The sequence below is a fragment of the Haliotis rufescens genome, unplaced genomic scaffold (assembly GCF_023055435.1).
Source record: "Haliotis rufescens isolate VD_foot unplaced genomic scaffold, xgHalRufe1.0.p SCAF_11, whole genome shotgun sequence".
Lineage (NCBI taxonomy): Eukaryota > Metazoa > Mollusca > Gastropoda > Lepetellida > Haliotidae > Haliotis > Haliotis rufescens.
This window is the reverse complement of record NW_025963791.1, coordinates 1,603,114-1,715,408: the sequence shown is the minus strand read 5'-3', so window position 1 is coordinate 1,715,408 and position 112,295 is coordinate 1,603,114. Positions and strand designations below refer to the sequence as shown.

General features: G+C 41.5%; 1 protein-coding gene across 3 annotated transcripts; it reads right to left on the bottom strand.

The window, feature by feature from the left end:
- Nucleotides 1-5,007: 5,007 nt before the first annotated feature.
- On the bottom strand, nucleotides 5,008-110,360 carry LOC124144572 (polycystin-1-like). Of its 3 annotated transcripts, none has more exons than XM_046514051.2 (44): nucleotides 110,085-110,360; nucleotides 93,685-94,044; nucleotides 88,870-88,938; nucleotides 87,569-87,646; nucleotides 86,725-86,793; nucleotides 85,687-85,755; nucleotides 85,080-85,151; nucleotides 84,756-84,827; nucleotides 84,301-84,372; nucleotides 83,346-83,509; nucleotides 77,869-77,961; nucleotides 74,808-75,428; nucleotides 73,227-73,407; nucleotides 72,363-72,556; nucleotides 71,471-71,596; nucleotides 69,634-69,762; nucleotides 63,935-69,048; nucleotides 58,929-59,063; nucleotides 58,014-58,624; nucleotides 56,740-57,022; nucleotides 54,484-55,580; nucleotides 52,212-52,467; nucleotides 51,383-51,578; nucleotides 49,856-50,505; nucleotides 49,529-49,645; nucleotides 48,071-48,181; nucleotides 40,854-41,033; nucleotides 40,094-40,215; nucleotides 33,313-33,510; nucleotides 32,317-32,472; nucleotides 31,752-31,903; nucleotides 27,848-28,074; nucleotides 27,379-27,492; nucleotides 24,508-24,746; nucleotides 22,064-22,194; nucleotides 21,311-21,485; nucleotides 19,928-20,053; nucleotides 18,458-18,549; nucleotides 17,226-17,311; nucleotides 15,714-16,001; nucleotides 14,096-14,230; nucleotides 12,203-12,520; nucleotides 11,114-11,311; nucleotides 5,008-10,691 (listed from the first exon to the last, which is right to left on the bottom strand). In XM_046514051.2, exons 2-44 carry the CDS (start codon nucleotides 93,924-93,926, stop codon nucleotides 10,329-10,331), a joined length of 14,121 nt encoding a protein of 4,706 aa, XP_046370007.2. In that variant the 5' UTR covers nucleotides 93,927-94,044; nucleotides 110,085-110,360; the 3' UTR covers nucleotides 5,008-10,328. The 3 variants fall into 3 exon arrangements, with proteins under 3 accessions (XP_046370007.2, XP_046370008.2, XP_046370009.2); XM_046514052.2 differs by having other exon boundaries at nucleotides 33,313-33,507; XM_046514053.2 differs by lacking the exon at nucleotides 77,869-77,961.
- Nucleotides 110,361-112,295: the final 1,935 nt, after the last annotated feature.

Sequence of the window (112,295 nt, the reverse complement as noted above, 5' to 3'; positions counted from 1 at the left end):
ACATTGAAAGTCAATGCCTAACATCATTACATTGTACTACCATTAATAAAGTTTTGTATGACTATGCAAAAGTTGTGTATCATTTATTGACAACAGAAGGCAACAGTTATTTCATTCAATGTGATTTAATAGAAAACAGAGTTTGAAGTTAAGCATGGTCCTTGTCGTAACACTAATATCAGAAAGGGGAAATGAGGGGGCCTTGGATTTAAATGCAATGGCAGCCAACCTCAAGGGCACCAGGGCTGTGTTCAGTGTTTGAAAACATTTTAAAACCCCACAAGACAGTTGGGCAGGTGACCCATAAGTGTTGCCTGCCCATCTTCAAAGTTACCTGCCCGCATTCACACATTATAAATATTGAAAATTCGTGAAAAATTGTGTCTTGACTTGAAATAATGCTTACAATTACTTGAGAAATCTACAAGATGTTATAATAACTAGCTCTCTGACTGTTAAAGTATGTGCTATGTACTTTTGAAAATATTGAATAACTACCAGTCCACCTATCCTTGGTTTGAACTTTTTACAGTAAAGTACGTTTATAACAAACAAGCTTTTAACGAACTGACGGGTATAACAAACTTAGTTTTTGGTCCCGGCTATTTGCTATATGCTGTGTATATGCTTATGACGAACTACGGTTATGAGGAACTAGAAATAGTGGTCCCTTTGAGTTTGTTATAACCGTAGTTTACTGTAATTGTTATTATATTCTATCTGCAATTTCACACAAAAAATTCGCACAGAAAAGGCAAACCTACATTTTTGTTAGACCAATAAATAAAAACAGACTTTAGAAGTATGCAGCTGCATCATGTTTAGAATTGGAAATTTCAGTGTAAGTTGTATATTTATGTACTGATTTATGTATTTACTTATCCTTTCTCACACTATGCATCTCTTTCTTTTTTTCTCCTCGATCCTAGGTAGGAAAGGTGCTTGAACAGATTTTCCAGTTTCCAGCATGATCATGTATATCATGCCGCACATGTTTTCACGTATGTCATTGTCATCGTTACATGAATGACTGTGTATCTGTAAAGAATGAGTGATACAGCGTATGACTTATAAACTATCCGGAAGGGGTCTCCAGTCAATTAATTCTACCTACAAGACTGTCTCCAATGGACACTGCTCAGCATCTCTTAACACTTTGTCAAAGCTATCAGTCATGCCCGATGGATTGAATCTTGCTAAGATGAGAAGAGGAACGATTGGCAATATCCAGAAGGGCATCTCCGAGCCAGGCAGAGGTAAGCGGGATAAAGGGTTGGGACCTGTCGAAACAGCTAGGAACCTGAACAATAAAAAAACAATAGACACAGGAGCTAAAGTTTCAAGATTTATTCTGTATGTACACAAGGGTGGTAGGAGAGAGCAGGAGCGGGTACATGAATCAGTTCTCTGCACTGGTGTTCAGTTGGCAACTGCTGAGCCAGGACCAAGGGACTGAATTGATGAAGGCCCTGTACATCTGTAACGGAGATAGTGGGAAGCGAAGATCGTGCCTGACTTCCAAAAGCACCCTTCCATGATGGCCTGCAATCCAGCAGAAGTGAAGGCCTGTTGTATAGTCAACCAGAGCCAAAACAAGATCATGGTAAGGGTGACTTTAACTAAGGCCGCTGTGAGTGAAGAGTTTAATGAAGAGTCTCTTCCGCTTTCAAGTAGATTTGGAGTGCATGAACTGGACATACGGAGAGATCTTCAAGGTCATAAGGGCCCAGGATGGATGCCAGTGATGGGATCGTAAACAGCCGATCTGGTCCTGGAAGCTGGTTCTTCACAATAAAATCCCAGCAAAGGCCCAGAAAAACCTTCCCACTCCCTTACTGTTTAAGCTGTTAACATCCTGAGCATGGATCTCATCTAACGTGTGCAGCAGTTGCAAGGGCCAGCAGAGAAACTGTTTGTCAGCAAGTGGTTCATAATCATCCGAAGTCAGATGACCGGGAATGATGGTTAGGATGACTGGTCCGCCAACTTGTAGGACTGGATGTGGGTTGAAGTTCAGCAACTGTAGAGACCTTCCAACCCATGAAAGTAGCAATGACGGAGTTGATCCCTTAAACTTCCACGTAGACATCAAGTGATGGATGTATTCAGCGATCTGTCATGGTAAAGCAGTAATGGGAGTGGAAATGTCATGAGCAAAAATAGGCCTCAAACACCTTTCAGTTGTGGTCGTAGAGGATCTTAGTAGAGGAACAGTGAACTTCCTTAAATGTCTTAGCTACCCGTTGGAATATCCTTTGGAAACAAGGGACCTCTGCAGGTGCGCCAAACTCAAAGATGGCGTTTCGAACGATGGGTGGAGCAGCTGGGTTTGTGGCGGAAAGGTCTTGTAGTGGAAGATGGTGTAATGTTCTGTCGGTGAGCAGTATCAATATGGTGAACAAAAATCAGAGTTGGTCAAAAGGGTGCGACCAAAATCAGTGTGAGGAGACTAGTGGCAGCCACTTTCTGAATGACGCGAAGTAGAACGCCGGTCCAGGGAAAGGCCTTCCTGGAAGATCTCTATCACATTGGAGAACCCAGGAATGTGCCTCACTCATGCCTGAATGTTGAGGGAGTGATCACCCGGAAGAAGTCAATTGAGAGCTACGGCAGTGACATTGACTTTTTATGTCAGCTTGTTTATGTTCCAGACGACACAGAGATTTTCCAACTGGATCATGATGCATGACAAACGAAAGAGCTCTGACCAGTGGGTCGGTCACTGGCTGGATGACTGATTTGAACTTGATGTTGTTCCTGTCACTGCTACCTGTAGATCATGGAGGTGCGCCATTGAGCCCACAGTCGTTGCGTTGATGAAGAGGTGTACCTTTGGGACAAACGGCTGCAAGAGACTCTTGCAAACATTCAATGTTACCAGATGTAGGCAATCATGAGTGCCGCAGTCAATCATGAAATCTTCTTAATGTCCCAAAAGCCTTATCAAGGTTAGTGACAAATCGGTGAGGGAGCGAAATGTTCGATGAACTAGTGGACAGTCCAGTGAAGCTGGACAGATGATCCTCAGCCGATTTAGTGTGCTGTAGCTGAAGTTGATCAGCGATCCAATGTAGAACCATAACAGGATTGGTGGTATGAAAACTCCCAGACAAGGAGGGGGAGGTGTGTTGATCCACTTTGATATCTATTGGTGTAGGATCCTCAACCGGAGGAAAAGGAGCAGCTGATTTAAGAGGAGCAGTCCCTGTGGGAGCTGGTGTGGAGGTGAAACCATCCAGGGTTGTAGCCCAGAACGATTCCGGAGAGTTAGAAGTCACCGCCTGGAGAAAAGATTCTAAAATGGGTGTTGAATCATTACCTGGTCTCTATGGTCACAAGAGGTAGGTAGTGGCTGTGTGGAGGGAAGGAGCTGTACTATCTGATTCTATCCAGACGAAGGGGGAGGTACCCAAATAGGGAGTGGAGATGATGATCGGAAATGGTTTGGAGAATGTTGTTCCATACGAAAGGCCATCAGAGAGGGACATCTACGAGTAGGTAGTGTTAGGTAATCACCTCTTGTTACAGTTTCATATAATGAGCCAAATTATTTCTTAGTCATCATTTTACCGTTAGACATATGCTTTGAGAATGATCTGAAGTTCAAAGGCTAGATTAGATTGTAATGTGTTATTTTGATATGTTATTTGTTTATATACCTTGGAATCGTATGCATCAAATAAAGCCGGAAAAGCAGTTTCCTCGCATGGCTGACTGTGCCTTAGAATGATGCTCACTGAAGTGTAGGGGCCATTTAGAAAGTCAGCAAATAAACAGACTCCTGACAGTTGTGACCATGTGGCCATATGCAAGGTTTACAAATGTATGCAGACTGTTCCAGTTCTTACATCTGGTAGATCGGCTGGGCCTACGCTTTCTGGTCCAGCACATTCCCGGATGTTTGGAACATTCAGGCAGATGCTCTATCCAGACCAGACTGGGTAGCTCTCACGAAATGGAAGTTTCATCCCGAGGTGTTTCATCTCATATGTCAGTGCCTAAGTCATCCCAACATCAACCTCTTCGCCACTTGCCAGAACTACCAGATCTCAACGTAGTCTCCTCGATCCAAAATCTGCATTCAGAATCCCTTGGAAAGGACTAAGAACGTACGCTTTTCCCCCACCAGTACTTCTTCCCAAGGTGATGCAGAAGATCAGGGCAACCAAGAGCCTTGTTCTGATATTGATCGGCAAGAGGGTGGTTTGTAGACCTCAGACATCTTGCAGGAAGTGATCCACTAGCTCTACCGGGGTGGCCCAACCTACTTATCCATATAAAATACAGTGTCTTCCAACATACTCTGGCATCATACATGCAAGGATATCACATCAAGGGATAACAATGCATCAATCCTTTTTTTTTTTAAGTTTTCCTACCATCAAATTTTGATATATCGTAAGTACTGACAATGCATTATTTCTTGTTTTCTAACACACTCTAGCATCAAATGTAGATATGCATTCACAAGACAATGTTCATTCCTTGTTTTGCATTATTCTCTGTCATCCAATGTGACCCACCAGGAGAAAAGTGACTTTCTGGGTGCTAGGATTATTGTGCTTTGACGTCATAAAAAAATGTTTAACATGAACTTACTCACATAAAAATCGCCATGTGAGGACTTACTAAACTATCTTAATTTTACTTGTTAGTTCGTAATGTAAAAAAGAAGTTTCAGCATACATATCTACTTTCAATAAATCAGACACTATATCTAAGAACTTCTATCATTACATAAACAGTTGTAAGTATGAAATGGGACTTCGCAAAAAATGATTCCAAATGTTTGATGCCATGTATCTCCGTCATAAATATGAATTGAAGCTTATAAATTGCAATTTTCTGGCTTGTGAATTGTATTTTTGTGGTCCTAAGATCCTGTAGTTTTGAAATATGGTCCGTTATTTCATGGTTGGTCACAATATGCATATGTTAGTAAGGTATGATAATGGTCATTCCATTGACTGTTCACCTCTTCCATCGACATAATAACAAATCCATCAGTATTTTTTATATTTTTATTATATCCCTTTGTCAAAAAAATTGACAGTCGTCACATATAAAATATATTTAAAGGAATTGAGATTTGTATAAGAAAACAAACATAAATAGCATTCAAAAATATATCTGTACATGACCTTGCTGCTGCAGGAAGGTCGCTGTGCGTGGGGGAGGAAACATACCACAGCTGGGATCTCCTCGTAGATGGTCCTCCAAGCTGAAATGTGCACGTTTTATTGGGGATAGGGCAGGGTGGTGTGAAGTGGGGAGGATAACATTTTTGAAGTATTTGCCTCTTTCGTGACACAGCCTTTGTAAGCCATTGTATCGATGCTAAATCACCATGGTGTCCCACCTCAACTGTTCAGCAGTGTGTAGAATTGGTCATGAGACAAAAGGTCTATTTACTTGAGACAAGCATAATTTCATCATTTGAAGCATCCTACGCCTTGAAGCTTTAAATGAGATTGACCAATCACCGGCATTGTGTAAAGTGTAATGAAATGGACGGCATCTCTGTGTATCACAGATCATGCAGCACTAAACACTCAGGGTTAAATGTGGACAACAGTTCTACATGCCTAGACATGCATCGTCAGTACATACAAATCATTCTCGTCAACACACAATCTTGGTTTGTCAGGCATTTCAGCAGTTATTGGTTACCATTCTTTATAGTCATATTGGACACAAATAAATAAACACATAGAAACTGACAGAATAGTTTGCCACAACATTCTGAAGATCCATTTTCTTGTCAGTGTGAAACATGAAACACACTGTCTTATTTTGTCAATACGAACATTACAGTAACCTTGTAAATCAGGACCCCCCCAGTTTCTGGGCGATAACTATAGAAATCTTACATATCGGTATATATATACAGTGACATTACTCTGTAACCGTGACTTGTTAACCTGGAAATCTGAAAGTTTTTATTTGCTTCAAGTTACCCGAGTGTATTAACTTACATTTTTGCAATTAATCTCTGATTGTGACATGGCACAAGCAGTTAACTGTTGGTGAGATTTTCATAACGAGCACAACGGATGGAGTCACTCTGCCAAATGAGAAACAGGACAAGCTTTCTACTGGGAATGCCTGAGAAACTGAAACTGTGCCTTCTTTTACTAAACATCAAAATCACATTAGTAATACATGTACAAACTTGATCACCAGTATCACATTCAAAGAGGTAAATAATGTTCACAGCATTGACGAGTATCAATAATATATTTTATGACTCAGTTATATACTTCACTATTAAATGTATCATTGTTCTTATAAACATTGGTCAACTTTGGATGTTTCGTCTCCTGTACTCCCATTCCATGCTACACCAAACTGATTCTGTACAATCTGGATGATTATTTGAGTAGGAGGACCAAGCCTGGACATTGTATTTAGACACTTAACTGATTCCTGGTTTCCAGGATTTGGCCAGCCAATTACCTTGGGTTGGTCACAATAAATACAATAGAAGATGTGTAGAGATGTGTATTTGTGTTTGTCGGTTTAGTGGGGAAATGCTTATTGTGTGTTCAGAGTGTTCTAGCATTACAGTGAGGGGTATATGAATACATGCCTGAGAAGGCTTTGTTGTCTATAAGAAGACTGCACTGGTCAGAGACTGCAATGCATTTGATGAAATATTACCTGGAAGTAAACAGTTACCAATTTACCGGGTATGTAGTTGTAGCATTTTGCTTCTAATCCATTAAAGAGTGGTTGGGAAAATAAAAATAAATCTAGACTATTTTTATTTTATGTTGTGAAAGTGGCTTTTGGCTTGGTCGAATCTGTAAACTAAATAATATGTAAAGTGCAATAAATTTATATGCCATGTGAAACTTTTCTCAGACAGCCACCAGGCAAGGGTGAAGTCCCCCTACAATTATGTGTAATTATGTGTAATTATTTGTGGTGATTTATAGTTCATGCTCACATATTATTACAATTCTGTCACAGTTTTGATTTAATATTAATGATACATATTTTCTTCATAGGATTGCCTGTACCAAGTTTCTACAACAACAAAGCACTATAAACATAAAATAATATTTACACAACAAATGAATAGAATAAGCAGGTAATATACTCAAGACTAGAAATAATGCTACCTCTACATCAAGCACTCTTAAATATTCATATTTCTCAGAGGTAAATTCTTTTCAGTCATGTTAAGTGAATCACCATTGTACTGATATTCTAGTTTCTAGCTGTTCAGTTGCTACATACAAACAGTATTACACACACAACAAATATGGTTTATATGTAAAAAAAACAGCATGCCAACTGTCTACCCAATTCAACTGACTCAATTGTAGAAAACATTATTTTTGGATCCACCTGACTGATTACCTTTACATACACCCTGCTACATGCAACAAGACAATAATTTGTTGTTACATCTTGATAAATACAATGAGGTAGGGATGAAGCGTAATGTCACATATTGTGTTACATTAGACTGTACAGGAACAAAGCGGATCCTCTGTAGGACCCTATATACATACATGTCAGTGTACCGCTATTTTCAGAAAACTGACAGACATAGGGTAAACACATCCTCAAATCCCAACATTTAATCGTTGATCACTTTAAAAACAGAACTTTTTGGCTCTTTTTGTCAACTTATCAAAACGTAACTTAGCTGCTGAACCCATGAAGAAGGGAAGTAACTCCTACATGCACCAATGAATATGTTTAGACTTAACTGGAAGGTGAAGGAAATAATGTTGGTTCAGATCTGATGCTTTACCATTAGGGAATTAAAAGCCATCATTCCCTAATTTCAAATATCAGACAAAAGGAAAGTTTATATTCGTTTCAAGAGTGAGTAGACATCAAAATAGCATGACATTTCTATCTTACATTCATGACACTTAATGAAAAGAAAGTTCTGACTTGTGATAATGCTTCCTATTTGTTTGAAGAAGATATCCTAGCAGAGATAAAAGATACTCCTAATCTTGTCCAGTGAGTTGGCCAGGAGCTAAAGTCGGGATACACCCTGGTAAATAAGTGGGTAAAATACAAATACACAGTGTGCTTCAAATACCGGAATCCTCAACTCAAGAAAGTGAAAAAGTCCTTCTTTTTGTCTTGAAGCAGGTATTATATAGAAATGTCCACATAACTGCCAGAACCGACAGTCTAGTTAATATTAAACAATATCTAACCATACTTTCTCAGGGCTAGTTTACAAGGACTGTTTTCTGAGGTTTTAAAATACAATATTCAAGGGGAACACAGGACACTTAAATGCATGGATAAATGTGTTCAGATCATTATGCGTTAATATTATCAAATACAGTTCACCTTGAAAGTAGTTTCATGTGATTAAAAGTTCTAAACTGCAAAATGTCAGCACATCAAATTTAAAATTTGTTCACTTGGAAGTTTCATTAAACTAACCACTGGATATATCAATGCACTCAGCTGTTCACAGAATAAATAAATTAAGTTAATGTTTCAGATTAATTTTCTTTGGTAATTAGATATAATACAAATACTACTGATTCTGGCACACTCTCAATCCCTATAATGAATCATTTGGCCAGGCCAATTCAATTTTATTATAGCAAATAGGTTCTCCAGGCAGAGGCAATAAGTAGAAAATACATGTCAGGATTGATTCGAAATAAATGGTATGTTAAATAGATATGACCAATAAAAACACATTTACATAAAACATTTAAAGTAAACAAACTTTTTCTATTTTTATTTGTTTACTTTTCCATAATTTAGGATACCTTCCTCAATAAAACGGTAAAATATATTGGTCTGTCCTTAACAAAAATGTATAACTGGATTAAGATTATTTATGTCATCTCTTACAAAATAACTTAATAATAACTTAAGGAAATACAAACATGACACTATCACAGAATGGTACATGTAAAACTACTCCGCTGTTAATACAGCTCAACAATATACAAGGAACATTTCATATCAGCTTAAATGGGACGGTAGGAATTTGGCAACCATTGGTATAAAAATGTAAAGGCACATGTACAAAAAAATGAAAATTGTTGTTGGTCCATAAATCAATATTAATATTCAAAACAAAATCTGTACAAGGACACACTAAAGATGTTCAGATGACCATTTACTGTTGTTGTTATAACTGATTTGGCACATGGTGTTTGCTAATATCTACACATATACAACATACAGCCAATTGAAATCCAGGACTGTTCATTCAATAGCACTAGTAACCCTGGGATTTCTTGTGTCTTTATCACAGATTCTGATTGGCAGATCCTTCAACAACTGACCTCGCACATGGACGGACAACATTATGACGGGTTGACACACCAGCCCTCCCTATATATATGTAAGGCATAATCTGTCGGTGGGAAGCTGTTTGGCAGTTGTCAACCTGGCTAGCTACACCTCTAGTCAGAGCAACATAAAGGCAACAGCATGGCATCCCTATTGGTTCAGTCTTCAAGAACAGATGTCTGGACACCATTATCAGCAGTTTGTAGATGAGCATCGCAGAAGACTTGTGGATCTGTAGGCATTCCTAGGAACGTCACAGAAGACTTGAGGATCTGTAGGCATTCCTAGGAACGTCACAGAAGACTTGTGGATCTGTAGGCATTCCTAGGAACGTCACAGAAGACTTGTGGATCTGTAGGCATTCCTTGGAACGTCACAGAAGACTTGAGGATCTGTAGGCATTCCTAGGAACGTCACAGAAGACTTGTGGATCTGTAGGCATTCCTATGAACGTCACAGATGACTTGTGGATCTGTAGGCATTCCTAGGAACGTCACAGAAGACTTGTGGATCTGTAGGCATTCCTTGGAACGTCACAGAAGACGAGGATCTGTAGGCATTCCTTGGAAATCACAGAAGACTTGTGGATCTGTAGGCATTCCTTGGAGCTTCACAGAAGACTTGAGGATCTGTAGGCATTCCTATGAACGTCACAGATGACTTGTGGATCTGTAGGCATTCCTATGAACGTCACAGATGACTTGTGGACCTATACACATGTTCCAGTGAACAACACTGAAGACTTGTGGGCATGTAGGTGTTGTTAGGATCATCACAGAAACTGTTGGACCTGGCCTGTTGGAGGTGGTGGAGGGTTTTGGCATTTGGTTTTGTCAATCGTTCAGTCATGGCACATTATGTACAGTTATCATTTTAGGAACACTATGTACAAACAGTAAGAGACCTTTGGTGTGATTGAGATACTCTGTAGAGTCAAATCTTTGACAGTTCTGTGTCTGATGCACAGCAGATAATACTCATTTAGACACAGCTGTGTCTTCTTCATATAGTCTTTAGGTTATCATCAGCACTTGCTTTCACCATGCAGGTTTTGAAAATCTCACATTTTTGGTTGTGTCACGTTTTTTCTCTTGCATATTTTTCACCAAAGCAGCTTCTGAACGTTCCCCTTCATAGCTATGAGGACGTACTTCCTGTGTCTCGGTTACTGGTTTCCTTGGTGATATTGTTGGAGGTGTAACAGAAGTTCGACCAACGAGTTGTTTGTTTTTCCCTCCAAACTGACTCCTGCCCTTGAAGTTGTGTTGGAATTTCTCAAAGGTGCTCTTTGGTTTGACAGGCAACTTTCGCTGAGGGCTATTTTGCTTTGTTTCCCAACCTTTGATTTCTTTTTCGATCTTCTTCATTTGATGATCTTCTTCTACCTCAAGCTTTTCAATCTACAATGTGACCAACATCAAGTATTATTTCTATATATTGACCATATCGTGTATTCACTTAGTGGTCCTGACAACACAGTATGTGGGAATAAATAAGTTTCCAAAATTACGTCAGTAGAGGTTTGTGTAAGTACAGTGTAGTAAAAACGGAACGTAGGAAGAATGGAGAAAATAGGAAGGGCACAGTTGGGCAGAAATGAAAATTGATAGAGGAGGCACAAGTAGTCTATCCACTTACAGGCCCCCCAAACTGAAATTTGGTTTCATGTAAAACATTTATAGGATTTCTGCAACATTCATGGTGCAGTATGCATCCTGAGGTTTTATCATGATGATGGATAGTCTAGGTTGTGAGTAACTTCATATCTTTGACTGTAATGAGATTATGTCAGCGGACATCATGTGAATCTGAGGCTACTGACCCTGTCGAAGCGGTTGAGCAGATGCTCCCAGCGTGGCACCGCGTTGTCCAGCTGGTGCTCCAAGTACAGGGCTTGTTCCTCCGACAGTAACGGATCACTGCCGCTGCTGAGAGAGGATGAGATGCTGGAACGACGGGATGTGCTACTGGCTCGACTCGGCAGCGATGGATGACCCTTGAACCGGACTGATCGGAATGCCTGGAACCACACACGGTATCATGTGACAGGAGTTATCTCCCATTCATGGTGACTGATGAATAATATTTCTCTTCTTCGAAAAAGCTATAAATTTGTGGATCAACATTTATTAAAGTGACTCTTACAGAAAACAATTCAGGGAAGTTCTATGAAAAATGATCAAACTTACTGTAATTACCTTTACTTGCTTTGATTCATGTATATCCTCTGCTCTGTTGTTTTAAACCAGTTATACAGGTAGTATTCATCAACCATTTCTGGGATGGTGTGACATATTAATCTGTTCGTCTCATAGTAAAAAAACAAGAGACTCTGGCCATTTTTGTGAAACCAAAGAGTCATACAGACCCAGCACCACAATTAGGTTGAATCTGAACCCACAACCTTTGGATCCTGGCAATGCTAAGGGAAGCAACTCTACACAGTAAATTTTTGCATGTTAGATCACCCATACCCAAGAGACTAACAGGATAATTTATCATAAACAGTAACTCATAAAACAAAACAATCTGCAATAATGTAATTGTAAGAATTAAATCAAAATGGTGTTGACAAGTTATGAATGAACAGGTAATATACATGGACACAATTTTGAGCTATATTCAAGGATAATTTCAATTTGTTATTTTTCCCTTTGGAATTTTAGTGAAATGTGACAGGAAAGTTAAAAATTGCATGTACCTTTCACATGTGAACAAAGCTGCACACTACTTTGAATACCAGCTAAACTATGAAACTAGTATTGGAGCAAACAATTACAGGTCGTGTACCACTTGTCCCCATACAAGCAGCTTTCAACTGGACTTTACTTTCTCCCCTACATTTCTGGTCTTTGGGGTCTGGTGATCTGTACAGCAGGTAAATGAAACACCAAGTGTGTGTTGCACTCACAGGTTTCTGTTTGGTGATGCCTGCCCACAGCTTGAACCTCCTCATCATGAACTCAATCATCTCATGGTCCTGTGTGTCCAGGGAAGACTTGAAGAACATGGACTGGTGGGTGATCTTGTACGTGTCCAGCACCACAGCAATCACCAGCCCAATGAACAGCCCGTAGGCGAAGGCGTAGAAGGAGTAGAAGTAGAAGTGGGTCATCACAGGCCAGTGGTGCAGGAAGTGCCAGAAGTCAAATGACCCTCGTATCACTCCCATCAGGGAAAGTAGAGCCGACTGGAAGCTTGCAAAGCCACGGGTTGTCATTCCAAAATACTGAAAATGATATTATTTGTCTAACATTATGATAACAAATTAATGTTGTTTTACTGTGAAATCTATCAGCGCTTTGAGCATACCTCTGTGTGGTGTGGAAATATGCCCAATTCTATTATTATTATTTTTATTATTATTATATATCAATGCAGCCTGTAAAAACTCCACCCAGGGCTGTGCTACTTACCACGTATCACAGGTCAGACCCCGCTGTGCTACTTACCACATATCCCAGGTCAGACCCCACTGTGCTACTTACCACATATCCCAGGTCAGACCCCGCTGTGCTACGTACCACATATCCCAGGTCAGACCCCGCTGTGCTACTTACCACATATCCCAGGTCAGACCACGCTGTGCTACTTACCATGTATCCCAGGTCAGACCACGTATCCCAGGTCAGACCACGCTGTGCTACTTACCACGTATCCCAAGTCAGACCCTGCTGTGCTACTTACCACATTTCCCAGGTCAGACCCCGCTTTGCTACTTACCACGTATCCCAGGTCAACCCCGCTGTGCTACGTACCACGTATCCCAGGTCAGACCCTGCTGTGCTACGTACCACGTTTCCCAGGTCAGACCCCGCTGTGCTACTTACCACGTATCCCAGGTCAGACCCTGCTGTGCTACGTACCACGTATCCCAGGTCAGACCCCGCTGTGCTACTTACCACGTTTCCCAGGTCAGACCCTGCTGTGCTACTTACCACATATCCCAGGTCAGACCCTGCTGTGCTACTTACCACGTTTCCCTGGTCAGACCCCGCTGTGCTACTTACCACGTATCCCAGGTCAGACCCTGCTGTGCTACTTACCACGTATCCAAGGTCAGACCACGCTGTGCTACTTACCACATATCCTAGGTCAGACCCTGCTGTGCTACTTACCACGTATCCCAGGTCAGACCCTGCTGTGCTACTTACCACGTATCCCAGGTCAGACCACGCTGTGCTACTTACCACGTATCCCAGGTCAGACCCTGCTGTGCTACTTACCACGTATCCCAGGTCAGACCCTGCTGTGCTACTTACCACGTATCCCAGGTCAGACCACGCTGTGCTACTTACCACATATCCCAGGTCAGACCACGCTGTGCTACTTACCACGTATCCCAGGTCAGACCACGCTGTGCTACTTACCACGTATCCCAGGTCAGACCATGCTGTGCTACTTACCACGTATCCCAGGTCAGACCACGCTGTGCTACTTACCACGTATCCCAGGTCAGACCATGCTGTGCTACTTACCACGTATCCCAGGTCAGACCACGCTGTGCTACTTACCACGTATCCCAGGTCAGACCATGCTGTGCTACTTACCACGTATCCCAGGTCAGACCACGTATCCCAGGTCAGACCACGCTGTGCTACTTACCACATATCCCAGGTCAGACCATGCTGTGCTACTTACCACGTATCCCAGGTCAGACCACGCTGTGCTACTTACCACGTATCCCAGGTCAGACCATGCTGTGCTACTTACCACGTATCCCCGGTCAGACCACGTATCCCAGGTCAGACCACGCTGTGCTACTTACCACATATCCCAGGTCAGACCAGGCTGTGCTACGTACCAGGTATCCAAGCTGAGCATAGGACATCAGAAGCAACAGGAATATCAGCGTACAGCCGGCCAGTTTCCCCAGTGCATTCGAGATCGTCTTCCCATATGCATGGAACATGGGGAAGAAGCGTAACTGTCGCACAATCTGTAAAATATGCACCTCTTGAACTTTCTAATCTTTTCAAATCTGTGAAAGATTGTGGCAATTATTCTGAGCAAACAGGAAGTTGTCTCATTATTTAAGTCAATAGCGCTTTATGATTGAAGATTCAAAGATGAGATGAATGCAGCCTGCTTGGTAACACCTAACACCTCTCTATGCTGCTTTAAGTATGATTTTGTTTTTATGAGGACCAAATGGGTAGTCACAGTATTGTTATACATATATGTAAGTCAGTACACCTGATCACTTATAAACATCCAATATATTGCTGTTCAGTATGCTATAAAACTGGTGGTGGTGATGGTGTTCACGGGGACAAGCATGGGTTGCTGAAGACCTATTCTACCCTGGATCTTCACGGGTCTACACTATGTCAGTACAATGTGTAAGTTGCTAGTAGACTTGTGATATGATACAGCATACACTTGCCTCAAGCCATGATAAGGAGTCATAATGCATTATCATGGATATGAAAAACAACACAAACCAAAACATATTTGGTAAACTTGAGTCAACATACCAACAATGATTTGGGAACACATACCACCATGAAGTGGTATTTCAGAATGTATTATTCACATCATGTACTCCTAACATAGCCATGTCAACAAGACCTCATACCCGTATCGTGGTACAGTGCATTGGGATTAATATCCCACCTCCGTTCCCAGTGACCAATACAGTTCTTCTTATTCACTTTTCTTATGAGGCCTTATTAAGATTATAAAACTCACATGCTTTCTTAAACTTCCAGACGTGACTCAAAATCGAAGTAAAGGTGCAAATGTTCCCACTATGTGGCAAGCCACTGACATTCCTGCTTGGCCACAGGGGTTGAGTGAAGGGAACAATTTTTGGAAACAACTCACATTTTGAGTTAATATTGTATGTCCATTTCAGTTAACGGTCAACTGTGATACGTACACATCACATTAAATGGAAGAGGTAAATAATAGGGCTGGGACGAGTCCAAATTTATGACCCAGGTTCTCGACCCCCTATTACCCGGGTATCCAGTGTAGGCCTCAAGAGTTGGGTACATAATGTCCGATTGGGAATTGTCTTACTGGAGCCTTGGCAAATGCTATTTACATACAAGTGTAAATGACTTTTATTGTTATTGTATTTAAACCTTATATCACATGACTAACCATGGGTCCGGGTAGTCCTGTTGGTACGGAGGTCCTACTCAGGACCATCCTGACCCGAGTACCCAAGTTACCTGTCCCAGCCCTAGTAAATAAACATTAACTCACCCCAAGTGGTGTGTACGACTATTATACATTCCTTGTATCAACCAAGACACCAACAGTTTCCTTGTGTAAAGTGTCATCCCATAATGAAACTGTGGTTGTATTGGTCTATACACTTGTGTACTAAATCTTTGGTGAACTGTTAAGCCGTACATGAGTGCCTACGTTTAAAGCTTGAGCCCCAGTGTGATCAACAGGTGACTAAATGTTACCTTCAGGAATATTAGGAACAACAGCCATGCATGCAGCATACGCATAACATCATGCAAGTGTGCGGGCATCTCAAAGTTGGTGAAATCATTCTTGTGAGCAGTGTAGTAACCAAACGTGTCTGTTGCCATGACAACACAAGCGATGTAGAGGCCAATACACACAACTGCCAACATCGCAATGACTAGATCTAACCAGTTCCAGAACTGCTTCACAAACTGGGCTCGTTCTTCTCGTATCGTGAGCCCAAGATGGACAACCAGGTAGATGACGCACAGCAGGAACAGAACCTGGAAGAAAGTGGCAGATCCGACTCAGTACAAGTTAGGGAGCAGTTATTGGTTTCTAGGGAGGGTGAACAAAGCTATGTACTTTGAAAATGGACATTTGTGGGCAGTTCCAAAAGGGGATTAATAAAGACACACCCCGTTGTTTCTTAGTACCAGGTCATCTACAACCAAAAATCAGATCTTAGTTATCACTACTACTAACCAAAGATGTGAGGACATCCCATTACGAGTTACATCAGAACGACCTTTCGCAACCTTTGACTGACCAATGTAATGACTTACAAGAAATTGAGGGATATCCTCAGATCTTTGTTTAGTAGTAGTGAGGACTAAGATCTGATTTTAATGAGGTTGTCTACAACCCAAACTATCAAGGCAACTGTGTGTTCTGTGTGAGTTTACTTTTGTTAACATTGACATCCAAAATCATGGTGGTAAAGAAATGAAGTCAAATTGATTAATCTGATTTACAGTCAATGTTTGACCTCGTCTGGAGTGTTGAACTGTCAGATCCTCATGGTGGGGGTTCACATGAGAGTGAGTGAGTGAGTTGGGTTTAACACCGCTTTTAACAGTATTCCAGTTATATCACGGCGTGTCAGCTTAATGTGGGAGGAAAGCCCGAAGTGATGCAGGTCTCAGACATTTACCACTTCGGTGAAACCCACAAGCACGGGTATGGTGCTGACAAACCTAGAAACATAATCGGGGCGAACAGGGATTCAAACCCACAATCATAGGTTTCTGGCGTGCCCAAGAGACGCAACTCTGCACAGCGAATTGCAGCGCCTTGGATGACTGGGCCACCCGTGCCTCCGGTTCACATGAGAGGAGAAGATTTAATGAGACTATTACCCATTACAATATTACACAAAGCGTGAGCGGATTATGAACCTGTAATTAGTCCTTTTAAAATATCAAGAGAGAAACCCCTAGAGACAATGTTTGAGTTATTTAAGGAGGGATGAAGAGCAACACAGCACCTCAGGGGGATTGTCAGTCTCCTCACACAATTCTAAGCAATTCACAGATAACCAACTTTATCACACTCATGTTTTTCAAAATTTTCTCTTGATATTATCCTTAAGTTAATCTGTATCAGTATTTTGAAAGAATCTTTGCTTTCATAATAATGTTACCACATAACTAATTTCATTTTCATTTTTGTTGCAACAATTTGGTAATTATGAGAAGGTTGCTGAAGAATGAGAATGCAGGTCTCACCTCACAGACCATGAGGGGATCCACTCTGCCGGGGAGGAATCGCAGGAGTTTGAGAGTGGACACATACTGACTAGACAGAGCGCCTCCTGCGGGATAACCACATGTCATCATAATATGGCATTGGACACCAAACCAGGTACACAAAGAAACACAAGACCTTGAAACATATACTTCATACTAACTTACTCATCCTGACATCTTTATTTCTTATGTTCAGGGTGTAAACAGCCCTGCATTGTCACAAATATCCTTAAGGGCTGGTAGCTCACCTGACACAAGTATTCAAACATTGTAATACAAATCCCAAAGGCCAAAATTAGTTCAATTTGTACCCAAGTAAATTGAAAAGGATTTTTCTGCAACATTTTCTATAATGGTCACTATTGTTTGATGCCCAGATGCCCCTAGCAAACCTTAAACTAATTACAGTCATCAACATTTAGAACTTATATCATTGTAGTGGTCTCTGAGATCATTGAGAAACTTTTAGGAAAAGATATTTTTGAATAAAGTTAGATTAGAAGTGAATTCTGAAAAAACTTGAAAACACTTGAGCTTCTTTTAAGGAGGCCATAAAGCAATGCCCAAAGGCTGGAAGACCAGAGTTTATAATTTACAGTACAACAGCTTGAACATATCTCGATAAAAAAACATTAATATTTGAATAAACATCGGAGTAGACTGTAAGCAGATCACAAAGTCAGTTAGAGAATGGTCAACTGACACAGACAGGCTTCACGTCTGTGTTTGTAAATACATAGTGAAAGGTCTCCTGTGTTGGAAACCCCTGTGATGCTGAAACAAAATAATAATGTAAGCCTCATTTTAGAATGAGCACACAATCTAACCCTGGGGAGAACGCCTTCAAAAACTTTCAGTTCTATCAAAGGAGAAGCTTTTGATGAGAAATTGCAAATCCGAAAAGATAACAGATGACGACAGTGAATGAGTCACCATTGGCATGTGCCCACATGGCCTCCGAGCCAGATGAGCATCAACAGATAACAATACACACTAGACAGTCCCATGTCTCCCATGCTGTGGTGGTCTGTACCTCACAAGGGGCGGTGGGGTAGCCTAGTGGTTTAAGCGTTCGCTCGTCATGCCGAAGGCCCGGGTTCAATTCCCTACAATGTGTGAAGCCCATTCTGGTGTTGGTGTTGATATTGCTATAATATTGCTAAAAGTGGCCTCAAACCACACTCACTCACTCACTCACTCACTCACTGTACCTGACAAGGGGAACTCAAGGAGGACGGTGACTGTGGTTGTGAGGTCGGCGGCAGCACTGTACAGAGTGAACTCAGCAAACACAGCCCTTGTCCTGGAAGAGAGGTCATATGTCATTCCTGTTGATCGTTCCCTGTCAGCTACTCCTATGTCCTTGGTATGCACCACCAAGCAATGCTAGCACAACACACTATCTTAAGTGTTTAAGATGCAAAAGGATATTTGACATGTTTGCGATGGAAATATTTTTTTTTGTCTAGCATATGTATGTCACATGTCATGACAGAATGTTTCATCATCACCTTGACATTCATTTAAATTTAGATGTAATAGCAAAACTGTTCAACTTATGGACTCATCATTTATTGCAGAGGGAGGTGTTAGTGTATGATATTGGTCTTAGGGCTGTGTCATATTTTGCTGTCAGCCCCAATTTGTTTCATTTCTTCATCGCCCCCCAAATACATGTAAAAAAAATTCTAATTTATTTATTTGAAAAATGGAACTGTCACTTTTTCAAGGCCCTTCACTATAGGTATGATAAATTTTCGTATCCCCTTCCCTCTTTTCGCTGAGTCAAACAAGTCTATTTATAGCTGACACCTGTGTTGGGAATGCTCTTCTACCCAAACCCCAACAAAGTGCAGGGTGATAACAAATTCATTAAACTGCATATTTTCATATTTCTTTACCCATATGAAGAAGAACGAAACCCTCAGAATATGACCCAATCAAGAAACTCGGACTTTACACATATGGAGTGGTTACCAAATGGCACCGACATACACGAGGGTCCTGAGAAACAATACAAATTCCTCTTATCATTATCTGCTTTACTTCATTTTGTTGGTCAATATCGTGTTTGTAGGAGATTGGGGTAATTATTCCTTCCTGATTTCAGAGTAGATTCTCCAGTATCTCATACCGCAGATTGATCCAGTCACTGTCAAACAGGTTGCTGAGGATGCTGAGTGTCTCGTTGTAGGGGCTCTCGGTTGTTAACCTTGTTTTTGGCGTCATAAGCCCCCAAAGAACATTACGCTATTTCGGCACCGTCCGGTCAGCATGACCAGGACCAGCTTATCTCTAGGGATCGTCCGGGTCATCAGACCCCAAGATTGGCATATCCCTCCCACAGCTACACAGTCCGGGTCCCTAAGACCCCAGGACATTCAGTCATCTTACCCGGGTCACCACGACCCCAGGGTGGCAACCCGGGTCACCTCGACCCCAGGGTCTCACATAGGCAAACGAGGAAGCCCCCACGTTATGCCAAATGTTTTATGTAAATATTTGTATGTAATAAAACTTCCTGCCATGTTCTACATTTGATGTTGTTTGTGGCACAAACAATACAAATTCCTCTTATCATTATCTGCTTTACTTCATTCTGTTGGTCAATATCGCATTTGAAGGAGATTGGGGTAATTATTCCTTCCTGATTTCAGTGTAGATTCTCCAGTATCTCATACCGCAGATTGATCCAGTCACTGTCAAACAGGTTGCTGAGGATGCTGAGTGTCTCGTTGTAGGTGTTACCGAGGGTCATCACGTAGCCCCCACCAGAGTAGTGGAGGTCATGGCCGTACTTGGCCCGCCTAGGAGTCAAACAACATTCAAGTTTGTTGTGATAATGTTTTCAGAACTTTGGACTTACTGCTGTCTACTGAAGTAAACTTAGAACTCATTTTTCTATTATTACAAAAACACATTCAATTAAAGCTGATTGATGAACAAACAAAAATTCTATACACAATACATACGAAAATGTTATTGTTACATTTTCATATTTTTACTATTTTTTCACTACTACAATGAATTAATCCTAGAAACTACTGATACATGAATTACAGATGGCAATATACAATGCAATCACATTCACGACTGATGTTTGTACGAACTCATTTATGGCAAAAAGTGAAAGCAGTCAGTGGCTTTCTTATTCTGAAGGTACTTGGAGAGGTGATGTGACTGTGGATGTTTGACAGAGATAGAGAAGTGGACTTAAAGGAATCTCAGTCTCAAGTATTTGCCTACGTGTGTGTTCCCCTAATCCTTTGGGGCGGTGGGTTAGTTTAGTGGTTAAAGCATTCACTTGTCACGCCAAAGACCCAGGTTTGATTCCCCACATGGGTACAATGTGTGAAACCCATCTCTGGTGTTCCCTGCCATGATATTCCTGGGATACTGCTTAAAGTGGCATAAAACCATACTCACTCCCCTCTTCCTTCACTTGATGAAATACTGACCCTTGTATACACTGTATACATTGTCCTACCAAACATCCATGTATACGACAACAAAACTTAATGTACACACGAACCTTAAACAATTTGTTTAAAAAATAAAAAATAAAAATGGCTCATATTTTTGATAAATTTGAATTGAGGTGAGGTGAAATTGGGTTTAACGTCGCGTCCAAGATTATTGCACTTATATAGCGACGTGCATGCACGTGTATGTGTGTGTGTGGCTGCTTGTACTAGTCCGGACTGATGCCGATTTATAGTGCTAGCTCACTGAGATACCATGCCGCAGTTTAACATGAATACCCCACTCAGACACAGTATACTGACTCCGAGCCGACCAGTCCTTGTTTTAGCCCCTTAATGCCGAGCGCCAGACAGGGTAACAACAAGTACAATCTTTTAACGTCTTTTTGTATGACGCGGCCCGGGATCGAACCCTGGACCTTCCGCTCTCCGGGCGGACGCTCTACCACAAGACCACGGAGGCGGTCCAAATTTGAATTGAAATCTAATGCCTAGTTTATGACTATGCAACAATGTTGAACATGCAGTAAGAGACACTGAAATGAAACATGAGTGGATAATCGTTCAGAGACAGTGACATACATGTGAAGGTCAGTCGCTGTGAAGTATCTCCAGGTCACGTTGCTGCCGATGCTGTTGCTCCAGGCTTCGCCGTAGGTGTTGGTGTCCTCAGTGTAGCCGAGGTTTCCCTCACATGGTAATGCTGTCAGTGTGGGCAAGTGGAACTTGGCAAGGGGGGAACTGATCGGACAATCACCTGAAAGCACCAAGATATCTCCCCGTACACACGTTGTCATGAGTAAATACAAACTTGCTGGAAACAAGGAACAGTTTCATTTTGACAGACATAAACCAGATTTACCAAGGGGGCAATGGAGGCCCAGTCGTCTAAGGTGTCAGAATTTGCTCTGCAGAGTTGCGTCCCTTAGGAGTGCCAGGAAACAATGATCTTTGGATGATTGCGTGTCATCTTATCCTATTTGTGTGGATAGATAATCATGATGTCAATAAAGGGATTGTCCAGTCCTTACTTTATTAGAGCTGCAATATTACTGAGCTTGGCATGGCTGGCATTAAAAACAAAAAAACAACAAAAGAAAACGAATCCCAGTTCAGATTTATGCTTCAAGGTTTGTCAACACCATATCCAAAGTGTAACTTCCTCCAGGTTTACAAGTAATATTCTGACTTTGTCATGGATGTGTAATAATGATATTACAAGATGGTATTTCATTGTGACACTTTTTTTTTTTTATAAAATGTGATACTTAGATTATATCTGGAAACCCTTCACTTACACTTGATGATGACCTTTAATCTTGTAATGTAACATACCGAGTGTGCCTCTGATCTGACGGAGTCTTGCAGGCCCCAGTAGCACCCCAAACTGCTCCTGGGGGTTCAACTCCTGCCAGTGGAGCGTATTGGCCAACACCGTCTCAGTCCACGTCCTGAAGTCTGGGATGCTGCAACAGAAGCATGGGGTCAGTCACTTGGATGGAGTCTGAGACCAAGGATAATGATGGCTGCAACCTATAAAGTCTTCTGCCATGCTGCTGAGGCTAATTTTCAACTGACGAAAGGTTGAAAATAATTTAAGTCATATGTTATAATTATGTAAGAGTAAGTTTTATGATGTCTGACAATGCTGATTTAACTATGACATAATTCTGTTTCAAATGGATTAGAGCAGCAGTCATCAGCCCCAGAGCCATACATCAGACTTCTAATCAATAAAGACCTTCTTGACCTATATCAAGCATCAGATACAGCTTTTGTCAAAGGGGGTTAACTTACACTGAAATAAGATGAACGCAAACAATTTATTCTGGGAACAAACTTGGAACATTTGTTAGCCAATAATTTGTCACCTTTATTGAAAACATTTCACAATTGGTTAGTGTATATGTTTTTTTAACGTAAACATAAGTATGCTAAAAACTGGAGCGGGTGTGCATCTCCGTAATGTACGTCTCCATTCCCTCACCTTATCGACGTAATGTACGTCTCCATTCCCTCACCTTATCGACGTAATGTACGTCTCCATTCCCTCACCTTATCAACGTAATGTATGTCTCCATTCCCTCACCTTATCAACATAATGTACGTCTCCATTCCCTCACCTTATCGACATAATGTACGTCTCCATTCCCTCACCTTATCAACGTAATGTACGTCTCCATTCCCTCACCTTATAGACGTAATGTACGTCTCCATTCCCTCACCTTATCGACGTAATGTATGTCTCCATTCCCTCACCTTATCGACGTAATGTACGTCTCCATTCCCTCACCTTATCAACGTAATGTACGTCTCCATTCCCTCACCTTATCGACATAATGTACGTCTCCATTCCCTCACCTTATAGACGTAATGTACGTCTCCATTCCCTCACCTTATCAACGTAATGTACGTCTCCATTCCGTCACCTTATCGACGTAATGTATGTCTCCATTCCCTCACCTTATAGACGTAATGTACGTCTCCATTCCCTCACCTTATCAACGTAATGTACGTCTCCATTCCCTCACCTTATCGACGTAATGTACGTCTCCATTCCCTCACCTTATCGACGTAATGTATGTCTCCATTCCCTCACCTTATCAACGTAATGTACGTCTCCATTCCCTCACCTTATCGACATAATGTACGTCTCCATTCCCTCACCTTATCAACGTAATATACGTCTCCATTCCCTCACCTTATAGACGTAATGTACGTCTCCATTCCCTCACCTTATCAACGTAATGTATGTCTCCATTCCCTCACCTTATCAACGTAATGTACGTCTCCATTCCCTCACCTTATCAACGTAATGTACGTCTCCATTCCCTCACCTTATAGACGTAATGTACGTCTCCATTCCCTCACCTTATCAACGTAATGTATGTCTCCATTCCCTCACCTTATCGACGTAATGTACGTCTCCATTCCCTCACCTTATCAACGTAATGTACGTCTCCATTCCCTCACCTTATCAACGTAATGTACGTCTCCATTCCCTCACCTTATCGACATAATGTACGTCTCCATTCCCTCACCTTATCAACGTAATATACGTCTCCATTCCCTCACCTTATAGACGTAATGTACGTCTCCATTCCCTCACCTTATCAACGTAATGTATGTCTCCATTCCCTCACCTTATCGACGTAATGTACGTCTCCATTCCCTCACCTTATCAACGTAATGTACGTCTCCATTCCCTCACCTTATAGACGTAATGTACGTCTCCATTCCCTCACCTTATAGACGTAATGTACGTCTCCATTCCCTCACCTTATAGACGTAATGTACGTCTCCATTCCCTCACCTTATAGACGTAATGTACGTCTCCATTCCCTCACCTTATCGACATAATGTATGTCTCCATTCCCTCACCTTATCAACGTAATGTACGTCTCCATTCCCTCACCTTATCAACGTAATGTACGTCTCCATTCCCTCACCTTATCCACGTAATGTACGTCTCCATTCCCTCACCTTATCGATGTACCTTATCTTAGTTGTGATTTTCTACAAACATTAGAGCCAGCGTGGACAATTAAACCTTATTCATATCCTTAAAAGGATGAGATATACTGAATGTCAAAAGTAAGTGTCTTGAAGTGTACCTATGTTTAATTGGGCTAAAGATGGATAGTCCACTGATCAAGTTATTTGGAACCTGTATAATTATATCCTCATAATTTATCAGTTTTCATTGAACAATATATTCCAGAGATCACAGGTATGATTGCCTACATCATCTACAGTGTATCAGACATCAGCATTCTAACCTCCTGACATGACTGAGGTTGAGTCCTACAGCTCCATCCTGATGTAGGAGATGTTGCACATGCTGCGAGAACATGCAGTTGGTGGTGCCGTTGTAGATGAAGCTGATCGCCAGCAGCAGGGACAGCAGGAACATGTGGGAGACGAACTGTCGCAACATCACGTGCATGCGCTGGATCTTCACGCCCTCCTCCTTGGCGTGCATCAGGGCAAACCCGCCCAGGGGACGGAACTTCACATCCTGGGGGGGGAGGGGGGGGAAACAAGGAGTTAAGTGAGGAAAACATTTTGTGTGTGCGTGCGTGCGTGTGTGTGTGTTTGTGTGTGTGTGTGTGTGTGCGTGTGTTTGTTTTGGAGATTTCAAAAGAGAATTATCTTTTTCACCCAACTACCACATAACCTACCACCTCTAAAACCACTTATAAACCTCCAATGATGCTGTCCTATTGTTCTCCAGTCGGGTTAAATCTCATAAACTGTGATGTTATAGTGTCCCTGGGATTTTATAGGATATTCCACACATATTTGCTATATAATGTGTTATAATATCCCAGGGATGTTATATAATATCTCACATAATTATTAATACAACTTCCGTTCAGATTGTAACATGTAATGAAATCGCAGTGCTTCTTAGAAAGTCTTTTTCAAGAACCATATGCCAGGAACAGATATTTATGCCCATTTCCTAAGGTCCAATGACAAGTATGTTTGAAACATAAATATGTTGATAAATGTTGTTTTAAGTTTCTTTTTTCAGTTTATGAGTTAGATAAAACACTTCCCCTCGGGTTTTCATGATGTTTAAAACCCTTATCCCGAGGATGCTGGTTTTAAATATCATAAAACTCCACGGACATGCTTTATCCTACATATAACCTACCACCTCTAATACCACATAACCTACCACCTCTAATACCACATAACCTACCACCTCTAATACCACATAACCTACCACCTCTAATACCACATAACCTACCACCTCTAATACCACATAACTTACCACCTCTAATACCACATAACCTACCACCTCTAATACCACATAACCTACCACCTCTAATACCACATAACCTACCACCTCTAATACCATCTAATACCACATAACCTACCACCTCTAATACCACATAACCTACCACCTCTAATACCACATAACTTACCACCTCTAATACCACATAACCTACCACCTCTAATACCACATAACCTACCACCTCTAATACCACATAACTTACCACCTCTAATACCACATAACCTACCACCTCTAATACCATCTAATACCACATAACCTACCACCTCTAATACCACATAACCTGCCACCTCTAATACCACATAACCTACCACCTCTAATACCACATAACCTACCACCTCTAATACCACATAACCTACCACCTCTAATACCACATAACTTACCACCTCTAATACCATCTAATACCACATAACCTACCACCTCTAATACCACATAACCTACCACCTCTAATACCATCTAATACCACATAACCTACCACCTCTAATACCACATAACCTACCACCTCTAATACCACATAACCTACCACCTCTAATACCACATAACCTACCACCTCTAATACCATCTAATACCACATAACCTACCACCTCTAATACCACATAACTTACCACCTCTAATACCACATAACCTACCACCTCTAATACCATCTAATACCACATAACCTACCACCTCTAATACCACATAACCTACCACCTCTAATACCACATAACTTACCACCTCTAATACCACATAACCTACCACCTCTAATACCACATAACCTACCACCTCTAATACCACATAACTTACCACCTCTAATACCACATAACCTACCACCTCTAATACCATCTAATACCACATAACCTACCACCTCTAATACCACATAACCTGCCACCTCTAATACCACATAACCTACCACCTCTAATACCACACAACCTACCACCTCTAATACCACATAACCTACCACCTCTAATACCACATAACCTACCACCTCTAATACCACATAACCTACCACCTCTAATACCACATAACTTACCACCTCTAATACCATCTAATACCACATAACCTACCACCTCTAATACCACATAACCTACCACCTCTAATACCATCTAATACCACATAACCTACCACCTCTAATACCACATAACCTACCACCTCTAATACCACATAACCTACCACCTCTAATACCACATAACCTACCACCTCTAATACCACATAACCTACCACCTCTAATACCACATAACTTACCACCTCTAATACCACATAACCTACCACCTCTAATACCACATAACTTACCACCTCTAATACCACATAACCTACCACCTCTAATACCACATAACCTACCACCTCTAATACCACATAACCTGCCACCTCTAATACCACATAACCTACCACCTCTAATACCACATAACTTACCACCTCTAATACCACATAACCTACCACCTCTAATACCACATAACCTACCACCTCTAATACCACATAACCTGCCACCTCTAATACCACATAACCTACTACCTCTAATACCACATAACCTACCACCTCTAATACCACATAACCTACCACCTCTAATACCACATAACCTACCACCTCTAATACCACATAACCTACCACCTCTAATACCACATAACCTACCACCTCTAAAACAACATTCAATCACATTGTTAAGAAACAGAAATAAATCAATCATCATGTCAGATTGGCCCCTCTCCGACCCTTTATCTTCAGTGATAATCAGTAGGTTCAGTAACTGATTAGTCTTCTAACTGTAGTGTACTGTATTCAATGTAATAAGTGACCACGGTGATATTTGCTAATATATTGGCAAGTAATACAGAAAGCACACTGGGGCTAAAAACAAACATGGAATGTTGACTACCTTGAATGTTTCGAAGACATTGTCGACTACTGGCGGTATGCTGATGGACTCCTTGTCGATCTCCTCCTGGACGTCGCGGCTGCGTGCGGCCAGATACAGCGCCACCAGCAACACCTGCAACACACCAACACACGGCTTCATCCACCGAACCACAACTCAAGAATTAAGATATCTGGAATAGTCAACTTATTATATACTGAACAAGACTGACACTTAGGAACGACTCACAACACAGTTGTTAGGGCAGGGAGATTACATTGTTGCCCTCCTGATTAATATTTTTAAATTCCTTGACAGATGTGAAGCCTGGCAGGAATAAGACAATTAAAAGTAGAAACGATCTGGTTCCCAAATGAGTGTTGTTTGTACCAATTGGCTCAATGCATAGAATATTCTCGGACAAATTATATGCTAAAGATGCTAGGGTAAGTATTAATTGTTCCTATCATATGATGAATACTCCACAGACCTTGGTAGGTTCGATGACGAGGGCTGAGCAAATGAATGCTAGGAAGAGAGACAACAGCCACTTGAGTGACACCTCCGACCCAAACTGGTAGCCATACAGCAAGATGATGATGATGGAGACTACGCTGATGAGCAGGCTCAGGCCGTATGCCACGTACACACACCATGATGGCAGCATACACGTGGCCTCATACTCCGTGGTGTGGTTGGTGGAAGAGTAGTAGTTTCCTTCACAGACACAAGTCTCAGTTACATACACAGACACAAGTCTCAGTTACATACACAGACACAAGTCTCAGTTACATTTACAGACACAAGTCTCAGTTACATTCACAGACACAAGTCTCAGTTACATACACAGACACAAGTCTCAGTTACATACACAGACACAAGACTCAGTTACATTCACAGACACAAGTCTCAGTTACATTCACAGACACAAGTCTCAGTTACATTCACAGGCACAAGTCTCCGTTACATACACAGACACAAGACTCAGTTACATTCACAGACACAAGTCTCAGTTACATACACAGACACAAGACTCAGTTACATTCACAGACACAGGTCTTAGTTACATACACAGACACAAGTCTTAGTTACATACACAGACACAAGTCTCAGTTACATACACGGACACAAGTCTCAGTTACATTCACAGACACAAGTCTCAGTTACATTCACAGACACAAGTCTCAGTTTCATACACGGACACAAGTCTCAGTTACATTCACAGACACAAGTCTCAGTTACATTCACAGACACAAGTCTCAGTTACATACAGGGACACAAGTCTCAGTTACATTCACAGACACAAGACTCAGTTACATTCACAGACACAAGTCTCAGTTACATACACAGACACAAGACTCAGTTACATTCACAGACACAGGTCTTAGTTACATACACAGACACAAGTCTTAGTTACATACACAGACACAAGTCTCAGTTACATACACGGACACAAGTCTCAGTTACATTCACAGACACAAGTCTCAGTTACATTCACAGACACAAGTCTCAGTTACATTCACAGACACAAGTCTCAGTTACATACAGGGACACAAGTCTCAGTTACATTCACAGACACAAGTCTCAGTTACATACAGGGACACAAGTCTCAGTTACATTCACAGACACAAGACTCAGTTACATTCACAGACACAAGACTCAGTTACATTCACGGACACAAGTCTTAGTTACATACACAGACACAAGTCTCAGTTACATTCACAGATACAAGTCTTAGTTACATTCACAGACACAAGTCTCAGTTTCATACACGGACACAAGTCTTAGTTACATACAGGGACACAAGTCTCAGTTACATTCACAGACACAAGTCTCAGTTACATTCACAGACACAAGTCTCAGTTACATTCACAGATACAAGTCTCAGTTACATACACAGACACAAGACTCAGTTACATACACAGACACAAGTCTTAGTTACATACACAGACACAAGTCTCAGTTACATTCACAGACACAAGTCTCAGTTACATACACGGACACAAGTCTCAGTTACATTCACAGACACAAGTCTCAGTTACATTCACAGACACAAGTCTCAGTTACATTTACAGACACAAGTCTCAGTTACATTCACAGACACAAGTCTCAGTTACATTCACAGACACAAGTCTCAGTTACATTCACAGACACAAGTCTCAGTTACATTCACAGACACAAGTCTCAGTTACATTTACACACATAAGTCTCAGTTACATACACAGACACAGGTCTTAGTTACATACACAGACACAAGACTCAGTTACATACACAGACACAAGTCTCAGTTACATTCACAGACACAAGTCTCAGTTACATTCACAGACACAAGTCTCAGTTACATTCACAGACACAAGTCTCAGTTACATTCACAGACACAAGTCTCAGTTACATTCACAGATACAAGTCTTAGTTACATTCACAGACACAAGTCTCAGTTTCATACACGGACACAAGTCTTAGTTACATACACAGACAGAAGTCTCAGTTACATTCACAGATACAAGTCTTAGTTACATTCACAGACACAAGTCTCAGTTTCATACACGGACACAAGTCTTAGTTACATACAGGGACACAAGTCTCAGTTACATTCACAGACACAAGTCTCAGTTACATTCACAGACACAAGTCTCAGTTACATTCACAGACACAAGTCTCAGTTTCATACACGGACACAAGTATTAGTTACATTCACAGACACAAGTCTCAGTTACATTCACAGACACAAGTCTCAGTTACATTCACAGACACAAGTCTTAGTTACATTCACAGACACAAGTCTCAGTTACATTCACAGACACAAGTCTCAGTTTCATACACAGACACAAGTCTCTGTTACATTCACAGACACAAGACTCAGTTACATTCACAGACACAAGTCTCAGTTACATTCACAGACACAAGTCTCAGTTACATTCACAGACACAAGTCTCAGTTTCATACACGGACACAAGTCTTAGTTACATTCACAGACACAAGTCTCAGTTACATTCACAGACACAAGTCTCAGTTACATACACAGACACAAGTCTTAGTTACATACACAGACAGAAGTCTTAGTTACATTCACAGACACAAGTCTCAGTTACATTCACAGACACAAGTCTCAGTTACATTCACAGACACAAGTCTCAGTTTCATACACGGACACAAGTCTTAGTTACATACAGGGACACAAGTCTTAGTTACATACACAGACACAAGTCTCAGTTACATTCACAGACACAAGTCTTAGTTACATACACAGACACAAGTCTCAGTTACATACACGGACACAAGTCTTAGTTACATTCACAGACACAAGTCTCAGTTTCATACACGGACACAAGTCTTAGTTACATACACAGACAGAAGTCTCAGTTACATTCACAGACACAAGTCTTAGTTACATACACAGACAGAAGTCTCAGTTACATTCACAGACACAAGTCTTAGTTACATACACAGACACAAGTCTCAGTTACATACACAGACACAAGACTCAGTTACATTCACAGTCACAAGTCTTAGTTACATACACAGACACAAGTCTCAGTAACATACACAGACACAAGTCTCAGTTACATTCACAGACACAAGTCTCAGTTACATTCACAGACACAAGTCTCAGTTACATTCACAGACACAAGTCTCAGTTACATACACAGACACAGGTCTCAGTTACATACACAGACACAAGTCTCAGTTACATACACAGACACAAGTCTCAGTTACATACACAGACACAGGTCTCAGTTACATACACGGACACAAGTCTTAGTTACATACACAGACAGAAGTCTCAGTTACATTCACAGACACAAGTCTTAGTTACATACAAAGACACAAGTCTCAGTTACATTCACAGGCACAAGTCTCAGTTACATAAAAACAAAAGTCTGAGATACTGGCATTGTCTTAGTCAGAAATACTGCCACAGACATAAGGCATAGTTACAGACACATGTCCGAGATACAGACATAAGGCATAGTTACAGACACATGTCCGAGATACAGACACAAGGCATAGTTACAGACACATGTCCGAGATACAGACATAAGGCATAGTTACAGACACATGTCCGAGATACAGACATAAGGCATAGTTACAGACACATGTCCGTGATACAGACACAAGGCATAGTTACAGACACAAAAGCGTCCAAGATACAGCCACAGACATCAGTAAGAGATACTAGCATACTTTAAGTCCGAGATACAGGTGCGAAACCTTTTGTGATAGTTTTTCAAGTTGAAATGTTGGTTAAGAAAATTGATACCAGCTGGTAGAAAAGACTGGCCAAACCTGTCATTTTGTGTTTTCAGCATATACAGCCAGCACTCAGAATCATTCATATCATTCACCAATATTGTCAAAACATTTGATCAAGCAAGTTTACAGAGCACACTTACTCTTCCAGATGGCAGACATGTTGCTCTTGGACTTCTCTGACATGATGCTTGGCTGTTTCATAAACGAGATCTCCTTCATGCTGCTTCCGGCGCTGTAGGCTCGTCCGTACGAGTCTCGCTTCTTGAGAATACTGGAGGTGGTGCTGGTCTTCCTGGAGGAGAGAAACAAGAAGCATCTGAAGAACACAGAACACAGATGTTTCTAGTTACCACTCCCACCGTAGAAGAATCCTTAATTAATCTGGCTTCATGACAATGAGAGGCTAACATTACTTGTGTTATTTGATGATCAGTGGTAACCATATTGTTTTGTGACTAGAGCCAATGAGCCATAGACTTCTGACTTTTCTCAATATTGATGTTAACATGTCTCGCATGGCTAGGCTACCAACATTTAATACAGAAGTTAAACTAGAAACTAAATTCTTGGTTGTCAAGGTCTCATGCATAAGTGAAACATCCTACATGTGTCATAGTGCTTTCAGAAAAGATGCTAATCCACAACCAAGATACGGCACTTTTTCAATTTAGCAAAAGGGCAAATGTTTTCATTTTTCATCCTGACCTTTCAGGTAATTCCTTCTTGGCATCTTCTTTGGAGTTGGTCTGTTTCCCAGGTGGCAGCGGCTGACCCTTGACCTGTACGTTCTGCTTGCTTGCCTTCCCTTCCTTCCCTCCTTCATCATCCGTGGATGCGTCGTCCAGATGGAAGGATGTTTTCCTGCAGACAAAACCTGGCATCAATTGTCAGTAAAATCTGATCTACTACTTGGTGGTGAGGTACCGATCTGCACCACTGAACGTGTGTACCACCATGATACATAGCCTAAACATCAATGATACAGAGATAGTTTGTGATACAGTCAAAACTTATCGATCAATTCTCCCTTACCTCCATCAGATGACTTCATGATCTCAACAGAATCCAAATTGGTGCTTGGTTTGATATGGATACTCATCTAACCTCGAAATATGGATACCTTGATCTATTTCAATGTTCGTGATGAACAAATTCAAAAACCATTGAACACAAACTAAAGTAAGAAATGACAGTTACCAGTACTCCCAAAGTTAAAAGGAAATTTCATCCCCCATGCATATACAGTTAAATTCCCCAGTAGGGCTGGGACGAGTCAAATTTACTACCCGGGTACCCCCCCCCCTATTACCCGACCCTACCAGGGTAACCACTGTAGGTCTCAAGAGATAGGTACAAAATGTCCGATTGGGAATTTTATTACCATAGCCCTGGCAAACGTATTTAAATACATGTATTAAACAATCTGGTCATGCATACACTGAAGTTGACTTAAGTCGTATCTTTATTCAACCATATGAAAAGTCAGAATGAATGGGTGCATAGTCAGAAGGAATGTGAACATAAGTGACTTGTAGTACAACCATAGAGTTCTAGATAATTTTTGTCATTAAAAGATATATCACGTGACTAACCACGGGTCCGGGTAGTCAATTGGGTACCCGGATCCTACTCAGTACCCAGCCGACCTGGGTACCCGAGTCACCCGTCCGTGCCCTATTCCCCAGTTACATTGACCTTCACCTTGCTCTCCTGAGTTTGGGATCTTCTCTGGGGTTGAATCTGGGTTGTGCTGTGGCACCGGCAGCACGGGCTGGGGTCTTAGTGAAGGTCTTCTTGCCGGCTGACTTCCCTCCCTTGCCATCCTCCAGACCCTCTGTGGCCCACTCTTCATCGGAGCAGAACAGGTCATCTGCCACCTTGTTTGTCGTCTTGCCACTGCTGTCAATGTTCATCATGTTTTTAACCTCAGCCTGCTATTTCTTCTTATTAGTGTTTACATTTGTAATCTGTACATGCCTCTTTATTTGAGGTGTGGTACCAAAGGGCTGAATTTATGAAATTAGGTAATGAAAAATGAAACTTATTCATAATTTCTTTTGGAAACTTATTATCTAGGAGGCTCTCTCAATGGTGGTAACATATTCATAGCATAATGATGTATTCAAATCAGCAGTGGTTTGTCCCCATGTCCAAAAGATGAAGTAAGGGCCATAACTCTTGATGCTGGTTATCATCCCTTAATGATGTATGCAAAATGTTATTCTTGTATCCATTGTTGTTTCCAAGAAAATGTGGTCCTGTTTGGGCTCTGTGTAACTCCGTGGTTGGTGTAAAACTTGATATACATGTGTATCTTGTAATGTTGTCATCATTGTATCTACAGTGGTTTTCCAAGAAAACTTGCCCTCATTGAATGTTGTTTGCACCACGTCCAAAAGATAAAAAAACTAGCCATAACTCTGCCAAAAATAATTTTCCACGCTGGTGTTCAAACTGGACTAACATATATATCACAAAATTATCTTTGTAAAATTCATCCATAGCAGTTTCTGAAAAGACGTATCCCCATTGTAATGAAATGAACGGAAGAACAGACGGACAGAGCCCAAGCCTATATCCTCTTCCCAATGGGGGAAAGTATGTCAGTGTGGGTACATCTTCCCGAGGCAAGAGAGTTAACTGACTTTACAAGTCCAGTTTCCACCCTTGCCAAACTTGGCTGGAATTCCTGGGCTCGATTGTAGCGCCACCAGTGGCTATTACCAGTTATGACCCTTCTATGCCTCTCCTATGGACCAATCAGATTCCACCTCTCGTATCACTTGCATTTGCTTTAAATAAAATCGCGGCGCCCGGTCAAGATCGATAATCAAGATCTATATTGAGATCAAATTGGTCTTACATCGCTAAGTGAATCAAATCATGTGAGCACCTTGAGTAAAAACATGAACAGATTCTGAAAATATCCTTTGACAACGAGTTGGCGGTGCACATGCTTTGTAAATCGTGCAATCGATCGAAATCTGCATGACAGTTGCGCGATTGTGATTGGACTATGCATTGACTCGTTAGTCCAGGCAAAATCTAACTCCATAATACAAGCCTAGTTCGGCAAGGGTTTGAAACTGGACTTTTACAGTCAGTTAACTCACTTGCCTAGGGAAGATGGTGTGGGTAGAGAACAGCACAAACCTATATCCTCTTCCTAATGGGGGAAAGTATGTCAGTGTGGGTAGAGAACAGCCCAAGCCTATATCCTCTTCCTAATGGGGGAAAGTATGTCAGTGTGGGTAGAGAACAACCCAAGCCTATATCCTCTTCCTAATGGGGGAAAGTATGTCAGTGTGGGTAGAGAACAGCCCAAGCCTATATCCTCTTCCTAATGGGGGAAAGTATGTCAGTGTGGGTAGAGAACAGCCCAAATCTATATCCTCTTCCTAATCGGGGAAAGTATGTCAGTGTGGGTAGAGAACAGCCCAAGCCTATATCCTCTTCCTAATGGGGGAAAGTATGTCAGTGTGGGTAGAGAACAGCCCAAATCTATATCCTCTTCCTAATCGGGGAAAGTATGTCAGTGTGGGTAGAGAACAGCACAAGCCTATATCCTCTTCCTAATGGGGGAAAGTATGTCAGTGTGGGTAGAGAACAGCCCAAATCTATATCCTCTTCCTAATGGGGGAAAGTATGTCAGTGTGGGTAGAGAACAGTCCAAATCTATATCCTCTTCCTAATGGGGGAAAGTATGTCAGTGTGGGTAGAGAACAGCCCAAGCCTATATCCTCTTCCTAATGGGGGAAAGTATGTCAGTGTGGGTAGAGAACAGTCCACATCTATATCCTCTTCCTAATGGGGGAAAGTATGTCAGTGTGGGTAGAGAACAGCCAAAATCTATATCCTCTTCCTAATGGGGGAAAGTATGTCAGTGTGGGTAGAGAACAGTCCACATCTATATCCTCTTCCTAATGGGGGAAAGTATGTCAGTGTGGGTAGAGAACAGCCCAAGCCTATATCCTCTTCCTAATGGGGGAAAGTATGTCAGTGTGGGTAGAGAACAGCCCAAGTCTATATCCTCTTCCTAATGGGGGAAAGTATGTCAGTGTGGGTAGAGAACAACCCAAGCCTATATCCTCTTCCTAATGGGGGAAAGTATGTCAGTGTGGGTAGAGAACAGTCCACATCTATATCCTCTTCCTAATGGGGGAAAGTATGTTAGTGTGGGTAGAGAACAACCCAAGCCTATATCCTCTTCCTAATGGGGGAAAGTATGTCAGTGTGGGTAGAGAACAGCCCAAATCTATATCCTCTTCCTAATGGGGGAAAGTATGTCAGTTTGGGTAGAGAACAGCCCAAGCCTATATCCTCTTCCTAATGGGGGAAAGTATGTCAGTGTGGGTAGAGAACAGCCCAAATCTATATCCTCTTCCTAATGGGGGAAAGTATGTCAGTGTGGGTAGAGAATAGCCCAAGCCTATATCCTCTTCCTAATGGGGGAAAGTATGTCAGTGTGGGTAGAGAACAACCCAAATCTATATCCTCTTCCTAATGGGGGAAAGTATGTCAGTGTGGGTAGAGAACAGCCCAAATCTATATCCTCTTCCTAATGGGGGAAAGTATGTCAGTGTGGGTAGAGAACAGCCCAAGCCTTTATCCTCTTCCTAATCGGGGAAAGTATGTCAGTGTGGGTAGAGAACAGCCCAAGACTATATCCTCTTCCTAATGGGGGAAAGTATGTCAGTGTGGGTAGAGAACAGCCCAAATCTATATCCTCTTCCTAATGGGGGAAAGTATGTCAGTGTGGGTAGAGAACAGCACAAGCCTATATCCTCTTCCTAATGGGGGAAAGTATGTCAGTGTGGGTAGAGAACAGCCCAAATCTATATCCTCTTCCTAATGGGGGAAAGTATGTCAGTGTGGGTAGAGAACAGTCCAAATCTATATCCTCTTCCTAATGGGGGAAAGTATGTCAGTGTGGGTAGAGAACAGCCCAAGACTATATCCTCTTCCTAATGGGGGAAAGTATGTCAGTGTGGGTAGAGAACAGCCCAAGCCTATATCCTCTTCCTAATGGGGGAAAGTATGTCAGTGTGGGTAGAGAACAGTCCACATCTATATCCTCTTCCTAATGGGGGAAAGTATGTCAGTGTGGGTAGAGAACAGCCCAAATCTATATCCTCTTCCTAATCGGGGAAAGTATGTCAGTGTGGGTAGAGAACAGCCCAAGCCTATATCCTCTTCCTAATGGGGGAAAGTATGTCAGTGTGGGTAGAGAACAGCCCAAATCTATATCCTCTTCCTAATGGGGGAAAGTATGTCAGTGTGGGTAGAGAACAGCCCAAGCCTATATCCTCTTCCTAATGGGGGAAAGTATGTCAGTGTGGGTAGAGAACAGCCCAAGCCTATATCCTCTTCCTAATGGGGGAAAGTATGTCAGTGTGGGTAGAGAACAGTCCACATCTATATCCTCTCCCTAATGGGGGAAAGTATGTCAGTGTGGGTAGAGAACAGCCCAAATCTATATCCTCTTCCTAATGGGGGAAAGTATGTCAGTGTGGGTAGAGAACAGCCCAAGCCTATATCCTCCTCCTTATGGGGGAAAGTATGTCAGTGTGGGTAGAGAACAACCCAAGCCTATATCCTCTTCCTAATGGGGGAAAGTATGTCAGTGTGGGTAGAGAACAGTCCACATCTATATCCTCTTCCTAATGGGGGAAAGTATGTCAGTGTGGGTAGAGAACAACCCAAGCCTATATCCTCTTCCTAATGGGGGAAAGTATGTCAGTGTGGGTAGAGAACAGCCCAAATCTATATCCTCTTCCTAATGGGGGAAAGTATGTCAGTGTGGGTAGAGAACAGCCCAAGCCTATATCCTCTTCCTAATGGGGGAAAGTATGTCAGTGTGGGCAGAGAACAGCCCAAATCTATATCCTCTTCCTAATCGGGGAAAGTATGTCAGTGTTGGTAGAGAACAGCCCAAGCCTATATCCTCTTCCTAATGGGGGAAAGTATGTCAGTGTGGGTAGAGAACAGCCCAAATCTATATCCTCTTCCTAATGGGGGAAAGTATGTCAGTGTGGGTAGAGAACAGCCCAAATCTATATCCTCTTCCTAATGGGGGAAAGTATGTCAGTGTGGGTAGAGAACAGTCCACATCTATATCCTCTTCCTAATGGGGGAAAGTATGTCAGTGTGGGTAGAGAACAGCCCAAGCCTATATCCTCTTCCTAATTGGGGAAAGTATGTCAGTGTGGGTAGAGAACAGCCCAAATCTATATCCTCTTCCTAATGGGGGAAAGTATGTCAGTGTGGGTAGAGAACAGCCCAAATCTATATCCTCTTCCTAATGGGGGAAAGTATGTCAGTGTGGGTAGAGAACAGCCCAAATCTATATCCTCTTCCTAATGGAGGAAAGTATGTCAGTGTGGGTAGAGAACAGCCCAAATCTATATCCTCTTCCTAATGGGGGAAAGTATGTCAGTGTGGGTAGAGAACAGCCCAAATCTATATCCTCTTCCTAATGGGGGAAAGTATGTCAGTGTGGGTAGAGAACAACCCAAGCCTATATCCTCTTCCTAATGGGGGAAAGTATGTCAGTGTGGGTAGAGAACAGCCCAAGCCTATATCCTCTTCCTAATTGGGGAAAGTATGTCAGTGTGGGTAGAGAACAGCCCAAATCTATATCCTCTTCCTAATGGGGGAAAGTATGTCAGTGTGGGTAGAGAACAGCCCAAGCCTATATCCTCTTCCTAATGGGGGAAAGTATGTCAGTGTGGGTAGAGAACAGCCCAAGCCTATATCCTCTTCCTAATGGGGGAAAGTATGTCAGTGTGGGTAGAGAACAGCCCAAATCTATATCCCCTTTCTAATGGGGGAAAGTATGTCAGTGTGGGTAGAGAACAGCCCAAGCCTATATCCTCTTCCTAATGGGGGAAAGTATGTCAGTGTGGGTAGAGAACAGCCCAAGCCTATATCCTCTTCCTAATGGGGGAAAGTATGTCAGTGTGGGTAGAGAACAACCCAAGCCTATATCCTCTTCCTAATGGGGGAAAGTATGTCAGTGTGGGTAGAGAACAGTCCACATCTATATCCTCTTCCTAATGGGGGAAAGTATGTCAGTGTGGGTAGAGAACAGCCCAAATCTATATCCTCTTCCTAATGGGGGAAAGTATGTCAATGTGGGTAGAGAACAACCCAAGCCTATATCCTCTTCCTAAAGGGGGAAAGTATGTCAGTGTGGGTAGAGAACAGCCCAAATCTATATCCTCTTCCTAATGGGGGAAAGTATGTCAGTGTGGGTAGAGAACAGCCCAAGCCTATATCCTCTTCCTAATGGGGGAAAGTATGTCAGTGTGGGTAGAGAACAACCCAAGCCTATATCCTCTTCCTAATGGGGGAAAGTATGTCAGTGTGGGTAGAGAACAGTCCAAATCTATATCCTCTTCCTAATGGGGGAAAGTATGTCAGTGTGGGTAGAGAACAGCCCAAGCCTATATCCTCTTCCTAATGGGGGAAAGTATGTCAGTGTGGGTAGAGAACAGTCCACATCTATATCCTCTTCCTAATGGGGTAAAGTATGTCAGTGTGGGTAGAGAACAGCCCAAATCTATATCCTCTTGCTAATGGGGGAAAGTATGTCAGTGTGGGTAGAGAACAACCCAAGCCTTAATCCTCTTCCTAATGGAGGAAAGTATGTCAGTGTGGGTAGAGAACAGTCCACATCTATATCCTCTTCCTAATGGGGGAAAGTATGTCAGTGTGGGTAGAGAACAACCCAAGCCTATATCCTCTTCCTAATGGGGGAAAGTATGTCAGTGTGGGTAGAGAACAGTCCACATCTATATCCTCTTCCTAATGGGGGAAAGTATGTCAGTGTGGGTAGAGAACAGCCCAAATCTATATCCTCTTCCTAATGGGGGAAAGTATGTCAGTGTGGGTAGAGAACAGTCCACATCTATATCCTCTTCCTAATGGGGGAAAGTATGTCAGTGTGGGTAGAGAACAACCCAAGCCTATATCCTCTTCCTAATGGGGGAAAGTATGTCAGTGTGGGTAGAGAACAGTCCACATCTATATCCTCTTCCTAATTGGGGAAAGTATGTCAGTGTGGGTAGAGAACAACCCAAGCCTATATCCTCTTCCTAATGGGGGAAAGTATGTCAGTGTGGGTAGAGAACAGTCCACATCTATATCCTCTTCCTAATGGGGGAAAGTATGTCAGTGTGGGTAGAGAACAGCCCAAGCCTATATCCTCTTCCTAATGGGGGAAAGTATGTCAGTGTGGGTAGAGAACAGTCCACATCTATATCCTCTTCCTAATGGGGGAAAGTATGTCAGTGTGGGTAGAGAACAGCCCAAGCCTATATCCTCTTCCTAATGGGGGAAAGTATGTCAGTGTGGGTAGAGAAGTTTCCCTTTAACCTTTTTTTTGAAGATCTTGTTCTGTTTAAAACATATTTGTCAAAGTTTCCTTCAACTAGTGACAAGAAGTATGACTGGGTAGTGATGATGACATCAGTTTTCTTACCCTTTCTTTGTCGTGGCCATCTTGGCCCTCTTCTTCTTCTTGTGGGCCTCCTCCTGAGTGAGATCCTCGTGCAGTTGGTCCAGCTCCTTGATGAACTCCTCGTCACTGTCCTGGGGCGCCGACTGCAAGATGGAGGAGCACAGAGGGGGGTGTAGGAGTGTAGGGCTTAGGACATTATACAGCATAAGGCGGAGGCCATATCGCCAACAGGCATGGCAGAGATGTCTGCTGGTATGGTTCTGTGTTCTCTGAACAACTCGAACAAATTTTAAGTTAGTCTACAGCACATATGAAGCAATAACGTCGAAAGTCCAATATATAGCGTGATACCATACAAAACCTGTGAGTTATTGCTCTTTATGTCTCCACAGTAACGTGTGAATTTGGTGTGGTAGTTTACATCTGCACACAATCTGCAATAACATGCACACTAACCAACTTCTTTCGTTATTTGGACAGTTAGATTAAATTACAAAGATCTTAGAAATCCTTTTCTTAGTTAAGTACACTGAAAACTGCCAGGGGACTTCCTTAAAGAGCTGACGTTGTTTGGTGACATGGCTTTACATGTTAGACCTTTGGATTTCATGGCCCTTCAGAACGTGCGCTTCAGCAAGACACCCCACATACAATGTGTGAAGTTCACATTCCATGTAGCTTTTTTTAAAAACAAAAACGATTTCTAAAACCACTGTAACACTGATTTATGTTACCCAAGAAACTTGTGTCATTAATGAAGACAGATGTGATGCAGACCAACCTTGGCTGACTTTGGTTTTCCCCTACTTGAAGTGGATGCAGTAGCTGATGTTGTCTTTTTGACTTCTCCCCGTGTTGTCCCTGCTGTTGATGCCCGGTCCTCCTTCCAGGATGGCGTCTTGTCTGCTGCCCAGTTGAGGATGTTGAGGGGGTCCCACATCCGGGAAATGGACATGTTGGACTGGAGGGAAACAGGACACATGTACACAGTATGGTAAGGAATACATGCACGTAGGAACGTGGACATGTTGGACTGGAGAGTGACATGACACATGTACACAGTATGGTAAGGAATACATGCACGTAGGAACATGGACATGTGGGACTGGAGGGGAACAGGACACATGTACACAGTATGGTAAGGAATACATGCACGTAGGAACATGGACATGTTGGACTGGAGGGGAACAGGACACATGTACACCGTATGGTAAGGAATACATGCACGTAGGAACATGGACATGTGGGACTGGAGGGGAACAGGACACATGTACACAGTGTGGTAAGGAATACATGCACGTAGGAACATGGACATGTGGGACTGGAGAGTAACAGGACACATGTACTCAGTATGGTAAGGAATACATGCACGTAGGAACATGGACATGTTGGACTGGAGGGGAACAGGACACATGTACTCAGTATGGTAAGGAATACATGCACGTAGGAACATGGACATGTTGGACTGGAGGGAAACAGGACACATGTACCCCGTATGGTAAGGAATACATGCACGTAGGAACATGGACATGTTGGACTGGAAGGGAACAGGACACATGTACACAGTATGGTAAGGAATACATGCACGTAGGAACATGGACATGTTGGACTGGAGGGGAACAGGACACATGTACACAGTATGGTAAGGAATACATGCACGTAGGAACATGGACATGTTGGACTGGAGGGGAACAGGACACATGTACACAGTATGGTAAGGAATACATGCACGTAGGAACATGGACATGTTGGACTGGACGGGAACAGGACACATGTACACAGTATGGTAAGGAATACATGCACGTAGGAACATGGACATGTTGGACTGGAGGGGAACAGGACACATGTACACAGTATGGTAAGGAATACATGCACGTAGGAACATGGACATGTTGGACTGGAGGGGAACAGGACACATGTACACAGTATGGTAAGGAATACATGCACGTAGGAACATGGACATGTTGGACTGGAGGGGAACAGGACACATGTACACAGTGTGGTAAGGAATACATGCACGTAGGAACGTGGACATGTTGGACTGGAGGGGAACAGGACACATGTACACAGTATGGTAAGGAATACATGCACGTAGGAACATGGACATGTTGGACTGGAGGGAAACAGGACACATGTACACAGTATGGTAAGGAATACATGCACGTAGGAACATGGACATGTTGGACTGGAGGGAACAGGACACATGTACACAGTATGGTAAGGAATACATGCACGTAGGAACATGGACATGTTGGACTGGAGGGGAACAGGACACATGTACACAGTATGGTAAGGAATACATGCACGTAGGAACATGGACATGTTGGACTGGAGGGGAACAGGACACATGTACACAGTATGGTAAGGAATACATGCACGTAGGAACATGGACATGTTGGACTGGAGGGGAACAGGACACATGTACACAGTATGGTAAGGAATACATGCACGTAGGAACATGGACATGTTGGACTGGAGGGGAACAGGACACATGTACACAGTATGGTAAGGAATACATGCACGTAGGAACATGGACATGTTGGACTGGAGGGGAACAGGACACATGTACACAGTGTGGTAAGGAATACATGCATGAAGGAACATGGACATGTTGGACTGGAGGGAACAGGACACATGTACACAGTATGGTAAGGAATACATGCACGTAGGAACATGGACATGTTGGACTGGAGGGGAACAGGACACATGTACACAGTGTGGTAAGGAATACATGCATGAAGGAACATGGACATGTTGGACTGGAGGGAACAGGACACATGTACACAGTATGGTAAGGAATACATGCACGTAGGAACATGGACATGTTGGACTGGAGGGAACAGGACACATGTACACAGTATGGTAAGGAATACATGCACGTAGGAACATGGACATGTTAGACTGGAGGGGAACAGGACACATGTACACAGTGTGGTAAGGAATACATGCACGTAGGAACATGGACATGTTGGACTGGAGGGGAACAGGACACATGTACACAGTGTGGTAAGGAATACATGCACGTAGGAACATGGACATGTTGGACTGGAGGGGAACAGGACACATGTACACAGTGTGGTAAGGAATACATGCACGTAGGAACATGGACATGTTGGACTGGAGGGGAACAGGACACATGTACACAGTATGGTAAGCAATACATGCACGTAAGAACATGGACATGTTGGACTGGAGGGAACAGGACACATGTACACAGTATGGTAAGGAATACATGCACGTAGGAACATGGACATGTTGGACTGGAGGGGAACAGGACACATGTACACAGTATGGTAAGGAATACATGCACGTAGGAACATGGACATGTTGGACTGGAGGGGAACAGGACACATGTACACAGTATGGTAAGGAATACATGCACGTAGGAACATGGACATGTTGGACTGGAGGGGAACAGGACACATGTACACAGTGTGGTAAGGAATACATGCACGTAGGAACGTGGACATGTTGGACTGGAGGGGAACAGGACACATGTACACAGTATGGTAAGGAATACATGCACGTAGGAACATGGACATGTTGGACTGGAGGGAAACAGGACACATGTACACAGTGTGGTAAGGAATACATGCACGTAGGAACATGGACATGTTGGACTGGAGGGGAACAGGACACATGTACACAGTATGGTAAGGAATACATGCACGTAGGAACATGGACATGTTGGACTGGACGGGAACAGGACACATGTACACAGTATGGTAAGGAATACATGCACGTAGGAACATGGACATGTTGGACTGGAGGGGAACAGGACACATGTACACAGTATGGTAAGGAATACATGCACGTAGGAACATGGACATGTTGGACTGGAGGGGAACAGGACACATGTACACAGTATGGTAAGGAATACATGCACGTAGGAACATGGACATGTTGGACTGGAGGGGAACAGGACACATGTACACAGTGTGGTAAGGAATACATGCACGTAGGAACGTGGACATGTTGGACTGGAGGGGAACAGGACACATGTACACAGTATGGTAAGGAATACATGCACGTAGGAACATGGACATGTTGGACTGGAGGGAAACAGGACACATGTACACAGTATGGTAAGGAATACATGCACGTAGGAACATGGACATGTTGGACTGGAGGGAACAGGACACATGTACACAGTATGGTAAGGAATACATGCACGTAGGAACATGGACATGTTGGACTGGAGGGGAACAGGACACATGTACACAGTATGGTAAGGAATACATGCACGTAGGAACATGGACATGTTGGACTGGAGGGGAACAGGACACATGTACACAGTATGGTAAGGAATACATGCACGTAGGAACATGGACATGTTGGACTGGAGGGGAACAGGACACATGTACACAGTATGGTAAGGAATACATGCACGTAGGAACATGGACATGTTGGACTGGAGGGGAACAGGACACATGTACACAGTATGGTAAGGAATACATGCACGTAGGAACATGGACATGTTGGACTGGAGGGGAACAGGACACATGTACACAGTGTGGTAAGGAATACATGCATGAAGGAACATGGACATGTTGGACTGGAGGGAACAGGACACATGTACACAGTATGGTAAGGAATACATGCACGTAGGAACATGGACATGTTGGACTGGAGGGGAACAGGACACATGTACACAGTGTGGTAAGGAATACATGCATGAAGGAACATGGACATGTTGGACTGGAGGGAACAGGACACATGTACACAGTATGGTAAGGAATACATGCACGTAGGAACATGGACATGTTGGACTGGAGGGAACAGGACACATGTACACAGTATGGTAAGGAATACATGCACGTAGGAACATGGACATGTTAGACTGGAGGGGAACAGGACACATGTACACAGTGTGGTAAGGAATACATGCACGTAGGAACATGGACATGTTGGACTGGAGGGGAACAGGACACATGTACACAGTGTGGTAAGGAATACATGCACGTAGGAACATGGACATGTTGGACTGGAGGGGAACAGGACACATGTACACAGTGTGGTAAGGAATACATGCACGTAGGAACATGGACATGTTGGACTGGAGGGGAACAGGACACATGTACACAGTATGGTAAGGAATACATGCACGTAAGAACATGGACATGTTGGACTGGAGGGAACAGGACACATGTACACAGTATGGTAAGGAATACATGCACGTAGGAACATGGACATGTTGGACTGGAGGGGAACAGGACACATGTACACAGTATGGTAAGGAATACATGCACGTAGGAACATGGACATGTTGGACTGGAGGGGAACAGGACACATGTACACAGTATGGTAAGGAATACATGCACGTAGGAACATGGACATGTTGGACTGGAGGGGAACAGGACACATGTACACAGTGTGGTAAGGAATACATGCACGTAGGAACGTGGACATGTTGGACTGGAGGGGAACAGGACACATGTACACAGTATGGTAAGGAATACATGCACGTAGGAACGTGGACATGTTGGACTGGAGGGGAACAGGACACATGTACACAGTATGGTAAGGAATACATGCACGTAGGAACATGGACATGTTGGACTGGAGGGAAACAGGACACATGTACACAGTGTGGTAAGGAATACATGCACGTAGGAACATGGACATGTTGGACTGGAGGGGAACAGGACACATGTACACAGTATGGTAAGGAATACATGCACGTAGGAACATGGACATGTTGGACTGGAGGGGAACAGGACACATGTACACAGTGTGGTAAGGAATACATGCATGAAGGAACATGGACATGTTGGACTGGAGGGAACAGGACACATGTACACAGTATGGTAAGGAATACATGCACGTAGGAACATGGACATGTTGGACTGGAGAGTGACATGACACATGTACACAGTATGGTAAGGAATACATGCACGTAGGAACATGGACATGTTGGACTGGAGGGGAACAGGACACATGTACACAGTGTGGTAAGGAATACATGCACGTAGGAACATGGACATGTTGGACTGGAGGGGAACAGGACACATGTACACAGTGTGGTAAGGAATACATGCACGTAGGAACATGGACATGTTGGACTGGAGGGGAACAGGACACATGTACACAGTGTGGTAAGGAATACATGCACGTAGGAACATGGACATGTTGGACTGGAGGGGAACAGGACACATGTACACAGTATGGTAAGGAATACATGCACGTAAGAACATGGACATGTTGGACTGGAGGGAACAGGACACATGTACACAGTATGGTAAGGAATACATGCACGTAGGAACATGGACATGTTGGACTGGAGGGGAACAGGACACATGTACACAGTATGGTAAGGAATACATGCACGTAGGAACATGGACATGTTGGACTGGAGGGGAACAGGACACATGTACACAGTATGGTAAGGAATACATGCACGTAGGAACATGGACATGTTGGACTGGAGGGGAACAGGACACATGTACACAGTATGGTAAGGAATACATGCACGTAGGAACATGGACATGTTGGACTGGAGGGGAACAGGACACATGTACACAGTATGGTAAGGAATACATGCACGTAGGAACATGGACATGTTGGACTGGAGGGGAACAGGACACATGTACACAGTATGGTAAGGAATACATGCACGTAGGAACATGGACATGTTGGACTGGAGGGGAACAGGACACATGTACACAGTATGGTAAGGAATACATGCACGTAGGAACATGGACATGTTGGACTGGAGGGGAACAGGACACATGTACACAGTGTGGTAAGGAATACATGCACGTAGGAACATGGACATGTTGGACTGGAGGGGAACAGGACACATGTACACAGTATGGTAAGGAATACATGCATGAAGGAACATGGACATGTTGGACTGGAGGGAACAGGACACATGTACACAGTATGGTAAGGAATACATGCACGTAGGAACATGGACCTGTTGGACTGGAGGGGAACAGGACACATGTACACAGTATGGTAAGGAATACATGCACGTAGGAACATGGACATGTGGGACTGGAGGGGAACAGGACACATGTACACAGTATGGTAAGGAATACATGCACGTAGGAACATGGACATGTTGGACTGGAGGGGAACAGGACACATGTACACAGTATGGTAAGGAATACATGCACGTAGGAACATGGACATGTTGGACTGGAGGGGAACAGGACACATGTACACAGTATGGTAAGGAATACATGGGTTCTGATTGAGAACATGAGAGCAAGTTTCAATCGGACTGTCCAGTTCTAATTGTTGCTGATTGAACATATCTGCTTTCTTGGATTAAAGCAATTGAGAGACAAACAACACACCATTACCACAGTTGACTGACAACTGATATCTCCCAGTGTAATATATATTGTAGAGTGAGTACAGTGACTTGAACAGGCTAAAGTTTGTTGTGGATTTTACTGTACAGAAATTATCAAATTGTCAAATTGAGAGGCAACAGAGAGTTTGTAGAAATCACTTATGAGTAGAATATGAAGTAGGAACCTATCTTTGACAGTTATTGTAGTATATGAAGTAAGAACCTATCTTTGACAGTTATTGTAGAATATGAAGTAGGAACCTATCTTTGACAGTTATTGTAGAATATGAAGTAGGAACCTATCTTTGACAGTTATTGTAGAATATGAAGTAGGAACCTATCTTTGACAGTTATTGTCTGGACTCAAGAGACAAAAAGATAATGACTGACAGGTCAAGGTTAGCTGTGCCTATCCAGGTGAAGACAATAAAACCTATTGTCAAATGACACCCTCCTCATCCCAAGAACTCACTGCCTCACCAAGCTAATGTTGAGATCATACTGACCAAACATGATTTGAGAATTTGAAACCCAGGAATGTTGGGAAGCACCAGCAAACTCAAATAAAGGTTAAGGTAAATATAAAGATCATTATCAATTTGAATTTAGGCTTGCATGACAATGGCAGAAATTCTGCCACTTGCCTTGTGAAATCCCAATCCTACTGTAATGTGTGTAGATGTGTGTACATTTCTCACCTTCCCCGGACCGGGCAGCTTACTGGGCTCATGTCCACTCAGAATGCTCCCCTCCTCACTGAGAGCCACGTGCATGTTGAATTCAGTCCGTGTCCGCTTCAAGCCGGTACCCTTGTAATCAATTACATTGTTTATAAGCCAATAGGGTTGCCACACATAACTTGAAGTGAAACAAACCAACATCTACTTTCAACATACTAAAAGTTTATAAATTAATTAATACAATACCCACACTTTACCTTATTTTCAAACTGATTTTCACACAACAGAAACATCTGAAATCACCTAATTAATTATTGGAATATTAAAAACCTGAAATATCTCAACATTTATCTTTGTTAAGAAATCATCCAAGTGCAGGGTTAAACTTGACCCTACCAGTTGTAGTTGTAAGTAAAGTAATCACACTTGAGAATTTGTCAGGTTAGAAACAGCAGCAGCCTTTTAAACTTGTTTTTAACTTGTTTCTAGACACCTATCTAAGCAGCAGTTCATTCAATGCAATATCATTTTCAGTTTTGTGTTTTCTTCTTAAGAAAAACTACAAGTTCAATGTCACGAGTTTCTGTATTCTACACATAGAATGCATTTCAAAGACATTATCTGAGTATTCATTTTCAACAAACCATGTTTGTAGTACCAGTGTCAGCATGTTTTGTCTTTGTCACTTGGTGTTGTTCGTGCAAAACTCACCACGTTGTTAACTCGATCAATGTCACTTGTTGTTCGTGCAAAACTCACCACGTTGTTAACTCGATCAATGTGTCTTGTTGTTCGTGCAAAACTCACCACGTTGTTAACTCGATCAATGTGTCTTGTTGTTCGTGCAAAACTCACCACGTTGTTAACTCGGTCAATGTCACTTGGTGTTGTTCGTGCAAAACTCACCATGTTGTTAACTCGGTCAATGTCACTCGTGCAAAACTCACCACGTTGTTAACTCGGTCAAAGTCACAAGGTGTTGTTCGTGCAAAACTTGGCATGTTGTTAACTCGGTCAATGTCACTTGTTGTTCGTGCAAAACTCACCACGTTGTTAACTCAGTCAATGTCAAAAGGTGTTGTTCGTGCAAAGCTCACCACGTTGTTAACTTGGTCAATGTCACATGGTGATGTTCGTGCAAAACTTGGCATGTTGTTAACTCAGTTAATGTCACTTGGGTGTTGTTCATGCAAAACTTACCACGTTGTTAACTCAGTCAATGTCACATTGTGTTGTTCGCGCAAAACTCACCATGTTGTTAACTCGGTCAATGTCGCTTGGTGTTGTTCATGCAAAACTCGGCACGTTGTTAACTTGGTCAATGTCACTAGGCGTTGCTTACATACAAAAATGGATTATCTTTGTGTGCAAACAGTCTTTTTCTCTTTTTGTGTTCAAAGTAGTAAGATATTTTGCTCAATTGTGATCTTTACACTGAAGTTGTTTGGTATATCTGTGACAGACATTGATGATTACCGGTATTGCTCCAGTTGTGCTTTCTCCACAGTAGTAGGAGTCAAAGTCATTGAAGTCCATCTCCTCCTCATCCGGGATCTCAATCTCAGTATCCTCAATGTCCATCTGTGAGATGTTCTGTCAAAACAGTTAAAACATAAATTTCATCACAAAGACAAGTCGACCTTATTTATCATGTTCTATCAGAATTCATTGTTTCCTTGCAGGATGAACAGAAAGCCTTATCATAAATGATATTACCTGTATAAGTAAGATTCAAAGTCAAATCCTAAATTCTTGTGTCAGTTATTAAGCAGAGGTCAAACAGTGAAAACAATCTCAACTTACTTTTGATCTGCTTGACTTGAACAGGAACACCAGCAGTATCGCCACAGGGAACACAACAACATTGGATACAAGGCCGATGACCACTTCCTCCCAGGAGAAGGAATAGTCCGCTCTGGCATCACTGCTTGTCTTGATGATTCCATACCAGATAGCGTTGACCATCATGAAGAACAAGATGACTGTCACACAGCAGGATGCCCGCTGGACACGGGTGAAGCGACTGTGGTCATGGCGATCCATCAGAGACATCCACAGATGTTTGTCAGCAAAACCGTGCGAAGCCGCCATCTTGAATGTATTGGAGAATGTTTGAATTGCAAGTTCATTGGCTGCCGGAATCTCTTTCTTCAGTAGTCCTGGTTCCATCTCAACTGACAGCCATGCGTTTCCTACAAAGTAATAAGTCCTGCCATGACCAAGGGTGCCATCACTGAGGTCCTTCACGATGACATGGCTGAGGTACCAGGAGGGGGACAGCCCTGTGTTGTCATGCCAGATCAGGATTTTCTTCAAATCCCCTAACCTGGTGTCATAGGCTATGAGAAATTTGTCAGTACAGTTGCGCTGGAAAGCAGCAGGTTTGGTCAGATGTCTCATCTCCCCTTTCCCGTCTTCACCATACAGCTTAATGCCAATGTGAGCTGTTGTGCCTGAAAATAATTCAAAGTCATAAAAGCACACTTCATCAACAATAAATTGAAAACATAGTATTGGAACATTGGGCCCTGTGCATCTGTACTGACCACCAAACAATAACGCACCTTGCCCTGAGTGTCGGACTTCCTCAGCAACTTTACAGCAGTAGCACAGAAGCCTGTACATGATCAAGTCTGGGCCCCACTTACCAATGAATAACAGCATGGGTAATGGTCTAGCTTTACATGGCATAGAGAAATATTATGTCAGTCTCCAAATGAAATTATAGGATTGACTGATGAGCAGATATCCTTAAGCACAGGAGCCCCCACGGTCAAACAAGCATGGGTTTGGGGGACCTATGTTAAAAGATAATCTCAATGGTGAGTCAAGCATGAGTGTTAGGGACCTATTCTGTACCAGAATCTCAATGGTGAGAGAAGAATTAGTACTGGGGACCTATTCTGTACCAGAATATCAATGGTGAGAGAATAATTAGTATGTGGGACCTATTCTGTACCAGAATCTCAATGGTGAGAAAAGAATTAGTACTGGGGACCTATTCTGTACCAGAATCTCAATGGTGAGAGAATAATTAGTATGTGGGACCTATTCTGTACCAGAATCTCAATGGTGAGAGAAGAATTAGTACTGGGGACCTATTCTGTACCAGAATATCAATGGTGAGAGTATAATTAGTACTGGGGACCTATTCTGTACCAGAATCTCAATGGTGAGAGAAGAATTAGTACTGGGGACCTATTCTGTACCAGAAAATCTAATGGTATGAGTTCTATATACACTGCCCTGCCGGTCACTGAGTTTAGGTGAAAAGTGGTTATTGCTAATCATTCCATTCATTCAATTGATTTATTCAGAGTAAACAAGCACCTGCTCCCATTTTGCGTCCAGTCACCACGGTCACCTCATATTTATAGAGGCCCATCTTGCCACAGAGGGGGATTCTGGTCACTCTCTGCAAATCCATACGATCCAACTTCCGGCAGATTAATACGACGACGAAGTAGACAAACAGGATGATACTGATAGCAATCATCACAACTGGATTTGTTGACAGGTCTAAATTCTGAAAATATTTTCATCATAGATTTCATTGATACATCCTCAAGCTTAAGTGAATACCGAGATTCAGTTTAACCATGATAACATCCAAGAATAAACCTAACCCTTCTCCACATGATGATGTATTTGATAAAGGTCTACATCCCCATCCTGAATCTCATGCAAGGACATTTGACTTGCAATCATTTTATAATGACTAAAAATATATTTTATTTATAATGCAGAATCTGAGGTTAACAATATTTTTCCTCATCAGTGTGTTAATGTTGCAAGTGCATTCACAACCATTTTTCAAAAAGGTTTCAATTTAAAACTTTTTTATGCAGTTTAAGACATTTTAAACTTTTTTATTATTATACAACAGAGATTTTAACTGTCATGGCTAATTTGTGTTGAATCAATGTTTTTTATACAAAAATCAACAAGTCATGGTTTTAAGAAAACTTCGGATTATTATCTATCAGTTTGCAACAAACATGGGCTGGAACTTTATGACAATGCAGACATGATTATGCTGTCAAAATGCAGTGACTGACATCATGCAATAATGTCATGTGCCTCCAGCAAACACTACACACATAAAATATATATTTAGTACAAAAATATCACTTTAACTAGAGAAGCAAGAAACACTCACCACCAAGTCTACGATGTTTATGGCGCTGGGTGGGACGAGCATGCTGCTGCCGAACGATGTCAGATGGTTGCATCGACATGCAGTACGGGTTGTGATTGACACATCCATCACCTGGCAGCCGTTGTTGTCCCAGTTCATGCTGTCGGTGTTGAAGAACTGGCAGCTGGAGAAGTAGATGGCGATGGAGATGTTGATGTCGTGGTAGGCATCCTCATTGTACACGCTGAGGGTGTAGTGTCTTTTCCTCTTGAAGGAACTGGTAGAAAGGGAGAGAGAGTCAGAGTCAGAGTTTGTAGATACTGCAGCATAAGTCTGGTTAAGTATCTTAATGTAGCTGTAATGCATTACTTTCTAAACAAGTTTTTCCTTCTATTGTTACCACACGTCAACAAACCACTACGTCTACCATGGTATTGCTACCACAAGTCAACCAACCACTACGTCTACCATGGTATTGTTACCACAAGTCAACCAACCACTACTTCTACCATGGTATTGTTACCACACGTCAACCAACCACTACGTCTACCATGGTATTGTTACCACACATCAACCAGCCTCTACTTCTACCATGGTATTGTTACCACACATCAACCAGCCACTACTTCTACCATGGTATTGTTACCACACGTCAACCAACCACTACTTCTACCATGGTATTGTTACCACACGTCAACCAACCACTACTTCTACCATGATATTGTTATCACAAGTCAACCAACCACTACTTCTACCATGGTATTGTTATAAGTCAACCAACCACTACTTCTACCATGGTATTGTTACCACAAGTCAACCAACCACTACTTCTACCATGATATTGTTACCACATGTCAACCAACCACTACTTCTACCATGATATTGTTATCAGAAGTCAACCAACCACTACTTCTACCATGGTATTGTTACCACAAGTCAACCAACCACTACTTCTACCATGATATTGTTACCACACGTCAACCAACCACTACTTCTACCATGGTATTGTTACCACAAGTCAACCAACCACCCTTTCTATGATGGTATTGTTACCAGAAGTCAACCAACCACCCTTTCTATGATGGTATTGTTACCACAAGTCAACCAACCACTACTTCTACCATGATATTGTAACCACAAGTCAACCAACCACCCTTTCTATGATGGTATTGTTACCACAAGTCAACCAACCACTACTTCTACCATGGTATTGTTACCACAAGTCAACCAACCACTACTTCTACCATGGTATTGTTACCACAAGTCAACCAACCACTATTCTACCATGGTATTGTTACCACAAGTCAACCAACCACCCTTTCTATGATGGTATTGTTACCACAAGTCAACCAACCACTACTTCTACCATGATATTGTTACCACAAGTCAACCAACCACCCTTTCTATGATGGTATTGTTACCACAAGTCAACCAACCACTACTTCTACCATGGTATTGTTACCACAAGTCAACCAACCACTACTTCTACCATGGTGTTGTTACCACAAGTCAACCAACCACTACTTCTACCATGGTATTGTTACCACAAGTCAACCAACCACCCTTTCTATGATGGTATTGTTACCACAAGTCAACCAACCACTACTTCTACCATGGTATTGTTACCACAAGTCAACCAACCACCCTTTCTATGATGGTATTGTTACCACAAGTCAACCAACCACTACTTCTACCATGGTATTGTTACCACAAGTCAACCAACCACTACTTCTACCATGGTATTGTTACCACAAGTCAACCAACCACTATTCTACCATGGTATTGTTACCACAAGTCAACCAACCACCCTTTCTATGATGGTATTGTTACCACAAGTCAACCAACCACCCTTTCTATGATGGTATTGTTACCAGAAGTCAACCAACCACCCTTTCTATAATGGTATTGTTACCACAAGTCCACCAACTATTTCTTCTGTCATGGCAGCCTTCAAGTGTCTTCAACTCAAATGTGTATGGTGCAAGGTCAAGGCTGTGATATTGTCTACCATTTGAGCTACCTTCAGTTTTCGAAAAGAATGGATTACTGGGAATTTGACAACAGCTTGGCTTCCAATAGTGGTGTGTTTTGATGGGTCAATTGACCCTTTTCGTCAGAAAATGTGGACCAGATGTCAGAAATATAGCCCTAGGGGCCCATTTAACTCACAAACATTGGGTCAATTTCTTCCATGGACCAAAGACCCAGGCCCTCTGTCCAAATGACACTGAAATAGACTTAAACACTGAGTAGTAAGTACAGAAACATTAACCCTGTAGGTATTTAGACTTACTCTGATGTTATGAAGAATGTGTAGTTGCGATGGTCGACCTTGTCAGCCATGTCTGATGTTGAGATCAGCTTATAGTCAGTGTATGTACTCTTGGTTGGGAGGAAGTTGTCCCCGAGATACACCTTCAGAGATCCTTGGGGAACCACCCCCTCCTCCTCATCAGTGGTGTTGGCTACAACGTCCATCCTCACCTGGATGTGGAGACCAGAGGCTCCGTCAGCTCCATTAGAGACGTCAAAGTTGACACGTTTGGCTTTGGAGCGTTTGACAGTGTCTGTGGTGTAGTCAAGGTTGGCTAATGGCTTGTAATAGATGCTGTCGAACAGGCTGCTGTTCTCAAGTGTCTGGGTTTTGTTGCTCTGGACAACATTCTCAAACATGAACATATTGATGTGTTTTGATTCTGGTAGTCCTTGGAGAGGGATGGCTTTTCCATTGTTGAACTTGAAGCTAAGGGAGGGAACTCTAGAGTTGACAGTCATGTTGTTAATGTACCCCCATGTGAAGGGGTTCTTTGACAACACAAACATTATCTGGAAGATTTCTTCTTCTTCGCCAATGATTCCTTGAAAAAGATTTGGGGGTAGATGAAATTCACACCCTTCTAGCTCAAGTGTAGACCAAATTTCCTTGACTTTTGACCTCTGACCATGAACTTCAATCCCACCAAGGTTGATCACCATTGAATCTTGCATCCACATTGTTGTCATTAGAATAGTGGTCATGATCTGTTCGGCGATCTCAAACGCACTTGGAACGACAGTTCGCCTATGTTTGACATCTGTGGCCGTGAAGGTAGGACTGTGGGAAGACATGACTTGTTCCAAGGCGGAGCTAATCTCGGGTCGCAGGTTAATGAAGCTTCTGTAGAAGTCGTGGATTGGATACGTCTCCCATCCAGACACAGCATCGGGGTTGTATACGCCGAGATTGACGGCCTCAATCAAATTGGAGATAGTTGCTAGAAGATGATGTGGCACAAAATCCTCCTGGTTCCGGCCCTGGAAAGCGTTGGCTTGCAGTACATTTGTAATGTTCTTCAGAGATTCAACAATCACAAGGTGACAAGATTCCGTCTGGTATTCATCAAAGTATTTCTGTAAATTAAACAACAAGGTCACTTGCTATGTCAAAATTGTATACAGTATGATACAATATTACACCTCTAAATAAAGAGACTGTAAACCCTCTTTTGGTACACAAGATTCTGGGATCTATTTAGATAGTATTCGGCACTCAGCAGGGTGGTATTGGGATGCAAATAGTTTCGTATTTGGTACACAGATGCAATGTTTTAAAAAATAGATAATGGTGTACAGAAACATTTCCTTTCTATATGTTATTTTTTCGATATTTTTCAGTAATTTAACTTTAAATCGCAACCTTTTCTCAATGCTTTTGAAATTTGAGTTTGAGTTAGATGATATTCGGGATTCAAGGGGGTGGGGGTTGGCTTCCTCAATATACCATAGTGAAGCATCAAAGTTTGGGGACATTGAATACAGAAAACGTATGATACTGCTTGAGACAAGTGGAGTGAGTATGGTTTTCCGCTGCTTTTAGCAATATTCCAGCAATATCACGGCAAGGTACACCAGAAATGGGCTTCACACAATGTACTCATGTCGGGAATCGAACCCAGGTCTTCAGCGTGACGAGCGAACACTTTAACCACTAGGCTACCCGACCGCCCCTGAGACAAGTGGAGCATGATATGAGACCACAGTGCCAATAAGGATTACCCCAAGTTCAAGTGTTCCACTGTAACAATAATCCTGTTTCCTAAAATGTCATGATCTTAAACGCAATTATCAAAAGTGATAAATGGAAAATACTTGCAATCAGATGTCAGAAGCTGAGCAGTGGTGGTATTATGGTTGACTTACTATTTTGGTTCTGAAGTAGATTACTGGATTTGTTTTGTTCAGACGGATAATGTTTAATGTGGTAAGGCAACAGGATCTGATGATGGTGATTACACTATGTGTTTGTCTCAGTCAGCAATGCACCAGCCATATGAAGGCAGCTTGTAAGTAAAGCAATTTTGTAGTTGATAGTAGATCAATGTCCCAAGCCAACAGGATACCATGACACACAATCTGACAAGTCAGAGTCTGATCAACTGATCCCCATTGCAGTGTTCACTAACTGCAACCACCTATTCTTTCCTTAACACAAACAGGGGAACCATAACCTTGATGCTTAAACTCACTGCCTGCTACTGAACAACCAGCATTGCCACTGGGCGTCACTCACCGTCAGCAGCTGGAGCAGATAGGCCACCTGCTGCACGTCCTCCAGGATTGTCACCGGGATGGTCATCAAGGTCATGGTGATGGCATCCCGGACGGTGGCTCGCTTCTCCTTGGACAAGATGCTAGGCATGACGTCAGATTCGTGGTTCAGCTCCTGACTCAGGGCTATGATGTATGGCAGCAACAGTGATGGCTTGTTTTGTTTGATCAGGGCTGGCAGTGCTGACTGAGCCTGCTCAAAAATGTAGTCGGTCATGTTGGCCGGGGTCCTCACAGTGACGCTGCTGCAGAGAGATATGGGCACTGAGGGGTGAGTAGACCTACATTTAGTCCCAGAATAAAGTTACCTCATTTAAAAATATACATCAACAAAATAAAAAACATATAATCCAAATGGAGACCAGAACAATGCCTTGAGCTTAGGCAATCTAGACTTGACCAATCATTCTAGACTTGAGCTGGACTCCCTTTCTAATTTATTCTCTAGGGTCTTGGAGACAGACTAAGGGGGTGAGGTGAGGTATTTGTATCTGTCCTAAAACTAAAATGATACTAATCTCAGAACTCCAGTTCTCCATCACAATGACACTGACACTACCAGGACCATTCCAGTTATGGTACAAAACAAAGGAATAAATATGATATACAGCACTCTCATGAAATAACCATTTGGAGATAACAATACTATGTTTTCAATGTAGATCTAGGTTATTTCTACACTTAACCATGCTACATGGGGCATTCAATAAGTTTTTTAATTATTCTAAAATGCATACTGACAATAACTGAGAAAGATGTACTTTTCTTCCAACATTAACTTCCACAGTGATGTGTTTGTCAAATCAGTTGTTTTAGCAAAAGGTTTTTGTCATTTGATATCTCTAACTAATCAGAATCAAGTAATCTCCAAATTCAAGGTAATATCTTTCATAAATATATGAATAAATAGCTGGGTAAGGGGTTAAATTTAGATTTTCAAAATGGCTGCCACAACCAGATTGGAATCCTGTGAGCAGCCTTCAATATCACCACTGATAAAACAATGTACATATCTTGATCACATGTGGTGACGTCAGTCAATCTATTGTTAGAACAATATCAATATAAAAACTACTGTGATGTTGAAAACAATGGATAACGTCATCTTTAACTACATGATATCAGGTTGCTATGGGTGGCTTCCTGCTATGAACAAGACCACAATGCCATAATGTGAATTACTGAAAACAATTTCACGGATATCTGTGCCATAATCGGTAATATAACCATAGTTACCCTGCCGTTGTGGATGTATAAGCCCCCTCATTGTCAATGACCTGCACCTCCAAGGTCACTTTGTCCGACCCGGGGAAAGATGCCAGGTAAAAAGTCAGATCCCTGTTGACGCCGTAGCACACCTGATACGTTTCCATGCTGCTGGTTCCTTTGGCAATCACCTTGTAGAAGAGCTGTGCTGTGTTGTCACTGTCTGACCAGCCCGAGCAACTGACCTTCACCTTGTTCGCAAGGGTCTGGACAGTTGTTGGCATTACCGTGCAGGTCCCTCCAGACGGGGGCTTGTTACCATGGAGCTTCAAACTGCTGGATCCAGTCCTGCTGACTAATCTAAAGCTTTTGCTGACAGTGACCGTGTAATCAGATCCCACTGGAATCACCCCTTGTTTGATCACGAGGTTGGGTCCATGGAGTGTTGTCAGTGTCTGGGAATCTGTCAGAGGATGGAGTTTTCCATCCACGTTGAGGATCCAGGTGTAGTTGGCATCAGTTTGGCAGTTGGAACACTGTGAGCTGAGTACCAACTGTTGATAGGCGTTGATGGACCCGGATTCAGAACAACTGAGACACTTGATGCTCAAGGACGGCACTGCCTCAGGGACTACACTGATCTGGATCAGCAAGAACCAACTTTCATCACATGTCCAAACTGGATAAACATTCAGCAAAACATTCTTTTGAAGATCTTGAAGTGAATCATGATTTGGCAATAGAAAGATGACATAGTCAATAAAATGGTAACTTTTAACAAACAGAACTTCTTAAAACATTCCTAAAACATTTCTACAACACATTCCTGATTCAAACAAGCACTATGTCATGCCCTTAGTTTAGTCAGACTTACTTCTAATCCTACCAGCCCAACCACTACTCACTTCTCACCTTAAGAGTTTAAGGGATAAGAAAACGTTTTACCATCTGTGATGTTGTTGCTGTTCTCCCAGAAGTAGCATCTGTGACAGTCAAGTCTAGTGTGTATTCGCCAGAAGAAAAGTTGCTCAGAAAGTTAGAGTCCTCACTATTTATCCAGGGGCATGGTTCTGATGTAGTCTGTAAATTAATTGTGTCTGGAATACAGTTTCCACAGAGTACAGAGATTCTGACATTAAACTTGAGTGAATAAAGACATAGAAACTACTTCTGACATTTTGTTTCTTGAACAGAACACAATAAACATATACAGCCTTAAGTAAGGACTACCAGGGTAGCAAGACAAAACCACAGTAAACGTTTTCCTACTTTTGGCCAAAGTGAAACATGTCACAGGGAAACTATAGCCAAGATTAAGCCCGTCGAAGGGAAACTATGGGCTAGATTAAACCTGTCACAGGGAAACTATGGCCAAGATTAAACCTGTCACAGGGAAACTATTGGCTAGATTAAACCTGTACTAGGGAAACTATGGGCTAAATTAAGCCTGTCACAGGGAAACTATGGGCTAGCTTAAGACTGTCACAGGGAAACTATGGGCTAGATTAAGCCTGTCACAGGGAAACTATGGGCCAGATTAAGCCTGTCACAGGGAAACTATGGTCAAGATTAAACCTGTCACAGGGAAACTATGGGCTAGATTAAGCCTGTCACAGGGAAACTATGGTCAAGATTAAACCTGTCACAGGGAAACTATTGGCTAGATTAAACCTGTCATAGGGAAACTATGGGCTAGATTAAACCTGTCACAGGGAAACTATGGGCTAGATTAAGCCTGTCACAGGGAAACTATGGGCTAGATTAAACCTGTCACAGGGAAACTATGGCCAAGATTAAACCTGTCACAGGGAAACTATGGCCAAGGTTAAACCTGTCACAGGGAAAATATGGCCAAGATTAAACTTGTCACAGGGAAACTATGGCCAAGATTAAACCTGTCACGGGGAAACTATGGGCTAGATTACCCGGTAAGCCTGTCACAGGGAAACTATGGCCTAGATTAAACCTGTCACAGGGAAACTATGGCCAAGATTAACCTGTCACAGGGAAACTATGGCCAAGAATAAACCTGTCACATGGAAACTATGGGCTAGACTAAGCCTGTCACAGGGAAACTACTGGCTAGATTAAGCCTGTCACAGGGAAACAATGGGCTAGATTACCCGGTAAGCGTGTCACAGGGAAACTATTGGCTAGATTAAACCTGTCACAGGGAAACTATGGGCTAGATTAAACCTGTCACAGGGAAACTATGGCCAAGATTAAACCTGTTACAGTGAAACTAAGGGCTAGATTAAACCTGTCACAGGGAAACTATGGCCAAGATTAAACCCGTCATAGGGAAGGTATGGCCAAGATTAAACCTGTCACAGGGAAACTATGGGCTAGATTAAGCCTGTCACAGGGAAACTATGGTCAAGATTAAACCTGTCACAGGGAAACTATTGGCTAGATTAAACCTGTCATAGGGAAACTATGGGCTAGATTAAACCTGTCACAGGGAAACTATGGGCTAGATTAAGCCTGTCACAGGGAAACTATGGGCTAGATTAAACCTGTCACAGGGAAACTATGGCCAAGATTAAACCTGTCACAGGGAAACTATGGCCAAGATTAAACCTGTCACAGGGAAAATATGGCCAAGATTAAACTTGTCACAGGGAAACTATGGCCAAGATTAAACCTGTCACGGGGAAACTATGGGCTAGATTACCCGGTAAGCCTGTCACAGGGAAACTATGGCCTAGATTAAACCTGTCACAGGGAAACTATGGCCAAGATTAAACCTGTCACAGGGAAACTATGGCCAAGAATAAACCTGTCACATGGAAACTATGGGCTAGACTAAGCCTGTCACAGGGAAACTACTGGCTAGATTAAGCCTGTCACAGGGAAACAATGGGCTAGATTACCCGGTAAGCGTGTCACAGGGAAACTATTGGCTAGATTAAACCTGTCACAGGGAAACTATGGGCTAGATTAAACCTGTCACAGGGAAACTATGGCCAAGATTAAACCTGTTACAGTGAAACTAAGGGCTAGATTAAACCTGTCACAGGGAAACTATGGCCAAGATTAAACCCGTCATAGGGAAGGTATGGCCAAGATTAAACCTGTCACAGGGAAACTATGGGCTAGATTAAGCCTGTCACAGGGAAACTATGGTCAAGATTAAACCTGTCACAGGGAAACTATTGGCTAGATTAAACCTGTCATAGGGAAACTATGGGCTAGATTAAACCTGTCACAGGGAAACTATGGGCTAGATTAAGCCTGTCACAGGGAAACTATGGGCTAGATTAAACCTGTCACAGGGAAACTATGGCCAAGATTAAACCTGTCACAGGGAAACTATGGCCAAGGTTAAACCTGTCACAGGGAAAATATGGCCAAGATTAAACTTGTCACAGGGAAACTATGGCCAAGATTAAACCTGTCACGGGGAAACTATGGGCTAGATTACCCGGTAAGCCTGTCACAGGGAAACTATGGCCTAAATTAAACCTGTCACAGGGAAACTATGGCCAAGATTAAACCTGTCACAGGGAAACTATGGCCAAGAATAAACCTGTCACATGGAAACTATGGGCTAGACTAAGCCTGTCACAGGGAAACTACTGGCTAGATTAAGCCTGTCACAGGGAAACAATGGGCTAGATTACCCGGTAAGCGTGTCACAGGGAAACTATTGGCTAGATTAAACCTGTCACAGGGAAACTATGGGCTAGATTAAACCTGTCACAGGGAAACTATGGCCAAGATTAAACCTGTTACAGTGAAACTAAGGGCTAGATTAAACCTGTCACAGGGAAACTATGGCCAAGATTAAACCCGTCATAGGGAAGGTATGGTCAAGATTAAACCTGTCACAGGGAAACTATGGCCAAGATTAAACCTCTCACAGGGAAACTATGGCCAAGATTAAACCCTTCATAGGGAAGGTATGGTTAAGATTAAACCTGTCACAGGGAAACTATTGGCTAGATTAAGCCTGTCACAGGGAAACTATGGGCTAGATTAAGCCTGTCACAGGGAAACTATGGGCTAGATTAAGCCTGTTACAGGGAAACTATGGGCTAGATTAAACCTGTCACAGGGAAACTATGGCCAAGATTAAACCTGTCACAGGGAAACTATGGGCTAGATTAAGCCTGTCACAGGGAAACTATGGCCAAGATTAAACCTGTCACAGGGAAACTATGGGCTAGATTAAACCTGTCACAGGGAAACTATGGGCTAGATTAAACCTGTCACAGGGAAACTATGGCCAAGGTTAAACCTGTCATAGGGAAACTATGGGCTAGATTAAGCCTGTCACAGGGAAACTATTGCCAAGATTAAACCAGTCATAGGGAAGGTATGGTCAAGATTAAACCTGTCACAGGGAAACTATGGCCAAGATTAAACCTGTCACAGGGAAACTATGGGCTAGATTAAGCCTGTCACAGGGAAACTATGGCCAAGATTAAAACTGTCACATGGAAACTATGGGCTAGAATGAGCCTGTCACAGGGAAACTATGGGCTAGATTAAGCCTGACACAGGGAAACTATGGCCAAGATTAAACCTGTCATAGGGAAACTATGGCCAAGATAAAACCTGTCAGAGGGAAACTATGGGCTAGATTACCCGGTAAGCCTGTCACAGGGAAACTATGGCCTAGATTAAGCCTGTCACAGGGAAACTATGGCCAAGATTAAACCTGTCATAGGGAAACTATGGCCAAGATTAAACCTGTCACAGGGAAACTATGGGCTAGATTACCCGGTAAGCCTGTCACAGGGAAACTATGGCCTAGATTAAGCCTGTTACAGGGAAGGTATGGTCAAGATGAAACTTGTCACAGGGAAACTATGGGCTAGATTAAACCTGTCACAGGGAAATTATGGGCTAGATTAAGCCTGTCACAGGGAAACTATGGCCAAGTTAAACCTGTCATAGGGAAGGTATGGTCAAGATTAAACATGTCACAGGGAAACTATTGGCTAGATTAAACCTGTCACAGGGAAACTATGGCCAAGATTAAGCCCGTCATAGGGAAGGTATGGTCAAGATTAAACATGTCACAGGGAAACTATTGGCTAGATTAAACCTGTCACAGGGAAACTATGGGCTAGATTAAACCTGTCACAGGGAAACTATGGCCAAGGTTAAACCTGTCACAGGGAAACTATGGCCAAGATTAAGCCCGTCATAGGGAAGGTATGGTCAAGATTAAACCTGTCACAGGGAAACTATGGGCTAGATTAAGCCTGTCACAGGGAAACTATGGCCAAGATTAAACCTGTCATAGGGAAACTATGGCCAAGATTTAACCTGTCACAGGGAAACTATGGGCTAGATTACCCGGTAAGCCTGTCACAGGGAAACTATGGCCTAGATTAAGCCTGTCACAGGGAAACTATGGCCAAGATTAAACCTGTCACAGGGAAACTATGGCCAAGATTAAACCTGTCACGGGGAAACTATGGGCTAGATTAAGCCTGTCACAGGGAAACTATGGCTGACGTAAAAACCTTTCACTGACAAACGATTTCTTAGGTTAAGCCTGTCAAAGGAAAGCTTTGGCCTTTACTGGGGAACTATGGCTGAGGTAAAACCTTTCACAGGAAGACTTCGGCCTCAGTGAAATCTTTCCAGTGGAGACCCTGGCCTAGGTTAAACCTTCCTTGGGAAAACTTCAGACTGGTTATCCTTTCATGTGTAATATTTTATGTTAGGTAAAACTTTAGCATGTCAAACCAGCTTCCCTTGCTGCTTTATATTTTCATGCAACATCAACAACTCCTGCTATCTAGGATGATGTTTGAGAGGAAAGACTGCGATCCTGATTTGTATTGGTTATGGGGAGAGTCGCTCCTGCTACAGAATGATGTATTACATACTGTACTACATAAACCAAAAGTCAAAATGGTACCTGGATTTAACTCCTTCAACTCATACCCCTGCTGTCACACGTACTTATAAAGTGTACAGTTCATCTTACTCACACTGATGCAGGTCCAGCTACAACTGAGGGCTGTTGCATCCATGTCGGGGTCCGAGGAGTCCAGGCAGCTGATGTTCAAGTCTGTGTTCTTTGACACCACACGTCCACTGCCACCCGCAATCACAGCGACCAGTTCCGATGACACTACTGTAAAGTTCACATTCACAGTCTCATACACAAATGTGTCAAGATACGAGGTATTGAACACAACACAATAAGATCCTGATGGCAATGTTCTAGCTTGCAGATGAAGAGTAGGACTGTTGGTGTTGCCTAGGTCTATCTTCCCGGTCAGGCTAGAGCAGCTGGGAGCTCTGAACACCTGCCACTCATGTTGAGACTGGTACTCTGTACAGTTACTTGAGTTTATGTCCACAGCCAGATCAAGGGACTGCGACCGAAGAACCTTGCCCGGCAATGTGTTGATGACTGTTACTTTGGGCAGCTCACAGTCCAAGACATGTATGTAGAACTGTTGTGTCTTTTCATTCTGGCTGACATCATTGTTGACAATGACAGTAAGAATGTACAGTCCCGCTGATGGAAACTTCCATTGGAGCTTCTTGTCCACAGTTTTATTTACATAACTGTCATTGAACAACCAGGTTACATTTATATCATAAAGGTTCACACCCCTGACCTCAAAGTAAATGGTCTGGTTGACAAAATTATACTTGTTGTCAGATTTTACAACCAGGTCGGTGATGTTGACTTTTCCTTGGGATTTGATTGTACAGTTTATTTGTTCTGAGCTGACATTATTTTCAGCAAATAACTCGATATGATAGTATCCCTCATGTTCAAAGTCTAAGGTTAGGTCTTTACCTTGTGCAGTTGATTTACTTCCATCAGGTGATGAATAGATCCAGGAATATGTAACATCTGTTCCATGGGTTATCAATGCTGTGATCGTTGTTTCCTCACCGGTCACTTTGGATTCGCATTTATCAAATCGGAGTCCTGAGATTGGTTCTTGAACAGTTATCACCTTAGAATCAACAGCGAAACTGACATTGTTGTACACATAAACCTTTACCACATAAATACCTGAATTGTTGAAAAACTTGTCAAACGTATCTGCATCTGTATGGCACTGTTCTTCATTGATGGTCCAGTTGTACCTATATATTCCTGCAGGTGCAGCACCGGCATGGAACCAGATTGCCGTGGCTGTCCTGATGAGGCTCTTGTTGACCGTAATGGTGACCGATAACACTTTCTCCTCAACATAGATCACCATCATGTCTGTGTCACTGTTGAGCCGGTTGGATGCATTGACTGACAGAGTATACTCTCCTGTATGGACAAACCTATAAATCAGGCTGACCTCATGGTTGACCACAGTAGTTCCTGGACCAGAGAGTTTCCAGGTCAAGCTCAAGTTGCTTCCAGACTTTCGGGTAATATCAAACACAGCCTCTGAACCATGAGCTACATATTGTGTAGCACTCTGGATCTTAATATCAGAGACTATCTCTTCAACATGGATAATACTTCCACTGTTTTTACCCTCGGGTTCCAATTTAGAAGTGGCATTGACACTGATATCACATGTCCCCAGTTTGTCAAAGAAGTGAGTCATGGTGGCTGTGGTAATGTCTTTTACTTCAGCTGACTCACACTTGACTCTCCAGTGGTAGACAAGATTTGCACCATCTGTCACCTGAGCAGTAAAGACAGTGCTAGTGTTCACACTTATAGCGTTTGCATCAAACTTGATCTGCAGACCTTTTATTCTGTCCATCACTTCAATTTCTGTATAGGTTGCTAAATCATTCAGTGAATTGTTGGCATACAGAGTGATGTTGTAGAGTCCTGCTTCAGTGAAGTGTTTGTCATTGCAGTGCCCTTCCATCCATTTTCCAACAGCTTCACAGATGTCGGCCGATGACTTCACCATCCAATGGTATGCCACATTCAGGTCAGTGTTGCTCTTTGCTGTGAAGTTGGCACCTTCATTAGTGGCAGCATATCGTCCTTGAAACAGATTTTGAGAGATGTTCAGGCTTATAATTTCCTGAAGAACATAAATGTTCAAAGATTTATTTCCACTTGACACCACATTCACTGCTGTAACAGAAAATGAATGTTTCTTCGACTGTTGAAAATGGCAGACAAACACTTGCCCTTCGTTTTCCCTGACAAGACCATCACCACAAGACCACGTGAAGGTCACATTGGTGCCCTTGGTGTAATTCACTGTGAACTGCACATATGTACCAACCTCCACTTCGAAGTCACCTTCCGCTGTTGACACATTCGAGGTCAGAGTCAAAGATTCAATTTCATCTTCAGTGACGATATCCATACACACCTCTTTATCACTTACTAGATTGGAAGCATTGACACAGATGCTGTATGTACTGACATTACTGAATCTGTGGGTGGCATCCATCACCCAGTCTCCTCCATAATTATACCTGTATGATACATCAGTTGCATTGCCAGCGACAGCACTCATCCTAACACCTTTGGATGTACTTTGGTATTTCACCATTGCACAAGACAAGCATGTCAATGTTAGGTTAATGACTCTGTACTGGGCCTCTAGAACTATGTTATCTGTGTCATAACTCACATTGTTAGAGGCATTGACTTTGATAGGATATTTCCCTGCGTGTGTAAGCTCAACGATGCATGACCAGTGATCGCACATTGCGGTTTCACCTGCGTTAACTGTCCACACGTAAGTTATGTCTGATCCTGTGCTGACTGATGTGGTGATATTGTCCATTGTTGGCTCCCCGGGTGTGATGCCTATAGTTGCTTGAGGACCTATCGTCAAGTTGGTAATCTCTTCTTGAATGCACACATTCTTGACAAACCTTTTTGTCTTTGAGGAAATTGATACTTCATAGTTGCCATATACCTTATAGAGAATGCTGACATTCAGCAAACCTACACCACTGGTGTGTGATCCATTACCAAAGTCCCACGTATAGTTCAGTCCAGATGGGTTGATGTTGATGGCTACGGCTGCAAGGACATCAGGTCTTTTTGAAGGCAAGCATTTCTCTGGCAGGATGTCCAGGAGGAATAATGTTTCATCATCGATGATGTATGCTGTAAGTTCCTCCCTTGACAAGGCACAGTTGGTGAGATCATTATATGCTATCACAGAGGTGTTGTAAATTCCCGGGTTGCTGAAGTTGATCAGAAATGTTGAATTGGTCTGGTTTATTCTTCCCGAGCCATTATCTGGATCCATGCTGTAGTGAACATTTGTGCCATCCTGTATAGTTGCAGTGAAGTTGACAGTGTTGTTGATGTGGGATGGTCCATTGTACTGAAGTTTGAGGCCGGTGACACACTCTTGAATGTGGGCCATGACGTAAGTGTAAAATGTACTGGCTAAGTTGCTGACACTCACACTGATGTTATGGGTCCCTGGCACATTGATGGCATGTTTATATGTGCTGTTGACCACTTCCGACTCAATACGTCTCTCCACTCCAGCAGGAAAGCTCCAGTTGTAATACATCTTGCTGTCAAGCTTCACATCGGATCCCTTCACAGGTACAACCCATATCTTGAACTCTACATTCTGTCCCACCTTAGCGTATTCTGGTTCTGCCCTTGCTGTTGCAGACACTGCTGCCAAGGCATACAGGGAAGCATCCTTGGAAACATTCTTGAACACATCTCGAACAACTACATGTACTGTGTAATATTTTTCTTTGTTGTATGTGTACTCTATGTTTTGGTTTAGCTCGCTGCCAGAAGTAACAAGCGTTACATGTTTCTCCTCTTTGCCATCTCCAAAATCAACAATGATCTCAATGTCTGCACTGTTATTTACGTGACCTGCTACTCTCAGGACAAACTTTTCACCAATAACTACTCCTGGAGGCACAAAAACATTCAGATCTGCAACATTGGCAGCCCGCTTGATTTGGACACCCAGTTCAGCAGTGTCGGAATGGGTGCCGCATGTCATGTTGACCGCAACCCTATGGAATCCCGTAGATGTAAATGTTATTGACCGGTTGCTGTTAGTGGTCCCGACCTCCTCCGTGTCATTCACAAGGAAGGTGTAGGTGCTGTCAGCACTGCCCTGCGTGTACATCACTGGGAAGAACGTGGGGACACCAAACTCAATCAATGGCTGACATGGATCTGCACATCCACTAGGGGTCTGGCAACTCTCGTGACAAAGCTGGAGTCCCTGGATCGGCATACATGGACCCAGAGTGATCGAATACTTGTGCTCCTTAGAACTCACTTTGTTTGATACTTTCAGCCTAAGTTCAGTTGATGAGGTAAATGTGTGTTGTATGAAAGTGAATGGTTTAACAAGGGAGGTATCATTGGTTAAACACTTCGCAGATGTGTTGTCAACACCCAGAGGGCAGTTCTCGGTCAGGGTCATATTATTGGTAACATTCACGCCCCCGATTGTCCACTCATATATCAGATCGGACCCACTGGTAACCTTGGCAACCAAAGTGGCAATGGTGTTGAGCTCGACCTGGATGTTACTGGAGACAAGATGTGGATTCACCCACAAGATCTGTCCGACTTCTTCGATTGCCGTCACATTGCATGTCTTAGTTACGCCACTGCTTTGTACCCTGTACTTGAAGGTGTACAGCCCACTCTTAGGCAGTGAAGCCAACTCGGACGGGAGTGGCACCATCTCTGTTTTGGAATAGAAGGCATTGATCATGCACAGTTGATCTTCAAGATGACTTTTGGAGGTTGGGATATCACTATTTGCACCTGTCACATTTGGTACCGAGTACAGGAGATGCCTCCACTGTGAGGTGGTGTTCTCCATGCACCTGATGGGAATTCTATCCCCTTGATACAGAACACCCATGAAATCACCAGGTTGAACTCTAATGTTGGCTTTCACTTTGTAAAGGAGTGGGCTCTTTTGGGGGATTTGTGCTGATGTGTGGCCTATGCTTGTATACATTGGAGTATGGCCGGTGACGATGGGGTTGTTGCCACAAACGATGCTGCTGGCATGTGCACCACTGCAGCTGCAGGCTTGACCTGGAGTGATACATTCATCAAACAGGTAGCACATATTGCCACTGGAACAATCAGTAGGTCGTTTGATGCAGTCGTTGGTTTTGTTATCACAGGAATAGAACTGGTTCCCTCCACAACCTGTAAACATGAACAGTCTTGTATCAGTGTATGAAGCAATGTATGTAACATTCCTGTACGCACATCCACCCTCATCCCCAATCCCCCAAGAACACACCCCATCAACCCCAACCTGGAACCAGAACAATCACCATCAACCCCACCTTAGTACCAGAACAATCACCATCAACCCCACCTTAGTACCAGAACAATCACCATCAACCCCACCTTGGTACCAGAACACCCGCCATCAACCCTACCCTGGTGACAGAACAGGCTGGGGTTGATGGTTCTGTCAACCCTACCCTGGTGACAGAACAATCACCATCAACCCCACCCTGGTGACAGAACCCGCACAATCAACCCCACCCTGGTGACAGAACACACCCTATCAACCCCACCCTGGTGACAGAACCCCCACAATCAACCCCACCCTGGTGACAGAACACACCCTATCAACCCCACCCTGGTGACAGAACACACCCTATCAACCCCACCCTGGTGACAGAACACACCCTATCAACCCCACCCTGGTGACAGAACACATCCTATCAACCCCACCCTAGAACCCCCACCATTAAGCCAGAACCCAGGTATTTTACTCACCTGGCTGGTTTTCAATGTCTGATGTGCAGTTGGGGCGGTAGAGGACCAACTTGATGAGGGTGTCTGCTGGAAGTGACTCAGCCCTGAAGGTGAACCATAGAACTTTGCCACTCACAGTAAACCAGTGACCTGAAACAATTGAGACAAGGCTTTACTACACAAAACAGTGACCTGAAACAATAGAGACAAGGCTTTACTACACAAAACAGTGACCTGAAACAATAGAGACAAGGCTTTACTACACAAAACAGTGACCTGAAACAATAGAGACAAGGCTTTACTACAAAAAACAGTGACCTGGAACAATAGAGACAAGGATTTACTACACAAAACAGTGACCTGAAACAATTGAGACAAGGCTTTACTACACAAAACCAGTGACCTGAAACAATTGAGACAAGGCTTTACTACACAAACCAGTGACCTGAAACAATTGAGACAAGGCTTTACTACACAAAAGAGTGACCTGAAACAATAGAGACAAGGCTTTACTACACAAAACCAGTGACCTGAAACAATTGTGACAAGGCTTTACTACACAAAACTGTGACCTGAAACAATAGAGACAAGGCTTTACTACACAAAACAGTGACCTGAAACAATAGAGACAAGGCTTTACTACACAAAACAGTGACCTGAAACAATAGAGACAAGGCTTTACTACAAAAAACGGTGACCTGAAACAATAGAGACAAGGCTTTACTACACAAAACAGTGACCTGAAACAATTGAGACAAGGCTTTACTACACAAAACAGTGACCTGAAACAATTGTGACAAGGCTTTACTACACAAACCAGTGACCTGAAACAATTGAGACAAGGCTTTACTACACAAAACAGTGACCTGAAACAATTGTGACAAGGCTTTACTACACAAAACAGTGACCTGAAACAATTGAGACAAGGCTTTACTACACAAACCAGTGACCTGAAACAATTGAGACAAGGCTTTACTACACAAAACAGTGACCTGAAACAATAGAGACAAGGCTTTACTACACAAACCAGTGACCTGAAACAATTGAGACAAGGCTTTACTACACAAAAGAGTGACCTGAAACAATTGAGACAAGGCTTTACTACACAAAACAGTGACCTGAAACAATTGAGACAAGGCTTTACTACACAAAACAGTGACCTGAAACAATAGAGACAAGGCTTTACTACACAAAACAGTGACCTGAAATAATAGAGACAAGGCTTTACTACAAAAAACAGTGACCTGAAACAATTGAGACAAGGCTTTACTACACAAAACAGTGACCTGAAACAATTGAGACAAGGCTTTACTACACAAAACAGTGACCTGAAAAAATTGGGGCAAGGCTTTACTACACAAACCAGTGACCTGAAACAATTGAGACAAGGCTTTACTACACAAACCAGTGACCTGAAACAATTGAGACAAGGCTTTACTACACAAAACAGTGACCTGAAACAATAGAGACAAGGCTTTACTACACAAACCAGTGACCTGAAACAATTGAGACAAGGCTTTACTACACAAAAGAGTGACCTGAAACAATTGAGACAAGGCTTTACTACACAAACCAGTGACCTGAAACAATTGAGACAAGGCTTTACTACACAAAACAGTGACCTGAAACAATAGAGACAAGGCTTTTCTACACAAACCATAGAAATGGGTTTATTAGCTGTACATGGCACCTCACTTGAACCACAGTGTGTCACATGGATTCAAAGGACAACCCAAAGTGATGTAGGCTCTGGATGTTTGGCAAAACCAATAAGTTATGATGCTGATCAACCTGGTAATGAGGGTTTTATTTGACCTTACCCATTATCAACGAATCAAGGAGTCTGACAATGACTGACCTGGCATGTACATGAGGCTGTATGAGGAGACGGCAGCATCGTTAGATGACGTCAGCTCTACCGTTTTCTGACTCGTGTCCTCCATCTCCAGACTACCAGCGATGTGAATCTCTGTGCTCACCACATCTGGAACACATCAAATCTAGATGTGCAGATACGCACACACATAGTCAAACATATTGAAATTTGACATGTGCAACTCACAAATACTTCCAGTTAGGTACCCAATCATCATCAATACTTCCAAGGTCTGTGTACACTACAGTCCTCCATCATCACCCATGTTGTACCATATCACACAGCAATATGATGGCGGCCATAAGTACACAGGACCACTTTGCAGGGCAGTAGTAACATGTGTCTATGTTTAGTCAGTTAATGATATGAGGCCTGGCATAACTCACGTTAGTCAAATGAGACCTTTTCTGTGCATGAGCTTAGAGCAAACCTACCATTGCAAGACTTTGAAGCAATGTGTAGAGCAGACTGCCACAAGACTAGGGCACAAGAAATATTGCCGACATAATCTGAGAGCTCACTGGTCAGGGCACTCTCTGGTTTCCCTGCTGCTGGAACCAGGCCATGACTTGATTCATTGCTTCAAAACAGCAACTAATCCGCAAAGAGGGCCAATGTATTCCAGAATGAAGCAGGAAGCTAGTGTATACAGGACCCATGTAGTATTAATGATGACATCAAGCAACTCATGAGTAGTTTAAGATGATTAACCAATTCCAACAGAATTAACGCATACTTGAACAGGGAAATTCATTAAGTACAATCATGTGGCACTGCAGATTCACAATGGCAATCCCATGTGTGTGGACCGATGATGGTGAGTTAGTTAGTGGCAGGTGGGCCGTGTGATCAAACACCAGTTTACTGGACTCACTGTTTGGGGTATATTCACATATGAAGCTGTGTTCATCTAAACACCCATAAGTGTCAACAGTGTCTTCTTCTGAAAGGTAGCCACATTCCATCCTCATCCCATCTGTAGAACCTCGGAACAGGTTGCCGTTTGTCCACATGTAGTTATCTAGCGATGCAGACTTGTTCAGGCCAATCCAAGCCTCACTAACAGATCTGAAACAGATAGATATACTAACTATGTCCCCTTTATACAAAGCAATCTTAGTGCCAGGGTTGTCACAAGTGTAAGTTAAGGTATATGATGTGAAACAATCTTAGTACTAGGGCTGTCATGTGTAAGTTAAGGTGTATGAGCTAAATCAATCGTAGCAGTATAGTTTAATACTTTGTGAAACATTCTTTGGTCATTCATCATAAGACAGTGTAATGGGTAGGAGATATTTTAAACACGAGTGAGTGTCACAGAGAAGGCAAACCCTTGGCCTTTTTCGCAAACCTTCTTAAATGTCTGTCAAAGTCCTTTTCATAAAACCGAGAAAAAATCCCACATCATGAAAATCCTGTGTAAGCCCATAATTAGCTAATCATTAGAAACCACCTCACTACCAAACACCCAAATACCAATAAAGACGTTCCCTTCTTCCTTTACACCATGACATATACAGTATACCTTGTATATGAAACATCCATACCCCACTATACTCATCAATACACATGCCTTGAACAGTTTGTAATAAAGTAAATATATCAAAATTACACAAGCATTGCATTTGTTTTAAAGTTTGATGAAAAAACCCAATTAGTTTATTGTGTCATAGTATTGATATTTCAGCAGTAAATACCCGTCCTCTTTGCGATGATGCCCATCAAGATGTCTACTTACTGGTTTATCATGATCTGTACAAGAAAATGTGAAAGTTGATTATCCTCAACTATGGCGAGTGAGCCGCCATGGGTGTCAGTGCAGTTGGTCTTGGCGGACTTCCAGTCCTTTTCTTCGCTGTAGAGGATGTAGCAATGGTCATTAACACTGTACTTGCTCCCCAGCAAGCAAGGTGGGGAAACTGTCAACAAAATATACATGTGTTACTTAGAGCAGATTGGCACACTAACTACATTTACAAGTTTCTTTCATCCCAGTCTTGAAGTAAGTGAGTATTGTTTTACACCGCTTTAAGCAATATGTCAGCAATATTGTGCCAGGGGACACAAGAAATGGGCTTCACACATTGTACCCATGTGGAGAATCAAACCTGGCTCTTCGGCATGACCATGGGGCTACCCCAACATCCCCGACTCTAAAACAACCAGGTGAGCTGGAACAGCATGGATTACAGCACAACACAAAGATACCTGTAGTGGTCCACACCACATGTATTAGCGTCATACTATTAAACACCATATTCCTGCTATATCACAACAGCCTGTAAATAATGAAGTCTGGGCCAGACAAACTACTGTGGCTGATATTGTTCTGGGTATGATGACATGCAATATTCCAGCTGTATGGCAGCGGTCAGTTAGTAATTGAGTCTGGACCAGGCAATCCAGTGATTAACATCATGATCATCGATCCACACAATTGGGACAAAATGACATGTATCAATCAAGTCAGCGAGCCTGACCACCCGATCCCGTTAGTCGCCTTTTGAAGCAAGCATGGGTTGCTGAAGACCTATTTTACCCCGGATCTTCACAGGCCACCTGATCAGCTGATCTAATTTAGCCCAACTTACGACAAGCCATAGAGTGGTGGGGACCAATTGTACAACTAATAGAGCTTTGATGGACATGTTTTAAAGTTTTTTTCCTCAAAATGAAAACTTACCACGATAAGAACTCAGAAAAAGTCTCCAAAGGCGTTATTAGAATGAGTTTGTAATGACCTGCTCACTATTCACATAAACTGTACTGTGAACTAGTACTTCTAGGGAGTTAGCATCAAATTCATCGTAGTTTCATCGTTTATGACATCATCAATCACCGGGGATTTCACAAGTGTACTGGACATTTCATGAAGCAACAAAACTCTGTTTTGTATGTAATATTTATGTTCTATGTTATGCCAGATTAAAAAAGTATATCTATTAATACATTCAGAGTTCTTTTTCAGTTTGTCCTTCGTAGACATTTCATAAAAAGGAAAAAGTGTAAATTTGATTTCTTTTTCCCACACATGTGTTGTCATGTGCACATACAGGTTTGCGATGTCGTTCTGGGTGTTTTAGTAATGCCTGTGCCCCTGGATTCAACCTCGCGAATATTCAGCTTGTCCACTATATTGTTCTTTACAGTCCATGCTGATGACATACTTGGACTCCTTACAGATGATTTGTTACTCTGGACAATTTCACTTCAAAGGATTTCCAGCATTCCAATGTATTTGTGCAATAAAATATTGTTGACTGACTAAATGATATACACATGTTATATAGCACAGTGCTAAAAGGCACTATTATATCACCTGTAGCGGAATCCTCCTCTGCAGTTCTGCTCCAGACTATCTCAGAGTTGTAGCCATAGGAAAACTTGGCATTCATGGAGACACTCTCAGACAGCTTCACACATTCATCGCACACCAACCTCCCTTCATCATCCAGGCTGGAGACCTTCATCCCAGTCTCCACCTCACCACAGCTTCCACACTCAGAGCAGCACAGTTTCATCTTCAGGCGGAAGTTGCCAGGATACATATAGGTATGTGCCAGCGACATTGACGTTGTCGTCACAAGATGGCTGCCATCCCCAAAGTCCACCTCCATGCTGTCGAACCTGACGTCCCACTGCAGAGCCAAGGTGACTGGTGTTCCGATGACAACGGGAGATGTATAGTTGACTTTAATACCGGACATAATGCCCTTGGCCCCTGGTATGGTTGTGTAGGATTTTGCACAAGCACAGGTGCAGTTGACATTGACGTCGCCACAGAAGCAGTCATTTTCCGTATTGAGAACGAAGTAGGAGTAGCTTTTGTTGAAACAGAACTGGTGACATTCCGTCCAGTTGTTGGCTTTCCGTTGCGTGTTGTAGACGACGAACCTGGACTGGGACGCCTCCTGGACACATGTGGCGTACGCAAGGCTGCCTGTGATTGAGGAAACCCATCAGTCAGTCCGCTGTCTATACCACAGGCATCACACATGAAACAACTAAAACTGATAAAACTAATACTGAATTCAATAAGTACTGACTGAATCGACCCCTGTTGCTGTGAGAATACTGTGTATTTAACAAGTTCATGAGGAGATGTTAAAACAGCTTGTGGATGTCCGATTTAATTCAATAACCATTGAAATATAGCAACATTGTATATTTTAAAATGCACTTATTCACGTTAGTTGATTTACCATGATTTTCTTCACTATGAACCTGAATTAATTTCAAATTAATTGACAATGTCAATGATGTGAATGCTCAATATAGACTTGTATATAGAACCACACTGGCAATGTCTCTGCAGCATTAGCATAATAGGTGTTTTCCACAACCCTTAAAAACCAATTAGATGTTGTTGACAATGAAGAATAGTTACAGTCTCATTACAGTGCTTACGCTAATGACATACTCAATAATGGCATTTCATCTGAAGTGTACATAGCTATTAGACACCTATAACACAATAAGACCAACAGTACTTATCGATAATGACTATCTGATCGAGTCTGTTGCAATACTTGGTACCATGTACAGGAACTTATCTCAGTCCCATACGAATTCTGTGATCGCAGGCAGATTTGCAGAAAATGTAAGTCATCGTTGAAATGCAGAAAAATTGTGGAATTTGCCTTATTTATCAATCAATAAACTAATTTTTAGTATTTTCAAGCTTTTCTATCAAACTTTTCCCAAATGATGCCTTAACATTCATGCAAACAAAAAATGAATCCTACAATAAAATGAACTTTGAAATAATCAATTCTCACTTTTAAATTTTCTTGTGGTAACATGACTACATAAAGCATGTTTACATCTAACAAAAATATTGATGACACTGTGCATATTTGTTTGCATAATTGAATGTCTTACCCAATGATAACTGTTTGTAATGATAGTTTGGCGAATTGTTTTGTTTTGGATTGTGTTTTCGAAAAATGAGGTTATATACATATACATATGAGGGCGAAATAGTTGTTTTTATCACAGAATTTTCTATTTAAGCCACAGAATTTTGGTAATTTTACCACAGAATGTTGATAATTTCACTGCAGAATTTGTATATCTGATCACATTTTCCAGTGTAATTACAGAAGTATGGCTATAGAAGATATAATTAAACCAATCCATATGAAGAAAGGCGACTCGCTAGGTGAAACCCATACAGGCCTATTACAATCCCAAGCTGTCCTTTCAGATCATAAGTTTACCACGTTTCAGTTAACTAGGGTCGGCAGATACTGTAAACCAAATTCTTTAAATAGCCTCAACCAACTTTTTATGTTTTTTAAACCCACTCCACTCAATATGTCTTCAACATCAGATACACAAGATACCATTAAAGTTACCTTTAAATTCTTGTCATAAATTTTCAAGTTTCCATGACAATGATAAAATATGTCGGAACCAAACTTCCAGTTTGTTGATAAATGGTTCTATTTGATATATAAAGACCTTTCAAGTGATGATACCTACAGATATCTAGTTCCTACAAACTGAGATGAGTACATGATGTCATGAAAGTACCACACCCACACTGTGGGGGGCAAATGACTACTTGGCAGGAATCAAAACTGGAGTCAAATAGTTTGTGTTCAACACCGCTTTGAACAGTATTCCAATTATATCACGGCGTGTCAGCTTAATGCGGGAGGAAAGCCCGAAGTGATGCAGGTTCCAGATGTTTACCACTTTGATGAAACCACGAGCTACAGTTATGGTGCTGACAAACCTAGAAACATAATAGGTTTCTGCCTTGCTCAAGGGCAAAATCAATTGAAAAAACTATTCTTTTTATTTAATTCAAAAATAGAACAAATAATTCTGGACATCAAAAAAGCATTTATGGAAATAAATATATGACAACTAAAAATTAGGATGTGTTTTTATGATTGCTCTTAAACAATATGATAGAATAAATCTACATGAAAATAAACGATAGAAAACTACGAGATATCTATAAATAAAAGGCATTAGAAATGCTGGCATGCACATGTATGTTGCAGTGGGGCTCCTGCAATAGGCATATGAGGGTAGATAAATGAGGGATATTACAAGTATAGGGACATCAGTGGTTAAATATGAAGAAGATGCAAGTAGAGGTAGAACTGGGGGCAGAAAATAACAACTTTCGGTACTTTACCACTTTACATAGCAGATAATTAACTAACTCTATGGTGAGGATGAAATGGCATTTCTATACAACACATTCTCTATAAAACAATTACTTATCAATTAATATTCTTGAATCAAAAATGTATTTATTTCATAAATTTTATAAAATTATATGTGAATGTAAAATGAAACTGTAAATAAATACTACTTTTCTTACAACTAACTGTCTCACTACACCTATGTATTGCTAGACTCACCACTGATGTCAGTTTTGTCTGTTGCCGTGATTTTAGGGTCATACACAGGATCGTCTGGAACTTCTCGTTTGACAAGCTTATGGCAGCCTGATGCTACAGAGTTAGCATTGAGATTAGTTGTATGCCCGCCTGTACCACCTATCCCACACAGCAAGCACATAAGACAAGTTCAAGGACTAACAAGGACCAATGCAATGGATGGAAGTTTTTACAATGAAACATTTGGCCTCTTCTGTTAGGAGTTCCAGCACATGATGAAGCTAGAGGCTTGTGTCTGTCCTTACTTTTATGCAAAGGATGCTTCATGCTAATTCATCCCTCTACTAACTCATTTCTGGGTGAAGTAGGGAAGGTGCATATGGTGATGTCAGATCTCCTCATCTTCCATAGCTGATGCTAATTACTGCTTATCTTTTACAAGTTATAGATAAACAATCTTAATGTTTTAACTGATGTCCAGCAATAACACCTATAATTTTCTGTAGGAAAAAAAGCTTCAAAAGCTTCTGTATTAGCCCTTGACATCAGAATGCTTGATTTGAACAGAGGTCTCTGATTTGAAGAATATTAAAGATAAAAACCCTTTACCCAAAAAAACAAGATTGCAGCTAAAATAATATATAATTATTCTTATAACCACCTCAATTATCTGTTGAGCAATGTAGACATTGACATCTGAACCGAAATAGCTATTAGGAAAACACTATGGAACTGCTTCTACCGCACCTGGACCCGTTATAGTGTTATAACATTACATATCGATACATCTTGTAGAATCATGCATCCCCTCTTTAAAGTGCTGAATAAACATGTTTCATACCCCTATTCTTAGTGACTGATGTGATCCTTTTTCCCCCATCCTACACTGTTGTAGGTGGCTGACTCAACAGTGTGTTAGATCCAGAACTCCTCACCACCGGTTACTTAGATCAGACACCATTTTAAGACCTCTCCTCAGACCAACAGATTGAAAGGTCTATCGCCAGGGTAATGCTGCTACTGAACCCCATGTTTTAGCATTGGCCATAATACACTGTTATCATTATTTCAGGTAGTGAGCATACAGAGCATAGTCCTTGTTATGTCCCCTTGCTTAGTCTCAGCAGAAGAATGATACTGTCTCCCTGACAACTGGCTAAATGATCATCGTCATGGACACAGCTGGGAAGGCTGTTGATTCACAGAATTTGGGGGGGAGACACTGATTGGCTCACACACAGATATCTATGGCAGGGGACTGGTAGGAGGGAGGTCAAACTTCTAAAGTATGCTGATAAGGAACCCTATAATACATACAGGGTCCATGCACTAACTTAGAATTAAGGCTGAACTGAACATACATACATCTAAAGCTGCGGCTCATACCAAGTTGTACAATATCCAAAACAAAAATACAGGGTAGGTCATTGTGGAATTAGGTCACCAAACAAGGTGAAGGTCAGATAACGAGAATATTAAAATCTGTCTGTATAATCTGTGAAATTAGAATATGATGGTTATTCAATTATAAATTTGTACGCTGTGAGATAAAAGGAAATCACGAAGTCAAGTCAGTAAATGAAATCTAAAGGATATTTTGGAATGAAACCAAGTATGACCTGTCTGTTGAGCAGTATCCTAATTTAACGATTTTATACACTGTTCAGGTACTGCTCAACTTATAGAACTGGGACACTGTCTATCCATGAAGTCTCTTCATTGAACTCGGGAGTTGGGGGTCTCGTGTAGCAATAAGAAAGCCAAACAAAGGTCAAGGACATATTTAAAACAACAGGTCAAGGGTTGGACTAAAAAAACCAAATGGTGTATATATGGGTCAACACAGGGTCAAGGTCAGTGAAGACATGAAGCATTTTTCTACTAATTTAGCAGGCAATAAACTTGTGTTATGTGTGTGAGACTCTATTTTTTCAAATTTCAACTGTTTAACACATTTCATTCAGCTTAACAATAGTTTTTTTCTTTGTCTCTGAACACATGACACAAGCAACACAGTAGATGAACATAAACACGTCTACATTTGTTTCCATATTCTGTGTATTGAGACCATCATGTAATGGTTCATTTTTTACAATGATTATTCAGTGACTCAATTTTCAAATCATGGTAACCCTAAAATGGCAAGTCGCTTTATTGGGAACTTTAAACAATCATGGCCAAAAGGTTTCCTGTAAACTGAATAGATACTAAGTTGATGTTAGCAGGATACCAACTTTTTACTTTTTTTAGGCATGAAAAGGTTTTATTGTTTTTTTCTTAACATGTTGTCATTTTAGTGTGTCTTACAGATGAACGGGTGGTTGATTACCTAGAATTATAGCTAAAATGGATAGAATGATCATTAAACCGCCCGCACGTTATTAGAAATAAGCGGGCCACTGTAACTTGATAATGCCCTCATTTTGCTTGACGACGGGCCATTATCAAGCCCGTTGTTCGGTGACGTCAAAGGGTAGAGAAAATGACGTCACGTATTATAGTGACGTCATCTGGTTTGTTCTGTGACGTTTCCATATTTGTAAAATGTGGTCAGTGACATTCGTGTCGATTGCAGTAAATGTTTCAAAACTGATATTGTTGTTCTTTTAATTTGATAACAAATTCCATCCATTTTAGCTATAATAACGGTAACGCTCTCTTTCAGGGCATTATCATTGGCAGAAGCCCTCGGTCTTTTCAACCGCCTTCTTTCGTCGGGCAGTTAATGGAAGACCTCAGGCTTCTGCAAATGATAATGCCCTGAAAAATAGCGTTACCCTTATAATATTTTGACAAGAAAGGATAATTTCAAAAATATAATTTGATTGGCTCAATGCATAGATATTCAACAAATGTACACAGGTGGAGGCGTTGAATGGATAAACATGCACATATGCAAAACAACAGTTCCCTTTAACATTAAATGCAGATAAAGAGAAAAAAGTATACTACAAAATTTATCTGAGTATATTTTAGTAGCCCAATTGCCCACAAATTGATAATATATATATATGTCATACTGATATATAATACAACACACACCTTAACAAACATTCCCTGTACTGAACAGTAAAATATACCATGAAGGACAAATGATATTGAACTCATTCAGTCAAATCACATCAGGTAATTCAGCTTCTTCAAGTTAACCTTGTAAGGTAAGGACACCTAAAGTTTCTCTGACATGACTTTTAGCAAAACTGACTGGGTAGAAAGGGAGGCTTGTCTTATTTTATTTATTTTATTAAGCCTAAAAAGATCATAAATTCAGATTTCCTGTTAGTGTCACTGTCCTTTATGTTATACTGAGGATAATAGTTATATAAAAGCTATCCCAGGATCGAAGTGCAACTGATTCTCTGACAAGTATGGCAGACTTTAAAGAAAGTATGTACAACCTCTTTAGGTTTTGAATTTTGAGGCTTTCAGAGAATAGGTTACCTTGTATGATCACACTTTGTCGCACAACCACCCCACATTGTTGTATTGTAACCTTGATAACTATTTCTGGATCCCCGAACAAGCAAGCCTATATGATCATGGTCACAGATTCCTGTTGACAACTGAGGCAACTATGTGTGTGTGGAGTACATGGTAACAACTGAGGCAACTATGTGTGTGTGGAGTACATGGTAACAACTGAGGCAACTATGTGTGTGTGGAGTACATGGTAACAACTGAGGTAACTATGTGTGTGTGGAGTACATGGTAACAACTGAGGCAACTATGTGTGTGTGGAGTACATGGTAACAACTGAGGTAACTATGTGTGTGTGGAGTACATGGTAACAACTGAGGCAACTATGTGTGTGTGGAGTACATGGTAACAACTGAGGCAACTATGTGTGTGTGGAGTACATGGTAACAACTGAGGCAACTATGTGTGTGTGGAGTACATGGTAACAACTGAGGCAACTATGTGTGTGTGGAGTACATGGTAACAACTGAGGTAACTATGTGTGTGTGGAGTACATGGTAACAACTGAGGCAACTATGTGTGTGTGGAGTACATGGTAACAACTGAGGTAACTATGTGTGTGTGGAGTACATGGTAACAACTGAGGCAACTATGTGTGTGTGGAGTACATGGTAACAACTGAGGCAACTATGTGTGTGTGGAGTACATGGTAACAACTGAGGCAACTATGTGTGTGTGGAGTACATGGTAACAACTGAGGCAACTATGTGTGTGTGGAGTACATGGTAACAACTGAGGTAACTATGTGTGTGTGGAGTACATGGTAACAACTGAGGCAACTATGTGTGTGTGGAGTACATGGTAACAACTGAGGCAACTATGTGTGTGTGGAGTACATGGTAACAACTGCAGTATTAAAGAGTGTAACTGTTGCTTAGCAACACTGTTTGGCTGAGCATGATGACTAGTCTGTCATACAGACCCTGAAACAAATATATCCAATACAGCCCATGCAAGTCTATAATGTTTGGCAAGTCTTGATGACTGCAGTATCTTAAAATGAAGCAAGTCTCTGGGCTTATACTTCATAGCTATTATTAACAACTGTTTTTATCTGTCAAATATGTTTATTTCAGAGTGTAAAATGATGCCCAGAAAATGGTGTATTGCATTAAAGTGTTAAAGCCATCTCGAAGTTTCAATCATTGTTTCAGAACATTTTCATTGTCTTCCCACAAAATATGTTTCTATGTTGAATCTAGATAATACCTTGTCTGAGCTGATACAACATGTTCCAAAGTTTCATGAAAGCTTAAAAATTGTTTTGGCTCAGATAGATTACTAAAAATACTGTGGTTGGTTAGAATGAAGTATTCCTAAACTAGAGAGGATTTAACTTTTTCTGTTTCATCAATTTTCTATGAAGGCCTAGCACTGAAAAGATAAGTACCAGGAAAATAGTATTGGTCAGATAGAGCTAAAGATATCAGTTTCAGTACCCCACAGTTAATGAACAAGCAGATGAATTTGGCACTTCGGTGAAAATAGCATGTTCAGCTGAGGTTTTTATTCCATTTGTAGAAATGCTTACTAAGGCCATCAAACATTAATTATCAAACTTTCATTACATTTCTAAAAATGTGATGCAGGAGGAATATTATTTCATATATATATATATGTAATTCAGATAAAGCCTGAATGTGTGGTAGGACTTGTGTGGTATGTCATCAAATAAAGAAAGACCGGAACACACATGACTATTGGAACTTTGGGCACTGAAATTATGAAAGGCAGTGTGTTTTGGAAAAAGGTAGGAGGGGATGAAAATCTAATAGTAATAATTCATTTTATTATGGTCTAATCTTTCCTACCCAGGACTATATTCTTTACCATAACAGATCATACCCACAGTGAAAATATAACTCTTTTATCAACAGGAATCTGTGAACATGCAAAGATCCATCCTCTACTCCCAAATAACCATCAAACTACCACTATTTCTAGTATGTTTCAGTAAAAGTAAAAATCAAAATCACAAGTCCCCCTTTGAAAGCAAACACCAGTATACATGCCAGACTTACAGGAAAACTTGGCCCTGGACACATCCACAAGGGCTGTATCCGGGTGCTTGGAGCACCGGACCTGGTCCTGGTCCTGGAAGATGTCTTGCCATTTCTTCTCATTCATCCTGTCATGCAGCCATTGCAAGGAGCAGTCACAGTTCCAGGGGTTGTCAGTCAACCAGCTGTAGCCAGGCAAACAAACTCTCAAATACGTGAATTGGTCAAGAATTAATCTGTCAGGTAGAAAACTAACACTTCTCACAAGTCAACAAAGACAGCCGTGCTATGGCGCTGAAGATTACCTAAATATGTAGTCAATGTCAACAAAGATGGACACCTAAAAGTAGAGGTTGTCATCATTGCTAGTCAGATATTTCCTCCATAAATACTGGGGACAAAAGAATGAACAAATAAAAAACAAGTAACTAACTATCAACAACGTTGTTAAATCGGCAAGAATAAATGTACTTTTGTGGAACATTGTACAATACCCAGGAGTTCAAATAACCTTACAAAAAGTTTCATCTCTGGGTCGCATAAACCTTTAAAGGAAAATAATTTAACATGTGCCATGCAATTTTCCAATTGTTTCCCACAAAAAAACACAGTAAAAGTCTAATGATTTGAAAGAAACATGACCTTATCATGACTTTAAGTTCTTGAGAAGAATATTTTTGAATAATTCTTGTTCTTAAAACAAAAATGGCTACCTGACGGTCATATTGAAATATTCCAATTTTGATGTCTCTAACAAACCTGAAGCTCACCCCTCTACATGGTAACAAACTTCCACACAAAATATGAGCTGAATCAATCTTGCCTTTTCGGAGGAGTAAAAGATATCCAAAGTCCATGCCAGACACCAAAAACCAAAAGACATCAGATGCCAAGAATGAATGACTTGTGACGATATAAGCTCACAAGGCCTTTCAAGTCAGGTTAGGTGACATAAAAAATTAAAATTAATACTCACATTTTTCTCAAGTGTTTGATTTGATCAAATACACTCTCTAATAAAGTAGTGAAGTTGTTGTTGTTTAAATGCCTGAAAGATTAACATTGATAAATCAATGAGGAAATATATATAATTATATGAAAATATATATATACAGTTATCCCTCGTTCAGCGATCAGCGGTTTACAGTATGTATATAAACCCATGAATTATGGACAAAGAGTTCACAGATCTGCCTGTCACTATTAAGCCATTAAGATAAAACAGAACAGAAGACTCTAGTAACTACCAGACATTCTGACTGTTTCTTCACCTCCAGCAAACCTCCTCTGAGGCAGTAAAGGAAAGCATATTTTCCCCAGTACATGAGCCCCAACCTGTAAAAACAGGTAATTGAACAGTTCTGGCCCTATGTACTGATGTGAAGTATTACAGGGAACATATTGGCAGCAGCTATAAAAGGAGATGCTTACAGTTCCTTAAGGTCCTTGTTATGAGAAAAAGTTCCTTCTTCAATGTGTGGTAAGTCATTCCCAGAAATGTCCCTGAAGCAAACAAGTAACCTCATTAAAATCTTTAGTTGTTAAAAACAGAACTGAAACATCATATGCTTTTTCCATAGTTACTCTGTAGAGTTAACGTTATACTGACATGTTCAACGTACAGTAGATTTAGAGGTATCCAATACACAACTACATGTTTCTAAATTTTAACTACAGCTAAAGTTTATCTCCCTGTGAAATACCTATGTTCTGGCTGGTAACTGAAATTAAGTCATTTTTTAATGGTATACTTACAATGTTTCCAGTTTTTTGAATATTTTGAAGGCTTTGATTGGGAAATCAGCGAAGTGTAAATCTGCTAACTGGCTGTAAAAATAAAAAACAAACCACTTCACCTCCAGTATCATAAAGTGATCACATCCAGGGATATACAAGAGTATAAATTAAAATCATAGAAAGATGTGTTTACTTATAAACTCACAAACTGAAAAATTTATATAAATCTTCACAAAAGTTTCCTGTCAGACAAGATTGGAAACACACCTATGGTGCACTGATGCCAGACTATGGTGCACTGATGCCAGACTATGGTGCACTGATGCCAGACTATGGTGCACTGATGCCAGGCTATGGTGCACTGATGGCAGACTATGGTGCACTGATGGCAGACTATGGTGCACTGATGCCAGACTATGGTGCACTGGTGGCAGACTATGGTGCACTGATGCCAGACTATGGTGCACTTATGCCAGACTATGGTGCACTGGTGGCAGACTATGGTGCACTGATGCCAGACTATGGTGCACTGATGGCAGACTATGGTGCACTGATGGCAGACTATGGTGCACTGAAGGCAAGCTTGATGTGAACCAGGTGTTAAATACTATCAATGTAAACTTACAAGTCCTCTACAGAAATGTCGTGGTCGTCATCAAACATGAACCTGTCCACTGGATTGCTTGACAGGTTCCTGGAAAACACATTGGCCAGTCAGATGAACATGAACAACAAAGATGTACCACTAACAGATGTAATCATTTAACACCCAATAATCTTAAAAGCCTTTGTTTGAGGAGGAGGGGTATTAGAAAGCATGTACATGCCAAGTATATAAATCATTTTTCTAACTACTTCAAAAGGAGCTTTTCTACCAAATTGGGTGTTTAATGCTGACCAGTGTTGCAGTGATATAGCAGTGAAACAGCTAACATGGACGCCCACAGTGTCACATGATGCAGATGGTAAATACACTGGTGAAACCTACACTCACGGGTGCTGACACACCAAGGTGTATACACAGTATACATGGGAGGGGAACCAACACCACATCTTGGAAGGGTCACAACAGTGAATTGCACCTTTCAGCACTGGCCCATCCATGTCCCATTATATCCTAAACAATCCTTATAGTTTTTCAAAACTACTTTTCATGATATCCAGAATCTATTATAAGTGAGCTTAAAGCTGATACACAGCATCAATATCATGTGTTGGTTTGTTGTTTAACGCCACACTCAGCAATATTCCAGCTATATGATGGCGGTCTGTAAATAATCAAGTCTGGACCAGACAATACAGTGATTGATATCTTCAGCACCAATCTACGTAATTGGGATACGATGACATGAATCAACCAAGTCAGTGAGCCTGATCACCTGCAGCTGATCCTGTTTGTCACCTCTTATGACAAACACAGGTTGCTGAAGACCTGTTTTGACCTGATACTTCATGGGTCATCAATATCATTCCAGTGAAGGACTGAGCTTGAAAGGGTAATAACATTACACAAAATGCAACAGCTTTTACACTAATATTATGCAGCAACTTCCTTTCCTTCAAGGGGGAACATTTTCTTCCAAGATATTCCCGTACCTAGATATCCACGTTACAAAGAAAAGCAACACAAACAGTATACAATTCAACGATGAGATGTACTTACAAAATTTTTATTTTGGTACCATGAAGATAGGAAGTATCAATTTTCTGTAGCTTGTTGTTTTGTAGATACCTGAGAGATTGAATAGATTATATGGGCTATGAAACACATGTATACTCATTTGGGCAATTATTGTTAGTTTACACAAGCCGTATTCTGAGAATTAAGAAATTTGACACAAATACATGTACACATACCATGTCATGATTGCTTATAATATTTTTAAGGAAATACGTAGAATTACTTATCCTTAAATTAAACAATTTTTTACGGGATTAATATATATAATAGTGCCATTGCACTGTAGCTCATCTGGATATGTAGTCAACATTTTAAAACGGTAACAAAGACAGACATTGAACAAAATTCAAATACTTTCTTCATAAATAGTGAGAAAAAAGTAACACTAATATAATGATTTAAATAAAATAGCTCACAGTCTGGCAATTTCAGGTTACCATGTCTACAGAGCCTAATATGCATTTTGAATGGTCCAGTGGTTTCTGGGAAGATGATGTGTACTGTGCAAGGAAACAGTTTGAGAGAATTGAAGAGCATGGTCAAAGTGCAAAGTTAAAAAAAGGCCAAATTTCCAAATATTCTGGAAAAAATGGAACATGTATTTGTTCAGCTCCACTACTATCTACAAAAACTATTTGAACAAAATTGATTTAGATGTTTAGGACACATGATGGACGACTGACCACAGACAGACAAACAGGCGATGACATGAGCTCACTTGACTTTCAGACAGGTGAGCTTTTTAGAAAGAAAAGAAGCAATTTTATTCATTTCTTCATATAAAATCAATATGTTCCATTTAAGTTGTATTGCTAGGGCCACTCACAGTTCTTCCAGATTCTTAAGAGCATGTATACTCCTGCCTATTTCTGAGCTACTTTCTAACTTGTTGTAGGAGAAATCACTGCAATGAAACAAAATGAATCATTAAATAATGCACTTTATCTTGAGAGTCAACTGCTACGTTTCTCAAGCTTCTCATCTTGTATGACTATTACGGTAAGTACTACAACTAGATGTATTAAACCTCCATGTCAGAATGATGAGATCTGATTGGTCCATGTGATCTTGATAAAATACTTTATCATACCTCCATGTCAGACTGATGAGATCTGATTGGTCCACGTGATCTTGATAAAGTACTGTGTAGCCCGCCTTGAAGGGTAATACATTTATCAGTGGGGGAATAAAACTTTTATACCCAGCCACAAGCAATGCAGGCTCCACATGCATTTCTGAGAGACAGAATAAATCCCTTATACCCTGCTTCAAAGCAAAAAGCCACTCGCTTTTTCAAAGTCAAAGGCAGTACCGTGACATAGCACAAGTTAACCTCAGTTCAATTCAACGGCTGTTTTATCAGTTTTAAATTTGTGTTACTTCTCTTACAAGGTCACATTAAATCATGTCGGTAAGATAAATTTGTTGTAATGTACTCCGCCTTGGAGGGGAAATAAATTTCTCAGTGTGAGAATTAATCCCTCGGGATGCATAAAACCACATGTACCTCTCGTGATACTGTTACAACTTATAGTATAGCCAGTCTATCTAAGGCTTTACTTGAAGAAAAGAAAGAGTTCCTCTGGCACATTTTGCTGTACAAGGAGGAGAAAGGCCATTTTTTTATTGAAAACAAAAGTTTGTTTGTTTGCTTGTTTGTTTGTTGCTTAATGCTATACTCAGCAATATTCCAGCTATATGACGTTGGTCTGTAAATTGGTCTGTAAATTAATCGAGTCTGGAAACGGCAATCCAGTGATTGACATCATGAGCATCGATCTACACAATTGAGATACAGTGACATGCATCAACCAAGTCAGGGAGCCTGACCACCGATCCCGTTAGTCGTCTCTTATGACAAGTATAGTCGCCTGTTCTGGCAAGCCTGAGAGGCAGAAGGCCTATTTTAACTCAGATCTTCAAGGGTTGAAAACAGAAGTAATGAGGGAGGAACACTATATAAATAATTACTCTTGAGGTCAATATGTGAAAACAAGAACCAGCTTCTACTGCTGTTTAAGACATGAGACAATTTTGGTGCACAATTATATATTGAAACAATTAGGTGAAGGTGTTAATATGTACTTCTAATGAATCATATTTCAATGTTGATGAAATTCAGCTTACATGATCTTAAGGTTAGAAAACCTTTCATTTGTCAGATCTAGCTCTGACAAGCTGTTGGCTGTGAAGTATCTGAAACACAAATTGAGATTTGACAGCATGCTGAACATACCTGTGTACAGTGCCCACTTCAGTATAATGCACCCACCCAATTCTTTGGTACAAGTTTCGGGAAAAATTGCTATTACTTATATTGCACGCTACCCATATTGCAAACTCTACATTGTATTGCTTCAGGTGAATGGACTGGAAATGACAAACTTGATCAATGAAAGTGAAAATTTTGCTGTCAAACATCATTAGGCATAATTAGTTCCTGTAGTTGTGTAGCCTGTCGACACAGTCCAACATGGGGCACCAACAAGCATGGGTTGGACAAATCAAGCACGACAGAGGGAGTACCTGGGCATGAAACTCACACAACTCGTTAATGATGTGGCAAAGTAAAACAACTTGGTATCATAAGGTACATGACCATGTAAATAATATACTTACAGGTGTGTGACACTGTTGATTACTCAGAGGTGAGTGACATTGTTCCTTACTTACAGGTGTGTGACATTGTTGATTACTTACAGGTGTGTGACATTGTTGCCTACTCACTGGTGCGTGACATTGTTCCTTACTTACAGGTGTGTGACATTGTTCATTACTCACAGGTGAGTGACATTGTTCCTTACTTACAGGTGTGACACTGTTGATTACTCACAGGTGAGTGACATTGTTCCTTACTTAGAGGTGTGTGACATTGTTTATTACTTACAGGTGTGTGACATTGTTGATTACTCACAGGTGAGTGACATTGTTCCTTACTTACAGGTGTGTCATTGTTTATTACTTACAGGTGTGTGACATTGTTCATTATTCACAGGTGAGTGACATTGTTCCTTACAGGTGTGTGACATTGTTGATTACTTACAGGTGTGTGACATTGTTCCTTACTCACAGGTGTGTCATTGTTTATTACTTACAGGTTTGTGACATTGTTCATTATTCACAGGTGAGTGACATTGTTCCTTACAGGTGTGTGACATTGTTGATTACTTACAGGTGAGTGACATTGTTCCTTACTTATAGGTGTGTCATTGTTTATTACTTACAGGTGTGTGACATTGTTCATTATTCACAGGTGAGTGACATTGTTCCTTACAGGTGTGTGACATTGTTGATTACTTACAGGTGAGTGACATTGTTCCTTACTTATAGGTGTGTCATTGTTTATTACTTACAGGTGTGTGACATTGTTCATTATTCACAGGTGAGTGACATTGTTCCTTACAGGTGTGTGACATTGTTGATTACTTACAGGTGAGTGACATTGTTCCTTACTTACAGGTGTGTCATTGTTTATTACTTACAGGTGTGTGACATTGTTCATTATTCACAGGTGAGTGACAGTGTTCCTTACAGGTGTGTGACATTGTTGATTACTTACAGGTGAGTGACATTGTTCCTTACTTATAGGTGTGACATTGTTGATTACTTACAGGTGTGTGGCATTGTTCATTACTCACAGATGAGTGACATTGTTCCTTACAGGTCTGTGACATTGTTGATTACTAACAGGTGTGTGACATTGTTGATTACTCACAGGTGAGTGACATTGTTCCTTACTTACAGGTGTGTGACATTGCTTATTACATACAGGTGTGACATTGTTCATTACTTACAGGTGTGTGACATTGTTGATTACTTACAGGTGTGTGACATTGTTCCTTGCTTACAGGTGTGTGACATTGCTGATTACTTACAGGTGTGTGACATTGTTCATTACTCACAGGTGTGTGACATTGTTGATAACTTACAGGTGTGTGACCTTCTTGATTACTTACAAGTGTGTGACATTCTTGATTACTTACAGGTCAGTGACATTGTTGATTGCTTACAGGTGTGTGACATTGTTCATTACTCACAGGTGAGTGACATTGTTCCTTACTTACAGGTGTGTGACATTGTTCATTTCTTACAGGTGAGTGACATTGTTGATTGCTTACAGGTGTGTGACATTGTTCATTACTTACAGGTGAGTGACATTGTTCTTTACTTATAGGTGTGTGACATTGTTGATTACTTACAGGTGTGTGACATTGTTGATTACTCAAAGGTGTGTGACATTGCTCCTAACTTACAGGTGTGTGACATTGCTGATTACTTACAGGTGTGTGACATTGTTGATAACTCACAGGTGTGTGACATTGTTGATAACTTACAGGTGTGTGACCTTCTTGATTACTTACAGGTGTGTGACATTCTTGATTACTTACAGGTGTGTGACATTCTTGATTACTTACAGGTGAGTGACATTGTTGATTGCTTACAGGTGTGTGACATTATTCATTACTCACAGGTGGGTGACATTGTTCCCTACTTACAGGTGTGTGACATTGTTCCTTACTTACAGGTGAGTGACATTGTTGATTGCTTACAGGTGAGTGACATTGTTCCTTACTTATAAACCTATTCATTGGGATTGCTATTAAGTAAGAGACTTCTTTCTATAGGCATTAAAACCTATTTTGAGGTTTTACTTTCCAGTCGGGTTAAATCTCATAAACAGGGACGTTGTAATGTCCCTGGGATTTTATATAATATCCTAGGGATTTTATATAATATCCCAGGGATTTTATATAATGTCCCGGGTATTTTATAAATGTAACTTCTGTTCAGATTGTAACATGTAATGAAATGTAAAATCAAATGACAAATGTTTTCTTTATATTCCCGAGGATCGAACTCGCAACCTTCATATCTGTAGCCCAGTGAGTGTACCACGAGGCTACAGAGGTGTTGATAAGCCTCACTGGTTTTTAGAATGTCCTTTTCAGGATCCGTACGCCAGCAACAGATATTTTACGCGAGTTTCCTAAGGTTCATGAAAAGGAAGTTCGAAACATAAAAATGTGGATAAATGTTGTTTTAAGTTTCTTTTTTCGGTTTATAAGTATGGAAAAACACTTTCCCTCGATTTTGGTAGACAGAGCATGCCCTGGGGAGAGGGAAAAACCAAGGGGGCGAAACCATGTAAGCGTGTTTTCTCCAATACTTACAGGTGTGTGACATTGTTGATTACTTACAGGTGTGTGACATTGTTGATTACTCACAGGTGAGTGACATTGTTCCTAACTTATAGGTGTGTGACATTGTTGATTACTTACAGGTGTGTGACATTGTTGATTACTCACAGGTGAGTGACATTGTTCCTTACTTACAGGTGTGTGACATTGCTGATTACTTACAGGTGTGTGACATTGTTGATTACTCACAGGTGAGTGACATTGTTCCTTACTTACAGGTGGGTGACATTGCTGATTACATACAGGTTTGTGACATTGTTCATTACTTACAGGTGTGTGATATTGTTGATTACTTACAGGTGTGTGACATTGTTCCTTGCTTACAGGTGTGTGACATTCTTGATTGATTACAAGTGAGTGACATTGCTGATTACTTACAGGTGTGTGACATTGTTGATTACTCACAGGTGAGTGACATTGTTCCTTACTTACAGGTGGGCGACATTGCTGATTACATACAGGTGTGTGACATTGTTATTACTTACAGGTGTGTGATATTGTTGATTACTTACAGGTGTGTGACATTGTTCCTTGCTTACAGGTGTGTGACATTCTTGATTGCTTACAAGTAAGTGACATTGTTCCTTACTTACAGGTGTGTGACATTCTTGATTACTCACAGGTGAGTGACATTGTTGATTGCTTTTTGGTGTGTGACATTGTTGATTACTTACAGGTGTGTGACATTTTAATTACTTACAGGTGTGTGACATTGTTGATTACTTACAGGTGAGTGACATTGTTGATTGCTTACAGGTGTGTGACATTTTTATTACTTACAGGTGTGTGACATTGTTGATTACTTACAGGTGAGTGACATTGTTGATTACGTACAGGTGAGTGATATTGTGGATTACTTACAGGTGTGTGACATTGTTCCTTGCTTAGAGGTGTGTGACATTCTTGATTGCTTACAGGTGAGTGACATTGTTCCTTACTTACAGGTGTGTGACATTGTTGATTACTCACAGGTGAGTGACATTGTTGATTTCTTTTGGGTGTGTGACATTGTTGATTACTTACAGGTGTGTGACATTGTTTATTACTTACAGGTGTGTGACATTGTTGATAACTTACAGGTGTGTGACATTTTTATTAATTACAGGTGGGTGACATTTTTATTACTTACAGGTGTGTGACATTGTTGATTCCTTACAGGTACATTACATTGCTGATTACTTACAGGTGAGTGACATTGTTGATTACTCACAGGTGAGGGACACTGTTGATTACTCACAGGTGTGTGACATTGTTATAACTCACAGGTGAGGGACACTGTTGATTACTCACAGGTGTGTGACATTGTTGATTACTCACAGGTGAGTGACACTGTTGATTACTAACAGGTGAGTGACACTGTTGATTACTCACAGATGTGTGACATTGTTGATTGCTTACAGGTACATGACATTGTTGATTATTTACATGTACATGACATTGTTGATACTTACAGGTATGTGACATTGTTGATTGCTTACAAGTGTGTGACATTGTTGATTGCTTACAGGTGTGTGACATTGTTGATTGCTTTTGGGTGTGTGACATTGTTGATTGCTGACAGGTACAAGACATTGTTGATTATTAACAGGTACATGACATTGTTGATTACTTACAGGTGTGTGACATTGTTGATTGCTTTTAGGTGTATAACATTGCTGATACACCAGAGAGACTGTCTGTTAGATATACCTACATGTATGTAAAAGTGTTAAGGTAGGGGAAGGTGCCCATTTCAAATACTTACAGGTATTGTACACCGCTGGGGAAGTATCTGGCTTGTGGGAATGTTTCTAGCTTCTTGTTCTCACAATGCACTGCTGTCGTTGAACAGGTACATCCATATTCAGTCTTGAGAGCGGGACACTCCCCCATGACTCCCCCGACCCCGCACAGAAGGCCACCCCCTCCCCCCAGCACCAACAGAAGCCACAGCAGTCTGCTAAAGCCATGGCAGCCGTAGATGAGCGAGGCGGAGCGTGTCACCATACTGGACTGGTGGCCTGTGCCCAGCCCTGGTCCAGGTGAGACGGGTACACAGGCGGAGACAGGCGTTCCCTCATACTCGCTCTCCGGGGGCTGGTGTGTCAAACTCCCACTCTAGCACCTGGGGAGGAAACATTGGTTCCGCACTGTCAAATAATTATTAGGTACATTTCTATAGTAGAAAATTTATAACAGCACATACTCATTCCATACCCTGGTCATCAGATCAGTGTGCATCTAATTTGCATTCTCAGCTCCATGGGGAGTATACAACCCAAACTCTCTGTCTAGTAATTCTAAGTATGACATGGGTGGAGCATGGGTAGAACATGGGAGGTGGTTGACACAGGGGTAGGGGGTGACAGTGTGGAGCATGGCAGGCAGAGGACACTTGGGTAGAGGGTGACAGGGTGGAGCATGGGAGGTGGAGGACACAGGGGAAGGGGGTGACAGGGTGGAGCATGGGAGGTGGTGGACACAGGGGTAGGGGATGTCAGCAGAGTGGAGCATGGGAGGTGGTGGACACAGGGGAAGGGGGTGACAGGGTGGAGCATGGGAGGTGGCGGACACAGGGGTAGGGGTTGACAGGGTGGAGCATGGGAGGTGGTGGACACAGGGGTAGGGGGTGTCAGCAGAGTGGAGCATGGGAGGTGGTGGACACAGGTGGAGGACACAGGGGTAGGGGTTGACAGGGTGGAGCATGGGAGGTGGAGGACACAGGGGTAGGGGGTGTCAGCAGAGTGGAACATTGGAGGTGGTGGACACAGGGGTAGGGGGTGTCAGCAGAGTGGAACATGGGAGGTGGTGGACACTTGGGGTAGGGGGTGTCAGCGAGGGGAACATGGGAGGTGGAGGACACAGGGGTAGGGGTTGACAGGGTGGAGCATGGGAGGTGGAGGACACAGGGGTAGGGGGTGTCAGCAGAGTGGAACATTGGAGGTGGTGGACACAGGGGTAGGGGGTGACAGGGTGGAGCATGGGAGGTGGTGGACACAGGGGTAGGGTGTGACAGGACGGAGCATGGGAGGTGGTGGACACTGGGGTAGGGGGTGACAGGGTGGAGCATGGGAGGTGGAGGACACTGGGGTAGGGGGTGACAGGGTGGAGCATGGGAGGTGGTGGACACGGGTATAGGGTTTGGAGATGGGAGTACAATACAGGTGAATATGTGGTGAGTAAATGTTGTTTTATATATTATAAACCTATTCATTGGGATCGCTATTAAGTAAGAGACTTCTTTCTTTAGGCATTAAAACCTATTGTGAGGTTTTACTTTCCAGTCGGGTTAAATCTCATAAACAGGGACGTTTTAACGCCAGCAACAGATATTTTACGCGAGTTTCCTAAGGTTCATGAAAAGTATGTTCGAAACATAAAAATGATGATAAATGTTGTTTAAAGTTTCTTTTTACTGTTTATAAGCATGGAAAACACTTTCCCTCGGTTTTGGTAGACAGAGCATGCCCTGGGGAGAGGGAAAAACCAAGGGGGCAAAACCTTGTGAGCGTGTTTTCTCCAATACATATTGAATATTGAATTCAGCAATTAACACAGCAGGGTACCCCCAAAATTTGCTTCACCCATTGTATCCATGCGAGACACAGACACACAAACACACAGACACAGACACTTTTAACATCAGAAATATACTCCAATGACAAGTATCATAACTAAAATGTGACTAAGTACCTCTGTATAATTGAAACTGAAAATAATCCTCACTTTCATAAGTATTACCAGGCAGCTCTGTCTCATTGTCTGTTCAAACCCCCCCCCCCCACACACACACACTGTTTCTTTCGGTTCGAATCTTAGGTACAACACCGAATCGCTTTGATTCTAATCTTATTTCTTCAAAATTTAATCACAAACAATATATGAATTTGCCAATTCAATATTGTTCAGTTAAGAGATGACAAATATGAGATTACAAGATATCTTTGAACATACATAAAAAAACCTCTATCATTTTTACACATAATTGCACTTAATGACACCATTTACTACTTGAACAAAAAGCTATATAAATGGTACTGTATAGTTATTCTGCATCAGATACCGACAATAATGACATAATATGTCTGTTTGTGTATACAGCGTTGGTATTTAATGGCAAATCAATAAACGCAAAGCTTTATAGATAACACCCTCAAGTACTGGACAACATATGCATTGAGCTGGTTCACATTTCCCTGCATATCAGTGATCTCCCTTAGTTCGTTCAATAATTCCTAAGACCCTTAAACAAAACACTCAATTTCAAAACATAACAGTTAATTGTTTTTAATAAAAACACCTATTTAAAATCTATTCAAATGAGATCAATTGATCATATATGATATGTTTGTGTACTTATGAAATATATTTCATGCATAAGCTATACATTAATTATTCAATGGTGTATAATAAAGACGATGATCGGATGGCAAACTGGTAAATATTATAGCATTATAGGTCAGTAGTGCCGTGCTGGCTTGACCACTGTGTTAACTGACCAGCTCAACATGAAAGTCCTGTCATGCTCCTACCTGACAGGTGTCGCCCGTAATCTACCTGAGCTAAACCGATTAAGAGATAAAGAAAACACTAACTGCTTGTAAATAAGACAATCAAGATACTTACATAAATACCATTATGACCCATACTGATTGTCTAGACGGGAGCATTTCCATAAACCTGCCCGAATAGTTTGACAGATTTCCAATCACTTTACCTGACATACTGTTCGATGCCAAGCTATTCACCCACGTGACAAGCCGCCATTGTTGGCCGTGTCGTTCAATGAAAACAACCTTGCCCTTTTCGTTGCCTAGTTACCGATGACGCTAGAGTCTCAAGTCAATAAAGGCTTTCTGCATGCACTGAACAGACACGGTGCATATTAATGCGAAGTACAGAGTGGACTTTTATCCGTAACCAGTTGATCAGCACAGTCAACAGTGAAAGACATTTCAATTGATATATTGTATCTAGTTCATATTGTCAGATGGCATGTAGGTTAAGCCACCTCATAACGCTTGGGTGGCGAATGCATTGTGACAAGTTGGGGCGTGACATGTTCTTGGACGTACATGGAAGGGAATTGTGTATTTTGTCTGCCTGGAATAAACAGGTGTACTTTCTGACGCATCATTAAACCATTCATTAGTCATGATCCATGAAACTAAACTTAGACGTGACTTAGAATATACTATTTATAGAACATTTAATCTGAGTGAGTGAGTGAGCGAACAAACAATAGGCGCTGTCACAGATAATCACGGATTCTAACCAAGTTTTATCATCTTTGACATAGAATACATGAACTGATTGTGTGACTTCCTCCCGTCAGCATGGAAGGAATACACACAGAATACAGAAATGATTGAATACGGTGATATCCTAATTACATGATATTAAACATTCAGCAGCAATTTCCTTTAATAATAAACTGTTACCTTTGGTATCCCCAAGCACAATATTCTGCATACTCATGTGGGCAGTTGTGAAAATCACAAACCCAAATCCGGTGATTGTTAATATCACAAATCCTATTGACACTCTGTTTTCATTTCCAGAATCCTCTTAAATAATGAGTGCCCTGATAATTTTTGAAAAAGTCCCTGACCCCAGAATAAACATATATTTTGCTTATGAAGCCAACATAGTGACTGAAATGCCTGCGGTATAATTATCGAAAAGCTGAACCATTACGATATTCCTGCGGGATTCTTCACGCCGGTCAGACCACATATTCAAATGCCTCATATGTAAATATGAAAAAACCGACTGTCCTGTGGTGTCCTTTTATTCAGAAGAACTATTTTAGTGTAAATATGTTTTAGCTTACGATGTACATTGTATCAGCTCAATTGTTATATACCATTTCTCTTATCACGTTTTGTCGGAATAATAGCTCCTAGATCTAATGTTATATTGAGACCTGTAATAAGCGACGTGAGATAGTATTTCTTGCAACTTGTATATACTATTAGTCAAGTTATAAGCAAAGGAGACCTACTTTTTTCCAAATGCCATTTAGCTAATCAGACACTTGGGTTGTGAGTCTGCATGTACACAAATGGATTACTATTGATCTACACCCCTTCGTGAAAACTTAACATTAAAATCAACCATTGTGACATAAATGTATAGGCCTCTGTGCATGACGCTTTGCTACGAAGGTTATCATGACATAACTTAGAATTTCCGTCCTTTCTCAGATAAGCCATCAGTTTTGTGTGTGAAATTCCTGAATATACAATTTTAATTTAACTGTGTATTTGGGGATTGCGAGAATGAGCTACGGTTTCCTCTTGGTGCACTTTCAACATTAATTCGGCTGGCAGTGAATCACTGCAATTCTGACACTCGTTTCATAAAATCAGTATGACACCCTATGTGTCGCTCTGTTTATCTGGTCAATAACGTTCGCCAAATAGCGTTATTGTAAACCTCGTTACCTAGAAACGTGGCATTTATATGACAATCAAAACAAACTGACATTCGTTTTACTCTATGTGCGCGTGGGATCCAGCGTTAAAGCGAGGCTATGTAGGCTCGAGTGAACTGCATTCGTCACCCCTCGCCCCTTTCCGTAACCAGCTCTTCGGCTTGCCCCGGAATAACACGCGTTGGTCACGAATGGGGTGAATTGGTAATTGTACAGAATTTGAATCTGGTTGTTGAAAGAATACTTACTTATTCGTCAGCTGTGTCCCCAAAATAATCTGGCAATGACTGCCTTAATTACGAAGAGACGTGGTCTTTGTTTCACACAATTTCATATTGATTTCCCCCAATATTCACTCGGGGGAAGATCATTTTGGTCTTTTGATTGTGCATTAACCAGCATGTCCAACACCTGATAATGATACACTAGCATGTATACATCTCGTATTTGAAACAATGTTATATAACTTAAGTACAAAGTTCTCTGTAAAGATCACGTACATTATATTCTGTACTATATATTATAGTACATTATATTCCCCTAAGGCGCCTCGATTCGTTGTGCAGAGTTGCTTCCCTTGGGCACGCCAGAAACCTATGATTGTGGGTTCGAATCCCGGTTCGCACCGATTATGTTTCTAGGTTTGTCAGCACCATAACCGTGTTCGTGGGTTTCACCGAAGTTGTGAACGTATGAGACCTGCATCACTTCGGGCGTTCCTCCCACATGAAGCTGACACGCCGCGATATAACGTGAATACTGTTAAAAGCGGCGTTAAACCCAACTCACTCACTATATGTTGGCACATAATGATCACTTTTATGTCTGTTCACCGAATAAGTGTATCTATCTATCGCAGTATCCGATCCTATTATCACCCAGCTTGATATTATTATACTGATTATACTGAAAATTATGAGGGTTCGTAAACACCTATGCCATTTTGACCGAAAAACAATATATATATTTTTTTTTTATAAAACTGCCAGACGTTTTTAGATACAGATTTTTTATCGCTTCGTATTGATATTGAAAAATGGCATCAAACCGGAAAACTGACCCTGAATTATCTAGTGATCACGTCTTCATTCTTTATGATATATTTCTCAGAATGGTGATGTAAAACAGTTATCAAGATGTTGTTGTTTGTTGTTGTTTAAGGCCGCGCTCAGCAATATTTCAGCTACATGAATACGACGGCGGTCTGTAAATAATCGAGTCTTGACCAGACAGTCCAGTGATTGACACCATGAGCATCGACGACATACATCAACCAAGTCAGCAAGCCTGACCACCCGATCCCGTTAGTCGCCTCTTACGGCAAGCATGGGTTGCTGAAGAACTATTCTCTACCCGGATCTTCACGGGTCGCAATCGAGGATGAGGAAAACCTGGTCGTGACGTGTTCTAAGAGTGATTGAGTATAGTTTTACGTCGTTTTTAGCAACAACATCATGTCATATCACGGCGGATGAAATACGAAAACAATGTTTCGATGTATGGTCACAGTGAACTATCGATCGAGACTGAGATTCCGAACGAATGCCTTTCACGATATATTTGAGTAGATTGTCGTGAAGATGCACGTAGCAAGTTACAAATGACGCTTACGAGGAAACATGATTATGGTCAGTGGTCCGGTAGAGAGTGGAAACTCCTTGGTAAGGACAACTATTATACTGTAAAACCATGCTTCAACATGAATAAACCTACTCGGTTACACGCTATATGAGGCTAGTTGTCCGGTGAACCGTTAGTCAAGGTATATTTAAGTGAGGTAAATTGAACGACACCGGGATAAGGATACCTTGCTAACAGCATCGGGATAACAGTATCTTGATAATAGCACCGGGATAATGGCACCATGATACCGACACCGGGATAACGGTACCTTGATAATGGCACCGGGATAAAGGTACTATGATGACGACACCGGGATAACGTCACCTTGATAACGGTGCAATGATAACGGCACCGGGATAACGGTACCATGACGACGACACCGGGATAACGGTACCATGATAACGACACCAGGATAAAGTCACTTTGATAACGGTGCAATGATAACGGCACCGGGATAACGTCATCTTGATAACGGTGCCATGATAACGTCACCTTGATAACGGTACCATGATAACGACACCGGGATAACGGTGCCATGATAACAACACCAGGATAACGTCACCTTGATAAGGGTGCCATGATAACGGCACCGGGATAACGTCACTTTGATAACGGTGCCATGATAACGTCACCTTGATAACGGTACCATGATAACGACACCGGGATAACGGTGCCATGATAACGACACCAGGATAACGTCACCTTGATAAGGGTGCCATGATAACGGCACCGGGATAACGTCACTTTGATAACGGTGCCATGATAACGTCACCTTGATAACGGTACCATGATAACGACACCGGGATAACGGTGCCATGATAACGACACCAGGATAACGTCACCTTGATAAGGGTGCCATGATAACGGCACCGGGATAACGTCACTTTGATAACGGTGCCATGACAACGGCACTAGGATAACGGTACCATGATAACGACATGGAATAACGTCACCTTGATAACGGTGCCATTATCATGGCACCGGGAGAACGGTACCGAGATAACGACACCTTGATAACAGTGCCATGATAACGGCACCGTGATAACGTCATCTTGATAACAGTGCCATGATAAAGGCATCGGGATAACGGTACCTTGATAATGGCATCAGGATAACGGTACAATGATGACGACACCTTGATAACGGTGCCGTGATAACGGCACCGGGATAAAGGTACCATGATAACGACACTGGGATAACGTCACCTTGATAACGGTGCCATGATAACGGCACCGGGATAAAGGTACCATGATAACGACACTGGGATAACGTCACAATGATAACGGTGCCATGATAACAGCACCGGGATAACCGCACCGGGATAACGTCACCTTGATAACGGTGCCATGATAACTGCAACCGGGATAACGTCACCTTGATAACGGTGCCATGATAACTGCAACCGGGATAACGTCACATTGATAACGGTGCCATGATAACTGCAACGGGATAACGGTACCATGATAACGGCACCAGGATGACGGCACCGGGATAACGGTACCTTGATAACGGTGCCATGATAACTGCAACCGGGATAACGGTACCATGATAACGGCACCAGGATGACGGCACCGGGATAACGGTACCTTGATAACGGTGCCATGATAACTGCAACCGGGATAACGTCACCTTGATAACGGTGCCATGATAACTGCAACCGGGATAACGTCACCTTGATAACGGTGCCATGATAACTGCAACCGGGATAACGTCACCTTGATAACGGTGCCATGATAACTGCAACCGGGATAACGTCACATTGATAACGGTGCCATGATAACTGCAACGGGATAACGGTACCATGATAACGGCACCAGGATGACGGCACCGGGATAACGGTACCTTGATAACGGCACCAGGATGACGGCACCGGGATAACGGTACCATGATAACGGCACCAGGATGACGGCACCGGGATAACGGTACCTTGATAACAGTACCATGATAACTGCACCGGGATAACGGCACCTTGATGACGGTACCATGATAGCGACACTGTGATAGGGACACCTTGACATGGCACCGGGATAGATACCGGCACCTGGCTAACCACGCCGGGATAACGGTATCTGTATAGCCTTCCCTTCACAATGCCCCCGAGATAACGAGAAAGAGAAATAGTGTATTTATGTGTCACGTTACATAAGCTGTGAAGATACAAAAAAAAATGGACATATGATTTAAAAGTAACGTGCAGCCATAAGGTCTATTTGTCACAATAAGATAATAAATACATGTATACATAAAACATAAGAGGGATACTGTTCGTATCCTGTACATATTGCGTTCATAAACTGTTCCTAATTAAATAGTTGTTTTCGCTTACACATTTTATAAAATGTGCTTCTATAGAGAATTGCGCATTTGTTTATATCAGGCAGATTTGTAAAGGTACGAGTAGGATTTAATAACAAACAATATTTAAAAAGTGCGTGTCTTAAATCTTCATAAAAAGGACATGATATTAAAAATGTAGTTTATCTTCATTAATTCTGTTACTAAACTGTTTAAAACAACGCGGACAAATTCTTAGAAGATGGGTTGTTGGTTTAAAACGTCCAGTTTCTATGACAAAGGATAAAGATATATAAACAAAGCTCACCTTCAACGGTGGTCCCTATATTTTACATTTAAAACATTACGATTCAACAATATTTTGCGTCTTAAATTGCACGTAAGTTCCAAGCTTATTGCCTTAGTGAGAATATCTCTGACATTTTCAGAAACACCTTCTTTTTTAATTTGGGGCGAGGTTAAAATGTCATTAAGGTTATTATTATAATTTTATTTTTCCACGAAATTACATATTTTGTGGACAAATTAAATATTTTCCGTAACGGGTGTCAGTATCACGATTAAGCTACACATATTGTCTAAAAATGTGTATATATGTTGTTTAACAACTGGTGAAAAAAAACCGATCTCCGTTCGAAGCTACATTATAGAAGCTTCGTGATGTCAAGGAAAGTTTTGCGAGCTTTGTTTTGTAAATGATGTCTTTTTTGATATATTAAACCCAAATCGGGGTCCATACAATGTACCTGGTTCGACAAGGTTTTCATATAGTTTCTCAAAAACAAGATATAACATGCCCCCAGCTACATTAAATTCTGTGATTATAGATGATAGGGCGCGACTCGCAGATTTATACCAACAGAGACCATATATCGATATGGTCCGTATATGGTCTCTGATACAATGCTCTAACAGCCTTCTTCATGTGTAGATTCTCATTTAACATGGATAACAAATGTATCGTGATAATGGCAGAATGACAACAGTATAGCGGATGACCATATTATTACGTAAGAAATATGGCTGCCGAAATGGCGACATTTAAAATGTCTTTGGCATGGTCCCGTAGATTCCCAATGTATTCCGAAGGGATATTTTCCCAGATGTCTCGAATCTCTAATTGCAGTCAAACTTCATTTTTAGACGTCTTTGAAGCTTGTATTTCAATAGGAAACCGACACTTCCCAATAACATTGGTAGCTGGTGATTGATACAAGTATATGTTGTCCTGTGGTTTGTAATCTTGAACTACATGGGCTCTACATGATGAACGGGCGTATTATCATCCTGGAACATGTTATTGTCTGCAGGGAAGTCCCCTCGCTGTTACAGGCCACAAGTGAGAATCATTTATGTCCTTATATTTACGAGCATTTCTGTTTCCATCATAGATTTACTGGACTACGCAGGACTGTTCATCTGTTGACAGAGTGTTGTGGTCTCTCTTCGTGTGATGTTTCTATTCTCAATATCGGTCACTCAATAAACACGTCACAGTATCAGTATCATGTTCTAAACAAAGCAATCGTTGTTTACCAAACAGTGTGTTCATGATGAAACAATGTCGCCAATATTTTGTGTACAACATTTACTTCTCTTTTGAATCTTTACAAAGAGAAAGTCCATTCCTTCAACAAAAAACATGATATTCATCTTCAAAAGACCAATCATCGCAAACCGGCTACATCCTCTCTTGTAATATCTGCCGGCCTCGACCCTAAAATGAAATTGTGGCATGTCGACATAGAATTTCAAAACTGTTATTGTTTTAAGATAAAAGTCTCTTCCAAAAATCAACGTCATAGTACACTGAGGGAACGTCATAGTACAACAAGGGAACGTCATAGTACAACAAGGGAAGGTCATAGGACACCGAGGACGTCATAGTACAAGAAGGGAAGGTCATAGGACATCGAGGGAATGTCATAGTACAACAAGGGAACGTCATAGTACAACGGGGGAACGTCATAGTACAACAAGGGAACGTCATAGTACAACAAGGGAACGTCATAGTACAACAAGGGAAGGTCATAGGACACCGAGGACGTCATAGTACAAGGGAAGGTCATAGGACACCGAGGGAACGTCATAGTACAACAAGGGAAGGTCATAGGACACCGAGGGAACGTCATAGTACAACAAGGGAAGGTCATAGGACACCGAGGACGTCATAGTACAACAAGGGAAGGTCATAGGACACCGAGGGAACGTCATAGTACAACAAGGGAAGGTCATAGGACACCGAGGACGTCATAGTACAACAAGGGAAGGTCATAGGACACCGAGGACGTCATAGTACAACAAGGGAAGGTCATAGGACACCGAGGGAACGTCATAGTACAACAATGAAAGGTCATAGGACACCGAGGACGTCAAAGTACAAGGGAAGGTCATATGACACCGAGGGAATGTCATAGTACAACAAGGGAAGGTCATAGGACACCGAGGGAATGTCATAGTACAACAAGGGAAGGTCATAGGACATCGAGGGAATGTCATAGTACAACAAGGGAACGTCATAGTACAACGGGGGAACGTCATAGTACAACAGGGGAACGTCATAGTACAACAAGGGAACGTTACAGTACATCGAGGGAACGTCAGAGTACAACAAGGAAACATCATAGTACAACAAGGGAACGTCATAGTACAACAAGGGAACGTCAGAGTACAACAAGGGAACGTCAGAGTACAACAAGGGAACGTCATAGTACAACGAGGGAACGTTACAGTACATCGAGGGAACGTCATAGTACAACAAGGGAACATCATAGTACAACAAGGGAACGTCATAGTACAACAAGGGAACGTTACAGTACATCGAAGGAACGTCATAGTACAACAAGGGAACCTCATAGTACAACAAGGGAACGTCATAGTTCAACAAGGGAACGTTACAGTACATCGAAGGAACGTCATAGTACAACAAGGGAACATCATAGTACAACAAGGGAACGTCATAGTACATCGAGGGAACGTCATAGTACAACAAGGGAACGTCATAGTACATCGAGGGAACATCATAGTACAACAAGGGAACGTCATAGTACATCGAGGGAACGTCATAGTACAACAAGGGAACGTCATAGTACAACAAGGGAACGTCAGAGTACAACAACGTCAGAGTACAACGGGGGAACGTTATTGTACAAGAAGGGAACGTCATAGTACAATAAGGGAACGTCAAAGTACAACTGGGGAACGTCATAGTACAACAAGGGAACGTCATAGTACAACGAGGGAACGTTATAATACAACAAGGGTTCGTTATAATACAACGAGGGTTCGTTATAATACAACAAGGGTTCGTTATAGTACACCGAGGGAACGTTATAGTACAACGAGGGAACGTTATAGTACAACAAGGGAACATTATAGTAGAACGGGGGAACGTTATAGTACAACGAGGGAACGTTATAGTACAACAAGGGAACATCATAGTACAACGAGGGAACGTTATAGTACAACGAGGGTTCGTTATAGTACAACGAGGGAACTTTAAAGTACAACGAGGGAACGTAAAAGTACAACCTGGGAACGTTATAGTACAACGAGGGTTCGTTATAGTACAACAAGGGTTCGTTATAGTACAACGAGGGAACGTTATAGTACAACGAGGGAACGTTATAGAACAACGAGGGAACGTTAGAGTACAATGAGAGAACGTTATAGTACAACGAGGGAACGTTATAGAACAATGAGGGAACGTTATGGTACAACGACAAAACGTGATAGTACAATGAGGAAACATTATAGTACAATGAGGGAACGTTATAGTACAATGAGGGAACGTTATATTACAATGAAGGAACGTTATAGTACAATGAAGGAACGTTACAGTACAATGAGGGAACGATATAGTTCGACGAGGGAACGTTATAGTACAATGAAGGAACGTTATAGTACAATGAGGGAACGTTATAGTACAATGAAGGAATGTTATAGTACAATGAGGGAACCATATAGTTCGACGAGGGAACATTATAGTACAACGACGAAACGTGATAGTACAATGAGGAAATGTTATAGTACAATGAGGGAACGTTATAGTACAATGAAGGAACGTTATATTACAATGAAGGAACGTTATAGTACAACGAGGGAACGTTTTAGTACAACGACGAAACGTGATAGTAAAATGAGGAAACGTTATAGTACAATGAGGGAACGTAATAGTACAATGAAGGAACGTTATAGTACAATGAAGGACGTTATAGTACAATGAGGGAACGTTATAGTACAATGAGGGAACGATATAGTTCGACGAGGGAACGTTATAGTACAATGAAGGAACGTTATAGTACAATGAGGGAACGTTATAGTACAATGAAGGAACGTTATAGTACATTGAGGGAACGATATAGTTCGACGACGGAACGTTATATCACAATAAGGGATCGTTATATGAAAAGAAAGAACCTAAGGGGTGGTGTTTAACTTTTTTCCAGGTGTATAGTTTAGCAGTAGTGTATGAAAAGGAACATGTCAAGAAATTTAATGTCATAATAACAATTGTACTCTCGACAGTAAGAACGTCCCTCCATGATGATATTGCAACGATCATCAAGAGACTACACAAACAAAATGACGCATCCGATTAGATATCGCCCACAGAGGAACACCCGCAACTACAGGCAATAGATCAGTACATTCAGGCAATGAATGTCATCTTGATCCAGTGCCCCAAAAAGATATCCTATAGATCTGCATGTCAACGTGGTCGGTGCTCAGTATTCACCCTCATTGTGTTGTAGACATGTTTCCCTAGCGGGCAACAATAGAGTTAGCGGAATATAGAACATCGCTGTTGAGAGTGTCAGGGTAGCTTGTATCGTTATGTACACTGGCTGGTGTATGTGTGCCAAACTCACAAACCATATTTCATTATTGAAATATTCGGCATGGATATAGGTGAAATCATGTTCAGTAATATATAGATTGCAAGTGATTCCGTAGCATTTGATTGGCTAATTTTTTTAGACCACACCCACTAGCGGACTACTGTAACTGTTTCCGGATTGGCTGATAATAGAATGGGAGGGTCTTGTGTTGTTGCATCACTGCTTGATCATGTCACTGATTTCGGATTGCAGTTTTTGTGTTAATGATTAAAAAAAACCAGTTATTAGTATTGACGTATTTAATTATGAGACTTGATTGACTTATATATTCACGAAGAATTATATTTATACTTTATGCTGACTGGCTAGTTAGCGCCAAATGTTCAACTGTTTTTATTGTTTGCGAAGCGGCGCATAGTAATGTCACGTTAAATGAACGCAATTTCCGCAAAGAATAGAATAACACGTCATCCATTGCCCATGACGTCACACATGATTTCAACACTAGACTGTGTGAACTGATGTCTCCACTTGAGAACAAGACAACTTCCTTTTTCTAAATGTTCTCAGTAAAAACACCATGGGTACGACTGCAGGTCTCAAAGTTCTAAGCCAGACCAACTTTCAACTATGGGCCAAAACAAAGTGAACTAGTCAATGTAGTACATTGTTTGAGTAGTTCATTGCAAGTGCATTTGGTCTGTTGAGGCCGTTTGTATACTAGTGACAACCAGTTGAACGTGATAAAGGTCCCAATGGACACAAAAATGGCAAAGAACGAGTACCGAGCAGTCATCAAGTTTTTGACTTTAGAGAACAGTACTCACCAAGAAATTCATGACCTCATGTATCAAATGTATGGGGAAAAGTGCCCTAGCTATTCCACTGTTAAACGTTATGTTTAAGGCTGGAGAACAAGCCTTGACGATGACCCCAGATTTGGACGTCCCTCAACTTCCATCAATGAGGATTCAATCAAGGAGATAGAAATAAATATACTGTCAGATAGAAGTATTACCATTGCTGAACTTGAGGAAGACACAGGAAGCAATGGATCAATTGAAACTCTTTATTCATGAACATTTACAGATTAATAAGATATCTGCTCGTTGGGTGTCATAGTTTCGAAATTCTAATCTTAAGGACACTGCCAGAGAAAATTTAGAGCTGATTGAGGAGGATTTCTTCAAAAAAGACGAAACGTGGGCCTAAAGTTAAAACGAATTAAAACGTCAAACCATGTCAAGGCACCATTCCTCTTCTCCGGGACCAAAGAACTTCAAGTCTTGACGAGAAGAAAGTTATGGCCACTGTAGTCTGGGATGCTTGTGATCCTAGAACGTCAAAAGACGATTACCACTGACTACTATGCTGATTTGCTTCATCGCCTGAGAGATTCTATGAATGAAAAGCGGCGAGGAATGCTGACTGCTGGAGTTGTACTTTTGCATGACAATGCCTCTTCTCACACCTCTTGACTTGCAAAGGCTGCTGTGCGACAATGTGAGTTTGAAGAGCTTCCTCACCCTCCATAATCACCAGAAAGTTGTCTCTTGTATCATTTGTTTGTCAATATATTTTTAAATGTCTAAAAAAACAGGAGCTGAAGGCGATTTAATGTTTAAAACACAAATTTCTAATAAGATATATAATTCAAAAGTAATTACTTCACCCGGATAGAATGCATTACTTGAAATGACTGAAATAAACAATACATTTCTCCAAACATATGCATTCAGAGTTGATTCATCCTCCCGAAGAAAAAGGGTCATCTGGCCTATATCAAAGTCTAGGTGAAAACTTTACAGTGAAATAGGCTAGAGGACACTCTTTCCTAGGGAAGATTGCTATCCTGCTTGATTAGGACCATGACATGGGTTTTTTTCCACTCAAGAGAACACTCTGTAGCGTCATCAAAACATCCTGCCTAAATTGTTACATTGAAAAACATTCGCGGCAATCCAGAAGAACACACAAGTTTTGGTCTTAAAGATTTTGTGTCTATGTCAGAGAGAAATATATTCAAGAGTTTGTGTTGAGCGGTCCGGTATAGTAAGACACATGTGTATCTTGTAGAAGTGTGTGAGAATGGTTTTACGTCAAGGTGGGGACACCAGAAATGGGCTTCATACATTGTACACATGTGGGGAATCGTACCCGTGTCTTCGGCGTGAACGTTTTAACCACTAGGCTAATGCACCGCCCCGTACCCATATGGGGAATAGAATCAGGACTCTCGGCGTAACGAGGGAACGCTTTAACCACTGGACTATATTGCTGCCCTGTCTTGTGGACAATAGAAACAGAGGGACAAGAATCGCGTAGGGTTAACGAATATGAACCAGAAGAGGGTGAGAGCTAAAAATGGGGAGGTTTAGTGTTAATCCCAGTTGCCTATACCAAGGGACGTTCAATATAAACGATCTTAGTGCCCTGTCATAAGCCTGAAGGTGGACTTCAGACAGTTACATCGTTAAGATTGTTTGGTGAAAGTTATCAAAGTTACCGCTTTTAGAAATAGCCCAGCCAGTCCAGCGGGGACACCTAAAAACGGACTACTACACCTCGTGATATCATTATTTTGCATGAATATATAGCACGTGAGTGGTTTAACGTGACATTGAACAGTATTTCAGTTATATAACGGCGTTCACTTATATCACGACACGTTTAGAAAAATAATGAGGATAAACAAGGATTCGAACCTACCATCACTGATTTGGGGCACGCTGAAGGGACGCAACTCAGCACAGCGAATTGCAGTGCCTTAGAAGACTGGGACACCCATGCCCCGAGTTCAAATAAACAATAAACAATGTCATTTTGAACTTTTATTATGTTAGCACTGTCAAAATTCAAATCGTTCCCTTCCGACTTTAGCCAATGAGAGTTAAAGTTAAAATGTTATCAAATAATTATTTTCATTCATACATATACAAATACTGTTTAGTGTGAACGTTATCAACTTACCAAGTCCCGAGTATTTGATTCCAAATTCCTGTCCAAACCAAACCCTGTGGTATTGTATCGCGCAAGTACCTGTAAATGATCGTTGTTCGTGTCAACCGTTAACACACCATATCCTAAAGAAACCAGATACCTGATATCACAATCAATCTGCACCACAACGCCATATTGGATCACATACTCCTTCCAGAATCAGATACCAATCTACGTATATTTTCCACAGTTAGGATGTGAACTGAGACATCGATTTCTTCTGGGATCTAACAGTGCAAAATGACAGCTCCGTTTGTCACGTGCGCCCGCACCCAGTTTAAGCTGTAATAAATTCTATATTCATGCTGACAACGAACGCTACGTCGTTCTCCTTGATGGTTGTGCCGTAAGCTACACAAAACCTTTCAGCGGTAATCTTAACTCGGTAGTAGTCAGAACATACCTCTGGGACCCGACTCTTTCACTATCAGTCAGGTCATACGTTCACTTATACAATAGCATATATCAATGTTTGGAAGGCTGACAGAAATCTTATCTATAGTAACTCCGTACTGGGTAGGGTTGGTAGGGTTGGTATTGCCTACGGTGGGTGCAATATCATTTAGCCTTGGTATGGTATGGTTCCTCGTCGGTATTGTTAACGTGTATGGCATTCAGGAAATATTCAGTGCCTATCAGACGACAGCGACAGTCACACTGTGATTTATATGTTTAATATCATCTGGATGCTGTTATCTTCTTGGCGACATGGATCTTTTGATGGTATATAGTAAAGCTGTATTCCAAACACTACTTCAATATTCGCTCTGTGAAGCTAATGTGGTTTAATGCTAGAGGTGAACCAAGATATGTCATAAAAAGAGACTAAATCTTGATGAAGCAATATTACTTCACAACATAAGTGTGTGTATCGTTGCATGTCTTTTTTCGTGTATGTTTTGAGAAATGTCTAAAGTAACGAAACAAACGTATAGATGTGTTTGAACTGAACGGAGCATTCCACATCTTAATGAAAGGTGTTCCAGGACAGATCTTAAAAGAAATGTGTTCCGGAACAGATCTTAATGAAACGTGTTCCTTAACATATCTTAATTAAAGGTGCTCATGAATAGATCTCAACGAATGGCATTCCAGCACACATCTTAATGAAATGTGTCCTTGAACAGGTTCTAATGACAGGGGTTTCAGTACACATCTTAATATAATGTGTACCTGATCAGATCTTAATGAAAGGTGTTCCAGCACATATCTTAATGAAATGTGTTCCTGAACAGATCTTAATTAAAAGGTCTACCAAACATACATCTTGAGGATTGATGCACCAAAAACATCTCAACGACAAGAGCATTTCCCCAGTTTATAACTGAATATTTTATCAATACAATATTACTATCAATTAGACTCTACTTGATAGATACGCCAACCGTTTTAACTCACATATATCACAAAATCCAAACTTTGACCCGGTGGGAAGTGTACCATAACATGAACACATTCAATGATATTAAATTGATGCACCCGTTGTCAGGAACGATGCTCATGATATCAACCACTGGCCTGTTAAGTCCAGATTCGATTATTTACAGACATCAGTCATATGGCTGGAATACTGCTCAGTGCGGCGTAAAATAACAACCAACAAAACAAACAAACAATGGATGCATCGATATGTATTATGCCTTTCATGGCTCCAACGGTCGCACGTGCGGTTAGTCAACAATATCTACTACAGTTCATGGCCGTCTCTATTGAACAACGGATACCCTGTTGGTGTCGGGGTAATAAGTTTGATCACAGATCAGGTGGTACATTTACACAGCTATCGCGTAATCACAATTTCTTCCCACAAACGAACTGTTGTTTCATTTGTATGGCAGACGATAAGCAGGGGTTTCGGAAAATCACGTGATACGCTCTTGCACGAGAGGGACTGCACGCACCAATCAGGAGCCAGGGGAGGAGGTTGCATGTTGAATGTTATTGGCAGTGCCAACACGTTGTGTTAGCTACAGCCGTACTGTTGAAGGTTAGATATTAGTTCCTTATCGGCAATTTGTCTGAGTCACAAGTTCAAGGTTTATGTTATATCATACCATTGGAAGAAAACAAAATTAACATATAACTACATGTCAAGCGGGTGCACATGGTCTTGAAATAATTTCAGGGTAATGACGAACCGCTCTTTTACGTTTCCAAAGACCTTGTTGAGTCCATTCTCAA

Excerpts from the sequence above, each read along its gene's own strand:
- LOC124144572 (XM_046514051.2), bottom strand. The coding sequence starts at position 93,926 with ATGGTGACACGCTCCGCCTCGCTCATCTACGGCTGCCATGGCTTTAGC. Across the intron at positions 83,510-84,300 it reads ATCAAACACTTGAGAAAAAT|CTGGTTGACTGACAACCCCT; the intron begins GTGAGTATTAAT and ends GCCTGGCTACAG. Across the intron at positions 40,216-40,853 it reads GAAAACCAAAGTCAGCCAAG|TCGGCGCCCCAGGACAGTGA; the intron begins GTTGGTCTGCAT and ends TCCATCTTGCAG.